The following is a 120,147-nucleotide window of genomic DNA, read 5'->3' on the forward strand; positions in this document are numbered from 1 at the left end:
AATTCTCCCTAAACTCTCTATATTAAATTATTTTAAAGTCAGCCTGCCACAAATTAGGACAATAGTCCAGAGCACAGCAATAAATCTACAACAGAATAGCTGGAAATGATCAGATTCAAGGTGTTGCAATGGTCCAGCCAAAGTCCAGACCTCAACCTTATTAAAATGCTGTGGCAGGACCTTAAGAGAGATGTGCATAAATCAATATCTGCCAACCCTAATGAATGTTTTCTGTCACACCATTCCTCCACAATGATGTGAGAGACAGATAAAGTCATACAGAAAAAAATTACTGCTAAAACGAATTGTGGGGTGTATTTAGTTTTTTTGCAGGACTGCATAGAGTCGTGGGACTCTGTAATGTGAGCTGTGAAGCGTGATTAAACAAATATTCATAAAGTTTAATCCAAGTGAGACTGCTTAGTGCCAAAAAACCAAAGGTGTATTTAGTAAGACCCTCATAATATATCTAGCTAGCTGATACTGAGATCATCGGGCACCGTTTTCCAGCTCACAGGCACCTACGGCTTATTAAAACACCTAAAATGCTTTTGTCAAATGCCAAATTGCTCATATTTTCTGTTACTCCATTATTATCCTCCTCCTCACAGCAGATACAAATACATCATCGGAAAAGTCTGTATCAGTGAACGCCAAGGCCAGGAGCGGCTTTCCTTGATAATCAAAACAAAAACTTGGCAGGGGTATCTTACCTTCGACAAGTTTATTGTTTTTGGAAGGCATCTCCCTCTGCGTTAACTTTTCAGCATGTAACCCCCCCATTGATTAGTTCTAAGATAATGATTTCATCAATTACAGTTTTTAATTGCTCTTGTGTTATTTTTTTCACTTATCACTCAAAAAACATTTTAAAAATAGTCTCATAACGATTGTTTGCAAAAATTCCCACAGAGGCAAGAACAAAGTGAGAGGTCAGCATTTGATAAACAGTCCATTTGCTTTTGTTGGCAAGTGTGGTATCTATCTTAGTGATCTTTTTGAAGGATGAGAATATATCTCAAAATAAAATATAACAGAACATAATATAATATATTTTATTATAATGCAATGAGCGTGCAGCATTTTCTCTTGTTGTCCTTGGAAACATACCGATAACAACTGCGTCTAAGCAAATTCTTCAGTGCATTAATCTTAATTTTGTAGAATAAATCTGGAATTAGACAAATGGTCTATTGTTTCCTTCAAATAAGAAAGAGGAAAAGTGATTTGCTTTCCTATATTTGTTCAGGAAATTCTCTGAAAGAGCCAGTTCTTCTAATTGTTAGGCTGTAATCAGACTGAAAATTTGAAAAATTACATTAAAAAAGAAAAGAAAGACACATGGAGGCTGTCTTGGTACCAGTGATAAAAGATAAAGATAAGATAAAGTACAAACCAGGAAATTCAGTTTGAAGGCTTATCAGATGCCAAGACTCTCCACTGTAGTTGAGACAAGCCTTTAAAGCCAGATATGACTGTTATGGAAAGTTATCAGGGCATCTTATACTCCAGCAGACACCTAGATAAATGGTAAAACAGCTTTAAACTGTTCCATAGAAGCACCCCAGCCCCCTTTTTCCTATGTCAGAAATGCCTTAAACTATCACTCAGATATTTGCACCTTCTTCAAGCACTAATCACTTTGGTGTGCAGATAAGAGTTTTTTCTTTTACACCTGTCATGTGTAAAGACTTGGTCCAACACGAATGCCTTTCAGATGAGAAGGTCTGAAAGTCTGTGACTGTATATACTTCTCTGACAGCCAGGGTTCAGCTTTATTAGTAGTATGACAAACTGCATGAACTAGTTCCTTTAAACTGTGCACTGACCATAAAGTTCAATGCTTCACCATAAGAGCTAGTAGCATGCCATTTTTCACCTGGAATGCAGTCGTGTGAAAAATTGTTATGTATTCCTTCGAACATCCCATGAGTCGGTAGCTTGTAGAATAACCTTTAGCAGCAATAGCTTGAAGTAATTATTTTCTATATGACTTTAATCAATTTCTTATTGTGGAGGAATTTTGGCTCACTACAGCATTGCTTCAGTTCATTGAAGTTTCGGGGCATTGATTTATGCACGGCTCTCCTCAGGTAATTCTTCGGCCATTCTGTTGTTTCTGCTGTTCTTGGGATTACTGTCCTGTTGCATGACCCAATTTCAGCCAAGCTTTAGCTTTCAGACATTTGAATCTAGAATGCTTTGGTATACAAAGGAGTTCATGGTGGACAGCCACTGGTTGTGTGACAAAGCCCCCAGTTTCAGACGCTATAAAAAGTAACGCCTCTACCACCATGCTTGAAAGATGACATTAGGTTTTTGTGTTGATACACAGTGTTTCGTTTTGGCAGTGAATTATGGTCAAACATCTCTACTTTGGTTCTCTGTGTCCAAAAGGCATTTTTCCAGAAGTCTGGTGATTTGTTCAGATGCAACTTTGCAAACGTGATCCATGCTGCCATCTTCTTTTCAGAGGGAAGAGATCCAGAGGATTACATAGAGCGCTATGAAAGCATTTTTTTTTTTTCATATGACTGACCCTATGCTTAGCTGTTTGGTTCGAAAAAACATATTTAGCATTGAATTAATAGAATGTTACATCAGATTTTGGGAATACAGTGAGGAGGAATGGCATCATCAGAACAGATCAAACTGTAAACACACTGTAAAGTAGGGCATGGATAATTCTTTAATAGCATGAGGCAGATACGGCTCTCTGTTTAGTGCAGGATAGAAAGTGTTTTGGCTTATGGTAACTCTCTCTCTCTGTCTCTCTCAGCTCATTTGTACACCTGAAAAAATCTGATTTATTCCTCTCTGTTAGGTGCTGGATGAAGGTGGAATATGTGTGTTATTGTGTTGGAATTTATCCCCATATGCCTTTGAGTTATTGGGTTGTGCTTCTCAGCTGCTGTGATCCTTCAAAATCAATCAACCTTGGCTGCGCAGGATCAGCACGCACACTTGTTGCCAATAATTATTAGCATTCGTTTTAACCCACTAGAGTGTCACACAGCTCAAATAGACTTGCTCAGCTAAGGCTAATTCAAGTCTCTATGTGTCAAACACAGCTCCATACATTTTTAAATCCAAAGAACTGTTTTAAAATGCAGTTTTATCCAGACTGGGGAGCCCCAACCTTTGATTTAGTGCATTTAAAAAATATAAAACTTGAAATTACTTCTATATATCTTCTACACTTGGTACCATCTTTCCTTATTTCTCAAGGTTTTGAATGTTTCACTCTCCTGCCAGAGGTTAAAGAAACAGACTGACAACACAAATTGGGATTTGCAGGGGGTAGTTCTGAGCGAAGACATAATAAATTTAGTCCTTGTGTGCACAATAGATGTTGTTACTTACCATTTAACAACCTTGAAAAACAAGTAAAAAACACTTCAGGGACAAGATTTATTTATACACAGAGGGATAATGACAGATGTGGACTAAACAGAAAGAAGTGCTTCCGTGTGTGGAAGCCTGCGCCATCCTGCAGAGATCACACACGAACAATATCAACACAAATATGCGTAAAGACATAAAGTATGACTCATCATCTCAAGGATTTGAAGTGATGCTCGACCCACATGTTGTCTAATGTCTTATAGCCCTCAAAGTGGGAAATAAAAATATGCATTGCTCTCCTCCCCTCTTGGCAAATTCATGACACCAGTAAATCTTGATTCAAAAAAAGAAAAGAAAAGAAAAGCCCCGCATCTTGAAAAGCAATCTCACAGCAAAGAGAAGTCATACATGGAAAATTTAGAATGCTGTTTCCTGAAGAGGTTTCCAGGGGAGTATTTTTTATTTTAACTCTTATCAATCATTCAGTGCAACAACAAAAAAACATCCTAAATCGCAGAGCCAGGAGTTGTTGTGAAAGAACAAACTGAGCTCTTCTCAGACTGATTGGCCACAGGTCTGCATGGAAAAGTCACATCACAACGGGAGATGCCTGCATTCGCTGGCTAAGGTAAGACAATGGCCAAAAAACAGAAGCACATGGGAGGAACAAAGGCAACACAACACAAGCTGTTTATGGATAGGTGCAACATCTCCGTGATGTTTAAATACATGGAATGTCTTAAGCGAAGGAAACGTTGACTGTGTAACTGCTAATGAAATCCACCAATCCATGCTTTTGTAAATAACTGGGAAACAAGATAAGACACTGACAGAGCTCACAACACACTTAATTACAGAGTTACAAGAACAAATTAGCTTTAATTTAATACTAATATATCTGGTGGGCCTGTTACATAAAAGTCCATTGTTGTCAACATGTTCACCGATACTTTACAGGGTGATAATTTGGCAATGTTGTATTTACATGCTCACTTGTTGTCTCATAGCTAAAAATAGCCACGATAAATCAGTTAAAGGAGCTTTGAAGTTGACCAGTAAAGCTCAGGAGTGAAAAATGTATTACAAACACGCAACTTTTAATGCGATACCTGTATTAAATTATGATATGACTTTAGCACATTTTATCCATAGTAGTAACATCAGGTTTTTATTTTGCAATATGTAGCACCTCAATCACAAAAACAGTTATTTCACAATTGCTATTTTTAATCTCACACACAAGCACTCTTTATGAGGTTGAGAAATTTCTGTTATGAGGCTGTGAAAGCAATTAATTGTGTGTCTGTGTGCAGCATTGCATGCAGTACGCATTTTGAAATGTGTTATGTTTATATATCTGAAAGGACACATGTGCGCTGTGTTAATTCATTCATCGGGACTTGTGCGGCTGTGCACTCGTGTGTTGATCGTAACCCCTGCAAAGTGTCGAAGCCCTCTGCGGTGCTCGGGTTAGTAAAACACTGCAGCAGATGTGTGAGGATGAGGTCACTCACATGCTGCCTTAAAGACTTGTGCTGATGCTGAATCACCTCACATGGACAGAGAGCTCACAGGAGAGGCCACAGCAATACTTCTGTTCTACCTTGATAAAAAAAAAAAGCTTTTGAAAAATTACAAGATTTAAGTCTGCAAGAAACAAACACTAGCTATGACATTCATCTCTCAGATATTAAATGAGTGGCATTGGCTGCATGCTTGGCTGCACAGAAGACACTTAAATCACAAACCTTAAAGAACAGTGGAAAAAAACGAGTAAAGAAATAGAAGTATAAAATAGTGCACGTTCCCGAAATGAACATAACTAAGGCGATTGTATTAAAAAAGGAATAGCAGTATGAAGTTGACTGAGTGTGAAATTAGATGGGACAGTCAGAAGAATGCTTTGAGGGCTTAAATTTCTACGTCCGTCTACCCGACTACTGGTCACACTGCCAATATTGCATCTGTTTCTGAACACAGCAGTGACTATGGAAAATCCCCTGGCAGGAATAATCTCCAAACACACACACACACACACACATACATGCAGGAAAACATAGACATTAAACCTGTATCTCTATGTTCTGCATATCTGTTATATAAGAAGTTTTCTCTTCCTCACATGTCCCTTCCTGTGACATGAAGTGGTCACGTTCCAGGGTTTTAACTTGACTTTCAGGGGGCTTGTTCACAGAAAAGAACTGCTGTTTAGACTTTTTGTCTTATTTAGTCAACATTTCAAATAAAATTCAGACTTGTGAGGCCTGAGAGCAGGAGAATCAAGTACACGAGGAAACTAGTTAAACAGTCCTCCAGCCCTAGTTCTTTCCTATACTGAAAACTGCTCTAAACTACTCCGATGAAAAATGAGCTTTTCTCTTCTTTATCAAACTCGCTGGACAAGAGATGAAAAATATTCTGTTGTGATATCGTAAGTAGCTTTGACCACTTTTTTTTCTTCTCTTTTCAAAATACCTTCTGATGTGACCCAGTCATTTTTTCCATGCTGGTTTGTGCTCTTAGTTTTCCATTTGGAGATGTGTTTAGACAGACAATGAAATATGACAGAGCAGAATGATAAATAGATTCTCATGTATTCCTGCAAAAATACAGACAACCATCTCTTCTATCCAGCATGATCTCATTATGTATGACATATGAAGTCAGCTTAGAACTGCTTTCACAGATTAAAATAACTTGCTATGATTGCTGGATCACACTCTAGAACAGGTAATGAGCTGATAATCGAATGCTTTCTAGGGTGATTTTCTGTTGTGGTCGGTGATCTTAGCTAAGTGGAACTGTTGTTTGACCCTAAAAACTCTTCACATGTTGTCAGTAACTAGGTTTTTGGACCCTTAAAATACCTACTTGGCATCACTTTCTTCACGGTTTCAAACACAAGTTTAAAATAGGCGTGTGAAGAATTGAAAACAGCTCCGAGACATTTAAATCCTCACTTCAGTGCATCTGGCCACTGATCACTGGGAATGTTTATTTTTATTATTCTTAGTGCACGAAAACCCCAAAACAGGAGAAAGAGATACCAAAATAGTGCAAGCAAACAAATTATGAAATACTGAAGTTTCTACTTCTATAAAAACACAAAGATTTTCCATTGTTTGTTCTGCATGTGTTTCCAAGCTTCTAAGTTTTCCGGGGTGCCTGCATGGGGATTCTCCAGGTACTCCAGCTTCAAGAGGTGCATGCTAACTCGATATCCTAAATTACATGGTTGTCTGTGTCTCTCCACTAGTCATATGATAGACTGGACTCTTGTCCAGAGTCAGCTGGAATAATCTCTAGTCCCCAATGAGCCTAAAATAAATTAAGAAAATGGGCAGATTTGATTCAACCTGTGCCATTTACTATTTGTCATCAAAATAAAACATCTTCTTTAATGGGTCATCAGATTTTCTTTGGTTAAAAGGTTTCAGCACATCTGGATGGAAATCTGACCATTGTTCATAGAAAATATTCCCACTGAGCTCACATGTTGCCTCATAAACTGCCATGTGACATCAACATCAGTTTAAAAACACATTCAATGAAATGTTGCTGACTGGAAGCACACATGTATCAAAAAGACAGTGTTGTAATGTGGTGTGGAGAGAACCCAAGAGCAGGATCAAATGAACTAATACTAAGCCTTTATTCAGCTTGAAACACAAAGTCCAAAGCTTAACACAAACCAAATAAATACATAAAAATACACAAACTAGGAGCACAGGGAATACCAGGGAATACCAGGAACAGGATTATGTATACACTGAGGATTTGGGAAATGGAAAGGGGGAACTGAGACACAGGTGAAAGTAATCAAAATAGTCAGCCAGACAGAAAGTAAAAGCCAAAACAAATCAAATTGAAACAGGAAACAAGCTAAAGATTCACATATTAAGCATGGAGGCAAGACTGACTAAATAAGAAGACACAGACAATGGGACAGGAAAGAAAGACATGATAGAGAGAGAAACAGGGAAACACTGAGGGAACAAAACACTTGGAAAAATCCAAAACAGGAAGTGAAGCTAAAGACCAAGAGCTCAAAATAAAACACTCCGACAATAAAGCCAACTTAAAAGGCATCCAAAACTCGAGGAAAACAGGAACCAGAACTCAAATATTACATTAATACTAAGGCTGGTATAAGGCACTAAAATTAGAATCGAAAATCAACTTAAGAAACATAAAAATGAAATCTTCAAACAGAAAAGCAGTAACATGTATACAGAAACCCAAACTCAAACCTATGGACTAACAATTCAAAGCTCAAAATGGCATAAAGCCCCTCAGACTGTGACAAGCAGAGGTCTATATGGCTATGGTTTCAGTCAGGAGACATGTGCTTAGCTACAATAAGCCACAGCTTACGTTACATTCTTATTTGTCTGGATGTGTATTTTTCAAATGACCTGCTTTCCAGATGGTGTGTGTTATGCAGAGATTCTCTGCTATGATACCTCCAGGAAAATATATGTCTGCTGCTGCTAACACAGCCAGCTTTCCACGGTGAATTGGTAAGGGTTAAGAGGAAAAAATGCACAGGGACAGCATATATCAGAGTACTAGAATAGAATATACCGTGTTCCACCTCAAGTGAACCTCTGATTTTATCAGAGTGTCGCTGATAGATAGTGGATCAAAGCTTGTGGTATCAGCTGATAAATAACAAAATTTTTTACTACAAAAATTACAGATCTCATTAAGTAATGCAATTAACCTTTAACATAGACAAGACTAATGTGAGCTTGCCAGACATTTCTTAAAAGTATTATTTGCATTTAAAATCCTGCATTTGTATGTGAATGTACAAAACTGGTAGTGTATAGATTTTAAACTCATTGCAGCACAGCATAGGTAATAACGACAACAGCAGAGATTAAGTGTCATAATTAAGTCATCAATCATATAACAAGCATCTGAATAAAGTTTTACATAGCATTGTTACTGCAAAGGAGGTTTTATCAATATTGCAGTCAGTATAGCACGTTGTGTAAAAGTGTTATATTTTTCAGGCTTTGGTTTTCTTATTTTTGTCCATCTGACCTTTCAGTTATCACTTATTACTTTTTGTTGAAGCTCAGCAGAATTTTTTTTTTCTTTTTTTTTTTGCCTGTCCCGTTTGGCTCTTTTGCCATCAGAATTATTGTCTAAAGGCAAAGAAAGATGCCCAACGGATTTACTTTACCAAATTGACCATCCCAGCCTTGCCGTAATGGTCCATTTGATTCACCTTTTATTGTTTATTTTATTTTCACTTACTGAATACGGGACAGACTTGACTGGGGGAAAGAAGGGGAGAAAGAAAGAGGGAAAGAGAAACGGCTGAGAAGAGGGACGGGGGAGAAGGGCAAAAGACAAAAACCAACAGAATGAGCAGGGGGAAAAAAGGGGAAAAAATGCATATATCAATCACCTGGATCACCTGCTGAGAAAGAAAAAAGAAAACAAGCAGAAGAGAACAAGAGTAATAGAATAAACAACATCACAATGATATATGGGAATATGACAGTAAATACTAAATATTAAACATTATTGTGCAGCACATAAGATCAACAGAACACAGTGTGCTTTGAGGTAGGAGCCAAAAAGGGTGTAGTTTGTGGGTGTGATCACCCGTGTGTACACCTGTGAGCATGGACGCGCTTGTTTTTTTTTAAAAAAAGGTTCCTTCATGTAATGATCTGCTAGAGGGTGTGGGGGGGCCACAGCCCCGTCCTCCAGGGCATGAAGCAGGTATGGAGGAGATCAAAACTCCAGACATCCAGAGGCCCCCAGAACACAAGAGACCAAGGAAGACCAACAGAGGGGCAGCCGCGCCACTGTCCCAGAAAGAGCTGAGGAGAGTCCCAGATGAGGGCTCACTCAGCAGCCGCAGAGCAGAAGCCAGGGGGGGTTGCAGTCAGCCGTGCCTGAGTGACCGAGCCCCAGGCCGAGAGGCCGGGGGCACCCCACCTCCGAAGTGGCCCGAGCGAGCCCCAGGCTCCAGGCCCCGATAAGCGGCCGCCAAGGAGTGAGCCGGTGTGTACCTGGACGCCCATCCCCGGACACAAAGAACCACCAACGCACCGATGTCTGAGGGAGTCCGCCACTGGCAGGGGAAGTGGTGGTGGGGGGAGATAGGCCTCCAAACCTTGGAGGGCCTGAGATGTCCCCAGAGAGGTGGCGCCTGACACCCAACCTGACATATAGACACAGAAATACAGGCACACACAGACACAAACATCCATTCCCACCCTCATGCTCTCATATGCACTTACTCCACACAACCAACGTGGAGACAGACATAGAGAGACGCTGTACACACGATCACACTCCCCAAGTGTACTCTACAAACCGGGTCTAGGTACCCTTGCCCCTGGAGGGGGGAACTGCACCCAGACCCAGGTGGTGTTACCCTTTTCCCTGCGGTGGGGGGAGGCAGACCGCCCCGACTCCGCAGCAGCAGGGAGGCCCCACACTCCAGACCGCAGTCGGACGGCCAACTCCTCCTCCTAGCCCCCCCGCTCCAGCAGGCCGCAGAGAATGGGGGTGAGAGAAGACTCCAAACCTCCCTCCACCCGCTCATTGTAGTGTTGATGCATGTGTGTTCTAAGGTGCAATTATTAAGCAGAAATTAAGCTTATGCGTAAGTTTAAGATGGAAGGTCTGTAAGATCTTTCTTCACACGTCTGTCTGCTTCCCGGGTGTTTGGTGGCTAATTGATCGTTTACATCACTTCCAATCTCCTATGCTGTCAACCTCATTTCTGACATAGCTGGTCTAGTCCAATCATCTATCTGCCCAAAATCTCATCTGTCATTCTCCCTTGCAGACACTTTTGTCCAACTGAACTCTTTGCCTCTCCCATGTTACTCAAGCTCCATGGAAGCCTCCACCTTTTTCTCCACCACCAGTGTCTAGACTCCGGGGGTTCCTTCCCCAGTTCCTATCACCGCTGGGATCCATTCTGCTGTGATGGGCCATTGTAGTCTAATCACCAAACAGCTTGATTGAATTCTGTAAATAAATCATGTTCAGTTCCCTCTAATGATCTCTCCTCATCGAAATGGTTTCAGTGGAAGTGTGCCTCTCACTAAACCATTTTTAATGAAGGAAAACAGGGAGAATAGCCCAAATTACACAAAAGCTGGAATGAAATTCAGTGGCAACAAGTCTTATAGAGTGGTGAATCAAAACTTTACATTTTTGGCTCAAATCATCATCAATCTTCACAGGTACAACAGCAAGTGTCCATAGTCATCTGTAAAACGCAATGATTTGGCGGCTGCATTTCAGCCAGTGGTGTTGGGGATCTTGCAGTAAAAGCATACCTGGATAAAATAAAATGCACAATGGAACACAATCAATCATGGATTGGCCTCCCCAGAGTCCAGACCGCAGCATTATTGAAGCAGTGTGGAATCATCTTCACAGAAAACAGAACAAAAGGAGGCCAACATGCAAAGAAAATCTTTGACTGTCCTTCAAGAAGCCCGGAGAACTTTTCCTGAAGACTATTTAAAGAAAATACAAGGAAGCTTCCCTGGGAGAGTTAAGAATGTGTTGAAGAATAAAGGTGGGCAGACCAAATATTGACTTTCAAGCTCATTGCAATTGTACAAACTCTATTTTTTTTAAGTTATATACTGCATTTCAAGTATGTTTGCACACAATTTAATAAATCTTTGCTCTTATTTCCCATTTTCCTAGCAAAGTCTAAAGAAATTAGGGGTGTTTAGTATTATTAATTGTTTAGAATCAATAAAATGATTTCGATCTTTATTAAATTTTGCAATTTTGTCCCACTGTGACATTGAACTTTGAATCTTTTAATCGTGTACACTTCTTTCTATCAAGATGTTGACCTGGTAATAAAAATTCCTTCCCTGTTTTTAAAGCCAGTACACTGTTGTACAGCTGATCCTTGGAGATAATATAGAAGGACACAAGAATTTCTCTGTTCTGTCTAAACACAACTGTCTTTCACAGACAAAGTTGTTACAACCTAGTAGGGTGGCACCATAAACTGTATAAAAAACATGCAGGTAGTTCTGTTACCAACTGGTTTGTGGATTATTATTGAAAAATATCAGCATAATATTTCTTCTTTAATTTTTCCCGATTTTTTTTGTTTTGTTTTGTTTTGAAAATGTATGTCATGAACAAGGGGTGTGCTTGATTGAGAAAACCATAAGGTAAAAATTTCTTCCTTATTCTTTATTCTATATTCTGTATTTTACTCTAAATGTGACCATAAAAAGTAAATATAGTGTACTGCAGAAAAGTAGAAACCATCAACTAAGACTAAGACCCATTAAGAAAAAGTGTGCTGAGTAAGAAGCAGTGTAATTTTTGTCAGACAATTTTATACATTCAGAGAAAACTAAACCCATTTTCTGCTTATAGTCTATAAGAAGCACTTAACGAGTATTTACTCTACTCACAGTTTGACTTATATTTAGAAACTCAGCACGAAGCTCACAGGGTTGTATGTAGTGTGATGAATGCTAATCTTTTAAGAAAGAGAAAGAAAAAACAAGTTGCCCATCACGTTACTGTCTGTTTGCTCTTTTAAAACATTGAAACAATATTTATGTGTTTACGGATTTTCTTCTACAAGACCACCAGGAGCTACATAATTTTGGGCATGGTCATTTTAGACCGGGAATAGCTCCATCCCATAAGGAAGTCAAGTCTGCTGCAGATGAAGGCACCTTATTGTATTTTAATACTCCAGTGTTTGGGTGTCCTCCAGTTTCTCTGTTTCTTTTCAGTTTCTTTCCTCTGACATCCTGAGTACCCAGCCAAAAAGGATCTGCCGAGTGCTGACTCTGTAAAGGAGAAGAGAAGACAGCCAATTTTTGACAGAAAAACTTATCCGCTCTCTTGATTAAATCCAAAGAAATGATTGAATCTCATTCAAGCTTAATTGCCAAGACGAATACTAGAGAAACAGAGGAAGCAGCTTAAAAAAATGATGGATATGGAAAAGGAAAATACATACAAAGAAAATGTCTGAGTTCAAAACTTCTCACTTTTAAGATTAAAAGAACACACTACGGGTGTTATATATCCACAAATATGAAAAGTTATCCACGAACTATTGTTCACTTTATAGAGAGAAGGGATCTTAGGTCTACAGTTAGCATCCTTTCATGAGCTACAGTTGGCAGTGTGGTGAACTTTTCATTTTTTAAATGAAAAGTCAGTGAGCTCGTGTGGATTTGTCAAGCTTGGATCAGTCCCACATAAACCCAAATGACCCCAGGCCTGCAGTGATTTATCACACTCTGCTGCCTAAACGATGTCCACAAGCCTTTGGACTCACTGGTGCGAGTGACTATTACATAACTGCAAAGAATTAACCAGACACCGTCACACCCTCTCGCTAAAACAGTCTTTTCCTTTCTTTTCTTTGCAGCACAGACTTTTCACAGTGTTTCACTTGTAGAAATGTCAACGATCACACGAAGCGCTACCAGAGGAAGAAGCACATTGCGTGCCTTTCTACTATGTTCAAGTTCTGTTTGTGTGTCTGGTCTTTTTTTTTTTTTTTTAACAAAAATGACATGGACAAAGTTTCCCACAAAACCCTGCTGCCTGGTTCCTGGCTCGCGGTGCCTGCTGAAGAGCTCCCTCTCTAAAGCACTCAGTTTCAGGCTCAGACCCAAACGGGTGCCCTGAATTTTAGCTCCGTCGCCCTTTCTGCCAGGAACAACGGACGACGAATCCTGGAAAGTTTTACCTCCTTAGTGTTGACACCTCGCTTTTCCAGTCCAAATGGGACAATGACAGCTTGTGTAGGGCAGTTCACACAGAGAAACACCACGGGTCAGCTTTGCTGGTTGGAGGACAGGATGGCGGATCATAGAAATGTGATGACAAAGCTGAAAAATGATTTAGGAGGCAGACAAGAGATTGAAGATGCTGACATTTATTCAGGAAGACGTCATATGAAGAGCAGATCAGGTTTTAGAAGCACACAGATCATTTTTCAGTTAAAGTACAAAATAAACATTTGTTATGAAAATAAAAGAGTTAAGAAATGAGCACATGTGCTACAAGAGTACAGAGGTTTAGTCTTTATCTACTCTTCCCTGAAAGCAGACAGTCCCTGAGGCCTTCAGAGAAGCAAAACAGAAGACACAAGGTCAGGTCATCTAGCTCCAACTCCACCTTCCCTGACCTTTAAAGATCTGAGCAAAAACTGAGAGAGCTCAGCGAACAAAAACGACCCACTTTAAGAACTCTGGACGTTCCCTTGCATGCATCTGTCAGCACTTTGTGTTTGAAAACACAATAAAAGGCTTGAAAAGGGAAGAAAGGAGCAAAGTCTGACTGAATATTATGTTCTTATTTTTGAAAGCTTCTTTGTTTTTCTTCTTTCTTGCCCACCCAACATTTGTGGTTCAAATTTGTGACAACCTTAAACAGCACTGTGGAAGAAAATGTAAAGTCTGCGAGTGTGGAAGTAGAGGCCACAGTTTTAATCAGTAAAGACCAAAGTATTTGTTGGGCACGCATTTCCACCCCAAAGGCCCTGACAATAAAAATCAGGATGCGAGACTCAGCCGCATGCGAGTCTCGCTGCATGCCTGTGTGCGAGAAACCACAACGACAGCAGAACTTGTGTTTCCTATGAAACGTGTGTATAAAAATGTGAAAGTTCATGTCGTTTCTGAAGAAAAGGGGATAGGCAACAAAGCTAAATATATATGCATGTTTGTCTACGTATTACTTGAGTCTTGGATGCACTTTTTTAGGAAAAAGCAGTACAAAGAGAAGAGGGTAGAGGGGTAAGGAACAAAGGTGGTTTTTGAAAAAGGAGTTAAACTCAGCGACTGAGACGTTTGCTCAAGATTTTCCTCTCTTCCCTTCCAGAAGCTAAAGAAACTATCCTGTGTGAGTTCCATCTTTTTTTTTACAACTCGTAGATGAGGGAAATACTTTTTGGCATACTCAAACTTTTACAGAGCAAAAGTAGGCCACATTTAGAGTCATCCTCTCATAAATTTGGAGACTTCTGTTTTTAAAGGCTGGCAATGTCAACGTCACAAATGAGACCAATCCTGTTTGCGTGCTTATACTTTTTGCTCTGACGAATCCAAATCCTCCTTGCTTTAGTACATAATCTGTTACAAAACCCTGTAAGTCTGCTGTTGAAGTTATAGTCCATGCAACGGTACGTTAAACTCATGCTACACCAGTGGGTAATAATAATAATAACAGTATTTTTCTTTAAATTTTGTTTGTGAAATAGGAAATGAGTGCGATTTTATTGTATATAAAGCAAGAACAGAGTTTCAATTCTATTAAAAGTTCATATTTGGTGTGTTCACCTTTAGTCTTTAAAGTGGTCTGAACTCTCTTCACCATGTTTTCTTGTCATTTCTTTTTCCTTCTCCAGACTTTTGAAGGAAAAGCTCTTCTTTGGATGCTGGCTGCCTTTTGTTCTGTTAGTGTCAATAATGTTGAGGTCTGTGCTCTGGGGAGGCCAATGCATGACTGATAGTGATTCATTGTGTGTTTTCCTATCCAGCTATGCTTTTACTTTATTGGTAGTGCGTTTGGGATCATTGTCATCCTGAACAATGAAGCCATTGCCAATCAGATGCCTTCCAGGTAGTAGTGTATGGTGGATCAAAATCTGTTGGCACTTTTCTGCATTTATAATTCTGTGAGTCTTGATAAGATCTCCAACATCATTGGCTGAATTGAAGCGCCAACCATGATAGAGTCTCCACTGTGTTTTACAGATGGCTGTAGACACTTACTGTTGTACAGGTCTTGATTCTTGTGTAATTTGGTTTACCTCAGTCTTTTCTCCCCATGAAAAGCCACCCTTCCACTGAGATCATTTCTGATGAAATTTCCATCAACAGCAGGTGGCTTTGTTTTTGTTTGCCCCCTACACACATGAATTTCAGGTAGTCGTCATCTTGTCCAGTTTCATTGAACCAAAACACACAAAGATTTGGCTCTTTGTAAATTAGTTTGCACAGTCCTGTATACACAGCAGGAGACTAAGCACAAATGTTAAGGGAACACTGCCCTCTTCTGGCAACATTGTAAATAGTAGCACTATGACCAGATGTAGGCATAAAACCTAAAGTTTTTCAGCTTGACAGAATCGTGAGGTTTATAGGACCTTTGTTAAGAAATCAAGGTACTTAATGCCTCCCCATTCATGTGCTTATTATACATTTCCTGCCTGGATTTAAATCTTGATTGGACTGAACTCATCTTGGGTGAAACTCTAAAGTGCTAGACGACGACAACAACAACAACAACAACCCAATGTTGACATCCATCTTTTAACACCAATTGAGCTAAAATGCATTTGAAAACATGAGCTTCAGTGACCAGTATTCAACACTGCCCTATAATGGGGCCATGAGGATTTAAAATAAATAAAGTTTAAAACTGCATTTTTAACTCCAGCTTCTCTTATAGCTTAGAGGGGGAAAAAGTGAAATTTTAGAATCTTACAAGTAATGAAAAAAGGAAAGAAAGAAGAATCAAGTTTTTACAACCGTTTTATTACAATTTCTGCTTTTTATTATCATACAGCAAATACAAGGACTGCAATAACATTGTCCGATTTTAGTGTGGCTTAACTTGACTGAGACAGCTATAAGAATATGCACTCATGTTATCTTACACCTAGTATGCCACTCATAAGATGTGAGAATGGCAAAAGCCAGCTTTGATGTTAAAGTTGTCCATTATTGTGCGCTTTCAAAATTACTGGCAGTTGAGAACAGACCAGAGATAAACAGTACTTGCCCGCTAGCTTCAGCTTTTTCACGTACAATATATGTACCAAAAAAAAAAAAAAAAAAAAAAAAAATTTAAAGACAGTTTAAATGCCAGTTACCTTCTGAAGATTTGAACTGTCATAAGTCTGATTTAATGCAGGCAACTACCCTTTGATCCAAGTCTTAGTGGTTGCTGTGCATCAGCTTCTACTTTCTGGCCATCTGAAGACGCTCACTCACGTTCTCCCAGTTGACTACACTCCAGATAGCTTTCACATAGTCAGGTCGCACATTCTTGTATTGAAGGTAGTAAGCATGCTCCCATACATCAATACCAAGCAGGGGAATGAGACCTAAGCGCCAAAAAAAAAAAGGAAAAAATTAATATAAATAGGCCATGTTGCAGTTAGAAGGTCAAGTCGCATTCATTCAATTTAGTTTTATTTATATAGCACCAAATCACAGAAAGTCCAACTGACCTGTTGTCCCCTGCAAAGGATCCTGGTTAGCACAGGCAGCAATGCGAAGTCTTCCACTGTCCTTGTCAAAGCCAAGCCACCCCCAGCCTGAGCCCTGCACAGCCACCGTAACAGCAGACATCTTCTCTTTCATCTTCTGAAAGGAGCCAAAGTCCCGTTTGATTGCCTCCATTAGCTCTCCTACAAAGTTGTCAAACAGATGTGTATGCTTCTGTGAAATGGCACAACACAAATGTCTTGGCTGGAGTGTTTTCAGTGAAAGAAACGTTGCATCATCCAAGTGATGATGCAACCATTCCCCCAACTGTCATGAAATTTGACCAGTGGCCATGAGTACTATTCAATTTCCATATTAACAAAACTGAGCTTTAAGCCAATTAGGAAATGGTGCAATTTTCAGTCATTATGCAACAAAAACAAACAAACTCTGCAACCATATTAATCAACTTTAACACGTCATAAAATGAAGTTGCACATTCAATAAGAGTCATGTCTCAGAGAAGTGATCTGATTAAAGACAGACAAGATGATATGTTAACTGGCTATGAATAGTTTTAGTCTGGTCATATACAGTTTCATACCACTAGGGGGAAGGAAACTATAATCCTTGACAGACAAGCAAGTTACCAAGTTGCTCAGGCAACTCTGCTAGTTAACAGTTACATAAATACTCATGTATCTAACAGAGACATTTTGTGGTCTCCTGTTGGTTTTAAGTTCAATATCCACTCCCGAGTAGAAAAACAAACAAAATACAAAACCCTGTTTCAATTTTTGTAAATTTCTCTGTCTTACCTTGTGGTTCGCCTCCACCATTTGGAGAGAGATTTGTCCAGAAGATGGTGTGGTTAATGTGGCCGCCTCCATTAAACTTGAGAGCAGGCTGGAGAGCAACCTGTGTTGTCACGTCTCCTAAAAATGTAAGTCAAAAATACACAACATACAGCTTCTGTCAAACTCTTACACATTTATGTTTTGGGGAAAAATCTTTAAGGAAAAAAAAAACTAATGTATGTATCAGAATCTTAATTACAACTTCATATAGACAACTACTTTTAAAGTCTTCATTTTCAAATCGAGTTCAAGCGAAGTGAAATATCATGCGACTCTGCCCATACCCTTTGCAAGTGCCTCCTGATACTTCTCTTCTGTAACATTTAGGTTGTTGACATATGTAGCATGGTGCTTGCTGTGGTGCAGCTGCATGATCTCTGCACTGACGTAGGGCTCCAGGGCACCATAGTCGTATGTCAGGTCAGGGAGAGTATGCTTCTGCCTCGATGCAGCTACCTTGCTAATAGTGTGGCTGAGGCTGGCTGCACACCTGAAAACAAATAATGAATAAATACAGCATGAAATAAGGCATGACATCATGAAAATGTCATGACATCAGCAAGAAAACTGTTATTCAGTTATTTAGGGATACATTCCAACAGAAATTGAGATATACCAAACAGAACTACTTTTAAAACTTTAGTTTCCTAATCAACTAGTAATTTGCTAAGGAGCAATTGACAAGGCTGTGCAACTAAGCCGTACCAAATTACTTCCCTGCAGGGTATCAGAGGTAGGATTTTCAGTTAGTTTTAGCTTACTTAAGCAACTGACCTAAATGACTGTTGTTGATACTAGATTTACGCAGCTCTTGAAGCACAGCCATCTACATATTAGTTCATTGAACATATGATACTGGCTCAATATTAAGACATTCGGTTCATAACTTCATGCACGAGTTCATAACAGCATGATTACGCGTTTAATAAACAAAAACCTGTATTTAGTGCGCCATAAGCTAACCTAGCTGAGCTGCCAGTTAGCATTTCGGTTAGCTAAGTGCTAGCTCTCAATAAGCAACTGTCACGTTCAAGAACAACTGCTGCTAGCAGAAGTCAAGAGCCCCCATTCCGTATGCACTTTGAGCGCAGTACACGCACCAAATGCTCAACAATGTGACAACAATCTTACCTACGTATTTGTCCAGCTCTGCAAAGCATGTTCCTAATGCTGTTCAATAGACAGAATGAAGGAATACACACGCTGATTACAACTGCCCTTGAAATGTGCAATTTCAAGTTGACAGAGGAGGCGACCGTACCATTACATCTATGCTGTGGGGGTGTCCGGGAATTAGATAAACACAGAGTCAACGGCTACATGTGACAACGATACACATTATTAGAGACACTTGGCAGATGAGAGAGACTGTATTAAAAACGCATCCCGATACTCTGGAATAATAATAATAAAAAAGCTCCTTACCTTCTGTATTATTTTGCAACTCCTCCCTTTAGATATTTTTTATTCTAATCCGTTTAATTTATTGTAAATCTGTTCACTCTGTTTATTTATTGCAAAACAAAGCATATATTTAAAGGAGTAGTTCTTATTACTGTCTACAAGCATAATTAAAAAAATAAAAAAATAACAGCAGAGAGTCACGTGAACGTTCCCCCGCAACAGTGGAGGCAATGGCGGAGATCGTCTATATTAAGACAAATGGCGCACTAAGAAGCAAACAACGCTTGCTTAAAAGGGAAAGCCCTCAGGTTTGAATTCGGAACACATAATCACTTGTGGTGGACACTAAACTGAGAACAATTCTAGCATCCACCAGAAGTGTCAACTTCATGGAACAACAGGAAGTTATTTCTGCAACTGAAATAAAAAAGAAAATATGGCTTATTATCTCACAATTTCGAGTTATTTTTGATTAAGTCTACATTTCAAGATCCTAAAAAGAACCACTTCTTCTTCAGTAGCCTAAACAAGTTTCGGTACAACTCACAGTCGATGATGCACCAAAGACTAATGTCAAGGTACACTAAGGCTTTCTCTACTCTAGATTTATTTAATGAATTAATTCAAATAATTAGGTTTATGAAGACTCATAATAATTAAAAATATTTCTTCAAACTACTCCTACCAATAGTACAAAAGGGAGAGCTTTGTGCTGTGTATATATTTAAATACATTTGTTAACATAAATACATTAGTTAATGACTTAAAAACATGCATTCATACAAACTAAGGCTAAAAATAATACAATAAAAATAGTAATGCGGGCATGAATTCATCAAAATCATATAAAAATATCTACTGTTTACTGTTATTTGAGGGGTACATTTTTTGATCTTAAAATCGCTGCGGAGTGAGAGTTCTCGCTCTTTCCCTCCATCTGTGCTAGAACTCTGCAGTAAGGCAAGTGCGGCGCAGCGCCCAGCTACAGCCATTCTGTTTAGTCGACCGCGAGGAAGATGCTGTTGACCACGCCGAAGCGAGACGACTACAAATAACTTCCCCATAAATTTTAACCAAGTCGCAGGTTCTCGTTTCATAAAGAACCCCTGACGCCAAGAGGACCGAGAAACATCGAAAGAAACTGATCTGGTAAGTGCTTTTTTTGGATGGCTGAAGGCCCGATATCTGCAACCCAGAACCCGCTAGTTTCAGGAAAAGGAGTGCTAGGGAGGGAGTCATTTCCTTCACCGCCATTTTGTGATAACAAGGAGCGGAAAATAGAGCCAAGACTTGTATGCTGCCAGGCTGGACATAGGGAAATAGTGAAGCTCGGTACTGCTGTTTCGTTACGTGTAGTTAGTTTGCTAACGGAAACAGCTAAACCTTATTAGCAGCCTGGTGTTAACCTTGGTTAGCATATTTTCCATTTCTCGCGGTCCGTTGCTGCTGCTGCTTGTCACACGAGCTAACACAAGGCTCGGCTGCGCTTATAAACTGCTATTATATTAACTTTGATTTAGTTTTGCGGGATAGTTAATGTGTTCCTCACACGCCATCAGGGTCATCTATTAGCTGAAAGGCACCGCTTTTGTACCGAGTTAGCAGAGTTGCTGTACATTGTACTGCGTGTTGATAGCCATCGCGTTAAAACATGATGCAGTCCTTCAAGCACACGAGCCCAAGCTGTAATTACTGCTGATCTCCTGTCGCCTTTTTACTTACAGCGTTCACAATGACCAACGAGGAGCCTCTACCCAAGAAAGTGAGTTTCTTTTCTTATTCTAATGTACCCCTTGTAATTTGTTATGTGTCACGACCCTGCCCACCACCCTCCAAATATTCTAATGGGTTTCTTTATGTAACCAGTGCTTGGGTTTTCGTTCACACAGGTTCGCCTTAGTGAATCGGACATGAAGACTCTGACCAGAGAAGAGTTGTGTGCAAGGTAGGTAACAGCTCTGCTATTGGTGATTAATAATGTGGTAGGGGGAATTTGGTGTTTTTGTTTTGGATGAGCAGCTAAAACATGCTCTGCCCATCACAGGTGGAAACAGCATGAAGCCTATGTCCAGGTCTTGGAGGCAAAATATGCGGAGCTATGTTGTAAGTACACCTGCTATAAGACATGGTTATGATTTAACCTTGTCAGCATCTCAACAATCACCATGTTTTTGCCTGGTGCTGCTGTCTGTGGCAGTCAGTGAAAGGAATTAATCTGATATGTTTTGCATTTCTGCACCGCTTTTATCGTCTCAGCCAATGACGTTCCAGGGCTGAAGGAGTCGGAGGAAAAGCTCAAGCAGCAGCAGCAGGAGTCCGCGCGGAGGGAAAACATCTTGGTCATGCGACTTGCCACCAAGGAGCAGGAAATGCAAGAGTGCACAGTATGTATTTATTCCTCTCATTTTGATTACGCTTGACATGACTGAATAGAATTCAGTTTCTATTTGTCCCACAGTTTGAGTTCTTATTTCTTATAGGAATATTGAGCCCTTCTAACATAACATTTAAGTGATCTTTTTTTCATTAAGATTTCACGGATAAGAACATGGGTAACTTTGTGAATAAGTAATGATGTTACAGTTTGCTATTAAACAAGTCAAAACTGAGTAATTATTATCCTATATTCTAAATTTGATAATACAAGTTTTCAAAGTGCAAAATAATTTAACTTTTTTACTAAATTTCAATGAATTGAATAATTTGCAACACTCCAGCAGAGAGCGTTCCTTAGTAAACTGTCATGATCATGGAAAAGAGGCTAAAAGTAAATTATTTCAAGCCAAGGCATCCTTTGCTCTTGCCAGATTGACAGCTCAGTGGATCAAACAGCTGCTTTATGGTAGCACATGCCATTCTTAAAGTGCAGCTGAGGTGAGCTCAACGCACAGGCTTTAAACTTGGAAACCCTGCAGTCACATTGAAATGGAAAGCATGGGGACACAGTTTTGAACAGAAATGCCAGAATTTTAAGCTAAATGTGTTTGAGACACACACAAAAAAAACCCCCAACAAAAAATGGTTGATGTCTTCATAACTTTGGCAGGTGAGTTTTTTTATTTTTTTTGGGGTTTTTTTTGGACCAGTCTGATCTCCCCGGGCCTGGAAAGGCAGCTGTCAAATAATTGGAAGTAATTGTTCACTTAGAGATTTTGTCTTGAAAACTTTGTAGATGGAAGGCAATATGCTTAAATTGTTTGAGTCCACATCAAAAGTTTCCATCAGAAGATTGCGATTTCCAATTTTATACATTTTGTTTATTTTTTAAGAGGGAAAAACACGGCTACTGGAGATCGGAGCCAAACTCAAGAATGTTCTCTTGAACCATGATAAAACACTTGTTTATCTGTTCCTGCCACTGACATGTGTTTGTTGTATCCTGCAGACGCAGATCCAGTACCTCAAGCAAGTCCAGCAGCCGAGCGTGGCCCAACTGCGGTCGTCCATGGTGGACCCGTCCATCAACTTGTTTTTCCTCAAAATGAAGGCTGAACTGGAACAGACTAAAGACAAACTGGAGCAGGCCCAAAATGAACTGAGTGCCTGGAAATTTACACCTGATAGGTAAAGACAATCAAAATAATCCCCCTCAAAAAACAAAACAAAACAGAAAAGTCAAGACTTCCTCACGCCCCCCACCCTCACTCTCACTGCAGACATGCAGGAACAATGGTGGGGGGGAAGGCTGACAAAGTGCTGTACTCACCACGAGATTCAGACTTTACAGAAAGCCAGTCACTCCCAAAAAAAACCAAACAAACCCCAAACTGTTTTTGTACTCTTGCACTGTGCCAGCTACATATCACATAACCTAAAGAGAAAAGACAGTATGGTCAGGTGACACTTGTGTTTCAGCTCTCTCCCCTCGAGTTCCCCTCACCGTCCAAGGGCCTGAAGGAGTCCGGACTGTTCCTGAAGAGGTGGTCACTCGCTTCCCGACGTGGATATGGCCTCCCTGCCCCCGCCGCTCAAACCAGACAGTTCGCTTATTAAATAGGGGGGTTATGGTGGAGGTAATATGGAGGTTGAGTCAGGCAGGGAGGATCCCTAGCCTAAAACGGCAATTGAACATTTTAAAGACGATTCCCATACTTGGGTTAAAAAGACATTAACAGTGGAATAGACCACACAAAGACCTGCTGAGAAATGCAGAGACTGTTTGGACAGTCTAGATACATTCCAGTAATATGAGGAAAGTTTCTAGGATTTAAAAGTAAGACTTTGGGGGAAGAGCCACTAGAAATGACATTAAGACTGTGAGCGGAGCCAGATCCTCGGTCCATCAAGGACTATGGTTCAGGCATGAGGGTCCATTCGCCTGTGTCTTTGAGCATGGGCCTGCACACGGTAGAGTGTATTTACTTGTTTTATTTTGTGACTTGTTTATTTTTATTGGTATTTAATTTGATTTTGTTTCTCTGAAACAAGCACTTACTGCAGTGTGTGTGAGCTAAGAAGCATGATTGGCCTTCCCTGAATACTTGTGTAAAAATATTCACATGGGATTTAATGCCGAATTAAGCTTTGCTTAATTTCTCCTACCAAAACACACTGCTGTAGGTGCACGAAGTCCTGTTTTCAATTTGTGACTAAAGATGTCTTCAAGAAGTCCTGTTATGAGTTTATGAGATTGTATTGATTGTATTTCTGTGTATTTTTGTGATTGACCAAACAATCTTTCCCTCAGCCATTTACACAAATAGATGATTATATTTTCCTTTCTCACCTGTGTAGCACAGCTCTTAGCACTGTTCACGCTGTGAATCCCTCATGGGGTCTGTTTTACTTTTTGTCTTTAAAAAAACAAAACAAATAACAACAACAATTTTTACTCTGCTCTCACACTAAATGATGAAATCTGAACATCTTAAAACACATTTCCTCCTGCAGAGGCAGTAATGGTTATGAGTAAGAATGGAGGAGGGTTCCAGTAAATGATACTGATGTAAATACATAATCATATATTATAATTATAAATAACATTTGTTCTTGATCAGGGTTGTGAGGTACTTTGAAGCTACCATCATCACTTTGCTTACTTTAATATTATGTTACTATTTTAGTGTCTTCTGACTATATAACGTCTTTATTTATAGACCAAATGCATGGTGGGAAAAATGGTTTAAAGCATTACATGAAGTCAGTTATCTTTGGCTTCTTGATTAAGACCTTTTTAAAAGAACAACCACAATACCTACTAATGTAAAATGGTGTGCTGGACTGTTGCCCTGTTTCTTGACCTTTTGTAATGTTGAGAAAGCAGCACCTGAAGCTATTTGAGTTTACTGTTGAAGCACTTACTTTCTGTGTATTTCAAGTGGTTACAGAAAACCTGTGCCTGGTTTTGCAGTGCACATTTGCTTTTTGCTACTCATAGCTAAAGGTTGGTATTTAAAATGTCCTGGGTCACCCTAATATCACACTGCTATGTTACATTTTTTTCATTGTGCTTGTTCCTCACACCCAGTGATGTAGCAAGATTATTTAAAATTGAAAGTTTGCTAGTGACCGAATCGATACCAAAATGCCCACCTTTCTTCAACATACAGTTAAAGTGTAACACTGTTTTTGAGTTTCAGGAAAGTGGGGACCATTTTCAATACACATCATTCAACTTTTAATTTCACTTGCAGAAAAAAGTGTTTTTTCCATGGATTTTGATATGTGTTTGTACAGGACAGATTTGTGTCAGTGGGTTCCTGATGTTGTTTTGAAGTCTGAAAGATTTAATGACATTTGTGTTTTGGTTAGATCAATTTACGGACAACCAGGTTGAAGAGTTTCTTTTGACCCTTGGCAAATCGCAAAGTGGGTCAGATCAATGGGACCTCTTTGCCTGTTGTTTGTCTCCTGGTTCACCGTGTGATGTGAGACTTGTTTCCCTTACAGCCAAACAGGGAAGAAACTGATGGCCAAGTGTCGAATGCTGATTCAGGAAAACCAGGAGCTGGGTCGGCAGCTGTCCCAGGGACGCATTGCCCAATTAGAGGCTGAGTTGGCCCTCCAGAAGAAGTACAGCGAGGAGCTTAAGGGCAGCCAAGACGGTGAGAACATTGCATCTATACCCTACAGCCTAGCCAACTGTGACCGTATCTCATATTTGCGCCATTAATCCTGTGACATTTGTGTTCATTTCTGACTTTGTTCTTTGTCTGTTCCTGAATTGTCGATCCCAGAGTTGAATGACTTTATCATCCAGCTAGATGAGGAGGTGGAAGGCATGCAGAGCACCATCCTCGTCCTGCAGCAGCAGCTGAAAGAGACCCGTCAGCAGCTCTCCCAGTCTCAGGGGTCCTCAGCTGGAGCAGGACCCAGTAGGACTTCACCCACTGCCTCCAGCTCATGTGCGGAACAATCCGCTCAGCCCGGGCAGGCCGGCGCACCCTCTGAAACAATGGGCAAAGACTACGGAAGGGTCTTCAATGGTCCAAGCAATGGCAGCTCATCCCAGAGGAGCGAGACCACTACACCCAGCCTGTACCGAGAGGTCAGCAGCACAGAGGAAGACTTTCCCATGTCCCCCATGGTTTCAAGCCCTGGCGAAGCTGAGACCAAACTCTCCAACCACTCAGAGGAAGTGACAGGGAGTCAGACTGCTGCTGGCAGAGTTGGAGGACCTGTGGGTTTCGGTAGCCAGCTGAGTGCGGGGTACGAGAGCGTGGACTCTCCGACAGGCAGCGAGACATCATTGACTCAGCACTCGAATGACACAGACTCCACCACCGACCCCCATGAGGACAAGGCTGCCCTGGTGACCAAGGGCAGCAGGACTGCTGGGTCACGGCACGCTCAGAACGGCCTGGACACCGGGACAAGCGATGGTGCAGTTTTGTAGTGTACTTTGACATGTATTATCTGTTTGTTTGTTTTTCTTTCTTTTTTTTATACCGTATACAGACATAGCAACAAATGCATAGTCTTTAACACAGCACTGCTGTCCAAGATGTTTTGTTTTCACTCTTCTCTCCCTGCCCATCGTGATGCCTCTGTCACATTTGTGTTGCTACACGGGGATATAACAGGAATGGTTTAATGTTAGATTTAAATTGCGTGGATGTTTGATTCTGATGTTTATTTGAGCACGTCTAGGCTGTTCTTCTTTTAGCTCTTGACACTGAAATCAGGCATCTGGTGTAAGTCATTGTCAAAAGTCAGTAAAATCACTGAATTACAGTAGCTTCGCTATATTCAAGGTCATTTTTAGATGTTGACCTGTGTTTTCTTTCTTTTTTTTTTCTTCTTTTTTTTTTAGTGCAATTTTAATTTTTCATTGGCAAAAAAGACCCATTCGGTTAAAAAAAAAAAATTTCTGTTGAAATGTGAGTAGTTCATATGCGATGTTCATATTATTCTGACTTCAGTCCTTTTCATGTACTGACCAAATACCAATAAAGATTTTTAATACTATGGTGTGAAACCTATTATTAACTAAATTAAATGTGGAAACTCATTATTTCATGTAGCCTTATAATCGGATGAGTCAGAGGAGACATAAACATGTAAAAGGACTTGTGTAATTTATCTTACAACCTGTGACAAAGCAGCATTTTCCCATGACTTGTCTTATTACCACAAAACAAAGGTTTTTGAGCTTGAAAAAATTTAAGCAGCTCTTTTTAAAGATGTTTAAGAACCAATAAAACTCATTATGTGCCTTATGAAAATAAGATTAAAAACTCTGTTATACAATGTAAATGTCAAGCATCAATTGGTTAAAATTGGGTCATGCTAAGAAGTAGAAAAAGGTAAAACATGGGGTGTTAAAGTGCTTATAAATTTAAGTGCAAGCTTAACATGGCAGTAATCCAATGGACTGTAAATATAAATAAAATATTAAATAGACTCCACAAAACATCCAAGGTGGATAAAGGTATTTTTTATGAATAAACATTTATCCTCCCAACCATATGGTGGCGCTGTGGCTCCCCGCCCCCTTCTCAGTTACATTTGTAGAAAAACACGTCCACGCACTGTCAACAGCGCAGAGCGAGTGTGCAGACAGGAACCAGCACTCTGAGCGAGGACTCCAGCTTCAAACACCTGCTTGTCAACATGAGCACCGACAGTGTCGTCATCGTTTCTGCCGCCCGGACGCCGATTGGTAAAGCCTAAACCACAATAAGTAAAAATATTCATTAAGCGGAGCTCGCCCAACGTTGCTGTAATGCGGCTTACTGATGCAGACAGATAGCTGTACTGATTTCTGTTGTTAATACGTTTTTCGTTGCTAGCTTGTTTTGTGTATAGCATACTGCGTATATCCTGTACTATTTATATTAGCACTAGCAGCTTTTGCTTGACATTTTTTTTAATTTCCTTAATTGGATCGTGTCCTTCAGTTCACGCCAAGTCATGCAGACCTGCTATTGGCTCGCTCTTATGTCTAGTGTTTTGCTGTCAGTGATTGGTTCACTGGTCATAGTGCCACGGAGCACGAGACTGCTACCATTGGCTACCTACAACGTGCACGCTGTGTGGAGCAAGATGGGCGTGATTTCTTACCAGGATGTGATTATTTTTAAATTTGGCATTAAATTCAGTCATTTACCAAATTTTACTATGTGTATTATTTTATTCTCTGCAGATATAAACTAAATAAAAAGTCTTGATTTTGCAACTCTAACTTTGATATAGAATTGAATTGGAATTAATAACTGGTAGTTTTTTCATCTGCATTGTCTTGATCTGGTTTTAAGCGTTTAAATTAAATATGTTTTGACTTTTGGAAAGCTGGCTGGACTTTTCAGGGGCTGAAATTGTCAGATTGTCTGAAAACATTCCTATATTCTATTTTGAATAGACTTAAATATACCTTACTGGCCTAAAACTGTTACCAGAATGACTCACCGTGTAAATAAAAACATTTTGGAGTTCTTTACTTCTTCGTAAAACGAACTTTCCATTTTTATGAAGGGTCCTTGAACGGTGCTTTGTCTACGGTGCCTCTACATGACCTGTGTTCAGCAGTGATCAAGGATGTCCTGAAGCGGGCTGGGGTGAAACCAGATGAGGTTTCTGAGGTTATCATGGGACATGTCCTAACAGCAGGTAGAAACTGTTGAACAAACTAAGATAAAAGGAAGGCAGATTTGGGAATATCTACTGAACATCAAAGATTTGACATGTTTGGCAATACTTCCAGCCAGTCATGAGCCTTCTATAATTACATTTTTGCTTCTCTCTCTTTGAGGTCATGGGCAGAATCCAACACGTAAAGCCAGTGTTGGAGCAGGTATCCCCTACCCTGTCCCGGCCTGGAGCTGCCAGATGGTGTGTGGCTCTGGGCTAAAGGCTGTGTGCCTGGGAGCTCAGTCCATCCTGACTGGAGAGTCCACTGTGGTGGTGGCAGGAGGCATGGAGAGTATGAGCAGGGTAGGTAATGAATGAGGAAGAAAGATATGAAAATGGAAACCGATCAGATTGTTTAGAGATTTTTAAAGTTTATTGTGAAAGTATGACAGTATGTATACTTGTACAGTATGACAAATTGTTCAATTTGAACTTGTGATATCTACTTGACTGGTATATACCGCTTTTTTACTCAAAGCACTTTTCTAAAATGAAGCTGAATGTACTCCCATGTTATAGGTTGATTATTTGTGCTAAAAGCAGTTGAGTAGGTGTACCTAACAAAGTGGCCAGTCAAGCTTACCAATTCACTATTTCACCTGTGAACCTGTGTAAACAGGTAGAATCTCAGCATAAGAAACAATCTGCTTGTTTTCTTCTTTGTATACTCAGGCTCCTCATACAGTGCATATGAGAGCAGGAGTGAAGATGGGCGATGCCTCCCTGCAGGATTCCATGGTGGCAGACGGCCTGACGGACATCTTCCACTGCTACCACATGGGAATCACGGGTTAGGATGTGGATCTGTTTTCACACAGCAGCCGGTGGTTGTATGCTGCATTGTATCACTCATTACTTCTTGTTTGATTCTTCTTTTATCAGCTGAGAATGTTGCAAAGCAGTGGGGTGTCAGTCGGGAGGAACAGGACAGGTTTGCTGTCAAGTCTCAGAGCAGAACAGAAGCTGCACAGAAGGCGAGGTACTTTGATCAGGAGATTGTCCCCATCATGGTGCCATCCAGAAAAGGTAGGTTTCTAATCCACAGTTCTATACGATAGTTATGATGATGCATAAAGTGCAAACATGTTTCTCTGACCTTCAGGTCCAGTGGAGGTGAAGGTTGATGAGTTTCCTCGGCATGGTAGCAACATGGACAGCATGTCAAAACTCAAACCCTGCTTCGTCAAGGACAGCAGCGGCACTGTCACCGCAGGAAATGCTTCAGGTTCCAGGGTTATTCGTGAACCACCACTTACACTGAGATATCTGCCAGCAGGTTGGAGCAGAATTACACTGATATTTTGAAACCTGCTTTTATCTCTTCATAGGTATAAATGATGGAGCAGCAGCAACTGTCCTGATGAGCCAATCAGAGGCTGCGCGGCGTGGCATAAAACCAATGGCCAGAATTGTATCCTGGGCTCAAGCTGGTCTCGACCCTTCTATCATGGGAACGGGACCAATACCAGCCATTAGGAAAGCGGTGAGAATTTTACAGCGATTAAAATATGATAATAGGAATTTTATTTATATATCTTTTACTACTTACAACTTTCATTTCCTCCCAGGTTGAGAAAGCAGGCTGGCAGCTGGACCAGGTCGACTTATTTGAGATCAATGAAGCATTTGCTGCACAGTCAGTTGCTGTGGTCAAAGAGCTTGGCCTGAATGAAGAAAAGGTGATTCTTAACAGTATTACTGTTTTTTGTATGTTTTGGGGGTTTTTTTTGTATGTTTTTTGTAAGAAAAGACCATATGAATTGGAAATTGATTTTGACTCAAGCCTGCTGTGCTGTGATCCCTCAAAAAAGTTTCTGCAGTGGTTTCAGCTCATGGCAAGAAAAGATATATTAATCATCCATGGGATCGGTATGCTGCGCTACAGATACAAACACATAATTATACAAAAAACATTAAAAAGTAAGTTTACTTACTTTTTAATGTTTTTAATGGTATACTGTAATTGTGCAATAGCTGCAATTACAGTATACCATCTTTCATCTGGTTAGAATCAGCCTTAAAGAGTAAGTGATGTTAATCATCCCTGTCCCTTTCTCTTCAGGTAAATGTGAGCGGTGGTGCCATTTCTCTGGGCCATCCTATTGGCATGTCTGGCTGCAGAGTGCTGGTGACCTTGCTGCATGCTCTCCAGAGGACCGGAGGGCGTAAGGGAATCGCATCTCTCTGCATTGGTGGAGGAATGGGTATCGCCATGTGTGTAGAAAGAGTCTGAGACATGTACCTCTGTGCTGTTTAATATATTGCACTTGATCTCATCTTATTTTTTTTAATGGCTACTGAAAATCATTGTTTACACAACAGGGTTAATACGCAATAGAAAGTTTACTTATCATCTTTACATCACAACACTTGAGGCAAAACTGAGTGTGTGCTGTAATTTTCACTGTGATCTTCATTTTAAACTCAACTGTCCTCAGGTTTTAGCTTTTGAATTTTGTGAATTAATGATAGAAGTCTTGTCAGTACAAATATGTAACTCTAGCATATACTGATGGCTAATGTGTAATACCAGTAGCAGCTTAAATATAACAATGCTGGTAATATGACAGAGCCCATATTACATTCAATAGTTGTCAAGCAGACAACTAATACTGTTCCATTTAAAAACCAGCTGCTATCAGTTACTTATACAGGCAAATAAGGTTTAACACTAACTCTGTAAAAGATAGTTTTTAGTACCAAGTATGGACAAACATGTTACTGTCTCTGAAGAATGTAATTTATTCCTAATCTTATAGGATTTTAAATACGCTTGCTCTAAAAACCTGAACATTCCAGTATCTTCCCATGTGGAATTAAAGGGACCTTCTCAAATTGCGTAGGCATTAGCCTTCAAACAGAAAAGTGCCATAAGTATGCTTGCCTTCTTAAACCTCATGCTTCCTGTACTTGGGCATGTCTGCAGATATTTTTCCTGTAATCTGAGAAATTAAAGATTTATAAACTTGAATGTGTTTGAAAGTTATTATGAAGGGACTACTCCAGCACTCATTTACAACCATCTGAGCTTTATTAAGTGTCCAAAAAAAAAAAAAAAAAAAAAGCAATCGCTTACAGTTCTTCTAGAAGACAGAGCTCCAAGGCAGAGGGAGTGGGAGAACAGTAAACAGGCAACGTGCACAGCCTACACTAGAGCAACAGCCACGGAGAGCTTCTCGAGTATAAATACAGAAGTTGAATCTATTGGGACCAATTTGGAGCCTCTTAACCCTGCAGTGATCCAGACTCCACAGCTTCCTGGTACGAATGCCCGCCCTCCTTCGGCTCTGGGAACAGTTTGATAAGGTCATCGATGCGGAGGATTGTGATGGCAGCTTCAGTGGCAAACTTGAGGCTCTTTGTCTTAACCATCGTGGGTTCGTACACACCGGCCTGACGGTTATCTCTGGGTTTGCCATTCACCAAGTCCAGACCAATCCTAAAGGACAAGGAATCCAAAATATGCAAATTCACTTAGCGTCCAAGACAGATTAACTTCAAAATAAAATCTTACTTTCATACAGTTCTGTCTAAAAAAAAAATAATAATCTAAAAAATCTGGCATATTTAAACAGTTTAAAGACAAAATAGGAAAATCTAACAGCAGATTAACTTCAGGATCAAAACTGACTGAGAAGGAACCAGAGACAAACCACTGACAGTGTAATTACATGTTAGTAGTGTGCTCGTTTAAGGACTAACTGAATGGAAATGCCTAATAAACAAACTTGCAGCTGAGGTAAGACTCACCACTTGAGATTCTTGCGTTCAGGGTTAACCTGAGCCTCATTGTGGAAGGCCCGCAGCTTGGCCACCAGGTCAGTTGAGTCCTGTGCTGCGTTCACAGCCAGCGTCTTGGGGATGACGAGGAGAGATCGAGCAAACTCTGCAATAGCCAGCTGCTCTCTGGAACCCTAAAGAGATTGAAGCAAATTGATGAGCACAATTTACTTTAATTAAAAAAATAAATAAAAAGCATCAACCGCAGATTCCCAGCAGCTGCTAGCTCACCATGCTGGTAGCATAGTTCTCCAGATAAATTGACAGGGCTGCCTCCACAGCACCTCCTCCGGGCACTACAGACTTTGACTCCAGCACCCTCTTGACCACACAGAGAGCATCATGCAGTGAACGTTCCATCTCGTCACACATGAAGTCATTAGCTCCACGCAAAATGATGGAGGCTGATGTGCGTGCTTTGGTACTGAGGGGAAAGAAAGTCAGGAAATATAGTGATCAGAATGAGAATCAACTCTAGGTGTAGAAACAAAAGGACTTTAAAATCAAATACAAAATTATCAAATCCAAAACTAGAACTTGATCCCCTGCAACAAACTTTGTTTTTAGAGACAAGAAGACGAGCCAAACCCGTCCTTTAGGTCTGTAAACTTTCCCTGGGTATTCAAGGAAATTCAAGGAAAATGTAGTCCTCACTGAATCCTCACATTTCATGTTAATGTAACATGAAGTAGGTTACAAAATCTTGCATAAGGCATCTGACATCAGTTACAGACTCATTCTGGAAGTCACTATCTCTGAAATAACTTCTGAGGCTCTCAACTCATCTCTTAGCCATATTTCTTGGCATTTGACTGATTTTTTTTTTTTTTGTTTGTTTGTTTTTTGGTCCACGTCCACCATATGCTGTGCTATGAATGCAATCAATTTGTTTCCAGTTGTCATACAATGGTTTACAAACCTACAGCAACTCATTCAAGTTAAACTGGGCCAACACGCAGTATCAGAATAAACAGAGAAACCCAATACCCTAGCAGCATTGAGGCTCTAAACCAATTAATGCTAAACTTGAAAATATATGGCTCATTCAAACTGACCATGCCATTCAATTACTTCCAATTTTTATCAGAAAAATGTGAGCCTATTCCAAATGGCTTTGTATTATTCATAATCACTCAAAAACAATGCATGCAAACACATAGTTGTCTCATCTGTAAACATCACACAGTCCTGACTTTTTCAAAGCTAACTGCCGGGATAAAAAAAACAAAAACGAAAAACTGGAAGCTGCCAGTGCTGCTCCTCAGCCTCCCAGCAAAATCTAAGCTATTTTTAGAAAAGTCACTGAGACAAACTCAGATTTTGAGTAGATACACCAATGGAATCAATTTCAAAATCCTGCATTACTGTTTTACTCAAATTACTGCATTTACTAATTTGGGTGACTATGCCACGCACCTGGCAGGGTGACGACAATACGACATCAGCCTTTAATTAACAAAAACAAAAAAAAAGGAGGGGTCTTATGTGGACAATTATTGTACAAGGGAAAACCCTCAACTTTTGCCAAAGCTGTAGAAGAAGTGCACTTAATTAAATCCTTTATACTCATGCAACTGCAACTCACCACTACTCAAGCAGCTGCTAGTTCTTATTTCTTACTTTTTGACAAGGATGAGCTCGTCATCACAGACGCGCTCCTGCACAACCTCCTCAGCTTGGCCAAGCATAGTGGCCTCAAACGTCTCCTCTCCTTCCAGATTGGTCAGAGAAGGGCAGATGGTGGCTATGAATGGACAAACACACACAAGGTCAAACATGAATATTTGCTGGTGGAAACTCTAAATTTAAGTGTGTGACAGACGCATCTAAATGCATACGTGAATATTAAAAGCAGTAAATGCCAATCGACACAAACTGCAGCTTACTTCTTTCTTACCTCCTGTTGCCTTTGCGATGCGTTTGAGGTCCCTCTTCAAAACTCGTCTAACAGCCATGGCTCCTACATCCACAAAATACTTCAAACACATGTCATCAATGCCACCAGTCGTCAGTATAACATTTGCGCCTGATGCCAAAATCTTCTGGATCCTCTCCTTGGTAATATCAGATTCCCTGCAACCAACCAAAAATACATATTTAGTTTTACCTCCACATTTCCTTTGTTTTGAGCTTTGTTATCAGTTTCACAATAAGCTGCAACACTTTAAACAGTATATTTATAAAGGCATGCTATGCACAAAGTGTCCAGCCAACATTAGTAGTCATGCATCTCAGGGAAGAGCTGCTGCCTTCACATGTGGCTGCTTATGATATCTCCCACGCGTATCACTGTGTCAGCTAATGATGAAGCAACACAGTAAATTTAATGGGATGATTCTTAAAAATGTGTCTGTTTAAAGAAAAAGAAAAAAAAATGTTCAAAAATCACCTTTGTCTGATCTGGTCGAGCTTCTCTGGGTCATTAATAATAACTTGCACACCCATCTTCATTTTGGTCTTCTGCAGGCTGAAGTCCAGGCAAGCGATCTTGGCATTAACGACACGCTTCACCATGCCTGTGACACAATATATCATTTTAAAAATCCAAAGGACAATAAAAATTAATTATAAAAACAGTTACAAAACTGTTTGAAGGGAAAAACGGTCCCTGAACTATTCTACTGTCAGGCCAAAAGAGGCTTTGCCACAGTTCACAAACTGCTGTGACTACCTTTCTCTTAGCCATGGTTACTGTCTCCCACGCGTATCACTGCATACACCATCAGGAAAGACATAGCAGCAAATTTAAATGGGAGTCTAATCAAAAGAAATCACCAACATCCTCACTTTTTACACTTAAAATCCATGAATTTCAGGCTTTGTGACAGACTTACCTTGTGAACCGACTGTGCAGTTCACTGCATACCCGTTGACCAAGAAACTCTCCTTCTGACTGCGGCCATGGGCTTTCAGCACATTAACTGAGTTGATAGGATATTTAGCTACCCCCTTGCTGTCCACAAACTTCACAGCCATGGCAGCATCCACCACCATGTTAGCAAAGAAGTCTGCATCACTGAAGGCTTGGGTCAAGGCAATTACTTTAGAGAGTGAGAAAAGCTTTCTGCACATGCAAAATATAAACACTGGTAAATTTTGCTGATTTCCTGCAAACAAATAAAGGATACACGCCGATGATTTTGGAAGACATGGAGGTCTTAGCGGCGTTGATTAAGCATTCTCTTCCCAGGTCGTCTGTTCCAATAGTGAGATTCTCATTAATGTAGCGGACTGCTTCTCTAAAAGATAACGACAAGTTTGAGCATCACAAAACTGCAACAGATCCTAAATGATCTTATTTGGATGATTTTACATTTAACATCATCTCACTTGCAAGCCAGACGGTATCCACTGATGACTGATGTGGGATGAATCTTCTGCTTCACCAGCTCATCGGCACTCTTGAGCAACTCTGCAGCAAGAATTACCTGAGAAAAAGCAACGCAAACAATGCGAGCTAAAATATGGGAACAAGCTTAATTTTCTATCAACAATAAAACTCAAAAGATACGGATCATGCACTGTACCATCATTTCTTTAAGAGTGGCAGAAATGAGGCTGCTCGACCCTTTCAGATCATGATGGACAGTTTCTCTTTCCTGTTAGCATAGCCACACACCCGTAATAAGAAGCAGGTGCATAGTACTAAAACAGGATGCTGCAATTCAGTTTCTGAAGCTCTGTATTATGTAAAATCCAACAAATTAGCTGCTAAAACATTCACAAACACCAGTGGAGCTAGTGGTAGCTACTCACCACAGATGTTGTCCCATCGCCGACCTCCTTGTCCTGCAGATCAGCCAGTTCACACAGGACCTTTGCAGCTGGGTGCTCCACTTCCAGCAGCTTCAGGATGGTTGCTCCATCATTGGTGATGGTCACGTCCTGTCGAAACAACCACAAAACACGACTGATAAGCAACTATGGCTTTTACGTGGTTATTATAGTTTCTGCCTCGTGATCTAAACCTATGCACTGGTTAATGTGGGAACAGCAATTTGAGTATATATTCTCCAGGCCATGAAAGGCTTTCAATATGTAAAGTCTAAACATCAATTATTAAAGCACTGGGTAGCAAGTGTAAAGCTCCTGAGACTGGTGTAATATGTTCAGTTTTATTGGTTTTTGTAAGAAGTCTGGCTGTTGCATTTTGCACAATCTGAAGTTGATTTAATACTTTCTAAGCAACACCTGTTGGAAGTCCAACAAGATAGTATAACGAAGAAGAAACAGCAGCATGAATGATAGTTTAAGTGTCAATAAAACTCGTGCATGTATTCCATCTTGTTTCTGGAGACGTTCATTCCTCTTTTCTCCAGTGAACACAAACGTGATACTGACCCCGATATCGTCCACCAACATCTTGTCGAGGCCAACGGGTCCGAGCGAGCTCTTGACGATGTTGGCAATGGATGCAGCGGCCATAACTGCAGAAGCAAAAAGGAAACTGTAACTAGCGAGCGTGAAGCAAAAAGTTCAATGCATCTAAAGATACTAGGCACATCCTTTGACCTTTCGGACCTCAGTCAGAGGGATATGCTGTCATTTCATTCAGAGAGGCGCACATTCAGCTCGCCACACCTTCAGACCATGACAGAGTTTTTCTATCCCATTAGCATAACCCTCCATTCATTGTAGTACGAGTGGACGGTACTAAAATGGGATTAGACAATTGCAACACGTGCTGCAGTTGAGAAAGAATAGATTTGCAGTGTTGTAGTATAATGATAATACTACTAATAATATTAGTAATAGACAGGAAGCACAATCTCTAAGTTAACATTAGCTAGCATTAGCGTGATCCACACGTGTGTTGCATAAAACCGTTCTCTTGCCCGTTATAATAAACACATAGCAGAAACGCTAATTTTATCTGACCTACAAAGTCAAGCAGCGCATAAACTCACCATTTTGAGTGCGAACAGATTGGCCAGTTGTCCTCTGGCCGAGCACATTTAACGGACCATCTAATAGCGACATTTTTGGACCACCGCACAACCAAGAAGAAAGGAAGCGGCGCAGTGCACTATGGGTAAACCGGTACTGGAAAGAAGGTTCGAGAAGAAAATATCTTAAAAATCTCGATCTTTTCAGTATGAGAGCTTTTAATTGTGTGGTAGAACTCGCTATTAAATGTTTTACATTTTTTTCACGTGATGTCGTTCCCTTTTTAAATTACAAATCAACGTTTTTGTTGAGTCATTTCTTATAAACGTCATTTCCCAGCATGCCCTAAAACAGCCGCGCCGCGCCCTAGTTCTTCTTCTTGGTTTTTCCGAAGCTCTAAAGCTGTTTGTGCGCACGCTACGGTTGATACTGTTGTTATGCGGATGAATATCCTATTTCTTTTTCGTTAGTTTCATGCGGTATTTTCTTTATTTTTGTATTGAAAGATGAATATTTGTTTGTATTTATTTTTGGTCAGTACATCAACAGAAAGTCCAAACTATTTGAATTAATTTTATATTTGCTTTCACTCACAAATTCCATATACTCAACAATTTCATAATATGCTTAGCGACGAGACAAATTAGTTGCTTGGAAATAATATATTAGAGATGATATTTCCATTTCAAGCACATTTATTTTCGAATGAATTAAATATTTTTATTTACAAAGTCATGATGAAACGAAAGTACACCCTCTTTAAATTCTGTTTTACATATCAGGATAATCTAGTCCTTAGCAGATCTTAAAATTAGGTAACTACAACCTCAGATTAATTGTAAAACATGACATATGCCGTTATTTTTATTTATCAAAAACTAAGCCAAAATGAAGAGTGAAAGCAGTGAGTGGAAATCTAAGTACACCCTTACTTTAAGAATTAAGAGGGAACAAGTATGACATGTTTGGAAGAAAAAGAAAAGCCTCTACTTTATATAAAATAAATAAATAAATAAAAAACCAGGATGGCAGCATGGTTTATATTTGCAAAGCTGCATTTGAACATACCTCAAACCAAAAGTCAAGTATGCGGTGGAAGGGTGATGATTTGGGCTTGTTTTGCAGTCACAGGGCCTTGACATCTTGCAGTCACTGAGTTGACCATGAACTCCTCTATGTAACAAAGCATTCTAGAGTCAAATGTGAGGCCATCTGTCTGACAGCTAAAGCTTTGCCAACTTGAATTATGCAGGACACAGGTCCCTACACAACAGCAACTCTACAATACAATGGCTGAAAAAGAAAAGAAGCAAGTTGCTGAGATGAGGCAGTCAAAGTCCAGAGCTCAGCTGAAAGGTTCATGGGGTGTAGTTTTTATTATTATTATTAAATTGTTTTAAACACACTTTAGAATTTTGGCTTAGTTTTGACTGCTCAGCTATAAAAGGCTGACTGGGGTATTGTCGTCAACTAGCCAGGAAGAGCGGACACATAAGTTTGTGAATGGAATAACTTAAGAATGAGGTGATGTAGGATTTTGAAAGTCATACCATTAGTGCCGGGAAGTGCCTTTCAGTGCTGGGAAGTGTTCTGCCATTGCAAACAGTTTTACTTAAGTAAATGACATGCATGCTCTTCTGCTAATAAGAACTATAGTACACAACGAAAAGCTTCCTGACTGCTGTGAGTCCTATTATTCAGTGTGGTGAGATAACAAGAGGGAAAAAAAAAAAAACCACACACGCAAAGGTGAGTTCAATCTGTATTTATTACCTCAAACATAGTTTGTTGAGCCACGACATCTAGCCAGTTAAAAAAATACAGTAGACTTAACTTAAACAAAGCATTAAAAAGCATACCTATGGCATAGAAGAATAACATTCCTAAAATGTACATCTTTACAAAGTGTTTACAAATTCAACGTAAAAAAAAAAAAAGGACAAAAAAAAGTGCAAAAAAAGAAAAAAAAAAGTAAATGAAAACTGACAATCCCCACCAGTGAAACCGGACAAAAATGTACAATGGAACAAAAATACTTCATATTCCTAACTTGTGTTTGACGCAGTTCTCCTGACATGAACAACAGGCCACAATCTTGTGCTTTTTAAATGTTTGTGTGGTTTTCATTTTCGTGAGTATTTATCAAGCAGTGCGTGATAGAAACATTTTCGGATAATATTCACAGTATTTGATACAAATTTTGTGAGCTCCTAAATAATAATAAAACTCTTTCAATAAATATATTCTTTCATTTACAACCAGTCGGTGGCTCGCAGTAATAGTGACACGGGGCAGTAACAGAGGGATGCTTTCAAATAAATAGGACATTCAGAAATTAAACAAGTGTGGCATAAATCTTGGGTTTGCTTTGATGGGAAAGAAAAAACTTGACGAATTGTCGAGGTGACTTTCTGGGAGTGAGGATGTAATATCAGTAGTGTGACAGTTGGGAGTGCCCCAAGACGTAAACTAGGTAAACAGATGATGATCAATTAAAAAAAAAAAAAAAACAAAACAAAAAAAAAAACTACACCATATACAGTACTGTAGTAAATCTCCTTAATCCTTTCCTTTGTGGTCCCTCTTAAAAGCAAAGGTTAAATTATAATATATAAAATAAAAAAAAATCCACACACACGCACAATTTATTTATTGAGATGAACATTTAAGCTGTACACGATGGATGGCCCCAGACATTAACACGTAAAAAACATTTCCGATTTGCTCACAGATTCAAAATAAATATTTAATCCTATATTTCTTATTGATCATCTAAAATATCAGCATCTTCTCAATTTTTAAAGCACGATACCCTAGAAAGGTGGTAGGCAGAGTGACGTACAATAACTTCAAATAGACTTACAAGTCTATGTTTAGTCATACTTAACCTATTGGGTCTTGTATTAGCCACCTAAAGGTGAAAAACTAGCCTGAGTAGCACATGTGAAGACTGCGAATCTGAACTGTATATTTGTAAAGCTGCTTGTTTGGAACGGTTTGATAGTGTAAGCAAATTTTTTTTTAAAACTAGCCACGAATCTGGGCCACCTCTCCTATATAGGTAAATATTAACTAGAGATGAAAGTGCAGTTAAAATTAACCTTAAGAACACCACTGAAGAGGTACTACTGACACAATCTGTCAAAGTCCACTAGATGTTTGAGTCTAAGTCTAAGACCTTGAGCACAGAAGAGAGTACATTTCAGTCAGTATCCTGAACTACTGTACAACAGTTCATATGACACCAGTTATGTCTATAAGGTTCAACACAAAAAGCAATCAAAGAGTTTGAATATTAAAATCTTTTCAGTCACACTGGACTCCTTTTACAGACAACTGAGAACTTTGCTTTGTTCTAGCGACCCCTCACCCACCCACCCCGATCTCCGGAAGTGCTAAGGCAGCTTACATGCAAGCTTTGATGTGGCGTTTTGACCGTTAATGGTCACCTGTTATGTTAAACTTCAAAGCACTGTAACAGAAGGCGAAGGCATTAACATGTCATTACAAATATGGCTGATCTACACTGAGAGTTGTGTTATATTTGCTTTACATTTCTTTGTGTTTTAAGATGTAGGGCAGTCAAGGCCAAGCAGCATTGTTCCCTTTGTTGATATAGATTTGGCTTTTTAGTTGACACACAGCCTCAGGCAAAGCTGCTGGAGCTCAGACACTGAAACTTCTCCCTCAGAGACTGGACGATGTTGGGCTGGCTCTGCTGCGGCTCGTTCCACAGGTATTTTTCCAAATGCTCGTGGTCCAAAGGTCTCAGCGGGTCGCAGGAGCGGATTGGGGTGCACGGTAGACTCTGAGACTGGATAACGCCCCGATTCTGACCGGCAAGAGCGGCTGAGCTGCCGTTCTTCTGCGACAACCTGTCACGCTGTTGTTCACTCTCATCCTCTGAGCGGATTTCGACATAGTCATCGTCATCTTCCCCATTGTCCTTGAAGTTGGCCAAGTAGTTCTGGGTAGCGGTGAGTATGCTCAGTGCAGAAGCCCGATTCAGGACCACCACCTTTTGGCCATCGTGTAAAGTGAGGTCTGAAAGCCCCTGGGTAGACCGCTCTGGGAGGCTACTTTGCCGGCCAGCTCGGCCTAGACTTGGACCATGAAGTCTGTTTGTGGATCGATCTACATCGAGTCCGTTACATTTAAGTCCAGACTTCTCCTGCTGTTGGCTGACAGTAGAACTGACTGACTGAGCAGAAGGGGAGGACTTTGCGGGCAAAGATGGTGCATTAAAGGAAGGATGTCTCTTAATGGAGCTGTACACGTGCTCTTCTTTCTCAATAGGCGCGGAAATGCACGAGCTCCATCTCTGTGCCGGTGGACTGGTCGGAGATGGAGGGAAGAAAGAAGGGGTGGAGCAGGCTGAAGTAAGCCTGCGCTGAGGGGTAGAAGATGCTCGAGCCTCTCCCACCTCGCTAGACGAGGAGACAAAGCTGGCCAGCTCTCCGTTGCTGTAGGTGGAGTGGAGCCAGTCCTCTTCCAGAGAGGTCTCAGGCATGGACGGAGAAGATGACAGACCTGGATGGGAGTGATGTGGGGTAGCAGAGGTTGGACTGGAGGAATCTTTAAACATCACCTGGTCATACAGATGGGAGTACTCTGCTATCCTTGCACCTTAAGATGGGAGAAAAAAAATGATGCAAAAGAAGTGTGAGTGAGGCATGTTTGCATTTTTGCTCATAAACTAACAGCACTGGTATACAATAAAGGCACCATTTTTTGCTCAAACCATATTTTGAGCATCTTAAAACTCAGATTTTTGGCTCTCACTGGACAAATATTCAATAATAACTTCAACAAAATATAATTTAAGTGGTCTCAATAGGAAACGAGACATCTATAGCTCACCTTTGGCCAATCATTGGCATTTCATTAAAAAAAAAATCCTATTGGTTGTTTTAAAAGTGAATCCATTGAGACAATGAAAAACTTGAATCAACTGCTATTCCAGCTTTGCCAACAACTGGATATGTTAAAAGAGGGCCTGCTGGCAAAATATGTCAGATGGTGACACTGTAACCGTTTTGGCCTCGAGCTGAATTCTGAGCTCGCATTTCTTCTCCTGCACAGGGAAGCTACTACCCTCATTCACATATGAAGTGACTGCATTTGTTTGTGCTGGTCTGGTTGGAGAGAAGAGCTGCCAGAGAAGGGCTGTATTGTCAAATTATGGCTATTTGAATAGGTGATCTACAGATTTCTACCCACTGAAACACAAAATGGAAACAAATTTAAACCTATACTCTAGCATCTGAGAATTATTATTATTATTTTTTACCTATGGCTGCACCTCCTTGTTTCTTCTCCTCTAAGATGGCTGCGAGATCTTTCTGTTTCTTCTCTGCTCTGGCCCGACTGCAAGAGTCTCCAGGGTCCATGCTCCTCATGCGAAGCAGCTGGTTTGCTTTCTTAATCTTCTGGCTATACTGGCGTGCCATGAGGAACACACGGCTCTTAGTTTTGTCCATCAGTTCCAGGGGAAAGTCCACAGACTCACCCAGCAGGAGAGAGGAGGATGCCAGGGGTGAGTCCAGACCTGCCAGCTCCCCTGGGAACAAACTGTGAAGGTCCTTGAGGGAATTTTCTCTCTGAGAGATGTTTCGCTGGGGAAGCTCCACCAGATCGTCATCCTCCAGGCGAAAGCTGCCGCTGCTTAGACGAGCCAGTCGGTTGCGGATGCTCTTCACGGTTCCTGGGACGGGCTCTGGGGTGACAGGAAGGGGGCGTGATGCAGGAGAAGGGCTGTGGGTTTCTTCTTCAGTGGTACCTTCACTTTGTTCAGGAAGGTTGATAAGTGGGATGGTGAATGAGAGTGTGGCAGTGACAGGTGGGGGCTTAGGTTGATGTGTTGGGGAACTGGTGGGTGCACAGGCTGCATGAGTATTTACAGGAGTGCTCTTCACAGGGCTTTTTTTGACAGACGAGGTCTTCTTCGGCGACTCGCTGGCACTCACTGGGAATGCAGCAGGAAGTCGATCAGCTTTCTTCTCGTTTTTCTTGATGTAGTTTTCCAAGTCGTTCCAGAGTTCATCGACCTGCTCGGACATCTTATCTCCTTTCTGAGAAAAGGTCTCAGAGGTGGAAGAAGACGAAAGATCGGGCTCAGAAGAACATGGGGCAAGGCAGGGGGCTGGTCCTTCATCCTCTCTAAAGTGGGAGCTCTGCTCAGAAACAAATGCTCTAAGCAGCACACTGTTCCTCTCTTCTTTTAATTTATCACCTTCATTTTTTTCCATGACCTCGGTTGATGGCGGATCCCTAAAACAGATTGTGTCATAGATATTCTCCTCCTCCACTATTTTGAGTTCACATGTCCCAAATGACTTCCCCTCTTGTGTTAGTGACTTATGGTCCTCTGGCAAACTGTCTGGTTTGGACATAGACTCTTTGACCTCTGGAACATTGACTGCTTTCTCTGCCTCACTCCGGGAACGCTGTGCATCTGTAGAAGCATCTTTCTGCGACTGGCTTTCTTCAGGGTCTCTTCTGATGAGTCCCATGCTCTTTAGGTCCTCATAGCTGATATTGTCATAAACATTTTCAATATCATCCATTGTCAGCTGCTCAGCTGAAGATGATCCAGATATATCATTGCTGGATGATTCAGTGTGGATCACTTCCATTTTGCTGTGACCGGCCTGGTCATCTTCGGGGCTCTCTCGAGGCTCTGTAGCCTTCTCCCCGGCACTGCTTGCCCTCCGCAGGACTCTGCTACCGCTGGGTGGAGGTTCAACCTGCACCGTGGGCACCTGTTCAACATGCCAGCTGCAGGGCCGAGCGGTCCTTGGCGATGAGGGAGCTTCTGATCTCTCTGAAGGCACCTCTGGCTCTTGTCCGTTTGGCTCTGTGGGAACAAACATCTGGTAGATGTCCTCGTCTTCATCGTCAGGCTGCATTGTTCTCTGGCGGGTGGGGAACATTGCCCTGCGAGCCTGATGGTCTGCCCAAATGTTCCTCACTGACGGGTCACTTTCTGTTACTATTACAGAGGGAATGGGGGAGTCTGGAGGCTCCTCTGTCACGTGTGGTGTCCTGAGGAGTGGTGGGTGGTGACTTCCGTCCCGTACAAGGGATTCTCTGGCTCTCTGAAGGACAGCAGAGATCATTTGTATTGCACGTGACTGAAGCAGCTGAAAAATCTGAGATCCAGTACAATTTTATATTGCATCTCTCATTAGCTCCAAATTGATACTGTACCTGTAGGTCTGCTGAACTCATGTTGAAAGTTTTCCACTGTTCAATGCTATCAACAGAAGCCTGAGGGTTCAGCCTCTTTCTACTGCCTTTGCCAGGCACCCGCAGCCTCTTTCCGCCTCCCTGAATGCAGAATTTAGAGTATTACCAATATGTTTGAAAGACTGGATTAACATGGAAACAAACTGGGGGATTTTCATGTAACCCCGAATTTCACAGGGATATTTTTGGCAAATTTAAATATAGTGCACAATTATAGGTAGCCAAAACCCACCAGACCACTGTCATCCTCATCGTCAGCGTCCTGCTGATGTGACTCCTCCCCTTCCTCCCGGTCACTGTGGTCATAGTGATCGCCAGGATCTAAGGACTCCTGTGATTGGTTGATGAGGCTACGGCTGCGGCCAATTGTGCCCAGAGCCAGCTGGGACACTGGAGAAAGCAGTGTGGCACCTAGACTTGTTCGCTGCATGGAGAAGGAACACATTTTGGGTTAAGTAAAATTTGTTCACGAGTGTGTGTACACCGACTCCTGGTTTGTGTTTGCATGACTCACTTTTTCACCGTCTGCATTGGCTGCATTCTGCTTAGCATTCTTCAGTAATTTGGACAGAGGTTCTGGGAAGACAGAAAAATAAATATATGATAAATTTTAGATGTGTGTTCAATTCCTTTAATTTGTATTTATTTTACACACTAAGCTATGAAACATAATTTTTGCTCAACACAATATTGACTGAGACTTTTCTCACCTTTCCTGCGCCCTCTGCGAGGAGTGGGGCCTTCCTTGGTTTGAGGGGAATCCTTCTTTTCACCGTCGGGGGTATAGTGAAACCCGGGATGATCTGGGGAAAAAAATGTCAGTAGAGGAAAACAAATAAGTGATAAATGAATATTTAATTTATTTTTTTTTATACCTGCAGCAAAAAGAACATTAGACTAAAATATACCAAAGGTACAATTTTAATAAATGATCACTAATTTAGAAATTGGTACTTACGTGTCGCATCCATTTCCAAAATAGCTTGTTTGGCCTGGAATTCGGAAACAACAACAAAAAAAATTAGGATGAAGTCTTTTGAATAACTTAAACACTTTGTTGCAATTGAGTCTTTTTTGATAAGCTGCGTTAAAAATTTAGTGCTTTGGTGAGGATCTTTGTCATTCTCAATAATTTTCCCTTTTTTTTTGCTTTGAATGCAAGAATATTGAATTATTGATAATAATTATTAAATTAATTACAATTCAACTACTTTAGTAGAACTGCAAGAAGACAAGTTTGGATTAGAAAAAAATGCATGCATTTTTTTTTAAATGCATTTTGACACTAGGTGGCACCATATTACTGTATTCACGTTACAGTTCAAGTTGAAACTTATCAAAGGAGCCTCTTCATGGACACTCTTTGCTTTCTCTGAAAAGTCTTAGTTTTTGCTGCACGTGTCAAAAGCCAGATGAAGAGATAGTAAAGTTTATGTTCAAAGTGCTTTTCACAGATGTGTAGCCACAAAGTGCTTCATAAATATACTTTACTTACAACTTAAAATTAAATACAAAAATTTAGGAATAACCCCAATAAAACATTACAAAAAAAGCCAAAACAGAATAACATAGAATAAAAAGAATTCATTAAAAACTGATGATGAATGCTGATAGGAAGACGCTAGAAAGTGTAAAAGCAGGATAGGTGGATAAGGGAATATGAGAAAGTAAGAGAGATGGAGTGAGTAGGAGGGAGTGACATTTTCAGCACATCCCGCTCAGAGCAGTTACAAAATCTTTGAATAAAGATGGGGCCTGTCAGGAGATAAGCTCCTCTTACCTTGGCAGGGATTTTGGCAGGATGGTTTTCAAGTATGAGTCTCTTGAGGTGTAAGATCCACATGCGTTTGTCTTGCTGGGATTTAGCCTGCGGGCAGATAGCACAACATCACAGAAGAGATAATCTCATACATGTATTTTAAATACAGTTCAAAAGGTTTGGGTTAAATCCTTAAGAACTGGAGAGCAGCTTTGTTGCATAACACATATTAGCTTTCTTTTTCAGCGCTCGTCGAAAAACAGTTATTAGGAAACAACAATGGCTACCGTTAGCCTTTAAACAGTCTACGTGTCTGAACAGCTCCGTGACGTGAGCCTGGACTAAATACAAAACAATAAGACAGCTGCAAATCACGAAGCGACAACCATCACAACTTCGGACTTGCACGATGTCGCTCGTAGCTACATTTTCAAACGTGTAATTAAATTCAAAGGGTGTTTGGTGTCTGGTTTGACATGTCTTCTCTTATGTAATGTTGCTATACCTGAACTGTATGTTGTAGTTTGGGGTTCTTGTAGTGAAACACACTGAAACTCAGTGGTTCTTTAGGGATGACTTCCACCAGCATCAGATTACAGCACTACAAGAGACAGGCAGGAAGTAGTGTTAGAATACGGAGCACAAGCATTGAAATCCTTAGCATTTCTTCAGGGCATGAAGTTCTCCAAGCTGCGTCACTGACCAGGATGTGAGCCTTGTACGTGTAGGTTTCTTCTCGTTTCTTAGTTATTAATAGAAGTTTGTCAAAGAGGAAGAGTGTTCGTTCATTTTTGGCACGCTGCAGACGAAATGTTCCTTCAAGGACCAGCTCTCCGTAGCCAATCAGATCAGGGCCCTTCCAGTTGGTAAGAAGGCTCTGGATTTCCTGCAGCAATCACAGGGTTACAGAGTAACGAGAGTTAAACATGGTAACAGCAAGAAGGGGGACACACAATCATGCCCTTGTGACGAAATTGAGGAAAAAAACAAAGAAAAAACTAAGCATATTTGTGTTGCCAAACTGGAGCACAAAAAATAAATACGATGAGACAACTCAACTTATCAAAAAAAACAAGAAATACAGACGAAAACAGAGTGTTAAATGACCTGAACAAGGTTACTGGGTGGAAGGACAAACACACTGAAGCCTAAATAAATGTTTAGAAAATTAAAAGGGAAGAAAATTACAAAACAAGCATAAACTGACCATTTTTATGAAGCAAATACTTCCTTCAGACTCTTACGGAAATTGTTCCCCCACATTCCTGCATTCATCAGACCATTCTGTCCCCCGAGCAGATAAAAGAAACAAGCTTCCCTTTTATGTGTCCTCCTTATGCAAGGCCATCATTAGCCCAGTGGAAAATGCACTGACTTGTGCAAGATGCGGGGAGCATCGGGGCCTTGGCCGATTCAAACCTGGAGTTCACATAACTGTTGCGCAGAACGCTAAAACAATTTGTTCCTTGAAAGGTTTTCAAAGTATTGTAGCTGTTTACTTGTGGAACGCACGCAGGAGACGCCATCACACGTCATCCATGTAATGATTTATGGAAAGGTTCAGTCGCAATTTTAATGTATGTGAGAGAGCTCGCTGTACCTGCAACCTCACAGCGTGCTCGTGCTTCCTCTTCATGTCATTGATGTGCCACGCCACTCTCTGCATGGTGTCTATGGCTTCCTGTACGACCTCATAGGTCTCTGTGTCCTTCTCCATGTGGTTGGCTATCTCCTGCACAGGTGGCACAAATAAATAAATAAATAAATAAATAAAATAATAATAATAATAATAATAATAATAATAATAATAATAATAATATTATATAGATATATATATATATATATATATTTTTTTTAAATGCTGCCAATTGGAATTTGCACACAATGAAAGCAAAACATTCATGAGCATGTTCATACTACTATGTTTTGTTTTGTGTTCATAACAACAATGCATGCAGTGTAATGCAACCACACAGACACACAGGAACATGCATACTGAGCACCATATGTCTAAACATTTGGCTTCTCCATCAGAGGTGGGCTGGAATCTCAGCTCAGTTACTTAACCGTAGACATGCATTCGCACTGGAATAGGTTAAAATAATAATAATAATTATGGCTGCTCTCACATTTTTGTGGGTAAAGACTAACTGTTTGGATGACATTATGTGTGTGTGTGTGTGTGTGTGTGTGTGTGTGTGTGTGTGTGTGTGTGTGTGTGTGTGTGTGTGTGCGCGCGCTTTGGGCTAGACAAAAAAGACGTACATGCAATAGTAGATGGTACTTGAGGATTCTCTGCACTGGCTTGAGCAGGTAGGAGCCCAGGGGCAAGGAGTGCCTCAGAGATTCTTGGCGCTCGCGGAAAAACTTGGCCAACGCCTTGTTTCTCATGCATTCTGTGAGCACAGCAACAGACCTGTGGAGACAAAAAGCAGCAAATAAGATGAGAATTGCAGGAAACTGTAATTTGACAGCGATGACGAGTGAGAGCTGTAAAGTAAAACTGAAGGAGGCGGAAAAAAAAAAAATTATATATCACCCAAACACAAAGGGATTATTAACCAAGAGTGAGAGACATAACAGGGATCGGTATGTGCCCTGATAAAAACATTTAAGGAGGACTGAGAGATTCTCTTTCAGTTTTTCGCTTGAACAATGTGGTTAAATTAATATTATGCTAATTCTGAATAACACAGTGAGGTATGTAAATTAATACACAATATGATATCTGAGCTGTTATGTGTACTTTTTCCATGAGGTTTATTATTCTTGAAGCTCTGGCAGCCATACACTGTGTGCACGTACATTTGCAAATGCATACAAAAATAAGCCAAATTTGTGTCCCGCTATCATGCTACAGTCATTGGGCATTTTATTAGGTACACTTGTTCAACTGCTCATTAACACCATCTAATCAGTCAATGACAAGGCAGCAAAACTTAATGCATTTAGGCAAGTAGACATGGTCAAGATAGCCTGCTGATCTTCAAATCGAGCATCAGAATGAGGATTTTGAACATGGCATAGTTGTTTGGATTGAGCTGAGTATTTCAGCAATACCAGATCTACTGATCAACCATCTCTAGGCTTTACAGGCAACAGTCAGAACAAAAGAGAAAATACAAAGTGAGTGGCAGTTTTTGGAGTGGAAAGACTGCTTCAAGGCAATTACCACTCCCTACAGCCATGGCATGCAGAAGAGCATCTCTGAATGCACAACGTTGAAGCAGATGAGCCAAATCAGCAGAAGGCCACGCTGGCTGCCACTTGTTTAAGATAAGAACAGAAACCCGAGCCTACAACTCGCACAGCCTTGCCAAAACTGTTCAACAGAAGATTGGAAAAATGCTGCCTGGTCTGCTGAGTCTTTTATTCAAAAATAGGGCCAGAATCTCAAATATCAGTTTCTATTTGCGTATTTGATGCTTTTATTGTTAGCTTGGCCTGTATCAACTAATTTTTGCAACATATTGTACCACTCTACAGCCTCGTAAAACCACATTTACTGCTCGGTGGAGCTCATTTGCTGTCTGACCTACTGAAGAATAAAGAACTTTTTCACTACCCAATGGAGGCTGTATGTGTTTGAGTTTATGTGTACACACACGCACAGTGGAAAAAGACAGAGGAAGACAGTTGTGAGCTTGTCTCTTTCTTCTGTGTCTTGTGTAAGTGTGTGTGCACTCATGTGCATGTCTGCATGTCTAAATTCCAGCGCAGCTCCACACAGGCCTCACATTGTTCTGGAGGAAACCTGACCTCTGAGCTCAGTATGACCATGATACATCTACAGCTCGTGTGTGTGTGTCTGTGCATATGTAAGTGTCTCCCAGTCTGTGTATGAGTCTGTGTGTGTCGTGTGTGACCTTGATAGGGGTCACCAGCTGTGGTGTGGATGTAGGAGAAAGTCTATCTTAAACAGCTGACAACAGACCCCCCCCCCCCCCACACACACACACACACACACACACACACAGAACATTCAATTAGTCATCATTAGATTGTATGCATTTCCTCCTTCTTATGCCTTTTTATCAGTGTTTTAAAGGTGCACTGTGTCATGGCAGGAAGAACTGCATCATATTTCAGTTCATTTAATTACACACAATATAGAAATTGACACAAAAAGCCCCGTACATTGTAACACACAGGTGCACCATGGAACTGAGGCACTCAGACAAAGCAGGATAAAACATTAACAGCATTAGCTATGATAAGGTGACAACTTTAATACCCTGTCTGTCAGTATGTGGGCTGTAACTCTGTCAATAGGACACCAATAAAGGAAAAGAAGAAAAAACTGAAAGAAGAAGGGAGGGATTTAGAGAGACCTTGAGGCACAACTGACAGTAGACACTCTGACTCCTGCTGAGGAGGCTTCTATAGAGAGTGTCAGCTCATCAGAAAGGGGGGATAAGGTAATGCATTGAACAACATACACAATAGAGCTATGTGAGATGCTGGGAAGATGGCATGTGAAGGTGAGATCAGGATGACTTAACAATTCTACAGTGGGCCCCATTAGTGAATAAGCATGGTTGGTCACACACAGGGCGTAGCTTTCTCACCGTGGGTAGTTGGTGCAGTACTGGGTATAAATGTGGAACTCCTGACTCTGTAAAACACAACAACAAAAAGAGCAAATGAGTCGAAGCAGCTTTGTAACATGAAACGAGACAGACTGAGGAGTGTAGAGGAGAAACGTGTCAGACGGTATGATGTCATGTCACACTTGTTGGCACTGTATCTTAGTGGATGCATGAAGGTGCATAGCAAAGCGAAAGCACAAACCTGTACTTTGAGTTAAATGCTGGTGTTGATAATGGTAAGAAGCCAACAATAAAAATGCTAACACAGAGCAACTTAGCAGGTGTAAAGTCCACCATGTCATCAACAGCCGATGGGAAAGTATATAATTTTAGAGGTATTAACCAAAGCTGACCTGATGATTATACCAGATGAAAGGGGAGGGGAATTAATGCCCGGATTTTATGGCACTGGCAACTGCATAGTTGTTGAGATAGTGTGGAGTTTGCTTTGACTGTTTTTTTTTTTGACACTTTATTATGTGGTAGCGAAATATCTTGTAAGTCTGTGAGGAGAACAATCACACCTCTGAGCATTTGGTCTGGATTTGTGCAATTTACTAATAATATCATGTCTGTCTGCCCAATTTTAGGTCTTTGAAAAAAGAATTAGCTGGCTCACAACAGTCACACGAGGTCGGCATTTGTTTTTGTCAGTGTTGCACAACTCCTTGGTGCTATTATAGTTTTATTTGCAGACTGTGCTGCTCTGTTTTCTCAGAGCAATAATTTCTCTGTGAAAATACAGATTTTAAAGCAAGATAGTGATTAAAACAAAAATCTTGTTTATGCAGGGCAGAAAGTCAAAAAGCAAAGCTTGTTGAGGAAGACAAGGAAGATGGCTCTAATGGGTTTTCATATCATGCAGATTGATATGATTTGAAAACACACGACGCAAGAGCGAATACATTCAAATTAAACCCAGCAGCACTACTAGCCAAATTATTAGCAGTAACTTAAAGTATGTGCGGCTGTGATTAAATGGGCTCAGACAGGAAAGCTGTGGTACTGCATAATCCCTTACAGGTCAATATGTATCCACATGCTTTTTCGCCTGTTTAATCAGTGGTTATAATACATCTGCAGTGGATTGTGTCCACTTTGATGAATTGGGTTATTTCATGTTTACTTAAAGCCCACAGACAAGGCTTCCACTCTTCCTTCGTTCACTGATCCTAATTTAACCTCATCCCTGTAGCTTATGATTAGCTTCCATCCTGGCCTTTAATTCTCTGTTTATCCCAACAGCCCTGAGCACTCAGATTAAATATCCCCTCGTACCTTACCCACCTCCCTTTTAACTGAGACTTTTCCCACCTCGCATACCTCCCTGAACATCAAAGACATCAAAGACAGCATGAGTTATCAAAGCTAGTCTAAACCTCTTTGCTCTCATCCTCCCATCATCCCTGCCTGCTCCCGACGATTATTTCTACAACACATTTTGATATCTTCTCTTCACCAATCTCTTATGGATATTCTCTTCTCCTCGATCCCTCCTTTCTCCCTGCAAGCGCTTCCTCTTCATCGCTCCCCTTTATCATATTCTCTTGGAGGCCTTGTGATAAACTCGTTTCTCTTGCGTAACGTGAGAATGTAACTGAACTCCATTTGTGTCCGTAATCACTAGTAGGGTGCAGGATGTGTACAGCTTTCAGGAAGTGTTAGCATAAACATGCAGAAGAAGTTTGCTCTGCATGTGTGTGAAAGAGTGCACATTATGAACCAGGACAATGTGATCGCTGGATTCTTAATAAACTTCGAGCACGTACCCACTTTGGATGTGTGCGTGTTTTGATTTGAACTAAATACGACGTCCAATCAGCTGGAAGCAAAGAGTCAATCTACCTCATGCACACAGTATATCCCACCAAAATATACTGAACAGAAGAACACGTACATAAAGACACAGACATCCTCCCATGATTTGTTAGCCCGAGGTGCTTCGTGGGAACCTTTCTTAATTGAAGAGCAGAGCTCTTCTCCACGTCTCCAGCAGTCTGCCGCCACAGACCAGGCCTAAACACAACCAGATGTGCCACCATCGATTTCTGATGACACAAACCAACACACTCCTAATACACACTCCTAATATCCTCCTGCACTGTGAACACAAGACCACAAAGTGCATAACGTCTGCTATATAATATAAATTTTAGAGCGCACGCATGAGCACAGACATGCCAAAAAACACCCGTCCGTGCACACTCTTTGAACCTAACCAGGAAACCAGAAGGCCTTGAAATAACTCATGCCTATAATACACTATCCTTTAAAATACATATAAGCTATCTTAAAATCATATACTCATCATGTCAAAATATCCAAAAGTTATTAACTTTAAGCTGCTTCACATCACGAAAAATAAACACACCTCTCTGAGAGATCAAGATTCAAATTACACAGAAAAGACTTGTACTTATTTGAACTGCGGCCACTAATCGGTATGCAGGGAGACAGAAAAAGTTTAAGTTTGATAGATGGCTACGCGCCCACTCATCACTTTAATAGCAAGGTAATAAAGCTGCAGGTTTTATTGTTACGAGACCGGACTGGTCACAGTGAGTCATCAGGTATGCGCTGAACTCAGAGGATCATTAGGACCAAAAAAAATTCAGCGTAATTGTTCTCTCTTTGCTTCAGTCAGCATGTAGCAACCCATAAAATGCTTTAAAGGCTTACTCAACACATAGCACAGCGAAGATTTAGTCAAACAGAAAAGAACATGAGGATAGATAGCCAATTATCCAGAAGGGAGAGACGGAGATTTACAGCTAGATCTGTCTCCTCTTCAAACATTGTGCTTGCATGTGATCCTTGGCTGCTGAGACTAGAAAGGTATTAGCAGTGTTTGTGTGCGTCTCCGAGTGTGTGCATTTCACTGTAGATAGCGAAAGAGAGGTTTAGGAGTTTTCCAGGGTTTTTGAAACCTTGACTAACCTTTTTTTTTTAGCAATAAAGTGGAATTTGAGCTACAACCCGTTTACCAGAAGCCTGTGATATCATTAAGGACACATGCACAAACACAGAGCTCTAACTGTGGCTTCTTAATGTTAGAGTAGTGGGTTGGTCAGTGGAGACTAAACATTTCCAGGTGCTGGTCCAACTCTTGACCACCCCCCTATACAACTGTATTAAAGCTACTTGATGACAAATCTACACTAAACTAAATCCTTTAAAAACAAACACACACTGAAATCCAGACATGAATAAATATCGGTAACAAGCGTTTTGAGCCACTCTCAATACAAATATCACTAAACAGAAGAGCCTAATGTGAGACTGTTAGCGCCCGGGTTTAACTCTAACATCAGGTGTGCAAGTTCATTGCTAGTTTTAGTCCCTTCAAGGTGAAAATATAGTGCTTTCAACCTTTAAGGCTTAGTAACAGGGTGTGAAACTATAACGCACATACACATTTTAAGAGAAACCAGTTGAATCAATCAACCAGTTAGATATGAGCTGGAAATTTCTGGCGTTTTGTGAGAAGAAGAGGAAGCTTTACATATTGCCGTACAACTATAATTAAACCGTGTTCAGAAATGCTGACAGCAAGACGGGGCAGGAACCTGCTACCACTTCCAGTAAAAACAGAATATTTTAAATGGTTTTAATGGGTATCTGCGAGTCTTACAAGAGCAGTACGTCAGCAGTACGGATGTGTTTTCAGAAGCCCGAGGCTTGCTCTCAAGCTGGCTGTCTCCCAATTTATCCACTGCACAAACAACCAATAAATATCGCACGATTTTTTGCACATTGCAAGCGGTACAATCGTCTGACACCAAGACATCAACAAAAAGCTTCTTTTCCCTACATGAATGCCATTTTATTTTGAGACCTCTTTTTGCTAACTGTAAGATTAATCAGCTGGTTTCAAGATGTCATGAGGCTGGTTTGTTTATAGCTCTCAGTTAATTATGCAGCCATAAAACCAGCTTGTCTCAACAACAGTTGCTGCATTTAGAGAGTCTGTGACACTAACTGTGACTTTTTTTGTGTGTACATGGTCAGACAGTTGCTCTGCGGTTTTGGGTGTAATTGCAGAAGGAAAGGGAGGGAACGCAAAGTGTTTTACACAAAGTGCTGGTATGCAGCACTTTATAATGGGACATAATCGTGCCACCAGTTTGTAGGGCACCGAGAGACAGAGCAGGAGCTGAATCATACAGAAAAGAGGACCTCTGACACCGTGAGCAGAGTCTGAGTCCATTTTCCTTGATGAAAACTACAATTATCCCTCTTAAGCAAAAAGGTGATTAGGTGCTGTCATTCCTCCCCGCCCTGCTGTTCCTTTTAAAACTGACATTCGCACCGGCACAATAATGCTTCTTACCTCAATGCACTTTCTAGGAAGTTCATTTTAGCAATGTCATCACCTGATTTGAGGAAGGTATCGATAATTTCTCATTTCTAGTTTCTCATTTTCTGTCTCGTTGATGTTGTTCTGTGTGCGTGTGCATGTGTCCAAAGCAGCTGTATGGACAGGTTTCAACAAGCAGAGGAGGAGAGCCCATGCAAGCAAAGAAACAGACAGTACAGGGTAGTACTTAGGACCTTTACTTAAACCTATAAAACTAAGCAAAAGTACTCCACTGCAAGTAAAAGTTCATTCAAAATCTTTAGTTTTTCCACAATATTCTCAATGGCTATATAAATGAAAGCATCTGAGATATTCAGAGGACAACTTCTAAAGATCTGAATTGTGACATTGTTTCTTTGTATAAGCCTAAAAAGCATTAAACTATTACAATATGTTGCATTTGCTGGAAACTAGCAAGTATAGCTGTTAAATAAATACAGTGGGGGGTAAAAAGCTAAATATAAAGTATTATAAAATGTATGTACTCAAGTACCTGAAAGTGCAGCACTTGACTAAATGTATTCAGTTACTTCCAGTACTGTGAACAGTGAAACTGATTACCTTGGATACAAAGCACTCTGCGATGGCCACGGGGTCTGCGTTGCACTTCTCAAGATCATGAAGAAGATCCCTAAAGCAAAAAAGTTCACAGCAGTTAACACTGTATTCCCGGGATTTACATTTTATACCTTCTTTTGTTTCTTCCTTGAATACACACACATATAAATGACTCTCCCGTGGTTCATTGTTCCAACAGTTGTGCTGAATTTCACGAGTAAAATCTCGGTGTTCAAAATGAGGTGATAGGCCACTGAACAAATTCAGAACTTCCATGAATTCAAACAGGGAGCAGCTCCTGTTGTGCAGCTGTAAATTCAGTGTAGGGACAAAAAGAACGAAAGAAACAGCCACTCCTGAAGTTATTGTTTCATGGCTAAAGCATGAGGTCATTGTGACCTCTTTTAACTGCTTTTATGTTTCCGTTTACTGGCCAGTTTGACTGTGTGGGGCAGCTGAGAAATGAATAGGTGGGAGTGAATGTTTGTGTCTCCAGACCACCATGACTGATGCTGGACCTGCCATCTCATCTGAATACAAAACTCACACACTGAAACACACAGTCTGGAGCGGTACTAGAGGTGACAAGCATGCAGACTGGGACTGATTATACACACACACACACACACACACACACACACACACACACACACACACACACACACACACACACACACACACACACACACACACACACACACACACTAGAGGCCTGGCTGCTGCAACAATGCCTTTCATAGAACAACAACAGTTGGTACAGTCCATTTTCAGTGTTGGGGAGGCTGCTGGCACGTTATGCTCACCATCCACTTTATTTGGTACACCTGTTCAGTTGGTCTTTAAGGCAAAGAGGTCATAAAAAGAGCCAATCACATGGCAGCAGCTTGGATCATTTACATATGTGGACAAATGCAAATAGACAGTGGAAGATCGGAAAATTGTTGGATGGTAGGGTCAGAATATAATGTGATCCGCATGAAAGCCTGGATCCATCCCGTCTTGTATCAACAATTCAGACGGACAGTGATGTAACAGTTTAGGGGGTCCCTTAAACCTATTTGACTTCTTGTTTTAAAACCACCACAGCCTACCTAAGTACTGCTGGTTTCATGACCATGACAATGAGTTCACTGTATACAGTCCACAGTCATCACATCTCAGTGCAGTAGAGCACCTTTGCTCTATAAGATGTAGTGAAACGGGAGAGTCACATTATAGACGTGCAGCTGACAAATGTGCAACAGCTGCGTGACGACATCATGGACCAAAATTAAGGCAGTTCAGAAGGGGGTTCAACCAGGTACTAGCAAGGTGTACCCAATAAAGTGACTGGTGAGTGGAGAGACAAAGCAGTTTAGAGAAGCTTTGCGGCAAATCCAGGTTGATTTTAATGTCTAATGTCATTCTATCCCAACAGATACTGCAACATTTTGCAGCTGATGGATGATCTTACAGCTGAGTGAGAAGCTGGTTATCATTTTTAGACCACGATGATGCTTATGATATTTCATTAGCCCTTCGGAGAGGCACCAATTAAACGTAATTTTCCATTAAGACCATAGCGATGCCATAACAAAAAGAGTAGATTTATTAATAGAGATATTTTATAATATTCTCGATATTAGAATAACATCTGTGGCACAAACAGATCTGTAACTCAGAACTCAGTAACAGAGTGAAACTGAATTTCAGTCAGGCAACTCACATTTTAAATGGTTTATTGCAGTAGCAGCAAATAGTTAGAGTCACAAATCTATTGTGGATGGAAAATTGGAGTGTTGTGTATTTAACCCCTGAATATGCTGTCAAACATGTTCAGGAATAGTTGAAATTACACCAGCATATCCTGGGAATTATGAGAGACACAATTAATAAAGTAATATACACCTCTCATAAAAGTACAAACATGAAGCGAAAATTTAAATGAGCAGAGCTGCTAATGGATGCATTAAAATAACACAGACGGTTATACCTGTGAGGAAATAATATATTTTAATGTAATTTAAAATGATTTTTTTTTTGCAATATTTGGCTAATGAGTCATTTTAGTAAAGATTCCCGATGATATGAGAAGAAATTAGAGCCATTTAACCAAGACTGGGTGTTATGTGAAATAAGGAAACACAATAATTTAATATCCAAATTATTTAGCGACACATGATCTCCGTTTCTGATCTCCAAAAATTCAGAAACCAACAAATATAGGAAATCTGAGTGTCTTTGCTTTATGCCACACAGTCTTATTCATTATATTATATTTTCCTGATTATGTCTGTCGCTCTGTGTTGTACCTGTTAAAGTGGTAGATGTCCTGGATGTTGCCAAATAGTGACTTTTTGTCCTCAGAGCTCAAGGCCAGTCGAGACTGGTTACTTATGCACTCCAAGTAGTCCTGCAGAGAGAAAGAAGCAACAGTCTGTTAGGAGGTTGGCGTCTTGATTGGGACCAGCCTCGGCACACATACAGCAGCCCACCCACATAAACTCTTGCAGACACCGGAAGCTTTCAACCTCCCCTGGACGGCTGACTCTGGAAACAGAATCATACTGACAACATCCAGACACACTCAGACTCTCTGATCTTTATCTTTAGAGTGGATCTTATAAGTTATAGGTTTTGTTTCATCATTTTAAGAAGCCTTTCCAAAAAAATAAATAAATAAAAAGGGTTGTTGGGGAACAACTACACCTGCTAGGAAAACCAATATTAAATCCATGACTGAAACGAATCTGATTTGTTTTTAAATATCATTCTTAGGTTATCAAAAAATATGTTTAGGAAAGATTTTATGAACTATGTTACTTTTGCAGAATAAAGGCACACCGTTATGAGCCAATGAGTGATGGGTAAACTGGGGGTTCTTCATAATCAGTTTTTTTAATGCCATAATCCAAAAAACAAGAAAACAAAACAGAAAACTTACTTTTAAACGATTTAAACTGCAGTAATATAGTAAAAACACTTAACCCTGGTGTACTATGTTCAACTAAAAGCCAATTTCCTCTGTTGCTGATTCGTGTCAACACTTTGATAAGAGGATAAAGCAGGTCAACAGCTTGTAGCCCTGAAACTGTCTGGCTGTTGCTGGGAAGAACAGTTTTAAAACATAAAAAAAAAAAAAAAAAAAAAAGTCGCCTCAGGAAGCTTTAACTCTGTGGCGCTTATCACCGCCTCCATCAGTGACATTAGTGATGAGTGCTCATATGACTGCTATTAAACAACAGCACTGCCAGATATCCATCTGGCCTGAAGAAAGAAAGAGAAAGGTGAGCGGCGACCGGTAGCTGGGAGCAGCAGCATTGAATGGAGCTGTGTGTTTTGCACGGGGACTTTTCACTGCTTTTTATACATTTCAAAAGAACAGAACAAATAGATCAACTGATCTTGCCCGTTCTGCAGGCAACTAAAAACCAACACAACACTGCTGCAGTTACTGAGAAGTGCAGTGCAAATAAACACAAAAGATTTCATCTAGAAAAGCGACAGTTCAACCCCAAATCAAATTTATGCATTTTCCTTTTGACCTGCCCAGCTTTGGCAAGGTGTCTTCTTTTGTATACAGTGAAATGACATCTCCAAATTCGAGAAAAAATGTATTTGAAAAACACAAAATGAATCTAAAAGAGCCTCTTGCTTGTGACTGAGTTACAGGATTTAATCTTTAATGGTGCTCCATGTTTCCTTTGGCTGTTGGGCAAAAGACACGCATTTCATTTTATTTATTTTCTTTGGTGCTTTGAGTAACAGTTTAATCCGTCTCCATTAAATCCAGGAGATGGCAGACATTTCTACAAACAACATCTCAAAGAAGGCCGCTAAAACAATATAGATTGAATTGAAGGGGAAAAATATATTAACTTGTTTTTGGGGTGAACTGTCCCTTCAAGCTACGAGCACATAGAAATAGAAAAAGTGCTTTTAAACCACATTACTGTCTGAAACTGGGAAAATCTTACAACACTGAGAAAAGCGCCAGGCTGCCTTCGACATGCACAAACACAACTCGCCATTTCAGTGCAGACAATACTTGTGTGTTTTTAAGAGACCAAAGACAGGGAGGGAGAGGTTGGTTTTTTGTTTTTTTAATGTTCTCTCCCGTCGGCCTAATTTGCAGTCGGTTGCTAAGAGTTTCTGTTCCAAGTATTGTTTTATGCATTTATTCATTATTAGTTTAACTAGCTCAAGTCTGAGCTGCAATCCATTAAACTGTGTTTGGTTAGGCAAAGGCATAGAAAAACAGAAACAACTGGAAAAATGATCTGGATGTAAAGAGTGTACGAGTTTTTGCAAGAGCTTTAAGGCAACGTTTTAGGGCAAGGATTTGAGATACAGAAAGAAATCGTGCTTAAAAGGGAAGGCGGTGATTATGTCTAAGGTCACATAAAGAGGTCATGTTAAGATTTTGTTGATGTTGGCAGTAATGTGTAAACTGATAGTTTATTAGCCACAGGGTCAAAGATCTGACCTGGCCTGACCCGCTCACTCATCACACTCAGCCAAAGCCTCTGCAGGCTCAACAACGGGAAGCGTTCACAGACACACACCTGAGGGTTCACTTCCTGCTAAGCATCAGGCTTCACATGTGCAAGCTTAATAACTTTATTGTGTTAACCATTAATCTCCTCAAGCACACACTCCTTTTCCACAATCACACGCAAAAAAAAAAACCAAAGTTGTCCTTCTGCCCTTCAGTGGGAAACCGTTTCTCCAGACACTGATGAGGGCAAACGACAGAAAAGGGATGTTCCCGGATCATTTCCGGATCGTGACATTGTTGGCTAATGAGGATTTAGGCTCATGCAAACAAACATCATATTCACCAATTTAACAACACTTAAGGAGCATTTAAAAAAAAAAAAAAAAGAAGAAAAAAAAAAAAAGAAGCCTGCAAAGTTGCAGAAAGATGAAACACAGTTGAGCCCAGGGGAGTCTGGGTAAATATTTGTGTTAAGGCCGTCACACCCTCCTACAGCAGCATTGGATTATTGAAATGCAAGATGGCTAATGATGCAGGACAGTGCTGAATACTGATGAGCTGTTGCTGTGCTTGTGGTGGCTGCTAGCTGTGCTTTTCTCTTCACTGTAGGTTAACTGTGATGTTAAAAGCCCTTTTCACACATATACAATCAGTGCAATCCATCCCCGATGCACTCATTGAAACAGTCATTAAAAAGGTAAAGTAAGGCTGAATGCATGTGTCTTTTCCAAAGTGCTAGTGACAAATTAGCTTTCTTGAAATGCAAGTGTGGTTGAGTGCTGGGTGGTCTGATCCACTGATGGCAATCGGCGGGCTGCAGTAGTAGAAGCAGTAGAGGGTTATTAAGTGCAGCTTCTAAGCCCTGTTCAGTGTTTTCTTAACCTACTTAGGATACTGTTATCTTGGAGCTAAATCCCTTTTCCTATTTTCACCCTCTATCCCATTTCCTCACCTCTGATAGGAGGAGGAGGAGTCGGAGAGGGTGGAATATCAGGAGTGAAACACCAAAAACACATATCACAAAAAAAAAAAAAAAAAAAAAAAATATGCGTGATGATGGATCCATTGTGCACTCCAAAGCCAAAATAACACAACCTAGACATACAAACACATGCACAGACACTTTGGCCTATGAATCGACAGCTCGCCAAGGGCGGACAATGTGGGAAAAAGTGGATGAAGATTGCAAGCCACCACTTTATAATAAAGCTGCAGGATACAACATGCACCACATACATTCAACACAGTGAATTTTTTAGTTTTACATAGAGCTGAATACAGAAACCAAAAGGCAGGAGAGGCCAAAGAGAGCAACCTTTGATAAAAAGCTCTACACCCAATCCTTAACAAAGCCACTCAGATACTGACTACAGGCAAGGTGTATCCTTGCAGTTCAAAGCCAGCCAAACACACAGACACACACACAAACGAGTGCATTAGCTCGAGTGTGTGTGCATACAGTATGTGTGTGCCTCTGTGTGCAGCACAAAAGGCGCTGGTGTCATGTAACTCGCCCAAACTCTGGCTGGTGACCTTATTGCATTAAAGTTTTCCAGAAGGCACCAAGCAGTATGCGTCACGTGCATTAAATATGTATTATCTGGCAATTTAAAGCCTTCCTGAAGAGATCAGGGTCAGGCAGTCACTGGACTGACATCCACTTAATGATTGCCTGTGTCAGGAGGCACTTCTTTCACTCAATTCCCTATTCTCTGCTTTGCTGTTATTCTCTCTCTACTCTCCTATCAAAAATAAGTCTAACAACGCCAAAAATACATCTTAAAAATGTGTTTTTTTAAGTAAAACTACATAAAATTTGTCCTTTATTTGGCTTTATTCATTTCAGGACCCCTGAGATCGCCTTTATAATCCATTAAGGTGGCTGGATCCCTTGGTTTGAGACCAGAGACATAAATTACCTCGCCACCTTGAGCAACAGTAAGCTTGAACATGTCTGAAAAGGGAGAAATCGGTAAAAACTATCTAATAATAATCATTTTATATATAATTGATATATATTTTAGTAAGACACACCAATAACTTGCCACCCCCCCCCCCCCCCCAAAAAAAAAATAGTTGTAGTCTTTCTAACTTTTTTCCACATCTCTCTCTTTGTTTGATGTTCTGCCAAATATGCTAATACTCTGAAGCTTTGAAGTTTCTGTGCATGTGCAGGATCCTTCTGTTTCCAATTTCCTTCACATGTCATGTTGTGTAGCCAAGTTATATATTATTTGGAATTCTAGTCCCTTACCTCTACAATGCTACGTAGGTCCTGTACGTAGGTTCTCTCTGTGTCCAGTATTTCCTGCACCACCCGGTCCACATATGTTCTTGGTCCCTGTTTCGCCCGCTCCCCTCCTTCTGGGCTCAGCTCAGGCTCTGAATTTTCAGTTGGAGTCTGTCCACTGCTGTATCTTCCTTGCCCTGTCCCTGTGTCCGTTGCTCCATCATTTCTGTCATCTTCCTCTCTGCATTCCAGTTGCCTCGCAGGGACCAGCTCCAACCGAATCGCCCCAGAGTCCCGGTCTGCGGTCATGGGGTTACAGTGCGGGGCAGCGACAAGAGTTGTGCGGCTGCCCAACGAGCAGTGACTGTCCCTGGAGGAGGCAGAGGAGGATGTGGAGCTGTAGCTGATGGGCCTTTCGGCGCTGTCGGGAGAGGAGTCCATGCTGAGGGCGGAGCAGTAGCGAGAAGAAGCGTGGCGGAAGGCTGGGTTGCGGAGGCAGCGAGCTGGGATGTCAACGGAGCTCAGGACTGACCCGGTGTCCGGGACCTCAGGAACAGGAGGCAATGCATCAGGTAGGTAGCTGTAATCGTCTGGAAGGAAAATCAAGCAAAGGAAGAGATTCTCATTAATTCACCAGTGCTAAGATTACATTCATATTGCTCTGTGTTCATGTCCTAGATATTGGCTTTGCCATAATAATACTAATAATAATAATAATAATAATAATAATGATGATGATGCCCCCAAAAGAAAAAGAAGGACAACAACAGTAGATCGTACACACACTCACACACTTCCTCATTTATTACAATCAAGCCCCTGACTTGGAAGACTGCTGAGGGCTCCATGGAGTCTGGTTAGAAAAAAATACTGAAAATGCCATGGTTTAAGTTTTATGGCATTGCATTGTCAGTGAGTTGGCCAAAGATTGTGGTGCAAATGGGTTGAATGCCTGATCGAAATTACATTTTGGGTGACTTTCTATTTACCCTGGACAGAAGAGAACCAGAGATGTAAAAGCTAGACATACATTACATAAACCACTGTACTTTGTCTTGGTGTTTAATAATACAGTTCAAAACTGCACGTCCTCATTTGTGTATCATCATCCGTCTTAAGTAATCTATGGTAACACAGCCACAGCATTGAACAGGTCGTACAACATGCCCCAGCATAAGTCACACAAAATAATCAGATTTTATTTTCATAAACCAAGATAGCACACTCTGTGGTCTTCACTTCTTTCCAGCATACAACGTCCTCTTTTCGGACAAAGATTTTAAAAGAAGAATCCCAATCGGAAACTTTAAGCCGCAAGGATGGACATAATAGACACTATACAGAAGAAGTTCAAAAAAACTGTCTAAATTAATATTCATGGGGAAAAAAACTCAATCGCTGACCTACACTAAAATTCTGATTATATTCACTCAGTTGAAAGGCTGTGCTGCCCTCTTTAAACACTTAACACTACGACTTTTATACTCTTCACAGTCTCCGTTTAGCATCCCGATTCCTTACATTCCTACTGACCACGGGCCAACTGACCACCCATCACCAACCTTCACAGATTTGCCCCCACTTGTATCCAAAGAAATGCTTTGACTCACAAGGAGCTGACAGTAATTCCAATTCCAGATGAGAAAACATACACAACCACAGGAAACACAACCCTTTGAATTCTTATTTATTTGCATAGACGAGGATTTTATGTTTGTGTGAGTAGACATTTTTGCAAGAATACAAAAAGATTACCAGTGTAATGCTGAAAGCACGCCACTTACAGTTATGAATGAAACCCCTATTTCCAAGGCAGACAAGTTTGTGTGTTTGCGTGTACCTACAGGAGTCTACTTGGCATCCAGCACATGCCAAACTGGCTCAAGACCTTGTGTTTGCGTTAAAGATATGATTACCAGCTCCCAAGGCCCCACAGTCAGGGCAGCTGAAGTGAAACCACAAATGCAGCGTATCAGACAGAAGCCTTCCAAGTTTCCAAGGTCTTGCTTCACAGAAAGGCTTTGATGGCAACAACCGAGAACAAATGTGATGAAGCAAAGGGAAGAACGTGCAAGAGCCTTATAACAGCTCTGTGGGGGTTTGACACCATCAAAGCTAGAAGCACCAGTGAACCGGCAGCTGCCATGTTGTGGCAACAATGATATCCAGCGCCGTTCAGGACAGCGTAGCTCGCTTGCTGCCAGTAGCACCTACTCACCCTAAGCCCATCTCACTTCAAAGGCTCAGAGATCACAGGTTCAGGTTCAAAAACATGAAACGTGAACCTGAGAACAAGCTCAAAGAATCCTGGTAAAAACCCGCTCTCTCACCTTTCACACAGGTACCTCGGACGCTTTTAGTTACAGCGACAGCTTTTTTTTCCCCCTTTGGTGGCTGCACACTAGTCAGACTGGTCCCGTGATAAGAAGATCACACTGGAGCAGCTTTTATAACATCAATACTGAACCTGTATGTAACTTTACTGGATCAAGGTTCAGATTTTTTGGACACATTTTCCATTTGCAAGATAAATGTCTGTACGCACTTCTGAAAGCCATCCAGTTCTGTGGGGACTTTTAGCTCTAAAATTTAGAGCTAAAAGTCAGTTTCATTTAGCAAGAATTAGATAACACACACTCTGCAAGAAATACATTGGGCATGGATGGAAATAAAAGAGATAGCCTAGCTATGAGCCGCTTCAAAATATATCATCCGTCATCTCTTTATAATGATCTCTAATTGGGAGCAAATTAATGTTTCTGCCTTTCAGATTTTCAAACACACATCAAATGGGAAGTGTGATCATCTGTCACCGAAAGTTTCAGACGTCCAACATTGTGTACAGACCTTACCCCCCATACAGGTCTGAAGGAATCTTTCAGTTCCTTGAAAGGAAAAAAAAAAAAATTCCTGGGACTGAAAGTTCGTCAGAATTTACCTGGAAATGCAACTGAATAAGCACATTTGCTTACAGAGTCCTGTGAAGCTGTAGGGACTGCAAGGTCTGCTGATAATGTCTCATAATGCTTGCGACACACCTTTCCCGTGACACGTTTATCTGATCCTTTATTAACAGATACAAACAAGAGCTTTAAGTCAGAAAAATCACTTAAGCCGTGCGATATTATCAGCCATATGTTTCCTCACGCTGTCAAGCCAGTTTTCTAAATCCACCTCTCAAAAAAACCCAACAATGAGATCTAATGAGCTCCATCATATCTTTCTCTACTTTTAATTTTGCTCCGCTAGTGTGCCAAGAAAAACAGGAAGGATCTGGAGCGCCCAAAAACTGAAGGAGCATGAAACTGCACTTCCCTCAGACAAGTTTGGAACAGATTCCCTGTGCATGTGTGTCCATGCAAATTTCTGCAGTGCCAAACCTGACTCCCCCCCCCCCTAACGAAAACATCAGATAGTAGAAAAAGAATTTGCTGGGCAAAAACAATTCACAGAAAAACCAAAGGGCCTTGGCTTTTTTATAAACAGCGCCCTGCTTTCAAGTTACCATACACAATGGCCAAAGGGTTGTATAACACATCTCGCCATTAATAGGTAACAGACAGTTTTCTTTGCACTTTGACAAATCTGTGATACATCGTTTCTTATCACAGCTGCTAATGTATGTGTATCTATAATGTGTGTGCATGTTTCACACAAAATGCATTAGGTTTATCACTCCAAAGATAAGACTAACTAAGCTCATAACTTAATGGTCCTTACACCAGCCATTGCAGCTAGATATGGTCAGGCAGTGTGCGCACACGTGCAACCTACACCCATACACACAGACGCACACTCATGCGCAAACATACAAAGAGAGCAAATACAGAGAAGCCAAGCTTGGAGTGAAACCCAAACATCACAGAGAAGATTGCCCCATCGTGTGTTTGCCCAACCCCTCCTTACCACCTCCCAGCTTCATGTTTGGGGCACACCCTGTCCGTTTCCTGGGTGAAATGGCTCACACACACACACACACACACACACACACACACACACACACACACACACACACACCAATGATGGCCAGTCTTTAGTTACCTCCTGTCCAGATTATGTTCAACTTGATCCTTGTAAATGATCTCTAATTATGGTCCTAAGCATGCAGGTTGGGACTGTGTCTCCTCTGTGTGTGTGTCAAATGTCTGTGCATATGAGGATTAGGCTAGTGTGTGAGGGCCAAGTTTCCTGCCAGAGCAGAGGGAGAGAGAGTCAGTGAGTGCCGGAGCAACCTGGCTTCAATCTCTGGCTTTCATTTAAACTTTGTAAAGCACCCTGGCACAAGAAGCTGAGGGGTGCTTTACAATTCAGCTATTCTTAATATGTTGACCATCACACCCATCTGTAAGGCAGACAGCAACAACTAAAAGGAAGCAGACCGAAAACTGTGCAGACACAGTAAAAAGAAACAGTGGTAAAAAACAATGAGTCGCATTTTGTGTTTTACTGTTTAAAGAATGCAATGGTGGTATTATAAAATGATTAAAAACAATCCCGTTCATCTGGATTTTATTTACATTTTTTTCTTCACATGCAATTTAGTGGTGAATGAGCCCCATATAAACTATTAAACTTATCAGAAATTACTGACCATGAAAATAGTTTTTCATGGTCAATCTCCACCTCAACCCTGCAGAAACTTGGGAAATGGACCATCTCAGTCTCTCCGTTTCTTTTCAGTTTCTGCAGGACAGAATGAACTGAATTTGACATAATATGTCTGCGTGTAGCAGCGCATGCAAAAAGCAGCTTATGTTATGGATAAGTATGACTCTGTGAGACCAAAACAATGACAACAATGGAGAGGGAACCAAGTCAGTAACTTGGAAGTCAGAAGCGAAACAAAGAAGAGCCTTTCTTAATCGGTTCTGCTCTTGAAGATCAGGTAAACTTCACTAACTCATTGTTTCATAGAACATAAAATCTACTTTTACATATCTGTTAAATATTTTATGGCAAGGAACCATATAACTAACTAAACAGTCTCAATAATTATTTTTAACAAGCAATACTGAGGAAGATGTAAATCTGGATAGCATAACTGCCTGTTGTCTACTTTGTAAAATGCACTGAAGTGGTCAAAAACACTTTACTCCAAAGTATAAAGGAGTCAACACCACTTCTCCTCATTAACGTGCATTAAGACCATTTAAAATCCAAATTTGTGGAATCAATCACATTCACTAGACTGCCACTAGCACACATCAAAACACAGAGTGTATTCACATGCTCATGACAACCCGCCACAGTGCCAGTTTTGCTCCATTTACAAAGTTAGCCAGACAAGCCTCACTACCAGTCCAGCTAGGTTTAATGACTCATGCGGCACTCAACTTCAGTAACACACTTTATGGTCACCTGAAGTGTTCTTTGTTCTGGAGAGGTCAGTAAACAGCTGTTAGCAACCTTCTCTCTTTATGGCCCTCAGGATCCTTACAAGTAGCTCAGCAGGCACAAACAGCTATGTGAGTGCTTTGTAAAGGACATGTGAACCTCCAAGGGGTAAACAAGTTGAAAGTATTATGTCATCTTCAGATTCTGGAGTGAAAAACAATTCACATTGTTTATTTTAAGTTAAGTGGTATCCCTAATCACTGGGTTTGTACACGAGTAGTTAACTGAGCGCAGCAGTTTGGGGATTCCAGAAACAAAGCCGCCATGCTACTTCCAGGGAGGATCCCTCAGCAATAAAACACAGGCATGTGAATACGAAAGAGGGGATTTTTTTTTTTTTTTTTAAACAAAAAACTGGACATATGGAAAATACCCACTTGGTATGGCTAGCTTGGTTTGGTGTGAGTTAAAGCAATCTTACAGAGTGAGAGGGGGACTCACGTAGGAGGGGAAACAAAGTGCCAAACAAAAAAAAAAAAAAAAAAAAAGGCAGGTATGCTGTGAATTAGGCCACATGTGCACAAAGATCTGTTTATGCACACACACAGATGTTCACAAATTTATTTCTGCATGCAAGTCCGCAGCAATATTTCAACAAATGAGACCCTTATGGGAATGCAGAGGCAGAAAGTACAAACGGACTTCTTTAGAAAATGAACTAAACTTCTGAAAAGTCAAAAATAAATTCACCAAAAACAGAATACGGTTTTGAAAACAAATTAAGGTTTGTAGTAGCTTTGTAGCATTCATCCCTTTCCTCTTTCCTGACAAAAAGTATCCCGATCAAACCACCTTCCTTAGAGCCAACTTGAGCCAAAACTCATTACAAGCAAAGACAGCCACTTCACAACCCTCAAGAAAATGCTCCAAGCCACCTGCTTTATGAGGATGATTCAAAGGTTAAAGATTAACACAGATAAAAAGGCATCAACATGGTCATTTGCAGCACGACAGCATGGAGAGACTGGGCATATCAATAAGCTCAGGCTGCATCCCCCTCCCAACCCTCTGAATCATTCCTGCTTCCATTTGTTTGCTCACTCCTTTCCCCCCCAATTTAGGTCATTTTCACCAAATTCTCACAACTATCCTACCCCTCTCCTAATTCCGGCCATTTTCTTTCTCCCTTCCTGTCATTCTTCTCTTCCCTCCTTCTATTATGCATTGAAGCTTTGAATGTGTTTGGCAGCTCATAAAATAAGTCGGCCAAGTTCGCTGTGTTTAAATATGAGCTGCACATTACATTCCTACAGGCTCAAACCATGCTTCTGCAAGTATATACTTTACTATGTAAAAATACACATTGACCAGCATGCATATAGCACATGGCTGCAGACCACCTGGGCTCATATTTGCTTTTGGAGCGCATGTGTTCATAACACTTGCCTTTCACGCTCAGAGCACTTATACTCCGATAAATGCAGCTTTCCTCTTGTATAGCCAAGACTATATTCCAACCATCGTACTGTTGGAGCTGTGGGAGGGTTTAAAATGAATCTGTACAAGTTCACCAGAAAAATATTTACCTGTAAAGAACCAGAATTTGAAGACAGGAGTGAGCGCACCAGACATGACTTGACCACACACTTTGCACATCTCAAAAAGCCTTCAATCAAAGCTGTTTGTTCGTGTGTGTTCTTGTTTATTCTTCACCAAGCCTACCAGATGGCAAATGAGTTCAATGCCATGCAGTCTGTTGCTGACGTTGCATTTTTCTGGTATCCAAGGACTTTAAAAACGTAACTAAATCCAGGATATGCTATGATGAGTGACGAGAATGTAAAAGGCAAGATGGAAGTAAAGCAGCCCAGTGGTCTTCACTTTGGCAGCATCTTTGTAAAGTCGTCAAGCAATCAGACTTGTGCGACTGCAACAGAGTGAGAAACGAGGAGGAGAGATCCCAGAGGAATGAAAGTAGGAAGAAAAGATGAGAAGAGAGGCCAAAGGTCGAAAAACACCCACTCCACTGCTTTTTCTCTTTTCCATTTCCCACTCTCGCTCCCATGTTGAATCCTGCCTTTTGTGGCACTTTAACCAACACATTTTATCTCCATTTTAAAACCAATCTACCAAATTCTTTCATCTTTTTTACAGGCTATGGAGAGGTTCCCGATCTTCCGCTGCGTCCACTTAAGGTCAACCTCTGTTTCTGATAGAGACGTAGACTTGATTTCAACTGACACTAAGGACCTTAAAGTGTCAGCCTGGATTTCACACTGCAGTCAAACAAATGTAGAGAGCAGAGGAAGAAAAGGGGTGGGGGATTGCAGAGGTGGGAGAGACAGAGTGAGGCGAAAGATGGGATTTGAGACATGGGGTGGGGTTTCCACTGAACAGCTTCCCAATGGACCAACAATGACCAGGACATGTGTTATAATGCAGACACTTTGGAGGATTGATGGAGGAAAATGAAGCCTTCTTTCTTCAATGTGTTTCTGTGCACATCCGCCAGCCAGATTTAAAACATCACTTTGCACGTTATCGCTGGTAAAGCCTGAAGCTTGAACTCGATCTGTGACTCGGCAGACCCCTGGGGTTTCATGGCCTCACGAAAATGGTTAAAGTCAAAGTCAACACACACAGCTGGCAGGATAATTACAAACAAATGCCTTCTTCTTTCACGTAATTACATAAAACCCTTTAAATGATTAAAACAGCCACCACACATAGGTTCATTTACACACATTATGTACACAGATTAACACATTGTATCTCCATGTTTACAAGATGCGAGTTAAAAGCCGAGACTCTCTGTTACCGACACTGCGGACTTGAGGAATGTGCAGTGTGCTTTTAGTTGACAGCACCGGTGTTTAGCTGTGGGAAAAGCATTCACCAACAACCCATCCCTATTTTCAGACACTCAGTGTCGCACCCACTCCTGGGACACTCACGCGACCCTTTGCCGCACACGCCCTTCAACTCCCTATGAGAGTGACACACTAGCCTCATTCTCTGACCTAGCTGGATTTCAGCCTGCTTTCTGCAAAGATTCATCAGTTCTCAATCTCTTTCTACATGAACCGTGAGATCTCATTTGTTTAAATTGCCCCGAACCTCCACCCGTCCAGCCGCTGTGTGCCTCTAGCGCCTTGTGCCAAGTGCTCATGATTGGATGGGGGCAGATGTCTGACCAGATGACTGGACAAGCAGGGTGCAAGGAGGACGACGGAGGGGTCCATTGTCTCCTGCACCTCTAAACCAAAGAGTTTGCTCTAAACAGTAATTATTCCCCCTCCTCTTCCTTTTGCCCATTTGTAGCCTCACCCCCAACTGCTGTCTTCAAGGCTCTAATTTGGGTCACAGGCTGTAGAATGGCATCTCAACACTCAGTCCAACCTACACCCGGGGTCAGAGGACACTGAGACATGTGTTGGCTTTCAGAGACATGAGGATATACAAGCAAAGTAGAAAATGATTTAAAAGGTAGTTTACATGTGGATTTGAACTGATGCTTTGAATGTAGCTACCGGTGAAAATCTACTTTGGTAAATAAACACACAAAGTTTTGTAATGTTCTGCAGCAGCAGATCTCTATTTGTAATTGCCAACAAGTAAATACAATTTCTAACCACTGTAAAAGAACACCAAAGGCTGTGTGTGTGTGTGCGCACCATCACCTCAGCATCACAAGAAGTTTAACTCAACACGTCTGCGAGAAAACAAACATGCTTCACTCAAAGCCAGAGGTGAGGACAACAAGCAGAAGACGGCGTTAACTGAACAGCGCTGACAAGAGACCAACGCTCCAAATACACTTCACGCAGCGCTGTCAGCTGTGGACAAATATTACACACACCCAGCAAAAGACCCAAGAGCATAAACAAGCAAGCCTTCAGAGGCCAGTAAGCATACCTTGTAATCATATCTCGCTGTCTGATGTTTGACCAGTTGCCACTTGAAAAGGGCTGCTGTTATACTTTTTGAGTTTGCTGACCAAACAAATGTTCACCACAGATTTCATTTCACCAAATGGAAACATAACCCAGATATTCTTCAACAAGAACGTGGTTTTAATTCCCGTCAAGAGATGTGCAGATGTGAAAATCCCATGCAAAATCCAGTCCCATCACTTCATAAATAAAATAATAAAATAGATAAACTCTTGGGAAATGTGTTTAAGTTGACTTAGAATAGATTAGACATGAATAATAAAAAAAGAGCTGCTGCTTACCAGTAGGCATTTTGATTTAGCGCTCCCTTTAACAAAATGCAAGTGAATGAGTTGACAAATGGGTTCAGAAATGAAAGAAGGATTTCCAACAAGAGTCACATATTCAGATTATTCCAACAGTATTCCCAGCACAGTCTGGATTTTTTTTTTTAATCTCCTAGTTTTCCAAATTTTTCCCAGTCATTGTGAATCTTTTTCCAGGGATCCAACATGCAGTCCGCTCCACTAAAACACACAGAGGTACAAACACTGAGGTTGGATTTTCTCCTGAACACACTCCTCAGGCTGATGTTCTTTCTTTTCTTTCTTCTAGTTCAGCTGGCCGAGGATCTCTGCCTGCCCTTCTGAATGCCTCTCTCCCTCCCTCTATTCTGTGGCAATGCATCTATTTTGTTCATGTGTGTGTCTATAAGAGTTCATGTGTGTGCCTGCATATGAGAGAGTCTGTGTGTGTGTGTCGGAGTGAATGGCCTCTGCTCTCCTGCTCCCTCCCCGCTGGGTATTCCCCTCCCCCTGACTCCTCCTCTCCCTTGCTTTCTCTCTCCTGCAGCAAATTATAAGGAGCTGGGAGTTCCACATTAAGTGCCTCCTCTCCCCTTTTCCTTCTTTTATCTTTTCCCCTACTTTATTTCTCCCCGTTCTTTTACACTTGTACTGCAAAATAAAACTTTTAGCATGGTCCGCAATGCATTGTAGGCCAGGCGGCACCCTTTTTGTGTGTGTGCGCGCGTGTCCATCACGCTCAGCGGGCAGCTGAACTGCTGTTGTTAGTGCACAGCTCCACAGATCACACTCATATACGCACGTTACAAGGAGGGGGGAGGGGGTTACGACTGATCAATAGGCTGCGAGCCGGCTCAGACAAAAGCTCCTCGTCCACCGCACGGCTCATTGTGCCCAGATTAGAGAAAGGCTGGAGGGAACGAGAACACAAAATCTCAGAAGAGGAAGGATGTGGACAGTGGATGCCATGTTAAACTTGATTTTATACTTTTCCACTCTATCATGTCGTCTGCGGGCTGTGAAGCAGTCTAAAGTTTCTAAAAAGTTTCTAAAACTTTAAGATCGTTAGGATGAATATGTTTTGGGTATAACAGAAAGCCTTCATATCAAACTGCAGGTGTGTAGTAGTTAGTAGGTGGGAGGGTCTTCTTAAAAAAAAAAAAAATCTTTTGGATCTTAGACTTTTTTTGGACTGAGTAATGATTAGGGGCTAAATCAAATGATATCATTAATTTTAATCATTCACATTAAGTCTCCTCAACTGTATAGCATTGTCATTTTTAATGGCTGGAATATCCTTTTAATGTTGCTTTAACACAATGGCTGAAAAAGGATGTTTTTAATAAAAATCTATTTCAAAATGCTGGAATATTTGGTTAAGGATAAAAGCTGGAGTTGTGTTTCTGTGGACATACACAAATGTTTTTGTGAAGTGAAAATAACCCCCTTCCTTCCAGGAACTTAAACATTTATCATTCTCTCATCTAATTTAGAGGGACACTCCAAGAAACACACGTGAAAAATTGAGAGTAAATCCTGCTTCAGACTATTAAAACCTCATTAATCATTAGATGACAAGTGTTGAGGCTTAATACACAGCCGTATCTAAAAGGAACATAGTGTTAGTTTAGGCACACCACCAAGTCAGAGTCGGCTGCAAACTGAGAATCGGTTGATCTCCTTACTTATGGCTCTGTCGATATCCTTGTACACATCCAATTGGTTAATCTCCAACAGCCTGCTCCATCCAGCGCACAGTTGGTGCACGACTGTGAACTGCTTTGCCGTTTCTGTCAGGGCTTCAAGCTGTTTTCCACATGGACACAATAGTTTCAGTTTGTTTGGTTAGCTTTTTCTCCCGTTTTCCTGCCTTACATTTTTGTAGCTTTCTCTCCTGCAACATTGTGACCACTTTCTCCACCTCGTCTGAACGGGAACATGTTTTCTTATGTAGGTAAGGAAATTGGGTTCAGCAGTATTCAGATAGTAGGTATTGTACACAGACTGCAAAGCCTGTTCGTTTGGAATGATTCTGATTTGTTAACATAGGCATGTTAAGAAGAGCTAAACATGCTGCTGCACACGTTTCGTAAGTCTGACAATAATTTACAAACTTTGGTTTTTTTGCTCTGTGTAAGAATGTTTCCATACACATTTGTGTTAGAGGTTGTGACCAGCAGATTTAATGTCTTATGGGAACTGATTTGTTTTCCCCATCATCTACTTTTAAAAGATCTTTAATCTTAAATTTAATAAAGGCTTTGCATAACAAACAACTTTTTAAAAGCAGAATTTAGTCCTTTTTCTTGCCTCCTTAGGATCCCACAGATTCATCATGCAACCCTTGTGGATGTCACAACACTTAGCTTGGGAAGTTCACAGGACGCTTATAAATCAGGACATGCCGTGTGTCCCATCAGGATGGCACACGTGAGACAATGGACCATCAGTTTCACACACTAAAGCAAATATGTTGCCTATTTGTTGTCCCTCTTAAATGATAAGGACTGGTCCAAGCAGCATGGGGTCCTGCTAACGGCCAACCTCATCTCGTCACAAATACTAAAATAGAGACCCCCTTGGACTTTTCTCTCTCTCTGCTTCTCATTCTCACACGCAAACACAAACACACAAGGGCCAGACCTAAAGAAGCACGACCCCTCTCTCTAATGACTTGAGGGATCGTTGACCCACGAAGCCCCTGAAGCTCCACTCTAAATCCAAAACTATCCACCTGCCACTCCCCCTCTCTGCTACCTTTCACCCCTCACACACACAGTCCATGACGAGCACTTCCAGCTTGGCAAACATGCAGCAGGAACTTCGAAACTCCTCAGTTCAGCTAAGCACGACTTGCTGATGACAGAAACCTACAGCCGCATTGTTCCTTATCTGATGCCCCCCTTTATGCTCCTCCCTTGCGTAATGTTAACTAAAAAAATAACAGTATAACTTTTATAATAAGTGTGATTATCACTGGAATGTAGACATCGCTTTTAAGAGGAGATGTAAGTATTAAAGTTTTTGGGGTTGCCAAGATAATTCGAGCCATTGTGCTGTAGTGGTCACTATGGCAACCTCGAGGTATCCATCTCCATGGTTGAGCGGCATGTGGAAAGACAGTGAGAGAGCAAGAAAGGGGGAGGAAACGAGGGAAGAAAATGCTTATTGTCAATAAACCGTTCCATTCCTCATAACACTTGGGCAGTGCAAACACTGGAGGAGGGCACAAGGTTCGTACACACTCTTATCAGCTTTTACTGACACACACACACACACACACACACACACACACACAACAGCACTGTAAACTCATGACTTAAAAGACCGGAGGCACTTGAAAATGTTTTACTGTGTGAGTGTGTAATCAGAAATTTAAAAAAAGCAAAAATTCCAAAACCTCTTTTGCATGTCCTGGAGGGAGGAGGAAGGACTGCAGGCGGAGAGAGGCGGACAACTAATTTGATGGCTGTTATTTCAGTGGGCAGTGGGTGACTGAATTTGTGCTTGCATGTGTGTGAAACCAGGTCCAATCTCCAACTCTGATAGCCTGACAGCTTCTTCATTTTCTCAGCTGTTCACATTTTAAAGTCGGGGAGGGGGGGGGGGGGGGGGGGGGGGGGAATGTTTCTGTGGTAACGAGGAAATGTAAAGTGAGAATACAGCGGGAAACAGATTCAGAGGACGGGAACGACCGTGATTAATGACAGGAGTTAGTGGGTGGAGAGGTCATTCATATACAGTTTCCCCCTCCCTGTGTGACCCTGTCTGTCTTTGTCATTACTGAGATGGATCATCAGCAGACACATATACACAGTCTTTTCTTCCACTCACAGACTCTGTCATAAACACTTAAAGCCTTTGTTCTTGCCGCCAGAGCTATTCATTAACCCTTTAAAAAGACAGCGTTGTCCCTTTTCACCCGAAAGGATGAAAAAAAAAAAATCTTCTGTCTCTCATCATCTATTTTGTATCCAACATATCTTCGAAATTAATATCCAACAGAAGCAGCATCACTATCACTTAAAACACGTCTTCATAGGAGACCTTTGTCATCACAGTTCGAATAACAAACCATGTGGTCAAAGTAAGGGAAACATCATTTCCATGGATTGAAAAATGTTTACTCACAGCTGGAAATAAAGGAAATGGGCAACGTGTGTCCAAAAGTTGGTTGAGCTCTCCTGACTTCCCTTTGCTGTTCGGGGGCTTTGTCACATGAATGTAAACAAAGGTAATTTGGAGGCATTTGCAAAACATCTGATGCCTTTGTTCGCTGTTTTAAACTGTTCCAGATGTTATGTTAATGTTTATATTGATTCAAATCTTGTTTAACCTCTCCATGTAATAGCAGCTGTTCAATAGGTCCAATAAGCATATAGAGTTGTGAAGCAAAAACTTGTTGGAAGTGGACCTAAGCAATCAGTAGCGAGGATAATATAATGTTCACAGGGAAGTTAAAGTAATGGCTCCAAGAAGCGTCAGTATCTATCAAGGAGTAGATATGTAGGCAACAAATACTATATTGGGAAATTCTGTTTTAACAGACCTTAAGGGGGCAATCTTGGAAATCTAATGTAGCTCAGTAACAATAAGATCCCTTCCAATATAATCATGAAAAATAAAGCTGCACCCAGCAGATGATTAGTTTAGCTCAGCAAAGACACCAGAAACAGCAGAACCCGCCTTAAATCAAGATAACAAGCCAAATCCACCTACAGTGCCAGCTCCTCCACACTAGTGTATGCTTAATGTTAAGAAACAACAAACAGGAACTCAAAGTGGTTACATTACAGTTGAACTTAACAGTCAACGCATGATATCGCCGGTGTCGGTGTTGTTCCTGTTCCTACAGCATCAAAGTGATGTTGGTCCAGGATCACCATTGCAACAATCATATTAGCATTAGCCAAGAAGCTGGCTAATGATATTAAAAACTACCACCAGTGAGCCAAACTAAATTTAGGTTAAAGCAAACCTAACTTGAGAATATATTTATGAAGTTGCACAAATCACATAAAAAAGAAAAACACTCAAAATGCAGAGTATTTGTCCTTGAACAGCGTTTTATATAAACAAGAGCTTTTGTTTCTCGTTTCCCCGCATTGCAAAGCTATGACATCACAACAAGATGATTGGTCAGCTGCAATGTTGATCCTGGACCAACATTATGATGTTGCAGGTTGATGATGATGATGATGATGCTGCAGGAACACCACTGACACAGGGATATCAGATTCATCTCAGTCAACATTCAGCAGCTTGTACACAGCTACAGCCATCTGATCCATGTGTGTTGCCAGTTTTCTGTTGCTGCTTTTCTGGCAAATGCAGTAACTCTTTTGGTATCGACCTGGACTGTTTGCCTGCATGCTACCTACACGGTCAATATTACATACAAGTGGACTAAAAGCAGATAGAAGGCTTGATGTTGTCCCCTGCAACATCAACATGGGGAAGAGATTACTGAACGTTACTGAAAATTACTGAACGTTCTCACACATGTGAACTATAATTGAAAGGTATACAAAATAAAGTTGTGACAATTTGAACCAAGCTTAGCTGAACTGCATGATTTTGCAACAACTGACCCACATGCATCCCAGTTAAGTATTTTGAAGTGACACAGACTGACTGTTCTTAACACACCACCTGTGATGTGAGAAGTTGTTGTCCTGTTACTGCCTGCCTGTCTCACGCATCAACACGGTCTATAAATCATGAACAGATGTATGGAAATTCTAGCATTTGTTGTGTTAGGACTAATTTTGTGAAACAGGAAAGCAGAATCTGCGATCCCGATTATCTAAAGTGATGCGGTGATTTTCCCCCCACTTCCTGATTTATAAGTCTTTCTGATTCTCGGATGGTATTCCCTCAGGCTGCAGCAGTCCATTCTCGGTGCCAGAACAAGTTCAGGAATTTCTGCCTCATCCCAGCCAGAAATCTGACTTAAGCAGCAGATACAGCTTATATAAGAGTAGGAATCCCTCAAAGTTGGCCAGAGAAGGAGCGTCCAGGAAAGCAAAGGAGTGTCTTCGCCATTCCAGCAGACAAAACAACAACAACAGCGACACAGAAATAACTCAAGCATTTACGTCAAGAACAACAACGTCAACAGCAACAGCCGCAGCTAATGATAGAGCTGGGTGGCACCAGGGGTTTGAGCAAAACTCTGGAAAAGTATTTATGATAGGAGGGATTTTCAGTATGTTTGGATTTTCATCAAGAAAAGGCAGATAAATGAAAAGAAGCAAGATTTGTTGAGCGATCTTTCACAGGAAAATTATACTTAAAAATGTGACAAAGTATAAAGCTCTGAAACAGAAGAGAGAGTAATGTGCAGGGCCACAGTGCGTGTGTGTTACATGTATATACACAGAGTTATTGTGCGTTAAGCTAGTATGAGAGCATGTGTGGCGGATATCAGGAGGAAGCGGTGTTTGGCCTCAGATTAAAATGCAGGACCTGGGGGTCCTGCCTCAGGAAAGGAGACCAGACAGGGGGATTTTTCTCACATTAGGGAAACGCATGACACAAGCCTAATAATATACACATATATACAAGCGATCCACATATACAAATTTAAATAGAAGTTAATGTATTATTGTTGAACTATCAAAAATGATCCTAGAGGTACTCTACTGCTAAACAGATTTAAACAATATTTAAAGTCATGCTACACATGCCAGAGATTTTAACTGTAACTTTATTGGGTCAGTTCACTTTCTTCTGGGGGAAAGCAAAAATATAAGTCTAAATCTGTGCCCATCAGAAGCTGGGTGCTCCAGTTAGGGCACCTCAAATGAGGACAAACCACAAAGGAGAACACACGAGTATATGCTCAGATACACACGCACACCCACATACACCAAACACTGTGGCGTGTCTGTGTTATTGCATCGCAATATAAAGTAACAATGTTTCACTTACAAGCTGTAAAATGTGATTTATGTTGTATTTAAAGCTGACTGTCAAACACTCACTGTGTCCACATCTTTTTAAGAACGCATTTCTAATCAAACTGCTGTGAAAATGATGACAAATCTATTATAATTGGATCTAGTGGCATTTAGAAGATAGGGGAGAATAATACAGCAAATTCAGGATCGCAGATTTAAAAAACACAAAAATAATGGTCAGCATCCCTCAAGCTGAAACAGAAACTAACTACAGCGGGCTGCCATGCAGTCTAATTAGACAAGTTGGCAAAACGTGCTATTAGAGTCATGCTAAATTGAAACTTTGGGATGTATAATTGCCGGCCAGACTGGGTTTGGAGGAGTAACGTCTGCAATTATGATTAAATAAAGACCTGGGCTTTTAAAAAGGAGGAAACGACACAAAACGTGGTGTTCTGTAATGTCTGAGAGCAGACACACTGAGGCATAACCTTATTTACAGTAATTATCAAAGCAGTTCACGCAGCCAAAACCAGAGGCCAAACTCTATGCCTTGTCAGTTTACTGATCCACAAAGAGGCTATGATAACCTGTCACTCACCTCAGACAGACCATTTCTACGATTAGCCTTTCCTGAGCTGCTGGTATCCCAGTATCCTTTCACAGGTTAGATCCATTTAGAAAGTTTCACACCTTCTTAGAAACGCTGACACGAGGTAGGTAAGGCTTCGCGTCAAGGCGGCCCAGTCCGTGGTCCACACTTCTACAGTATGAGGTCAGTTCAGAGAGAAAGATAGACACCGAGTGTGAAGAGGGAGAGCGAGGGCGGGTGTGGAGGGGGGGGGGACAGATGGAAGCAAAACGCAACGGAACTGACTGCCCACTGGGAGGGGAGGGAGTCGGGAGGGAGTGGGGGGGGAGACTGGGAGAGAAGAGCTCGTAGATCCAAGCAGCCCACTTCCTGACCAATTACTGCTGCAAGACTGGTCGCTCTCCCTCTTTCCAGCCGGGCCCTCGCTCTGCCCCCTCTCTCACTTTGCGGTGTGGAATCGCCGCAAGAACTGGAGAGCTGCCAGCGCTGCAGGCGACACATGTGACAGAAATTGGAAAAAAGCGAGCGGTGCCGTCAGTGAAACTGTGACAACATGCCTAGAGACCGAACAGAAGCAATGGTGATGAGGTGACTGGGCAATGTGAAATAACAATCGGGAGTGTGGGTGGGCGACATGATCCGATGCTCAGGGAGAGAGGGAAGAAAAGAAAAGAGGGCAGCCCAAGGATGAGCTGCCTCATCTAACCCCAAAAAACACACCAACAAGTGGGTCACGTCGCATACAGCAGCACTCTGGAGCCTCGTGTTCTGCCCCCTTGTTGTTCTTTACTCCTTGGAGTTACTTTCAACGGTGCAGTTTATGGGATGCTCGAGGTCAAGGTCAGGGCACAAAAAAGGTAAAACTACTTAAAAAAAAAAAAAAAAAAAAGAGGTCAAGAAAATATATTTCATGGTTTAGAGCTTGAAGTGCAACCTGCTGCGAACAGGTCTGTATGAGCACACACAACAAATATCCAAGCCAGTGGTCATGGTGTGTGCGTAAGTCATTTGGTTATTGTTCTGCATCCTAACAGAGCAGGATGGAGGAAAGTCCCTTTTCTGGAAGCCAGTGACTGTTGTTCCTGCCTCCTGGTAGCGAGGCTTCCTGGGATTGATAAAGCAGCTCCAACCAGCACACACACTTTCTTACTTCCACATTTTTCTTTTTTACTGCTCTGAGATTTTCCAGGAAAAACAAAACTGCACGTGGTGCTACGGCAGTCGCATATGGTGGTAAACACTGACCTTTGATAAGAAACCAACTAAAAACACAACTCTAATGACCTTAATCTTCTGAAAAATACATTTGAGTGAACACTGGAATGTGCAGAAACTACTAGCATACATCAAACAACCCAAGCAATTGTTTTAACCCTTATCTGTGACCTACTGTAGCAATGACCACACAAACAGGACTGATGTGAGTCACTTAACTGGCTGCCATTATTCCAACCAGGAAAACACACAGACACTGTGCTAAGCCCTTGCAACTGAACACCACACCTTGCACTTTAAAACCTGAAGAGACAATGACACGTTCGAGCTTTTAAAGCTTTTAATTCTACTTCGATGGCTGAAGTGTTGGGCAGCTTCTCAAACCCAGAAAAGTAGACTAAAATAACTGAAGTCAGTAAACTAATAATTAAAATCTGGGATTAATGGTCAAAACAGTACTTAATAGTTAAAGTAATGCTTGCTTATATGCATTTTACTTTGATACTATTAACAAAAAACATTAATAACAGACCAAATATACTTGGAGTATCTTAGTTTTCTTCTATGCAAATGTATAATGTCTCATTTACAAGAGAGACCTGTTCCAGACAAACATTAAAATTACAACAATAAAAGAAACAATAAAAAAAGCTAAATTTGTCTAACGCGATGCTAATATGCTAATAATGACGGACCAAAAAAAGTAGGTCCAGTTAAACTATGTATCCTGTGTGAAGTCGTGGGTGTTATTCAGCCGTGTGATTATTCAAAGGAAATAAGTCATATCCCACTCCCCAATACTGGGCATGCCTGTCCACAAGCCAGGAACACTACATTAAATTTATGTTTCTTGTGGACAACGTTAAGAGGTCAATATATTTTGGTCTGGAGGGGCTAGTAAGAGATTATTAGGTGTTGTTGAGTGGATATTCTGAGATGCAGGGACAACTGCAACAGCAGGAATGTCCCTCCCCTCCTTTCCCGCTACCATTTCCTGCTTATCTTAAGCTTCTTGTTTACAAATGAACAAATTAAACAGGATGTGATGTCATTATGCAGGTGATTCACACTCATGCAGCTTTTCCAGGGATTTCCTCCGGTCATGTAAGTGAAGGAAAGTACATGTTAATGAGATCATCATCTTTTCATTTTGTTTGTTTGGTGGCCTTCCTATTCTGATCTCACTCTGAGTATGTCTCAATGTTACTTTCGAGACAGACACGTCATTTCAGACACGTCATTTCTTCTGTATTATTATTCTGTATTCACAAAACCGTGAAAACTACTCATACTAAGAATGAAAGTAACCAATTTGTTAAGTCATCACCACTTTACATGGGCAGCTGTAAAATACACAAAGTTAGAGTAAAGTTTTTTTGCGGGACTTTCACTACGAGAAACTGATACTAGGCCCCCTGCTATAAATATGAATGGGACATCTTAGCAAGTACATGTGTTTGGGATTAAGATTAAAAGCTTTAAATTACAGTTCGAAACCGAGCAGAGGCCACAAGTCAGCCGCTGGGCTGCTCTCGTCAGAAGTACGAGCCAAAACACGACTGCTCGGACGAAGATAAAGGAGGGGTGAGGAAAGCTGTCTGCATCTGACTACAGCTGATGGTGAAATGCTGATGTGTGTGCAGGCGCCACAATCTGCATCTGTTCAGGCATGCGGGTTTGTGAAGGATAAAGAGCCATGAGTGTGTATTGGCTGGATCGCTTTGACCTGTGGAGGCTTTATTTTCCCTCATATTCATATTGGGCTAATACGCAGTGCCAGTGAAAACCCTGGAAGCCGAGCCCTCTCCGGCCCTCTTCTCTCTTAGGGAACCTAAGATGTCACTGCACACAAAAGGAGCCATGAAAGCCGTCCAACTCAAGCAGGGGCTATTATTTACAGTACCAAAAGAAAAATCGCTTCTCTGTCAAACGCTACCCCCCCTCCGCCACAAGCGTCAGCCGTCTGTCTCCTTGTAATGCTTCCCTTTTTTTGCCCTTTTCCAGTCCCTTCATTTCTCTTTAAGTCTTCTCTGTCTTCCTCCTCTTTTCCTTCAATCAGCCCTCTCTCTCTTTATAGCCCTCTGTCTCATAACATAATAAAGTAAATTGTGGGTTTTGCAGCCAGTAAGCCCAAAATTAGGCGTAAGCCCCAAACTGAAGCTTTGCCAATCTTCACTGAGCCATTCAAAGCCAACAGAAAAATCCTTCCTGATCATATAAATCCCTCTAAAGAGAAGAAACTCCACTTGGTGAAGTTTGCTTAAAATAAATAAATAAATAAGTAAAAGCTTTCCATAACAGCTTCACTTTTCTAAACTTCACAAATCATTTGAAACTAACAACAATTGCAGATTAGGCAAATTACAAATTTCAAAAGCAGCTGGGTCTTTTCATGCCACTGAATGCATTAAATTAGCCGTATCCCATCTAAACTAAACAAATGCTTCCTTTGAAGTGTGTAACAAATAAAAATGCTTTGATACTATTAAAAAAAACATTAATAACAGACAAAATATACTTGGAGTATCTTAGTTTTCTTCTATGCAAATGTATAATGTCTCATTTACAAGAGAGACCTGTTCCAGACAGGTCTCTCTTGTCTGGAACAGGAGACAATACAAATACAAAAAATTTTCCCCTAGCAACAGGCATTTGCTGAATGTGTGACTTTAGATGGATCTCATCCCACAACGCTTGCTTCATCTTCATCCCCCAAACACCCAAATGGGAAATCTCATATAAAGCATAGGCAATACATCTGCAAGCCACTTTGCAACCCTCCTATGTCTGATTCAATCTCTTTCATCAATCTGTTGTCATAAATGTTTGCTCTGTTCTGCACCGAGGGAGCTGCTCCCCCACTTTCTGTTTTATCATATAGGTAAATTTAAGAAAAAGACAACCCTGAACAGAACATACAATACGAGTTACCGCAGATTTAAACTACAGTCTTCAAATAATACTGGTAAACTGGCACTAGACCATCTTCACACTATCCCCATTTAACTTAAAGTTACACAGTACAGATGAGTAATACACATTGAGTGCGAGTCCTGCTCATGCGTGGGAGAAGAGATCAGAGAGATATTCATTTCTGTTATTTGCATGGCTGGTTTCTAATGTTGCTTAGCAGCATTATCCTCAAATCTGTTGTGGTATCGACTGGGCAGCCGACTCCTGTTTCAACTTGTTGATTGGAAGCTACTGTATGAAGAGTAAACTGTGGTCCAGTTACTGGCTCAGTGTTACTGCCGGTTGTGCTGACAGAAGAGAAAAAAAAAAAAAGTGCTGAGGTCACGTGCTACTTAATAACAGCTAGAGAACAAGACTAGAAATATGTGACAGTCTGACCAAAGAACATTTTCAAAAGGATGTGGAACAAGAAAAGTTTCTGCCCTTGTGTTTACTGTAAGCACAGATGTTACTGACAGGTCCTAACTTGACACAGATGTGACGGAGAGGGCCCCAAAAACATGGCAGCACCCAAAAATATCCTGACACAGCACTGAAGGAAAAAACAAAAATGAAGAAGCCAATGTGCAAAAACAGCTAAAGTCTCAACCTAACATTGTGCAAATAGTGAAGTGAATAACACTCATTATCCTTTCAGGTTTGGTAATTAAAGTTGCCATGGAGAAGTTTATTATTTGGGTTATCTGCAGAGAGTGCACACAGACTATCTGATAGAAGTGACTGCACAACAGAAAGATGTTAGCAGTTTACCGTCTACAGTATTCGTCTACATGTGCAATCATTCTACAGTCTCTACGGAGTTAGATTAAGAAAATCTTATCACAAGCTCCAAAATCAGCAGCTATTCTCTATATGCTGACAGAATGCATATTTGTGTTGCATTTAAAGTTATAAACTATCCAGCTCCCAACATATGGAAAGATAAGAGTGAAATTCAGGCACGAGCCAAAAGGCGTTAACCTGGAGATACTCCACTAGATTTTATTCTATTTTATCTCACATCGTCACTGTAATTCTACCTTTAATTATCTCCTACCCTCTTTCTCTTGTTATCTGCTGTGAGGCTCGCTGCAGTATTTGCCACCTGTATAATGTTTCAGCGAAGTGTGCTGTTAATATAGGCCAGGACTTCAATGACAACACCCAGCCGCCCGAGCCCGGGCCAGACCCTAAACCTGCAATGCAAATGCACACGCAAGCACGCACACACACTTCCCCATGGAGCTGTAACAGAACTCAGGATCTAGGACATGACAGAGAGGAGAGTGAGAGAGATAACATTAGATAGAAAACAGCTTAAAACTGAAACCATCAAAAGGAGATTTACTATTTACATAATCATTTATGCAAGATAAAACACTAATAGAGTCAATACAGTTAATCTTACTAATCGGTGACTCATCTTAAACAGCGCAGATTACAGTAGGTTGTTTGGAACCGTTTGTTTTTCTCTATTAACAAAGGGAACAAAGATGATTATTCTTGTATCCTTTTGTTCACTTCATAGATTAATGACTCAAGCCATAAAATAACAACAGTGCATCATAATAGGACGTAAGGTAATGTGTAACAATTCTGCTTCTAACTGCTCCAAATTTCAGATATTATACCCAACTATTCTACTGCACTCTCATTCTCCACTTTATTAGGTATGGTTGTTTAATGCAAATATCTAATCAGCTAATTATATGACAGCAACTTAATGGATGTGGCAGCTAGACATGGTCAAACCAGCCTGTTGAAGCTGAAATGGAGTATTAGAATGGGAGAGCAAGGTGATTTAAATGCCTCTGAACGTGCCATGTTTGTTGGCAGCAGGTGAATATTTCTAAAATACCACTCCTGTCAGTTAAGAACAAGAAACTGAGGCTGCAATGTGCACAGGCTCAGCACATAACCACTTGTAAAAAACAAAGGTATGCAGAAGAGCATTTCTGCATTCAAAATAAATCAAACCTTGAAGAAGATGAGTTACAGCAGCAGAAGACTACACTCAAGACCCCCCTGCACTACATCCTTCATGAGGGCGTGGGTGCTGGCTGTGATAATCCTGACCAAAAAGGACAAATGAATGAGAATGAAAACAAACTCTGCATGAATGTGCTTGTGATGTGAAATGAACCACAGAAAGGTGCAAGTCTGTCTGTTGAGAGGCTACAAGAGAGACGAAGGGAAAGCTAGATAGAAGAGGGAGTAGGCTTGTTTATTTTTAGCACCGGTCCCCATGTGCACTTATCACCAGGATGTGATTTAGAGACGAGTTTCTGAGCTTCACAGCTCATTATGAGCTGTCTGTAGGGGCTTATAAGGACCTGCAAAGTTTTTACACAGCACTGATGAGCCTTTTAGTACTTACTGTGTGTAAAAAAGAAGAGAAAAACTCTCCAAAAACAGACACACCGGGCATGAAATCAAAGCCATACAAAATACTGATGTTCTGGGAATGTATATAAAAGTCCACCAAACGGCACCTGTGGAGCGCTCGACAGTGCAACTTCCTATCGTACATTTCAGTCACATCAAACAGGATCTCACAAACACACGGAGTCCACTCATGCAGACGTAAGAGGCTATTTATACACCACTTCCTTTTATTCACCCAGCTCATTGTTCAGACCACATCTGCTGAGGACCAAGGGCACAATGGCCAATCCATATATGTAACACACACACACACACACACACACACACACACACACACGAAATATTGACAGGCCTTGTTCAGGATCCAAATAAGAAAAAAAAGCCGATGCCACCTGTTACACAGAATGACATTCTTGCACTAGCACTCTATACGCGTGCACAAAGCCGTACTCCCGGATACCAAACCCAAATTAATTCATATATGCCTGCATGCAAATCAGCACAGACTTGCTGTTCTGCTGACTTCTCCTGGCATAACTGGACACCGGGTTAAGTGCTGAAGATGTCATCTCGTGACACAATAGAGCCCTTCATTCTCCAGCAGCTGTGTTAGGCCCCACGTCTTTGTAGGGCCTAACACAGCTGCTCCTAAACAAAATAAACGAAATGCATGCGCAATAAACTCTGATTCCCCAAATACTATAATACCTCAGCCCTTTCAGCAAGTTACTTCCTATGAGCACAAGAACTGCTCAAAAAGGCCTCTCCAGTGTAAACAGCTTAGACCATTATCTTCCCAACCCTCCACCAGCAAGCCACAGGGCTACAGTGGTAGGACAGAGTAGGGGAACAGGAAACCGGTACGGCTTCATTTTCAAGCCACTAACCCACCATCCTCACCACAGAAACCCATAAATCAGATCCAGGTAGACAATAATATAAATTAAAGTAGTTAAAAATATGACTCATAAATTGACATCAGCCACATAAACACATGACCTATAATGTGATTTTCTAACCTGGCTTCCAAAATGTAGAAGAACACCAGTTGAAATCTAGTGATTTGCTAAATAAAATAGAATAATTCTGCATTTAAAAACAGAGTAAGACCCATGGGAAGAGACATCCAACTCGAGCTCAACAGTACCATCAAGTGCCAAAAAGAATCTGCCATAGCAAGAAACAAACATGCACGCATACACACCACAGGAAGGTGGTTAGAGGATAAACACACATCCTTAAGTTTTCATTTGGGGGCTGTACTTGTACTTTTTGGCTGGCACTGTTGGAATGAAAGCTGCTCCCGATTCCCCCTCCCTCTACATATTTTCTCCTCGGTACAGGAAACAGTCGTTTGTCAGCACCACAAATAAATTGTTGTTTGTTTCCTGTCTTGGACGGGGGATTTCTTTTTCCTCCTTTTTTGGACCAGCTTTACAGATCTTGATCTGCTGTCTGTCTGTGTGTGCTGACATGTGATACATGTTTTTCCTAAGCCAAGCAAACCAGAAAAATATGGGACTGAGCCTTTTATTTACAGAGAAAGTAAAACATACAGAGTCAGCAACAAGGGTTGCAATTTAGGCTCAAGAGATGTTTTTCCTCACTCACATTAATCACAGGTTCATTTGACTCAGTTACAAAAAATAAATAGATAAAAAAAATGAGTGGACTACATTTTCACAACAAGTGCTAAGTGTTGAAAAATGTCCAAAACTAACCACTTAAACTCATCATAAAGCTCATTTAGAAACCAAATGCCCAACTGGCTCCACTAATCCTTTGCTTATTTGGGCATCCACAATGCTACACCCCAGTGCTCAGAGGGAGTCGGACCCCTGCCCCACTCCAGACGGGGGTTTCCCTGCCAAACGCTGCGCAACAATAAAACAAAGCCATCGCACTGGGGCCAGAGGAGGAGGAGGGGGAGCAGGGTGGGCATGCAGGGATGCGGGGTGGGGTGGAGGGAGGGCGGAAAGTGAGAGGAACAGCTGCTGAGTGGGAGAGCTGGATGAGGGGGGAGCATAGGAGAAAAAAAAAAGAAAGCTGGAGGAAGGGAGGGGGGGCTTCTCTCTTTTCTATGTCAGTGAAATAAATTACTTTTATATTTGCAGCCTGTTCAGGCTAAGCTATCGTTAGGAATAGACCCCCCTTGCTTCACTTTATGGGCCACCTCTGTTCTCTTTAAGCATTCGCAAATTTACAAAAGATGTAGCTCATAGCCACACTATTCTCTCCAGAATATTGGATTAGTGTGGAAAGTCCACATCTGCCATCTTGTCATGCACATACTCTTTTTTTTGCACTTTACAGATAGTCCTATACCTCTGTGTGAGGAATTTTCCATATTACAGTCAGTGTGTCACTCTGTGGTTGAAGTTGCTGAGTGCTGAAAGATCAGCTAAATACAGGAATGGAGATGAAAACTAGGAACTGCTGTTAAGTCAAGAGCTAGAGACCAACTGTGTCTGTGTGACAAGCTTTTACTCGCCAGGATTGAACCTTTGCCCTTCTCTTATATCAAGGTTTAATATCTGGAGCTAATAATTAAACATACACTACAGTTATTTGCAATAACCATGGTGTTTTTCCCCCAAAATTGTTTTGCCCATCTTCATTCTTCTCTTGTAGGCCAGACAACTCAGCTCCGTGACGCTCATCTGTTTTTGCTACTGCCACCTAAAGTGACCAATCACAAGATTAAAACAACTGACAGATGAAAAACATTGATTCTGCTGTTGAATTCAGGTGTTTTCGGACCTGTTTTATATAAGTGTATAAACTCATGCACCTAATCATGCAGAAATTAGAGACATTTATGAAAGAACAGGTCTATTAAAAAGTAATCAATTAATTTGACTGTGAAAATGCAAAAGGATGCCACAACTGCAACAACTCAGTTTGTGAAATTACTTCTTGTCCAGATAGTCCACCATCAACTGTATCATTAGAGTAACATCAGCATAAAAACTGTGCGCCAGGAGCTTCATTGCATGGGTTTCTATGTGCAATGTACTGGTACTTGGTACTTTTTGTCCAGTGTACCAGTTGTAATTTCTGACAACTAGTGGTGATCTGGAGGCAACGATGTGATAAGACTCATGAAACACTCACGCGTTGTTTGATACAATGCCCTGGGAAAAAAATGTAAAAGTCAGAAAAGTACAGTCAGCTGGACAGATAGTAATTCTTGGTTTTTTTTGTTTCTGTTTTTTCCCCCCCAACATTCTTTTGTTACTTTCATTTGCCATTGTAGGCCAGACAAGTAAACAGCATACTGAAACACCACGAAGCTCATCAAATTCAGCAGAAGCTGCACATTCACAAACCGAATTGTTTACAACTACACGTGACAATGTTGGCTTGAGGTACCCTGAACTCTCTTCCTGCACAATAAAGTGATCACTGACTACGTCAGGCCTGATTACGCTGTTAGAATGCAACAAGAGAAACCTTATATTCTGGTATTCATGTGGAAGACTGAGACACACCGCTAACTTAAACACTGCTCTCAAAAAAATAATAAATGTCTTTAATCCTTTTCCAACACTACATGGAAAGAGTTGTGTTGCTCTCAGAATAGTTGTCTTTATGACAGCAGACACATGTTGATGTCAAAGGGCAATTCTTAGAAATGTTCTCATAAATTTACAGCATAATGCACTCTGATTGTTTTAGTACTTTATATATATTCAGCAACACATCATAACCTCATTTTCAAAGTCCATTTGACAGCCTGCTGTTAGCTACTCGAATGTTTTGAAGACAAAACAAGGAGGCACAAATATGCGAGTTGCACACTTTACACACCCTTCTGGATCACCTGGTTCGATCCATAGGTCACACACCTGATGTTCAAGTTAATACAGCCACTGGGAACATCCGAATATAACCATTCACTTCACTTAACCTCCCGTAAAAACACAAGTAAGCAAATGAAAACTTTCAGATTTGCAAGTGTAGCCCCAAAACAAAACGTATTTGGGATATTTTGGCCAAATAAAAGGAAGCTGGTTAGTCTATAATTTGGCCCATAAGCTTAAAAAAGGTTTGTTAGTTTCAATTTGCCAACTTCCTTTCCACAGCTTTCCATTTTTTTCCTCAGCATTTTTTAAACAGACGCACTCTTTTTCTTTTGCTCTCCGCCTTAGTCAGCTGGCAGTACTTTTCACATGTACATTAAAATGAATACGTGCCAGAAATAGCGCAGGGTATTTTTGGGGTGCGACTGAAGACAACAAAATCAGCAGGGAAAGAAGCCAGGCCACACAGAAGGGGACATGAGGAGAAGGGAGGGAGGCACTCAGCCCAACAATGGCACACATTCATTTTCTGCTTTAGCTGGGTGTCATTCTGTAGTTGTTAAGTGCGACACACCACACAGAATAAAATTCTGATAGGATGTTAATATAAAAAAGTGCTAAAGTCTAAAGCTAATGTGCAAAAGGATTTATTCTCTAAACAACAGAAGGCCGACTAATTGCTTGGATTGATAGCACACCGACTACTCAAACTCTGCCTTTATTTTCTAGTATAAAATTACACCAAGTAGAAAATAAGTAGTCATGTTATTTGCCTTATCCTTTCTCCCACTTCCTTAAAATAGCCTTATTATCACATTGTTGGGTATGTCTATAGACTCTGAGGTACCACATCTACTTATCACAGGGTTGGCGGTTGCTCTTCCAGCCCACACGACAGCGTTTGTGATGATCAAACAGAAATGAGTCAAATTACGTTTTTATTTAAATTCTGTCAATTTTATCATTTCAACTATTGATAATTAGTCTTTCTTGTTTGATTTTTTGAAATACAGACAAGCTTTCTTCTAAGATGGGAAGCAGAAAAATAAACGGGTAATCGTGAAAAACTTGATGAGAAATGCAACTAGTGCGGCACATGACACAACACAACCAAACATTCAAAATGTTTTATTCACTGAGCCATTGAAATAGAAAGTATAATCTCCCAACAAAACCACCCTTGTCACTTGCATAGCTTTAACCTCAGTCATCAGACTTTAATCTCTCTTATTCATACCTGATGAAATCTCAGGTTTTTTTTAGTAAAACATTGACAGACATAATGCCCAGGAAAATTAGGGGAATGCACCAATATTTTGAAAGGTGCCGTCACAATCACATTGATTAAGTGAGATATTGAATAAAGACCATTAATGTATTAAAAAAAAACCTCAAACACTTACAAACCATTTGAAATGTAAAATCGGGGTGACACGTTTTATTATAACACACCAAATCCTGGCAAAATCCTCGTACATGACCAGTTCAGAAAGTTGGCACACAGGTACACACACAGATACTGACCTTTGAATCATTCAAGCATAAAAAGGAACCCAACTCAATGGGATGAACCAGTGTTATTGTGTTACACATAATAAACAACTTGGCAAAGATACCTTTATGAACTTGTGTGGAGTGTGTCACAAAAACAATTTGTTCCCATTTCTTTAGCCGAATCTACAAAAAAATGATGCCATTCTTAAGGATGGGAAACATTTCTAATGGGTATTTAAATGTAACCAGAGGAATTCATTTTCTACCACAGCATTTATCTCTGCATAGTTTCCCAATAAGAGTTCCAAACTGATAAACTTAGCAAGAATATGCCCGCCTTCTTTTTAAATACAGATGAACATGATAAAGTTTGAAGAAAACGCCTCATGGGGGTTTGTTCTCAGGGCTGAGTGTGGGAGCTTGGCTTAATCCTGCACTAAGACTTCACCAGTTAGAAAGCAAACAGCTACTCTAAAACTGCCTCACCCACTCAAAGGTTTGCTTTTACTGAACATCACCTCACATCCTACACTTATAATTTCAACTTGCAGGCCTTTCTTTCGTCACTCCGCTGAGCAGTATGGCATGGCCAAAACTGGATAAACTACACATGTGGCGAGACGATAAAAACATCAAAATACAAATATGTGTTAGGCAAATATGTATAAACACCTAGCTGTAGAATAAACCTTGCATTTTTAAAGATATCTTATGTAAATAATTATTGGTTGATTGGATGGGAGTGCTGTGATTGCTGTGTTTTTAATGGATGAATAAACTGAACCTTGAACCACCAATGGGGTGAAGTAGGCACACACACACACACTTGCACACACCACAAAGGACAAAGTGCCATAATTACCCACTTGATAAGCATGTATGTTTACATGCCCTTATTATAGTGAATTAGCTCTCTACTGCCACACACTGAGTGCAGACCAGGACACAGATGGGACTTGAGACGCACTTAGTAAGAAATGCAAACCAAAACAGTCAACCCCTGATAATGTATACACACCCTTAGCATGCAGTGATAGTGTCAATGTACAATAAGTGAGTATATGGATGGAGCTCCATTCCCATATATGGACTTCAATCAGGATTACTTTCTTACAACCTGTAATTAGACTCCTTCATTTGGAGCAGCATTTCAGCAAGTATTTCAGTCTCACCCTGGCCCTGACCTCCAACCTTTTAGCCTTTGGTTTACACGGTACAATCAGCAGGGAGCAATGGACTGGGACGTGCAAGTGCATAGGCGGATCCTTTGAAAAGCCGGCGCAGTGGACACAAGTGTACAGTTGCTGTCAGTAAATTCAAATAGTAATTCTTTCATATTTAAGATGTGGTGTAAGTGCATCCGGTGAGTTGTTTGTACTGAATATTTTAAGTACTACTCAAGCTTCAGAAAGCTCAAAGGTCTTTGGAAACCGGTGCATGAAAGTGTGTGTAGCTTTACACATATAATAACTTCATATTTTGCTTCCAAGGAGCCAGATTTTATTGTATTTTTATTTAAATTTTGGTCTTGAGCAACAGTACTGCAAGACTTTTTCACTTTCAATTTCAGTCTAGCTGTATATAGAAGACATTTTTCATGTTTGTGTGAAGTCACTTAACACTGACCTATAGATCATTCAAGCATGAAAAAGGGAAATAACCCAAGAAACAAACCAGTGATGTTTCTACATATAAGCAAAGCTGGCAAAAGTACAGACTTCCTTTACTTAAGTAGAAGTACAGATACCAGCGTGAAACTACACTCCAGTAAAAGTTGAAGTACCGAAGCAACTTTTGTACTCAAGTAAAAGTGAAAAAGTACAGGCTCAGAATTGTAATCAAAATAAGAAAGTAAAAAGTAGCTCCTTGAAATTCAGATTCAAGCTAACCTTTTTGACTGTGTGACTTTCCCTCCACACCTAAACAGTAATCAGGAGTCACAGTGGGATTTAGCAGGTGGGGAACCCAACAACAGATGTTTGACAAGCTGTCATTGCCGATGACCATTCCCTACACTGACACTATACTGTTTTTACACTACACAATATACATTTGGAATTCAGTTAATTAAAATAAGCATATTCACCTTAAATGGAAATTCATCTCTGCTATGCTTGATATAACCTCTAACCTAAATCTAACCATGAGCATCACAGCCACTGTTCAGCAGTCCAATATATTGCTTTACTGTGTATTCACCACAGTACTGCAGACTAACCTGATTATCTCCTGTCTTATCTTTGTTTTCTTACTCCATCTCTCAGTGAAGTTAGCTCTCAGTCAGGCAGAACCCTTTGAAGTACAGCAGCTGGAGTTTTAGGTAGCATCACACTGTGTGACAAACTGCACACTGTATAAAAATGTAGGGAGTAAAAGTAAAAAGTTTTCAGACAAAAATACTCAAGTACAGATACCTGAAAATTCTACTTAAGTACAGTAACAAAGCATTTGTATCTGTAAACTTTGTTACTAGCAATGTGTCAGAAAAACAATTTGTTTCTATTTCTTTCATCAAATCTAAAAATCTGCAAAACATGACAGAGGCTCTTAGATGTGAGGCTGCATTTGAGCCAGTGGTGTTAGAGATCTTATGAAACTGATGACATTATAAATGCAGAAAAGTACCATGAAATGCAATCGGGAAAGCTGATTGGTCATTCTTCAGCATGACAAGGAACCCAAACCCAAAAAAGACGGTCAGACCAAATATCAACTTTCAATTTAATTAAATTGTGAAAACTTGCTTTCACTCACTATGAAACTGTGTTTGCTTATGTGCTGTATTTCCATGTATGTTTGCACATGTTTCAATAAATTGCTGCACACATGTCCCAAATTTCTAAATATAAAGAAATAAGGGTGGCACAACACTTTTGTACAGAACTTTATATACTATACTTCTGTTCTATACCAACCAATATGAATTTTTAAACATTTAAAATTAAATTACATATTGGGGTCATCGGCTATTTTACTATATGTCTACCTTCATTCATGCTAATCTTTCTCTTAACACTTCTTATTCAACTAGGTGGGTCTTAAAGTTGCTGTGAAGCCACACTTAAAGTATTTTCATACTTGCACCTCATGCCAAATACTAAAGTCAGTGGGCCAAACTTTCCCTCTCCCCGTCGCAAACCTTGTAATTAGGTAAAACATGTTTTTACAGCATATCTCTAAGTACTTTAAGTAGTGGTTAGTAGTATAGAAAAAGCTTGAGCAGACACACGCACTTAAATCACAGACTACAGGTATGTCTCCTGGAATGTCTTTGCCTGCTGAGCAAATACAGAAACCCATCTCTGTTATCAGATGCACAGAATGGTTTGTGACACACAGCGAATTTACACAAATAATCCCAGCCACGCTTCATTTAACATGTGAAGTAGATGCATGAAGTGTGCAAAGGGGGCATCATTTCTATATGTGCTCCTTAGACTGCTCAGGTAAAATGATGCAGTTTGTAATCCCAGTGTCTCTTTTCCTCTGTGTAACAAAGACGGACACACGCAGTCTCATAAACATCTAAACTAAAAGATCTAAATAATACTAAGCTATTTAGATGCCATACCAGTCTGTCTATATTGCACAGTCTGACAGTGAACACGACTGTTTTACTGTGTATACATCATTAATTTAATTCCTTTTTAATAGTTCAATATCCTTTAATTCAAAATTTAATGAAAAAAACAAAAACAAACTATCTCCATTACTGAGATCAATTGCATGATCAATTTTGGACAAGTTTTAGCTGTTGAACAAATGTCACACATGGTACTTATGGCCAAACAGCTCTTTGGTCTTGTCTGTTCAAACGACATTCACCATCATCAATCAATCAGCTCAAAGTTTTGCATGTCTGGTATTTAGCACTCAGATAAGGAGGTTAGCCCAGTTTTATAGCTAGAGAAAGTCCTGACAGCGGACAGTATCCTTTTTAACTTCAAGAGAATCTTTCATCCTCAAATCTCAAGAGTACAGTGAACTATTTTCCTGCAGGTGTTTCCATGAAACCACCTGGTCGCTTTTTCCACTGTCAGCACCTACTACAAAAACACTTTATGCAAAGCTCTACACTATGAATAGAAAGATGGAAGTCTGGTGGTAAACAGACAATCCAGTAACCCAGACCAGAGGAATAATAATAATAATTTTAAAAAAAAGTATATTTTGGTTTTGAAAAGGAAGTTTAAAAGTTCTCTGTCTCGCAGTAACAACAGTCCAAAAATATCCCGGTTCAACACAAAGCAGGTCTCTGCATGTCCAACAGCTCTTGTCAGGGGTTGGACGTGGAGACACACACACACACCTTCCTATAAAATAGGAAGCACATGGTGATATCCATCAACCTTTTTGTGGACTGACATTCACGCACACAGACATACAGACAATCACAGGCATTTTGGAAATTATAACAGGAAGCTGCAGTCAGAGCAGCACAAGTTCATCCATCAAAGCAACGGGACGACATTTTTAAAAACACACAAACATGCGCGGGGGCGATCAGAACTTGTCCAAATAAACCAAACATTCATGTGCGCCCTTCTCCTTACGCAGCTTTGCATGTGAAAGGACATGCTTTGCATTTCAGACAAGGCCAACACCACTGTTTGCATCTCCACTCACGGCAGGAAGAGTAAAAATGACAGGCATTTGTTCTCGGTTGTTGTTATTAAACACTTCACAGATGAGCACCTTTTGATGGAAAAGTGGTGGTAAAGCTTTTCATGTTTTTTAGTAAAAGGTTGACAATACTGCCTATAATTTATGCTAAATTTAAAGATTTTAAGAGTGTGCACTTTGTATGTCTCTACAAAGAAGTTTAAATTAGAGCTGGATGTGCTGTTAGCAAAGCTCATTTCCTTTTCCTGTATGACAAGCAAGAAAGGTCATTCAGCTGTGCAGCTGAAGCCCACGTTGCCTGATTAAGACAAAGTCAGGTGATGATGGAAGCTGGAGGCCTTTTGTTGCTTATTTCACCAGTTTTCATCCGCTCACTGTTGTAGCAATCTTCATGCATACTATATACAGAAGCCATTGCTGCTTCGAGTTCGAGGGTAAAAATGATCTATAAACAACAGTGAAGAAAGTTATTGAAAGGTCAAACAGCTGATGGGTAAACTTTTTGCCTCATATTTTTCAACCTCTTCTCTTCACATCTTCCTTTGAATCCCCTTTGTCAACTCCTTCACGCCTCAGCTCCTACATGTGACCTCCCAGCAGGGAAGGTCGCCAGCAGCAGGTGAAAGATCACGACCCCCAACACAAAGACTCGCTGCCCTCTTCCTCGGCTTCAGCAGAGACTGGAAAAACAGCAGCCTATCACATCTCTCAACACTGACAATTTACCAGGAACAATTACAAAATACCAACAACAGTAGCCTTAAGCAGGGAATGGAGATTCAACAAGTCCTAAAATCGAACTGCTGTGAAATTGCATCTATACTTGAGGTTGTTTAAAATGAAACAAAAGGAGTGGAGATGAAAACAACAGTGGACAAAATAGGTCATTTCCTGTTTGTGTTTTTAATCAGCTCTGCTTCTGTATCGGTCTCCCAGAATGCACAGTAGCAGCTCTTCTCATCAAGAATACATCACATATGTGCCAAGGCTCCTATGGAAGCACAACTGAGTCCTTTCCGCCTGGAGCGCGTTTGAACTCCACATGCTATCTGGATCTGCTTCAGGCAGAACAGAGATAAAAGTGTTGGATTACAGTGGACATCAGGAAGGTATGAATATTATCCTTAAACGCAGCCATGTGTACGCACACAGTCGCCACACATTCAATCTTTCCTATAAACCATCATGCATAATACGAGCGCACATCACCTGGACCTTAGTTTAAATGTGGGGTGATTTATGATCAACTTTGTGAGAAAGAAACTGGATACAGCGTGGGACCGAAGGCATTCTCTGGAGCCATCTGTCTGAAGGTACTTTGGTAAAAACATCACTCAGAGAGAAAGCTACTTGACAGGTGCAGCTCATCCTAAACTCAAAGATAAGATGAGCTACATAAGCCTACATATTTTACAGTCTGATTAGCATTTTCATCCTTCGGTCTACGCTAACATAGATCCCTATGGCGGTGTAATACGTAATCTTAGGGCCACAGTGTTATTAGACAAGCAGAAGACAGTAAATCAGCAGGACTAGATTACAGGATATGAGGTCCTGTCTTTCCTGGGTTTAACATTACACGGGGGGTGAAGGTGCTAAGGTCACTAAATCTCAGGTTACATTCTCACGAGATTTAGAATAGCACAGCACCTGCCGTCCTCCTCTGACTGTGACGAAAGAAGGCAACACGGACGGCTTAACTGAATATTTCCACGTGACTCAATTTTGCTGTTATGATATTAATAAGGGATGTGCATTTCTGTAAAAGATTATATCTGTGATCAAAATATCAGTTTTGCTGATACCTGATTTTTTTGTTTATCTTGCGCTCGTTTTCATTTGTGCCTGAGAAACAAATGAAACAAATGGATAAATCGGGGATCGACCCACCGACCTTCCACTTGGTATACAACCCGCTCTATCACAGTCAAACATAGCAAGCTATGAACTTATTAGAAAAAACTGCAAGATTTGATAGCCACATTTTACAGTACAAAATTATTACAGGTAAGTAAACTAACATCATAAATGACTGATTCTCTGCAACGACGATTTAGTGTTACTTGGGTAAACAACTGCTTTTCAGAGATGTGCAGATACCTGCTGCTTTCTTTGTAGACAAATACTAACGGGTGGCTGGTCCATCCCCTTCCCTCCCCCTCATACTGGAGGTGAGGGTACAGAACAACACCAGGGAGACAAAGACCATTAATTCAAACGCGCAGGTGCCATCTTTAAGTCCTGTATCCATTTTTCAATAATGCATCCATGGGGGCAACGTGTTGCATCAGTAACATGTTGGTTTCCTGGCAGCTGGAACAAAACTAGCCATTTCCCTCATTTCCCTCAACCCGCACATAAGCAGCAGCGGTATCAAACCTTTCATCTAACCCTCAACAAGTGAGCAAACATCCCCAAAACCTAAACTATCCCTTTAATCCAGCATACAACAGCAGGAACAGTCACAGTGATGACAACAGTGCCTTGTCAGTCAAAGCTGCAAAAGCTTAATATGTTAGTGGTGGTGATGTTCTGCATTAATAATTATTTATAAAGATTAAAGTGATTCAGTGTGAAAGTCACCTGTGAGTGGCAAAAAGAGAGAAAAACACTGTGGTGAAATTTGACTTCCTTCAGCCATCTGCTGGCGTTTCATAAGAGCCTGGAGTGGGTCCAGAACTGTCAGCTCTTTCTTAGTACAGAGAGCATCAGTTTTTAGCAAAACCGATTCTTTGTAAGATGATTTTTTTAAAGATCAAAGACCCAAACATTGTTAAAAGCAGAACTTCACCAGACACATAGCTTACCACTAGCTACATGTCATTACATAACCGGTGTTATTGATTCATAGTCATTCTCATGCAACCTGTTCCGCCAGCAGTCTCTTCCTTATCTCCTATCAGCGTTCATCTGCCAGTAATTATCTTCCAGTCCTGCGATCTGACCTGCAGGCTGTTCACACGCACAGTAACTCCTCTGCGCAGCACACCTGTTTCTGAAATCACTCCGCTGATAACAGCGCGGGATCCGTGTTTCAACTTCACCTTAGGGCAATTCGTTAGACTCACGGGAAGGGATTGATGGGGGACCTGCTCGAAAAGTGCACCGAGGCAGTTTCCGCTCGCTGTTTTCTGTTGCGGGTGTCTTTGCAGAGGGCACATGAGCAAATCCTCGTCCTCCTGCAGCCACCGGAGACATGTCAACCTTGAATTGGAGCGCTGAAAACCCTCCTCGACACTTCATTAAATCGCAGCCACGCTGGCTCACCTGTTCACTTTGCCAGCGCCCTCGTTTACCTGGTCGTAAAATCTCAGTGACGTTACCTTTGCGTGGCGTCATTTTCCGGCTCACTTTATCAGCGTCGATACTCAACAGTTAAACTTTTTTGGACTTAATTAAAATAAATAATAAATAAAATGAGCTGTTTAGATGTAAAGGTGAAGAAATATATTTATAATTTAAAAAAAATTATTTAAGATTTTTGTGAATTTTTTTTCATTAGTTATGTATTTGTTTGTGTAATTTTGTCTTTCTTATTCATATAACTCTACATCAATGAACATGTTCATTGCTTACCAACGTGATCGGATAATGTTTAAAGTCACAGCCCCCATTTGACAGTTTCTGCTATGAAATAGGATTTACTGTTAGTAAGAAGGAAAACAGGCCATCTATGTAGGTTTCAACTTCCTAGAAGTCGCATCGTTCTACTTCAGGAGAGGTCTCGGGTTTGACTTCTTGGGAGACAATCGTTTTATTTTTTAATCTGCACGTCAAATATTATAGAGACCTACAGTTGCTCTATTTCATTAAAATGAAAATACTGTTGGCATTTTTCTGTAGTTGTACAGTCATTTGAAAAATAAAATTTTTTACACTCCTATCAAAAACTAGGCACTAAGATGCATGTGCAACCACCTTCAGCAACAATAATTTGAAGCAATAATTTTCTCTATGTATTTATCAGTCTCTGACATCGTTGTGCAGGGATTCTGATACAGTCTTTTTATGATGTTGCTTCAGTTCATTGAGGCTTTGTGGGCGTTTGTTTATGCACAGCTCACTTATAGGTTCCACCACAGCATTTCAATCAGGGTGAGGTCTGGATTTTGACTGTGTCATTGCAACACTTGGATTATTTTCTTTTTCAACCATTCTGCTGTAGATCTGCTGCTGTTTGGGATCATTGTTATGTTGCGTGATCCTTTTTTATCTAAGGTTTAGCATTCAGACTTTAATCTAGACTCCTTTGGTTTACAGAGGAGTTTGTAGTTGAGTCAATAATTGCAAGATGCCCAAGTCCTGTGGTTGTAAAACAGGCCCAAACCATCACCCCTCCTCCACTGCTTGACAATGGATGTAAGGTGTTAATGGTGGCATGCTGCGCTTGGATTTCTCCAGTCACCGTGCTGTACATTATTTCTTCAGTCTTTCTCTAATTGTCCTTTTATTGGCCCTTTTAATGAAAAACATTAAGCAACCAGTAGTTTGATGACTTCAAAACACTTTATTTTAAATCTCTTATACATTATTTATAGTGACTGTCTTTGTATTTTGTACTGGGAAAACCAAAACTAACCTCTTATCTTCCCACTGTCTATTGTTGGGCATAAAACAGAATGCGGGATAGGACATATCTCTAACAGCGTTGTGGTTATTTCTCACATTCCTGCCTTTCCTTACTGCTTACCTTGCTGACAGACAGACGGTAGTTTTACATCTGTAGCTTTTATGTGACTCACTGAACAATATTCTTTTGTCTGTACAGTTTTGATAATTCTTTTTTCATTTTGATTTATAGGTGTCATGCTCTCTGGTGAGTATTATCTTTGTCACTGGGGAGGTCATGGCCTGAATGATTATTCCACAGAGGACAGGCTTAGCCACTGAGCTTTTCTCTGTGATATCAGCTTTCTCAGAATAAGATGACTTCATTGTCAACTGAAACTGCTGGAGTCCTGAGAGTGAGGAGGATTTTCCCTCAGGTAAAAGCTGACAAACAATGCCAAAGCTGTCTATTTACATTGCTGTCCTTCTAGTATGTCAGTGTCTAGTTTTCAGTGGAAGAAAATATAGCTTGTTAATTGCTGTTTTTCCCTGTACATGTAGAGACATGCCTGATCATTTTTAGCGTGGAAATCCCTTAGTCCGTGGAAACAGACATGCACCTAGCTATAGGGCAGATTGAGAACAATTCCTACTATGCTGATGGTGACAGATAAAATCTGTTCCTTTGGTTTCATTTTGAAAGTATACACGCACTGATGCTGCTCAGCTTTTGATTTGACATGATTTTATCATTTTCAGAGTGAACGCCACTTTTAAGCACCGAAATATTAAAACAGCATCTGATAAAAATGTGTTTAATCTCGTTTCACATTACAGGCTTCAAAGCGACTGATGTGTTATGTGACATTCTGTGACACGAGAAAATTATGTGCTGTTCAAAACAGAAATTTATCTCAGATGACTCTGGGACACTCAAAACGACTTCCTGACGACCTGATAAAGATTTCCTGCATTTAACATTGTTTATGCGTTTCAATTATGTGCATACATACAGATGTTGTTTTATTTTCGCTGTCCGGCCATCTATTTTTACCAGTTGTCTTTTAAACATTTTTTCTTTCACTATTTTACATCATTCCTCACGCAAATGTTTTTTAACATTGCAGCTGTAACCATTAAATCTTAAAAAGTTAAATTACAGAGAAAGGTTCTGGTAACGCATTGGCCTGAATACCATATAATTATAAAACAGAAAGATTTTGTTTATTCACAGAAAAATGTCATTTTTTCTCACTGTGGATCCATTTGAACAAACAAACAGAAAAAGGAACTTTTCTGTCATTTAATTGTTTATTTATAACTTAATTACTTTGTTGCAGTATGAGTGGTGTTAGGGTGGGGTGGGGTGTCTTTATCAGTAGGAAAAGCTGTAAAATGTAAATACAGTTAAAAGTCCTAATTGGAGTCTTCATCAGGCCAATTCTGGTCTTGTTGCCACTGATGAGCTGTCCTGTACTCACTGGTGATACTATGATGCTATCTGATATGAGGAGTTTGTCACAAGGCAGGATGCAGGGTACACCCTGGAGAGCTTTCTTGACAAAAGCCTGTTGCTTTTGTCAAGAAGCTGGAGTACACAGAGAGAACCCACGCAGGCACAGAGTGAACAAACAAGCTCCATACACAAAGGCCTTGGCCAGTCACTGGATTTGAACCCAGGACCTGCTGCCCGAGGCCCTTCTGCATTGAGTTTGCATGGTCTCCTTGTACCTGTGGTACGAGCAGAGCCTTCTGCAGCTCAACGTGGCAAAAGACCAAGGAACTGATTGTGGACTTTTTAGGAGGACCAGGAAAACCTTCACCCCCGTTTCAATCCAGAGAGGTCAATGTTGACATTGTAGAGGACTATAAATACCTTGCAGTACACATAGACAATAAACTGAACTGGGCTAAAAACACCACTGCACTCTACAGGAAGGGCCAGAGTCGACTCTATTTTCTGAGGTGGCTGAAGTCTTTCAACATTGTTGGACAATGCTCAGGATTTTTTGCGAGTCTGTTGTGGCCAGTGCTAGCCTCTATGCTGTTGCATGCTGGAGCATCAGGTTGAGGGTCCCAGATGCCAACAGACTGAATAAACTGATCCGCAAGGCCAGTAATGTTGTGGGGATGGAGCCCACCCCTTAGGGTGGTGTATGAGAGGCGGATGTTGTCCAAGATAAGGACAATGTTGGATAATACCTCCGCCCACTCCATGACGTGCTGGCCAGTCACAGGAGCACGCTCAGTGAGGCCATCTCCCTGTACAACTCCTGCATTTAATACACTGTAAACACTGCAATAGTTACACCCTTTTGCACATACTCTACAGTAAAATAACAGATGACAAAGTTCACAGGTTAGAGTCAAATATATCACCTCTCTAATATTCTCACCTTGTATAGATTAGTGCCATTTCTTAAATTTGTAAAGTTTGCAATATATTGTATTATTTAACCCACATAATAATTTACATAATTTCCTTAGGGATTATTAAAGTATTCTGATTCTGATTGTCCTTGAAACAGAATTGCGAGTATACATCATTTTCAGAGTGCCGGTCCCTGTATTAGTGAGTGAATTGCATAATAGTCCAGTGAAATGGTTAATTAAATGCTTATCTGTGGCAGACTGTGGAGGAGACATGGGCAAGAGTGCTGTTGATCTGAGTCACGCAATAGGAGGTAAATGGTGTCTGGTGTTTGTAGTGTCAAAGGGCAGTGTGACAGATGAGATGCCAAAAATAGACTAGGTGAGTTTGCGCTCATATAGACAAAGGCAATAAATGAAGGCAAGATGAGGGCAGCCATAACAAACGTCATTATAGACCTGACTGAGATGTCATCATCCCATTTAGGATTAGAGAGCATATACAAACAATGTACGTTTGGAATATCTTTTCATTAAGCCTTGCAGACACAACACTACAGAAAAATGCATTTCAGGATCAAACGCTCAAAGCCGATAGTTTTAATCTTAGCCCTTCCTGTTTGACTAATACGGATATTTTCAGTGTAAAACACTTTGGCATGAGTTTCACAATTCCCAGACACTTTTTTCCCCGAGGGCAGAACTGTATACAGTGTTTTTTCCCCTCATATGTGTACACACAAGTCATGGGAGACACACACAAGGGAAAGCTTATCTCCACCATCAGCTGAGAAATACTGGGCGACCCGCTCTGCTGCTTTCAGTCCAGAGCAACGACTGTGAGACAGAAAGTGAGAGAGAGAGCGCCTTTGTGTTATCAGACGCTGGGACAGAAAAAGCTGTCGAGTGTGCCAGGATTAATGGACATTAGCACATGAAGCCATGAAGAAAGCAGGAAACGCCACAGGAAATGCCTCAGAGGGTGTGTAATGCCAACTCTGATCACTGTCCGTGTGGCACCCGCATTATGTATGCTGATGCAGTGGGAAAATACTGGTGGCTTTTGTACTTACAGTAGCACATGAGTGGGAGTGCTAATTATGTTTAAAAAAAACAACCTCTGAGATGCTTTAGAAAGAAAGTGATTGCAATAAGAAAAATAGTATCACAATGAGTGCCAGAGTAACAATAACGTAATTAACTGTGAGGATGAATCAGATGGATTGGTTACTTTTTTATTAATGAATGGCAGTTTTGAAAATTAGATTCTGCATGTCTGTTACCAGTTTGAAGTTCAATTTAAAACTGAGGAACTTCCTTAAATTATAAATAAAATATCCTCATGTAAGAAAATGTAACTATCTACATTTTACACTAAGTAATAAAAAACAAAAATAGTTTACTGTGTAAAACTCGACCCCTGGTTTATTTATCTGTTGCTGTGAAAATGGGAAATTTGGCCAGAGCGAGCATGACATCTCTTAGGCAAGCTTTCTTGTTATTTCTTGTCTTCAGGAATAGTTCTCAAGGTTTGAAGGACATTGAAAAGCTCTTTGAATATTGGCTGCCTCTTGTTCTGTTCTCTGTCAAGATGATCCCACACTGCTTCATTTAATGATGAGGTCTGGGATCTGGGGAGGCCAGTCCATGACTACTGATGTTCCATTGTGTCTTTTCTATCCAGGTGTGCTTTTCATGCACTGGCAGTGTTTTTGTACAGTGGCGCCCAGAGACAAAGCACGTGCAAACTCCAAAACACAACGGAAGTGCTCCAGGACGCTAGGGTCAGTGTTGAGCTTTTGTTACCTATAGTGGCTACACAATTAATTATTTGAATATATATGAGTGTGGTTGTTCTATCCTTGCAGGTGTTTTCCACCAGTGTTTGCAACAAACTTGCTGTTTATTTTGCAAATCGAGCTCAACACTGATCCTAGCGTCCTGGAGCACTTCCGTTGTGTTTTGGAATTTGTACGTGCTTCGGAGTTTGTACGTGTTTTGGAGTTTGTACTTGCTTTGTCTCTAGCGGGCCACTATATCTTCTCTTTGATGCCCTTTCTTAAGAATGGCTTCTTGACACTGAGACTATTTCTGATGAGGCTTCAGTGAATAGTATCAACTGATGGGTCAGATGCATCTTTCAGCTCCTGTGTCATGTCTTTGCTGGATTTTCCACCTTATTTCTTAAGGACATGACTGTCAGAAAATTTTCATTCGTTATAGAAAAACTTGGTTGTTGTTTTAATTTTGCTTATCTGTCCTCCACACAGTTTCCTCACTCTTTTAAGGACAGAATACACACAATGCCACTAGATGTAAAGTTTTCAGCTAACATGTTTCACTAATAATTCTAGCTCCTTGGAAGCAAAACACAAAGAAATGAGGGGCGTCAAGACTTTTGCATAGTACCATATCACTAATTATACACCTATTATATTTTGACATGTCTCCAGAGCAGTTTTTGGATTTTTGTTCAAGTCAAAGTCCCACCTGTAAGACAAACAGAATTTCCATGCACTTTGGCTGTTCACTTTTTATTTAGATGATTTTTGTATGTTTCTATGACATATGAAGAACAATCTAAATAATTTCAAAAACTTTTATTGCCAAATAAATAAAACCCAAACTTTTGGCCACAACTGTAGAAAAGATAAAAGATGAGAGGAATATATCTGTACAGTAGGTATTTTTATTTAAGCTGATTATATTTTTCCCTTGACTTAAAGGTTCATCATCAGGAGGTAAACAGGAAGCTAGATCAGACGAAAAAGTATGAATAATGCATAAAAGAAGTCATTGAAAACTAAGTTGATTTAAATGGATTTCTCTGGGATTTGAGGTGGGTTGAGCTGTGCAAAAGCTGCTAATCAGTGGCTGAACCCAACCATGTCAACAGTGAAAAAAGAGAATGAACAAGCTGCTATCTAATCTAAATAACTGCAGTAGGTCTGTCATCACCATCTTTAACCTCATCGAAATCCCAGGAAATACTCTGAGTTTACAGTTTTACCATTCTGCTGAATTCACCGATTAACGATGAAACAGCAAAACTCTTTTCTTTCTGTTAAACCAACCGTGAAAGGCTGGATGTAGAAGCGGGTGGCCCTGAGGTCCCAGCATAAACCGCATCTCACATTATAAAGGCTGTAGTTATGATACCAGGATGTTGATGAGATAATTTCCAGAACATGTTTTTATGAAATGTCTGTGACCAGTTTGTCCTTCCGTACCAGCCAGAAGTTTCCATCTCATATATAACCGGAGATGTGTTGCCCACACTTGTTCTGTGACCAACAATGGAGAATGATTGCAGAAATGATTCCTGACTTGTGCTGTTACGTAAAAACCATCAGCGTGAGAGGAGCACAGACACACCTGCAGCCCCGCAATCCATTAGTGTCTGACATTCAAGAGAGAACTTTTCTGCAGACTGCTGTTGATTCATGGGAAGAAAATGAATCACTCTTTGTCGCCTCTCTTTTCTTATTCTTTATTTTTATTTATTATTCCTGCGTGGGCTCTCTCCACATACTCCAGCTTTCTCCCATAGTCCAAACACATACACGTTAGGTTAATGAATGATTTTAAAGTGACTTTGGGTATGGCGCAGATTATAGTGTATAGAAATAATGCACTGTGCTATATGGATATACGTAAAAACAAAAAACCCAATGCACGGTAAAAAAACAAACAAAAAAACAAACACTTGAGGTGCTTAGTGAGATTTATTGCACTATACTAATGCCAGTATATGTACATTTACCTTCTCACAAATTGTCCAAAGTTGCACACAGGGGTTAATGGGTAAGGATAGTGACAATTTGTAAAAAGCAAAACAACCCCCCTCCAAAAAAATGCATTTTAAATGTGGGAGTGCAGGTAGATTAACAATTACAGAAACATAAAACATCATTTTGTTAATTACCAGTATTATAAATTAGAGGAGCGGTAGCATTAGCCTTACATTGGGTGGTGGCTTAAAAAATGTTTTAAGCACTGTATGTGACTGAAGACCAAATTACAAAGACTTCTTTATTTCCCCTTCCTTTCTATGCTTACCTCTCACATCCCTTATCTCTTATATCCCTTATATTTGTTTAGTTAACATTGGCTTCCCTTGCTCGTTGTCTGGGGTCAAACAAAAACCGCTACTAACAATTGCAAATTTAATCCTCGGAGTTCCTTTCGGTGTTCTTCGGAGGGGATTTTGAATATCTCTCTTTAATCCATTCATGAATCAGTAAATGTTGTCAACAGCCAGAAGTTTTAAACAATAAAACACCACATAAATCTGGATGTTAATAACACAAATGGGCTGGCCAAGTATAAAGGTGAGGTTTCCAAAGTTATCGAGCTGTCAGCATAGCCGATCTTTAAATAACGTTCCACTTTGCTTTGAAACAAACAGAAGATTTGAGTTAAGTTTTTCATTGTGATCGGTCTGCAGGACAAAAACCTTTGATTTCTGATATCAGCCATAGCTCTTTTTATAAAGCTGCTCATTTAGTAGCAGATGTGGACATTTTAGCCAAGTGCCTCTTTTTTTATTTTCTCTACATGAACTTGACAAGTTCACTTTAATCAGAAACTGAGACTCAGTGTACCTGTACTGAACTCTTTCAGTGTGACAACCCCATATAACTTGCTACTCAATTTCCCAGAAACCCGATCTACTACGAATACGTACAAACATATATTCCTCCTAATCTTGCTCCATCTTTCTTTCTCTCCACTGTCTCTTGCATTTTAGTTGCCTTACATATCACATATCGGGCAGAGGAGAGCAACTCTATCCGCCCATTTAACTTCATCGCAGACACTCTGGCTGTCACAATCCTCTTGACTGTTGAAAAAAAAAGGTGGAAGATGGGGAGGCCGTTGGAAAAGGGAGCCTGTTTTCTTCATCAGCCTTAACCTTGAGAAAGAGATTAGGGGAAGTCTAGGTCATCAAATCTCAAGAGCTTCTGGTTCACCTCAGACAAACTTTGCTTTTGTCTGCCAGAAAGGGAGCAGTGTTTAAAGCCTCAAACAAGGACCATTATTATCACAATCTGAAACTTTTCCATCTAAGATTTACTGGCAGACGAAAGTGCTTTTTGGATTTGCCTTCTTTATACAAACTTGTGAGTTGCAAATGCTATAACATGCCCGCACAGCTAAATGAAAAAGCCACAAACTGTAACGAATTCAAGAACTGAAATACTGAAAAAAAAAAAATTCCCCTTCCCCACAATTTCCTTACTTACGTCTACTGGTGTTTAGCCGTGCTGACATACTTTTATTTGTACAACTTTCTGAAACATCTTTAAGATATGTGCTATCATCTGAATGCAATAAATCCATTCAATTATGCAATTCAGGGTTGTGGAGGGAATTAACCATATCCCAGCTGTCATCAGGCAGAAGGTGGAGCACACCCTGAACATATCACAAGTCTACTGCAGGACTAACACAGAACAAAAGATAACCATTCATACCTATTGACATTTTAAAATCATGGGTTAATTTAACATTCATGTCTTTGGACTCCAGGACAAAGACAGAGTACACAGTGAGAACATCTAAACTGCACTCAGAACAGACCATGCCTGGATTTTTTTTAATCCAGGACCTTCAAAATGTGAGGTGATGGTGCCAACCAATACATCCCCTAATGTCCCTAATGTCATAGTCTTCAAAACATTGATATTAAGTATTCTACCATTTTCCTCAACTCCATTTCATGCTAAATATACTGACTGTAGTAAGAAGCGCATCTGTGATAAACTCCAAGTTGTTTTTGGACATTAATGACAACATAATTGGTGATTTTACACTTATGGAAATGATGTATTATGGAATGGGTGTCCTTCTGAATATCCACACACTCAACATCAGCAAATATATTTTGACTTAAATCAACAGCAAGCTTTTCCTGGAAGTTTTCCAACGCTTGGCGGAGGTGTGTTGGTGGCCAGGGAAGGAACGTGCCCTCCGGTTGTTGCAAGTGGCTGCCATCAGTCTCTCCAGAAGACCATCACAGCAACTTTCATGGGGCAAATGGGGCTGGAGGACCAGTCCTCTGCCTAAACCAGGTGGCTGCAGCCTGGCCCCACACTTAGAAAGGCTGGATTGCTGAAAATGGTAGTGCTAGAGAAATTTGTGGGGGGGGGCTACCGGCCAGGACAGTGAAGTGAGTCTGCTATCACTAGCCGGTGAACCTCGAAACTGCCATCACCCTGGCCAAAGACCAGCTGGCGACCTGTCCGGCTCAGTCATGGATATTCACAAATACCCCATAGTACTGGTGGAAATGAAAGATCGGGGGGAAATGCATAGAGTAACGGCTGCGGTTAGCTGGCGGCTAGCATACCCCTTAAATCTCAAAACTGATTGGTTGGGGTTTGGTAGCTCAATAGGGCAGTATGCTGGGCTGCACACACAGCCAATAGGGACACGTGGCGTTTGGGCCGCGTTCAGCTTGCCGGTTCCAGCAATTCGCTACACAGAAGATAATGGCACTATGCAATTCGCCCTTTGATCAAATGATGAGAGCTGATAGTCAAATAGTGCGCCCTGACATTTCCACATTTTGTAACGACAGACCATGTTGAGCGTGTCGTGACACTTGTAAAATGGAAGAACACATCTACTTGTTGGTCGCAGAAGAGCCACTGAGAAATGATTTTTTTAGGTGGCTCGTTACAACTCGATGGCTGGTCACCTGGAATAAGATAAGACTCTGGACCCAAAAATTGACCGATTTTACTGGCCAAGAATCTGTTTGGATGTGCGCTGATGTTGTGCGTCCAGTGGTGTCAGCTGGTGAACCAGCTGGCCATTCCAAAAGTGCCTTTATGCCCTTACTGCCCTTAATGGAGGTACCATTTGAGCACATTGGCATGGACCTCATCTGACCATTTTATCGACGAGAAAAAGTAAATCTTTCGTTCAGCTGTTGTTAACTGATCTTGACTTTGTTAATTAAACGTTGTAAACCTGCTTTCAGTGTGTCCTGTACATGAGTTCTTTCAGTAAACCACAGCACGGTGTGTTTTTTGAGCTGATGAAGTTAAGCCAAAACAAGAAACATGCAGCAGGAGACAGTAACTTGTTAAAATGTTTGTGGCGAGAATAAGGCACGGCGGGACCACGGAGTATCATTCGGAGCCATCTTTATTTACATCTCACCACAACAATCCCCAAACCCCCGAGTCCCCGTGTTTTTAACTAGGCGGGCGTGATTAAGGATGCCGTGCAGGTGCGTCCGCCCTCCCTGCACGGCACCGCAGACCACGCCCCACCACATACCCCCATCGCCTGATTGAGGCTGGGGAGCCATCCGGCCGAACCTACTCCCCCACCGCCAGTGGGAGAGGGAATCAGCCCGGACAGCTGGCGCCCCCAGGCCCCGGCCAAGCGACGGGGAGGTGCGAGTTCAGGTGGCCGCCCGCGAATCCAGCGGTGCAGGCCAAGCTGGTTCGGAAGTCGGACGCGTGGCGTGTGCACCCGGCGCGGCCGGCACAGTCGTGAGCCCCAGCTCACAGGTGGCTGGGCAGAGGTGTGGCGTGTACTGGCCTCTGGTGGTGGTGAGGCCGATCTGGTGAGCACGGCGATCTCAAGCGTGGCACACGCCTCGCTCGCCAGTTCCACTCGAGCAGGCTCCCCTGGCACGGGGACCTCCAGCTCCTTGCGCGGTCCATCCGTCACTGCCGTCGCTCCCCGCTGGAGCAGCCCATCGCGCGACTCCTCCGTCACTACTACTCCCTCCGCCGCCGCCTGCTCCCGCTGGGCGGCCGCCATTTCGGCCACCATCTGGGCCAGCTCCTCCATTCCCTGGCTCCGATACGGACCCGCCGTGCTGCCTCCTGGGTTTCGGCACCAATGTGGCGAGAATAAGGCACGGCGGGACCACGGAGTATCATTCGGAGCCATCTTTATTTACATCTCACCACAACAATCCCCAAACCCCTGAGTCCCCGTGTTTTTAACTAGGCGGGCGTGATTAAGGATGCCGTGCAGGTGCGTCCGCCCTCCCTGCACGGCACCGCAGACCACGCCCCACCACAATGTTATAAAAGGTACAATTAAAGATTTTCATGGATTTTTCAAGGATAAATGTCTAATTTGATCAAAAGTTCTATATGCCATTTCTGGAGAGAGTGCAGTGGAAATGTTGTCACTTTTGGACTTTGCTACTTGCAGCTAAACATTTGCAGCTAAATAATGTATAATGTAAGCAGAAACTGCAACTGAATGAGGGAATATTTGTCTAAAAACTTAAACTGAACTAGAAGGGTACCAGTGCTCCAGCTTACCATCTTTACCTGAGTAAATCTGTTTGTTGAACAATCTAAATGGTTGATTCAGAAACTTCTGTGACATCAACTTAACTGAGACTCATTACAAATTTCACAAAACACAGTTGAATACTTAGTTAATTAGTTTTTATTAGTTATTTTTGTTTTTGTTGTTACGTTAATTTTAATAAAAAATAAATAAATAAGTAAATAATTGTCATGGTCCCCGTGCCTGCCCAGCCGGCCTCACAAGGCTACACTTGTGTTTTTTTTCTCTTTCTCCCCCTATCTCTCTGCCTGGGCGGAGCTCACAGCTGGCTCCCGCCCTTGGCTCTCACAGCTGTTGGCGATCAGCTGATTATCCGTCTTCTATTTGAGGCTGGGTCACAGATCCTCTCATCGCGGGATGATTGCGCTACTGACGTTAGTCTACCTTTCCAGCTCCCGTGGTCTTACACCTTTATGCCTTCGTGATTTGTGAGTGATATCTCCCTTTCCCTGTTCCAGCTTATCTTCCCGGACCTGTGACCTCCCCGCGGTACGAACGTGTGTGAGGACGTGAGCGAGCGTGAGAGAGAGAGAGCCTTCCCCTAATCCCCTGGAACCCTGAATTTCCCGTCACTGTATATATTATTGCACGGGTGTGTAAATAAATTGTGTTTTGAGACATCAACCTGCTCTGCGCTTGAGTCCCTGCTTTCAGCCCGTGACAATAATATCTTTATTTTATTTTATTATTAATTTATTTGTTGTTCCCAGAGAGCAAGCCAAACACTGGTCCTGACTATCTCTAGTAGTGGTGCACTACTAGTGAATGACCGGTGAATGTGGGGCGACGGTGGCAAGAAAAAACTCCCTCCTGGAGGAAGAAATCTTGGGAGGAACCAGGCTCTCTGGGAGGACCCTTCCTCCTAAGGGCAATACTTACCAGCGGTCTGAGACGACGGTTGTTCCTTCTCAGCACGATGATGGCTCTAACTTGCTTCCACACCCTGTTTTAGAATGAAGAGAAAAATGATTAACAAGGTAATAGGACATTTCAAAATTCTCTCAGCTGCTGTGTCTTCTTACGTTTCTCTTGTAAAACAGGATGTAGGCAGACTGCTGCTGTTCCTCAAAAACTGCCGATCCAGTTGTGTGGAGCACCCGTGCATCATTATAGGTGAGCCAATGATCTGATGTAGACTGTGGGCTCTCCTCAGGATGCACAGAATGACAGATGTAGTGTCCTAAGATCACATTAAGACAAATGAATCCAACTTCTAAAAGTCAACTGATTCAAGCAAACAGTGGTTTGGACTTAGTGCTTCTTAAAACATCAAAAGCTTTTGTGTGTGAGTCCTTCACTCAAAAGTAGCATTTTCTGTTTGTAACAAGTCAGTTGTTTTACCTGATTCTGTGCCTCCATAGTGACTAATGATGCTTATGAGTTCATAACGGCCATCACCCTGAGAAGGAACAAATCCAAAGATCAGTTTCATAAAGTCTCACATCAGTGCGATAATTAAGCTGATTCTCTGAGATGTTCTGCAGTCTGTTTTTACCTGTTTGGATGACACCACCAAGTCCCTCTGCAGCCTGACGGGGTCATTCACCTTCTGAAGCTTGTGGGTTTTTGTAAAGCCAAACCTCTTCAGGTGAAAGATGAGAACTCTGGCAGAAAAGAAAAAAAAACCCAAGGTACAAAATAAGAAGAATGAGTGTCAAACACAAACCGAAGATGGGAGAAAATGACTGCTCAAGTGTTGTCTTAAAAACTCTGATGTTTAGTGCGCCACAGTTTGGAAATCAGGTCAGTCGATCAATTCTGATGTGACCTTACTCACCTTGGCAGTGTATCAAAAGACTGCTTCACTTCCGAGGTCGTCCCTCCACAGTCACAGGTAAATTCGATTTTTTGTTCCTAAACAACGGCAAAGAGAAAACAGGCTTTATGGTAGAAAAAAAAATCACAACCTATGCGCACACACAAGATCAGTGATACTACATCTCTACTGGAATTTGTGATCTTACCTTCAAGTATGTCCCTAACATGTCCTCAACAGACCCCTCTGGAACCAGGTCAAGGGACAAGCTTGTAAATTCCTCCTGTTGTGATGACTGGTGACCGCAGCTACACATTTAAGGAGTAACGTAGTTAAAGTAACGATCAAGTAGGTGGAAAAGAGGTATATGAAAATGTTGCAATCAGCCCTGTGTTTCTGAAAGACTGGCTTACCTCTTGCATGTCCTCACGTTTTCCATTTTGAAAACATGATGGTCTTCTACTGGGCAGGTATAACTTCGGCCCAGGAGAGCTGCTTCCCTCTTCAGGTGAGGTGAGAGGCTTTTCACCTCATTGAGGAAAAAGGTTAGGAATTCATGAGCGTCCTGAAAGAAAAACACAGAGGAGATTTAGAACATAAACATTAGAAGGTAAAGCAAAAAACAAAATGTCCAAATAGCTGACGCACTTTCTGTGCACTGCCTTCGTATTCAGGAACCTGTTGGCTGAATGCCTTCTTAAAAGACATTAGGCGGCGTTTTTTAAGGTCATAATCTCTTGATTCATGACAGTTCCTGATGTTCATGAGCCTTCTGTAAAAAGGAAAGGGTAAACAGACATTTCTGGTGTTAGATATCTTTGTTCTTCAGGTTTCTGAAGAAAGTAGAAGGTTGACGTAGCGCACCTTAAGAGCCGAGCTTCTGGGACTGCTCTCCACAAAGTCTCCTGACGGCTGACATCTCTAATGAACTCCTCATTGTTGAAGAGGCTCTGCAGGCAGGAGTTCATGTAGCAGCTGTTTACAATGTTTGGAAACCTGCCACACATACACAAAGTTTACACTATCAGTGTAAAATAACTCATTTCCACTTTGACAAAGAGAGCTTTGGTCCTCGTGCACCACGTGTACTCACCCGAAGCGGTCCACAGTCTGAACTTTATTTTTCTTTTTTTTTCTATCCTTCAAATTTTTCCCTAAACTATTGCAAAAAGGTAAAAACACAAACACACAATTAGGAAAGATGTCAAGAAGCTAAGCAGTGTATGTGCATGTATGCATGAGCTTTGAAGTTTAAACATTTTGGAGGACGTTTTTCTCTTACATGTCAAACACCTGCTCCAATCCATCCTCTTGTGCCAGAAACTCCATAAGCAAAGTGTCCCAACTCAGGTCTGATGGCTCACTATGTTCAGTGGTGTTTCTAACCTGGTTGGAACTTTCACCACATTCCTTATGGGTGCTGCTGCATGCAGAAAGAAGAAAGGAGTCAGGGATGCATAGCAAGCACAACAGGACAACAAACAAACATTGTCTCTCTGGAGAAAAGCATTCAAACATCTAATTCTTATTGTGATCAGCAATCGGCCAAAATATTAAAAGCACTTACCTGGGATTGTCTGTAGTTATGACCTGTACTAGGTCCTCTGAACTGTTCAGTGGAGGCTTGATGTCCAGTTCTTGGCCTTTTGTTTCTAGGCAGTCTTCTTTTGGTGGTGCTGCCTCAGCAAGTGTACAGTCCTGCTGCAGGTTCTTTAATCTGCAAAAATATACAAATATATAGAAGATTAAGTATCAAATCTGCAACCAGAAGGATCCCAAAAGAATTTTTCTTTAAAGTGAGAAGATTAAAGTTTCCCTTACTTGTCACTCTTTTTATCAGGTTCCCCTGTTGTTTCTGGAGCAACCAGTTCTCGACCTTTTGTTTCTAGGCAGTCTTCTTTTGGTGGTGCTGCCTCGGCAGGTGTACAGTCCTGCTGCAGGTTCTTTAATCTGCAAAAATATACAAATATATAGAAGATTAAGTATCAAATCTGCAACCAGAAGGATCCCAAAAGAATTTTTCTTTAAAGTGAGAAGATTAAAGTTTCCCTTACTTGTCACTCTTTTTATCAGGTTCCCCTGTTGTTTCTGGAGCAACCAGTTCTCGACCTTTTGTTTCTAGGCAGTCTTCTTTTGGTGGTGCTGCCTCAGCAAGTGTACAGTCCTGCTGCAGGTTCTTTAATCTGCAAAAATATACAAATATATAGAAGATTAAGTATCAAATCTGCAACCAGAAGGATCCCAAAAGATTTTTTCTTTAAAGTGAGAAGATTAAAGTTTCCCTTACTTGTCACTCTTTTTATCAGGTTCCCCTGTTGTTTCTGGAGCAACCAGTTCTCGACCTTTTGTTTCTAGGCAGTCTTCTTTTGGTGGTGCTGCCTCGGCAGGTGTACAGTCCTGCTGCATGTTCTTTAATCTGCAAAAATATACAAATATATAGAAGATTAAGTATCAAATCTGCAACCAGAAGGATCCCAAAAGAATTTTTCTTTAAAGTGAGAAGATTAAAGTTTCCCTTACTTGTCACTCTTTTTATCAGGTTCCCCCGTTGTTTCTGGAGCAACCAGTTCTCGACCTTTTGTTTCTAGGCAGTCTTCTTTTGGTGGTGCTGCCTCGGCAGGTGTACAGTCCTGCTGCAGGTTCTTTAATCTGCAAAAATATACAAATATATAGAAGATTAAGTATCAAATCTGCAACCAGAAGGATCCCAAAAGATTTTTTCTTTAAAGTGAGAAGATTAAAGTTTCCCTTACTTGTCACTCTTTTTATCAGGTTCCCCTGTTGTTTCTGGAGCAACCTGGTTTCTTCTCTGTAGAAAGAAACCAAAAGACAGGACATAGCTGTGTGCTTCATTGCTCTTAATTGCTCCCATTTCATTGTGATGAATAAATGCTTGATGATAGTGACTCTTTCCATAAAACATACCTTCCAGAATTTGAAAATAGACCAGCGGGACTTTTTCTGTGGCTTTACAGTGGGGGTCTCTGCCTCTGTATCGCTGTCAGTTTCCTGTAGAGAACGAACAAACATAATGTTATTAAAAAAGAAAAGTCACTTAAAATTAACAAATACATTTTAAGGAAAATATGCATTTCATATGTCTTCTGTAAAAGCAAACCGAGAAACAGCAGAAGAAGTGTCTCCATTTTATTTTCTTCTTCTTCTTTATACCATTTTCATGGTTAGGTGTTGTGGCAGCAACAGAAGCATCCGGGACGCTGATCGAGGACAAAAGTGTAAATGTTATTTTTCAAAGTGGAAATTTTTAACAAGGAGCGCATCCTGGATATTGCAAATAAAAAATAATAACTGTTATGAAATACCAAAATGAACAAAATCATGTATTTTGTACATTTACACTCTATATTTTCAACTAATCTCTGAATCGATATAAATAATAGACAAAACTAGAAGTAGTAAAAACGATATAAACACACAAGGCGGAAGAAAAACAACAATAAAAGGGAAATAAAACAGCTCACACTAAACCACTGCTATAAATATCTCCGGCAACATTGGATTAAAGAGTCACATTTCTTTACCTCTGTTGAGACGTAGAAGGAATTTCCTTCTCTGCCACGTTTTGGTTTTTTGATCTCTGTTTAGAAAGAAGAAAACCAACATCAGTAATGGCATAAAACAAACATTCCAAGGGAGGCTCTACATGAAAAGTGTCCAGTTAGAAAATTTGGTATTATTTTAGATTATTTATCAATTTAGTGAGCTATCGACTCATGAAGTGGACCGATATGAATATGTTTAAATAAATTAAAAACAATTTATTCATGCCTCAATTTGAGTTTTAAAGTTTATGGTATGAAATACAAAATACTTCATTTGGTTCAAAATTCAGTTTTTACAAAAATCATCTATGAAGCTCCATTAAAAGCTTCAAAATGCTTATTTACTGTAAGAAAATATACAGAGAAATGTGCTACAAGTCTCGTCAAACTTACCTTTCTGAGAAAAAAGCGTTTGAACATCTTTGAACCTAATTTGATCGCAGTGAAAATCTTCTGTGCTATGCAAAAGTTCAACTGAAAACAAGTTCAATAGTTGTATATTTATAAGCTTTCAGCATAGAATGTTCATACCCTGAACATGTGTCATCATAATGTATGGGGCTAGTTTGCATATTTTGGAATGTATGCTCATTGGAACTGTGTGGTACTCGTCTCCAAGCAACCCCACTGTACATGCTTGAAATGTACAGTGCAATGTGCAAAAAATTGCAAAAATAAACAAGACAAGACAGTGCAATGGATATGTGCAAAATGCTGAGTATTGTGCAAAAGTAACTTGGTGTGTGTGTGTGTGTGTGTGTGTGTGTGTGTGTGGAGCAGGGCGATATGACCAAAAATATTTATCACGATATACATTTGAAAATTTGCGATAACGATATAACTGACGATATAACTGACACTAGACAAAATACTTTACAACTCCACGACTTTATTAGTGCAAAAAAACCATCAATGTATTTTCACTTAAACAAGCAGCTGTTTTTATGTGCATTAAAGTTATATAAAAATGTAACAATGCAAATTCCTTGCTGACAGTTTAACCAAAAGGCATTTCCAGTGGAAATTGGCCGACATATCCTGAGCATAACAATGTATAATATCCACTAAACTTAAAAAGAGGTTATACACACACAATACAGTAATATTATGTTGAAGCACAGTACGTATCACTCCGCGAGGCGCCTGCCTAATATAGCCGTAATGCTCCACTTTCGCTCTTCTCATTCTGTGTCGCCGCCATGTGCGTATGTAAACATAGGCACTGCGCATGCGCGTTTTACCCATATTCTATCACGATATTTCATTTTCCTATCGTTGCCCAAAATTACACCGGTATTACCGTGAACGGTATGATATAGCCCAGCCCTATATGTGTGTGTGTGTGTGTGTGTGTGTGTGTGTGAGATACTGCAGATAAGTGCTTGGTAGCGATGTGTGAAGGTGTGTGTGTGTGTGTATCAGTCCAGTCACTGAGTGTTCAGGAGTCTGACGGCTTGCTGGTACCTCTTTCGAGAAGGCAGCAGGGTGAAGAGTGTGTGAGGTCCTCCATAATGCTGGTGGCTTTGCGGATGGAGCGGGTGCTAAAAGTGTCCATGATGGAGGGGAGAGGGGCTCCAATGATCTTCTCAGCTGCTCTCACTATTAGTTGTAGGGTACTGCGATCTGATACGGTGCAGTTACCATACTAGATAGTGATGCAGCTGCTCAGGACGCTCTCGATAATCCCTCTGTAGAAGGTGGTGAGAATGGATGGTGAGAGATGGGCTTTCCTCAGCTTCCGCAAGAAGTAGAGATGCTGTTGGGCCTCCTTAGTTATGGAGCTTGGGTTAAGGGACCAGAAAAGGTTCTCCGCCAGGTGGACATCAAGGAATTTGGTGCTCTTGACGACCTCCAAAGAGGATCCAGTGATGTTAAGTGGGAAGTGAGCTCTCTGTGCTCTCCTGAACAATCATCTCTTTTGTTTTGTCCACGTTCACAGACAGGTTGTTGACCCTACATCTCTACAGATGGCCCCTAGCGCAACCCTTCAGCCTACTAGTAATTGCACCTATTGTACAAAAGGGTTAGGGTTGTGTATGGGATTTCCTATGCCCCCTGAATGCACCATCGGGGTGCATGTCCGCAACTTTAGTTCAGAGACAAACGGCAGCCAAACAACGGACAGTGTGTGCGTTCATAAGACCGTAAGTTAATGTTTTACTTCACTCAGTTGTGTTGGTGTTCAGCCATGAGTGTATTTGATGACTTACCAGCAGTTTCTGCTTCTGTTTATGTGACATTATGTACAAGTGGTAGTTCGCTAGCATAACAGATTTGTTTACTAATTAGCTTCTAGGAGAGAGATTCGTTGTTATCGTGTTGTTGATTCTGTGCTCCGTGTAACAGATGATAAACCAATGTACAGTTGCCTTCAGTGCATAGTTGTATGCGGTGTGTTAATGCATAATGTCTGACTTTAAGTTTATGTAACCAGGCTGAAGTATAATGTCAGCTTATTTAGCTATATACTGTACTTGAGTACACCTCAGTTGTATCTTTATGTTTATTATGTAATCTGATTCCTAATTGATTGTATTATTATGCTTTGTCTGCAGAAACCACACATACACACACACACACTCTATCTCGCCCAGCTGCGGGCACATTCTCAATTGAAAATACAAAGAATGACAACTTTATTCCTGGACTCTGCCTGTTTGTTCCTCTCACATCTGAACATTTGCAAGTGTCCTGACCCGACACTCTGAAGTGATTGCTGCCAGCTCAGATTTCTTTAACCCTTCTGAACACCTATGGTACAAATTTGAGCAAACTAGGTGACTTCCTTCCTGTCACCAAGTTGTAACATTCACAAGATTTTCAGAAAACTTGACCTTTGACCTTGAGGTCAAGGTCACTGATATTCAAACTGAATATCAGTAGATGCACCATTGGTATTAATTCAAAATCCTATGCCTCTTGTTCTGGAGTTATTATCTTGACCAAGCTGAGTATACAATTATGAAAGAATTATTTTCCATTTTATTTCACTATCTGTAAATACGGCAAATAAACAGTATTTGTGACAATTACTAGTAAAGCGGTTAGTGAGAATCCACATCTGATTACAGTATAATACACTGCTTATTTATGTAAAATCATCATCAATAAATGTGTTCAAAACAGAAGCTACACTGGCTTTAAAAGTTTTTGTTAACTCTGGCTAGGGCTAGGGCATATCATACCGTTCACAGTAATACTGGTATGATGTTGGGCAACAACAAGAAAATGAAATATCGCGATTAGGGATGGGTACCGGTGTTCTGACATAAACGGTAGTAACCAGACCGAAAAGCAGTGCACATTTCGGTGCTTTATTTCGGTGCTTTTTTTTCCTGAGCTGTGATACACTTCTAGCCAATCATTTTACGTTTCCGAGGATAGTAGGCGGGGCCAGGTACGTACGTTCTTTTATGCAGAGCTACAGATTAAAAATGTCCAAGGCGAAGCGGTCAAAAGTCTGGCTGTACTTCATAGCAAAATATGCAAACTCAGCAGCCTGCAACAAGTGCTTTAAGCTGATACTGTGATACTGTCAAAGGAAGTAACACCTCGAATCCGATGAAACACCTGGCGACGCGTAGCGTTTTTTTTTTAAAAGCCGAGAAATGCGCCGTATTTGATGGCAGCAGCAGCCGTTCTTCTCTGCGTGAGTAGCTTAATGTTGTTTGTGTGTAATTTACGTTGAGTAGGCTAACCACGTTATTACATTAATGCATGTAAGGTGAACTAGCAAACATCATCATAGCTACATGCGGCTGTCTTCTTGGTTGATGGCAGATACTCCCTTCACCCTGGCCAAAAAGGCTAAAATGACCAAAGAAAAAGTGGGAAACAGCTAAACATGAGAGGTTTTTGGACAAGGTTTGTATTTTTTCCATTGTTTAAGCACTGCTTCCAGCTAAGAGTGATACCATATATGCCCCATAGCTGCAGAAAAGGCTAACATTGTTATCTTTTTACAAAAAACCAGCTGAATATGAGAGGTTTTTGGACCAATTTTGTGTTCTCCATTCTTTAAGCACCGGTTTGAGCACCGTTTGAGCACCGGCACCGTTTCAAAAGTACCGATTTGGCACCGGTATCAGATAAAACCTAAACGATACCCATCCCTAATCGCGATAGAATATGGGTAAAACGCGCATGTGCGGTACCTTTGTTTTCATACGCACATGGTGGAAAAAGCGTGCTGGCGACGGAGAATGAGAAGGGCGAAAGTGGATCGCTGAATGAAACGGATGAACCAGAATTGGTTTGTAAAAATGCTGCAACCTCAGTGGTGTGGA

At 40.9% G+C, this 120,147-nt stretch overlaps 6 protein-coding genes and 1 non-coding gene across 10 annotated transcripts; 2 read left to right on the forward strand and 5 right to left on the reverse strand.

The window, feature by feature from the left end:
- Window positions 1–15,848: 15,848 nt before the first annotated feature.
- Window positions 15,849–19,044, reverse strand: sod2 (superoxide dismutase 2, mitochondrial). Of its 2 annotated transcripts, none has more exons than XM_080289631.1 (5): window positions 18,827–19,044; window positions 17,686–17,891; window positions 17,363–17,479; window positions 16,568–16,747; window positions 15,849–16,441 (listed from the first exon to the last, which is right to left on the reverse strand). In XM_080289631.1, exons 2-5 carry the CDS (start codon window positions 17,771–17,773, stop codon window positions 16,296–16,298), a joined length of 531 nt encoding a protein of 176 aa, XP_080145757.1. In that variant the 5' UTR covers window positions 17,774–17,891; window positions 18,827–19,044; the 3' UTR covers window positions 15,849–16,295. The 2 variants fall into 2 exon arrangements, with proteins under 2 accessions (XP_080145757.1, XP_025998065.1); XM_026142280.2 differs by lacking the exon at window positions 18,827–19,044 and adding an exon at window positions 18,533–18,687.
- Window positions 19,045–19,746: 702 nt separating this feature from the next.
- On the forward strand, window positions 19,747–26,212 carry wtap (WT1 associated protein). The gene is made up of 8 exons (XM_026142279.2): window positions 19,747–19,954; window positions 20,530–20,567; window positions 20,695–20,750; window positions 20,850–20,908; window positions 21,062–21,189; window positions 22,191–22,369; window positions 24,695–24,849; window positions 24,982–26,212. Exons 2-8 carry the CDS (start codon window positions 20,538–20,540, stop codon window positions 25,638–25,640), a joined length of 1,266 nt encoding a protein of 421 aa, XP_025998064.1. The 5' UTR covers window positions 19,747–19,954; window positions 20,530–20,537; the 3' UTR covers window positions 25,641–26,212.
- A 534-nt stretch (window positions 26,213–26,746) lies between these two features.
- On the forward strand, window positions 26,747–30,845 carry acat2 (acetyl-CoA acetyltransferase 2). The gene is made up of 9 exons (XM_026193903.2): window positions 26,747–26,906; window positions 27,719–27,853; window positions 27,996–28,177; window positions 28,547–28,664; window positions 28,757–28,900; window positions 28,977–29,099; window positions 29,203–29,357; window positions 29,443–29,553; window positions 29,937–30,845. Exons 1-9 carry the CDS (start codon window positions 26,858–26,860, stop codon window positions 30,105–30,107), a joined length of 1,188 nt encoding a protein of 395 aa, XP_026049688.1. The 5' UTR covers window positions 26,747–26,857; the 3' UTR covers window positions 30,108–30,845.
- A 38-nt stretch (window positions 30,846–30,883) lies between these two features.
- On the reverse strand, window positions 30,884–36,697 carry tcp1 (t-complex 1). Its single transcript, XM_026193902.2, has 12 exons — window positions 36,562–36,697; window positions 35,996–36,081; window positions 35,411–35,539; window positions 34,985–35,082; window positions 34,783–34,893; window positions 34,489–34,670; window positions 34,044–34,170; window positions 33,552–33,727; window positions 33,275–33,398; window positions 31,886–32,078; window positions 31,625–31,788; window positions 30,884–31,313 (listed from the first exon to the last, which is right to left on the reverse strand). Exons 1-12 carry the CDS (start codon window positions 36,632–36,634, stop codon window positions 31,100–31,102), a joined length of 1,677 nt encoding a protein of 558 aa, XP_026049687.2. The 5' UTR covers window positions 36,635–36,697; the 3' UTR covers window positions 30,884–31,099.
- On the reverse strand, window positions 36,183–36,320 carry LOC113007210 (small nucleolar RNA SNORA29). Its single transcript, XR_003269888.1, has one exon. It is a non-coding gene; the product is annotated as a small nucleolar RNA SNORA29 (small nucleolar RNA).
- A 3,342-nt stretch (window positions 36,698–40,039) lies between the features above and the next one.
- LOC113037150 (pleckstrin homology domain-containing family G member 1) lies at window positions 40,040–98,588 on the reverse strand. Of its 3 annotated transcripts, none has more exons than XM_026193900.2 (17): window positions 98,365–98,588; window positions 61,784–62,349; window positions 57,344–57,444; window positions 55,056–55,125; window positions 50,117–50,163; window positions 47,814–47,964; window positions 47,149–47,280; window positions 46,252–46,434; window positions 46,054–46,149; window positions 45,570–45,656; window positions 44,748–44,781; window positions 44,500–44,592; window positions 44,304–44,365; window positions 44,022–44,213; window positions 43,751–43,870; window positions 41,832–43,638; window positions 40,040–41,167 (listed from the first exon to the last, which is right to left on the reverse strand). In XM_026193900.2, the coding sequence occupies exons 1-17, from the start codon at window positions 98,537–98,539 to the stop codon at window positions 40,188–40,190; spliced, it is 4,896 nt and encodes a 1,631-aa protein (XP_026049685.2). In that variant the 5' UTR covers window positions 98,540–98,588; the 3' UTR covers window positions 40,040–40,187. The 3 variants fall into 3 exon arrangements, with proteins under 3 accessions (XP_026049685.2, XP_080145756.1, XP_026049686.2); XM_080289630.1 differs by lacking the exon at window positions 98,365–98,588 and adding an exon at window positions 78,834–79,040; XM_026193901.2 differs by lacking the exon at window positions 98,365–98,588 and adding an exon at window positions 71,328–71,795.
- A 12,035-nt stretch (window positions 98,589–110,623) lies between these two features.
- Window positions 110,624–114,704, reverse strand: LOC145420624 (ubiquitin carboxyl-terminal hydrolase 46-like). Its single transcript, XM_080290034.1, has 15 exons — window positions 114,586–114,704; window positions 114,353–114,481; window positions 114,120–114,248; window positions 113,866–114,015; window positions 113,581–113,721; window positions 113,392–113,457; window positions 113,163–113,294; window positions 112,947–113,070; window positions 112,712–112,863; window positions 112,507–112,606; window positions 112,320–112,396; window positions 112,038–112,146; window positions 111,884–111,941; window positions 111,565–111,722; window positions 110,624–111,485 (listed from the first exon to the last, which is right to left on the reverse strand). The coding sequence occupies exons 1-15, from the start codon at window positions 114,702–114,704 to the stop codon at window positions 111,468–111,470; spliced, it is 1,662 nt and encodes a 553-aa protein (XP_080146160.1). The 3' UTR covers window positions 110,624–111,467.
- Between the last annotated feature and the right edge of the window lie 5,443 nt (window positions 114,705–120,147).

This window comes from Astatotilapia calliptera, chromosome 15, assembly GCF_964374335.1.
Source record: "Astatotilapia calliptera chromosome 15, fAstCal68.1, whole genome shotgun sequence".
NCBI classification, from domain to species: domain Eukaryota; kingdom Metazoa; phylum Chordata; class Actinopteri; order Cichliformes; family Cichlidae; genus Astatotilapia; species Astatotilapia calliptera.

Coding starts and splice junctions, on each gene's coding strand:
- sod2 (XM_026142280.2), bottom strand. CDS start 18,561: ATGCTTTGCAGAGCTGGACAAATACGTAG. Junction 16,748..17,362: donor TGGTGGAGGCGAACCACAAG/GTAAGACAGAGA, acceptor ACAACTTTGTAG/GAGAGCTAATGGAGGCAATC. Junction 16,442..16,567: donor TCCTTTGCAGGGGACAACAG/GTCAGTTGGACT, acceptor TTTGGCGCTTAG/GTCTCATTCCCCTGCTTGGT.
- wtap (XM_026142279.2), top strand. CDS start 20,538: ATGACCAACGAGGAGCCTCTACCCAAGAAA. Junction 20,751..20,849: donor AGAGAAGAGTTGTGTGCAAG/GTAGGTAACAGC, acceptor TGCCCATCACAG/GTGGAAACAGCATGAAGCCT. Junction 21,190..22,190: donor AGGAAATGCAAGAGTGCACA/GTATGTATTTAT, acceptor TGTATCCTGCAG/ACGCAGATCCAGTACCTCAA.
- acat2 (XM_026193903.2), top strand. CDS start 26,858: ATGAGCACCGACAGTGTCGTCATCGTTTCTGCCGCCCGGACGCCGATT. Junction 27,854..27,995: donor GGGACATGTCCTAACAGCAG/GTAGAAACTGTT, acceptor TCTCTCTTTGAG/GTCATGGGCAGAATCCAACA. Junction 28,665..28,756: donor CTACCACATGGGAATCACGG/GTTAGGATGTGG, acceptor TTCTTTTATCAG/CTGAGAATGTTGCAAAGCAG.
- tcp1 (XM_026193902.2), bottom strand. CDS start 36,634: ATGTCGCTATTAGATGGTCCGTTAAATGTGCTCGGCCAGAGGACAACT. Junction 34,894..34,984: donor GGATACCGTCTGGCTTGCAA/GTGAGATGATGT, acceptor GTTATCTTTTAG/AGAAGCAGTCCGCTACATTA. Junction 31,314..31,624: donor GAACGCAAGAATCTCAAGTG/GTGAGTCTTACC, acceptor CTTGTCCTTTAG/GATTGGTCTGGACTTGGTGA.
- LOC113037150 (XM_026193900.2), bottom strand. CDS start 98,539: ATGAAGTGTCGAGGAGGGTTTTCAGCGCTCCAATTCAAGGTTGACATG. Junction 55,126..57,343: donor GACATCTACCACTTTAACAG/GTACAACACAGA, acceptor TTTTTGCTTTAG/GGATCTTCTTCATGATCTTG. Junction 46,435..47,148: donor AGCACGCTGTGAGGTTGCAG/GTACAGCGAGCT, acceptor TGATTGCTGCAG/GAAATCCAGAGCCTTCTTAC.
- LOC145420624 (XM_080290034.1), bottom strand. CDS start 114,704: ATGCAGCAGGACTGTACACCTGCCGAGGCAGCACCACCAAAAGAAGAC. Junction 113,722..113,865: donor ATAACTACAGACAATCCCAG/GTAAGTGCTTTT, acceptor TTCTGCATGCAG/CAGCACCCATAAGGAATGTG. Junction 112,607..112,711: donor AACGTGAGGACATGCAAGAG/GTAAGCCAGTCT, acceptor TTAAATGTGTAG/CTGCGGTCACCAGTCATCAC.